Source organism: Oreochromis aureus, linkage group 12 (genome assembly GCF_013358895.1).
Source record: "Oreochromis aureus strain Israel breed Guangdong linkage group 12, ZZ_aureus, whole genome shotgun sequence".
NCBI lineage: Eukaryota > Metazoa > Chordata > Actinopteri > Cichliformes > Cichlidae > Oreochromis > Oreochromis aureus.
The window spans coordinates 6,460,676-6,562,360 of record NC_052953.1 but is presented as its reverse complement, the minus strand read 5'-3'; the positions used below and the strand labels follow the sequence as shown (position 1 = coordinate 6,562,360).

The 101,685-nt window shown below is 40.2% G+C and overlaps 2 protein-coding genes across 4 annotated transcripts; both read right to left on the bottom strand.

Annotated features, from left to right (window-relative positions):
• Nucleotides 1-264: 264 nt before the first annotated feature.
• LOC116313572 (centrosomal protein of 120 kDa) lies at nucleotides 265-32,427 on the bottom strand. 3 transcript variants are annotated; one of them, XM_031731320.2, is made up of 21 exons: nucleotides 32,194-32,427; nucleotides 30,935-31,091; nucleotides 29,748-29,862; nucleotides 29,507-29,651; nucleotides 26,762-26,910; nucleotides 24,538-24,735; nucleotides 24,235-24,459; nucleotides 23,716-23,938; nucleotides 23,444-23,633; nucleotides 21,525-21,674; nucleotides 20,075-20,257; nucleotides 19,899-19,995; nucleotides 19,082-19,258; nucleotides 18,861-18,950; nucleotides 18,663-18,755; nucleotides 17,509-17,670; nucleotides 17,294-17,416; nucleotides 16,713-16,811; nucleotides 2,984-3,129; nucleotides 2,165-2,431; nucleotides 265-1,054 (listed from the first exon to the last, which is right to left on the bottom strand). In XM_031731320.2, exons 1-20 carry the CDS (start codon nucleotides 32,240-32,242, stop codon nucleotides 2,215-2,217), a joined length of 2,988 nt encoding a protein of 995 aa, XP_031587180.1. In that variant the 5' UTR covers nucleotides 32,243-32,427; the 3' UTR covers nucleotides 265-1,054; nucleotides 2,165-2,214. The 3 variants fall into 3 exon arrangements, with proteins under 3 accessions (XP_031587180.1, XP_039477260.1, XP_031587181.1); XM_039621326.1 differs by having other exon boundaries at nucleotides 23,444-23,627; XM_031731321.2 differs by having other exon boundaries at nucleotides 23,716-23,935.
• Nucleotides 32,428-33,279: 852 nt separating this feature from the next.
• Nucleotides 33,280-101,298, bottom strand: znf608 (zinc finger protein 608). The gene is made up of 9 exons (XM_039621234.1): nucleotides 99,431-101,298; nucleotides 69,361-69,631; nucleotides 52,212-52,299; nucleotides 45,287-47,729; nucleotides 43,875-44,352; nucleotides 42,360-42,529; nucleotides 40,835-40,982; nucleotides 39,710-39,766; nucleotides 33,280-37,433 (listed from the first exon to the last, which is right to left on the bottom strand). The coding sequence occupies exons 1-9, from the start codon at nucleotides 100,340-100,342 to the stop codon at nucleotides 37,414-37,416; spliced, it is 4,587 nt and encodes a 1,528-aa protein (XP_039477168.1). The 5' UTR covers nucleotides 100,343-101,298; the 3' UTR covers nucleotides 33,280-37,413.
• Nucleotides 101,299-101,685: the final 387 nt, after the last annotated feature.

The following is a 101,685-nucleotide window of genomic DNA, read 5'->3' as shown; positions in this document are numbered from 1 at the left end:
GTACTCCAAACAGTCCAATGAGCAACAGCAGTTATAGATTCATTTTTAAATCATCTGCAATTCTTCCTCCTCATTTGGTTTAGAATAAAATCACATTCAGGACTCCAATGAAATATTCTCGTATTTACATTTACTGGCGAACAGAGAAATGAATTTATTTAAACAGAAACGGTTTCATGAGAATTTAACATTTGTAATGATGAGTAAACATACTGACCTGCTCTTTAAAAAAAACACTAATGAAAGACACACAGCAGCTTTTCTCTCAAAATAATTTATTCCAGACGTGCACACAGATCAGTCGTCTCTGATCATTAAAAAATAAATTAGATCTCAGTGTTTGCAGGAGAGTTTCTGAGGCTACAGCGCCACCTGCTGTCACACAGAAAAACTCCTCAACACTGCACACAGGCTCATCAGAGTCTCTAATAACTTAAAAAGAACATTTACTCAGTAATGCTTCAGGCTTTAAAGGATCACTCTGCTGGTTTCCTGTTTTTAGTACAGAAACTTCCGATCTTGTTGATTTTAACAAGATCCAAAAGTCAAAAGCTCAGTTTTTATTATATTATAATTTATTCTCTGCCTCCTAAGCAACCATTTATGTAAAAATGAGCATAATAACTTCAACAAAATAAATTAATCTGCATGGAGTGAAAAAAATTTCCTGATCCTCTGTAAAACTAAACCGAATATCTTTTTCAGATATTCACAAAACATGAAATAAAGGAAGAAATCTAACAATTAATTCGTCATTGTTTGAGCTTGTGGTGCGTTCACTGACACAACAAATGAAGGACGAATCTATTTACACAGTTAATACACTAACAAACACTCATTGAATGTTGAAGTGTCCTTGAATGTGATGCATTTGTCATTTTAAAGGTAAAACACTGAAAATCAGCAGGATGATGCTTTTAAAAGCACATTCAGAGTTTTTATACAATACTCACTCGTTCACAGATAAACAGACGGATTTTAAATAGAGGTTGATTTATGTAACAGACACTGTCGAAGCATCAGGAGAGTTCATCCACCATCATGCGCTTGAGTTCTGTTTGGAGACAGATTTTGGCACACATGAGAAAAAGATCTCATTCAGGTTTTAAGTAGCTATATTTTCTATCACAGCTATTCTATTGGTTCATAATGAGGTTGGTAAGAGTTTTAAATAACAAGGTCAGCGCATGTACCTAAAAGCTCTGACTTCAGAATGCTTTGAACACTTAATATCACAGTTTTTTTTTACTGTTTGCTCTGTATGATGTCACAGAGAGGGGGCATCCCTCATACAGTTATCTCAGACACAGAAGCCATAGAAGCTGCATGCTGTTGATCTTTGTGTTAAAGTGGCAGCCAATCGTAGGAAAGCTGCCTTTTTCCATATAGACGTTGCTGATATGGAACTTTACACACTGTACTACATTAAACTCCATGATTAAGGTACATGTGACATATCACTGCCAGCACAGGAGGCTCAAGTCCTTGTTTAAAATATAAAAATACTTGCAGAGAGCGCAATAATTCAATAATATGCTGCACTGACTTTAAACTGCTCGGTAATTGTCTTATAAGGACCATCGTGCACGTCTCACTGCTTTATGTGAGAAATACAGAGGCAAACTGTTTTACATTTAATCAAAATGTAACACAGCACAGATCTGCACAAATGCACAAAGGTCTAGGTTAACATTAATTATTTATGTGTTATACATGAATACCATAATAATGAAAAATTTAACGTCTGATTGTGAAATATGTAGCACAGAGGAAAGATGTTTATTCAGCAGTCGGGATCTGCTGAATAAACATCTTTCAGACTGACGTGGTCTGTGGTCGTTTGGAGCCCTCAGGCTCTGCTTCGCCCGTGTGTGTCTGAAAGTGAGGGTGGTCCTGAACGGGGAGGAGCTAAAACAGCGCGTTTCAGATGAGCCGAGGGGATGCAGGTTACAGGGATTACTTTGAACTGTAAATCATGAAAAGCTGTTGTAGTATTTTCCAAATATAAAAATATAAGCTGGATATTATCAGAAAGGGTCTATTTAAATGTTACCCAATTACAACAAATGTGTCGCCTGTTTGTGTTTTCTTTCTGAAGAATTAGAAAGATGTGATCAAATCGGACTCAGGTTTCGAACTGGATTCAAACAGGTAGCCGATTTACCTGCAGCCTCAGGTGTGACTCAGACTCTGATTGGACGGCTGCAGCAGCGGTCAGAGCTTCCCTCTGTCCGTCATGGCTTCCTGTATCTGCCTGTTGAGCTCGGCGATGATTCGGTCTTCGTGGGTGTAAACTCCAGTCCTTAGCAACGCGTCTCTCTCTTCCAACAGGCGACTCAGGTGCTCCTCAGCGCTCTCGCTCAGAGCCAGACCGGGGGCGGGGTCAAGCACAGAGGGGGTGGGGCCTAATCTGTCATCTTGCTGTTTTAACCTGTTGAAGAAAGCAAAATGCCTTACAGGAATCTGTACTTTGAAGCAGGATTTGGGGCGATATACTTTTAGGTTCAAGCCCTCAGATTTTATTATTACAAATGTGGTTCCAGAGCACGTTGTCGTGGTATCTTATGCTGCAGATTTGCAAAACTTTTATGTTCAAGATGAGAAAAAGCTATTGCCAAAGGATGTATCAGTCCTCTGAAAAGTTGCGCAAGTAAGAAACTGAATTTTATTCATTTATGTTTTAGGTGCAACTTTATTTTTTTTTCCCTGTTGGCTGTAATTTAAAAAAAATTAATTGCTAACAGCTGTTTGCTGGCTTATAGTGAACTTTGTCTACAGAGGCATTTACAGTCTTAAGTGTGCAGATAGCTTTACTCCTGTCATTCTCTATTATGTTTCAGCTGTTTCGTGTGAGCGTGCTCACGGCTAGATTGGGAAACTCTGGGTTGGCTGAGCTGATTTTTGCGGTTGCTGATGTTGGGATAAGTGCAGCCACGTAACAGAAAGACACCCCAAGTCTGTTGAACTTGATCATCACCATCACCTGTTGAGCTCGTTCTTGATGCTGTCCAGCTCCTGTCTGTCCTGTCGGACCGCCTCCTTCTCCTCTGTTGCTAGGTAACGCAGCCTCATGGCTTCGAGCTCGGCCTGTTGTTTCTTCAGACGCGTCATGGCATTTTCCTGCTCCCGCTGCAAAAAAAACCAAACAAAACAAGAGAAACTATGAAGCTGTGAATATTTGTTAAATGTGAGCAGAATCAGACTCAGGTTCTCGTTCACCTCACATAACCTCAAGATCTTCACTGTGACTTCCAACACGTTTGACTTGAACCTTGGCATTCAAACACCGGTCAACTGATCAGATCTGAACTGAGAATATTTGAAAATAACCCTCTGACCCGTGCGCTGAAATGTGTGAGTTCAGATGCCAAGAAAGTGTTTTTCCAAATTACACACAGAGCAGTGTGGTGATAAATTTGTCTGGTTTCACATTTTCATAAAGCTGGCCTGAGAAAAATGCCGCAGGGCTTCGAGAGAATTCACACGGAGACCAACAGCAATGCGGTGAGAACTCAAAGGAAACTTAATAAAAAATGTCCAAAAGCCGTATTTCTCTCAGCTGCTCGGGCCTCCAGCTCAGAGTTCCCAAAACCGTCCCGAACAGCAATCTGAGCCGAGTCAGCTGGACGCTCATAAATCAACAACAACGGTCTGAAGGGAGAAAACAAATGTGGCGTTCCTTCAGACCTTTAATTATAAATTTAAAGAGTTATTATTTAAAGGCTGCAGGTTATACATCCAACAACCTGCAGAACAAAAAAATCTGATATAAGAACATAAAAGATTGAAGATGATGACATGAGTCCAACATATGAACCTACTGTCTACGACAAGGGAAAAAAATAGCATGTGCTTTTAAAACCTTGCGCTTTCAAACAGTATTTAAGACATAATTAAATGTAAAGAAATCATCAAATAATCTAGATTTAAAAAGTAGAAAGTCTTTTTTTGGTCAATAAAATAATAAAATGGGAGAAAAATAATGAGAAATCTCAACATACAAAAGCATAAAGTGATGTTACTGGCTACACGTGAACCCTGGGAGGATGTGTGAATGTTTCCAGCACTAGCAGAGGGTCAGCAAGTCATCAAAATTACTCATAACCCCAGTGGAGGGCTGCCGCTAACACTTATTTTTTTTTATTAAGCAAATTTGAGAACGAATTATGTGGCAAGAAATGATGATCCAGAAAAGTGGTAAATTCTCATATTTGGTAATTAGTTACCGCTGAAGGTTTAAAGTTATAGTTAATCAGTTAAACCATTTTTAAAAATTAACTAATTATTAACTAATGACTAATTTCATGATCATGGGATTGTTGTTTGGTCTGTAAAACATCCAGCAGTGACGTCTGATTTGTGTAACAGTCCAAAAACAAATATAAAGATTTAAATTAAACAAATGAACTAAAGAGTAATTAGTCATTTAGAAACATCAAACTGGCCACTGGTTTTGGGTTATGGCAGCTTTATGTGCTTTTTAGCTTTATGTGGTAGCCTGTTTATTATCTTCATGCTGTGCTGAAGATCTGGAGGTTGTCCACTGTTCTATCTGACAAACAGACCAAAATATTTAATATCTGATCGTTGAAGGGCAAACAGTAGGAAGCTATGACAATCAACACTTTTGGGGGTTTTTTTTTGGTAATTGGCTTTTTTTTCTTATAATGAAAAAACTGAGAGGCTCTCTTTTACGGCTTAAACTAAAAATTATGTTGATTTATTAGGTGACTGATTTTTAAAATATTTTTAAATAAATGATTTTCACAGGGGAATTTCATGTTCTTGCTGCACCTCCTTGTGCTCTCTGGGTATGTCAGCTGCCTCCCACTATCCACAGATTGGCACATTTGATTAATCGGTGATTCAAAATTGACCGTAGGCATGAATGTGAACCAGAATGTTTGTCTGTTTCTCTGTGTTAGCCCTACGAAGGGCCGGCGATCTGTCCAGGGTTTACCCTGCATCTCTGACCAAGCTTGCCAAAATGAGCTGGGACAGGCTCCAGCTCAATGCAACCCTGAATCAGATCAGCTGTTCAGAAAACAGATGGATCAAAGGTCTATGAAAACAGTGAAAGCTGTTTTGTCTAACTAACTTCCAAAATATTGAATTAATCATAATTGAAAGGCAAATAAAAGCAGCAAATGGTGACAATTGTTAATGCTCCCTAAGCGAACGGCAGTCTGTGGTTATGTGACGGTTAAGCACTTTGTTTTTGATGTACTCAAACTATGACTCTTTTGTTTTTCTCCCAGCAGAAAGAGTTTCACTGGAGTCTGGTGTGAGGTTTTGGTTTAGGAGTGCATCTTTTTTCCCTTTTGGAATCAGACGACAGTTTACATTTTTAGAGAACAAAATCCAAAAGTCTTTAAATTTACAGAAATGAGGCCAAAAAGAGCAGAAAGTTCAGAGGAATTGTAAAATGGGAACAAAAGCTTGATGATTAATATGTAATCATGTATCAAAATAATGGACAATAACTTTCCATTGATGAGCTAATGGATTTACTGACTAACTGCAGCTTTATTTTCTTAGTATCCATTAGTTACGGTGCAGGTTGACCATGATCTCATGGAGAAGGTGCACCAAAGGTCGAAGGCGATCCTCTAAATTTAACCACTAAAAGCAGTTGTTAAAATATCTTTAATAGGCCGAGCAACATGACCATCCCATACTCAGCTGACAGCGCAATAATGAGGAAGAGTGCGAGCAGCAGAGCGCAGGCAGTGGGGAGGTGATCGGAGAGGCTGGAATCTGTCTGTGCGCTCGGCTGATAGAGAGCAGATCGAGCAGCCGGCTCATTCTGGATGGGAAAACCAACATTTTCACATTACACACACACAGAAAGCTTCCACTTTCACACGGCTGATCGCCTCCTCACAGAAAAAACACACCATCTCTCCCTCTCTCTCACACACACACACACACACACACACACACACACACACACACACACACACACACACACACACACACACACACACACACACACACACACACACACACACACACACACACACACACACACACACACACACACACACACACACACACACACACACACACCAGTGTGTTGACACAGGCTCAGCTCTCTGTGGACCATTAACAGTCTGTATTACAGGCCGTTTTAGGGCTAATTACTAGAAAAACAAACAGGCTAAACATTTTCTCTAGTGCCCGCTGCCAAGGACAACCTGAGGCCGAGTCCTGAAACAATCAGAGGACGAGGTGATACCGAGGCCTCAACAGGGGGGTAGGAGGAATGGGGGGCACAGAGAAAAGTAGCTAAAAGTCAGGACTCTGAAGCAGATATTACACAGTTAGGCTCTGAATCACAGCTGACAGCATCAAAATAACCACATGGACATTTCTAACAAAATGTATCCTGTCAGATACACACAGTGTATCTGACATAGTCCTGGATGAAGGGAGACCAATGGCCACGGATTGTAAACTAAATATAAGGCAACACAATTAATCTGATTTTGGCTTCCACCAATTATAAAAACAAAATAATCTGTATAAAATTATTACTTTGGTTCCTTTTTCTGTTCAGCTCCCTTTAGAGGTTGCCACAGCAGATCATCTCCCTTCATCTCGCCCTATCCTTAGCACCCAACCCTATCACACCAACTCTCTGCATGTCCTCCTTCACGACATCCATGAACTTCTCTGTGGTCTTCCTTTTTTCCTCCAACCTGGCAGAACCATCTTCAACACTCTTTCCCAATATATCCACCATCCCTCCTCTGCACATGTCCAAACCATCTCAAACATGCCCCTCAAACCTCAACCTGAGCTGTTGAGGTTCTAATCTTGTCCCTTCGGGTCACTCCCAATAAAAATCTAAGCATCTTCAACTTCTCCCACCTCCAGCTCGACTTCCTGTCGTTCATGCATCATAGCAGGTCTCGCTACCATCTTGTAAACCTTCCCGTTCACTCTTTCTGCTGTCCTGATGTCTTGTTGATTTGATCTGTCCATCTATCCTTCTGTTATACTCATTTCTGATCCTGTTCCTCCTGCTCACTCCCAATTAAAATCTTAGCATCAGCTGAGGTAACCAAAGGAGAAACTTCACTTCACAAAACCCATGTAGAAGAAAGCTCAAGGTATGCTTTGACTCTAGGGGCAAATGCCAATTTTTTGAGGTTTTTGGTATTGTTCATTAAATAAAAAAAAAGAAATAAAAAAGCTTCGGTCACCAAAAGAGATTAAATTAATGAAAGCAATCTCAGCCTCTACTCAGAAGTGTCATCTCTTTGCAGATAAGATTACTAAAAAATCCACAATCACGCAGCGATGTAAGATAATTTGTATTTCTCCATGATTATGCAAGGGTCCTTTTGAGTGACAGACAGTATTGTAAATTTCGTTAAAAGAGCGTGAACATGAGGTTCCAAGTGGACTTCACCTACTCTTCAAGTGTTTTTTGCGACTGGTCATTTATCTATGATGCATCAACTACGACCTTCAGGTGCATTTAATAAAATATAATAGCCACAACTACTTGTCCGTGGTGTATAAACATGACCTTACTGCTCAACCAAAACTTTTTTACATCCATCCAGCCTAAGCAGAGAAGTCCAGACCTCCCTCTCCCCGGCCACCTCCTGCAGCTTGTCCGGGGGAACACCAAGGCGTTCCCAGGCCAGCTGAGAGATGTAATCTCTGCAGCGTGTCCTGGGTCTGCCCTGAGGCCTCCTCCTGGGCCTTTTTACATCCTTTGATGTAATCGACAGACTACGAGCATCTTGTGTAGAGCATCTACCTTGTGAAGCCCACTGGTGTGGTTCAAATCACAAAACATTGAACAATCAAAAATCACGACAGAAAGAAAGTTGGACTTGGAATTTCCAGTTTTATAGATGTTGTATTGGCCTATTTTTCATTTTTCAACATTAGTGGTACTGCTGTATCGAAATCTCTGAATATATAGCTGTGTCTATTATATCAGACTGTTTGAATAAAAGAGCATCCATGTTAAGTTCCTGATTCCTGAAATACATTCAAATGAAATGTTTAAACAGGCCGAAAATATAAACTGAGATAAAATGATATCCACGACCACTGAACCATAACACAACATCCAGCCTTCACTTCTCCTTTATCAACAGCTAAAAAAACCGCTGTGAGCCTGGAGATGAAGACCAGGCTGGATGCTGGTTTCTGGGATGGATGCTCCGAGAATGACTTCTCCTCCCCCGCTGTCTGACCCTCCATTACTCGCCTGTACTGTCAGAAGTCTTGAGCAGCTGGGCGATGGTATTGGGGGTGGGGGGGATGCCTCGTACAAACACTTTCATCCCATCGCTTACATGTGGACACACTTTTCTATAATCACATGAAGTTTTCTGAGCAGCTCGCCACCTGTGGGAGTTCAGGGGGAGTTTTTCACCAGCGCTCTGCGAGCTTGTTTAGAGACATGACGGATAAAAAACTAAGGAAATGAGGATGATTAGAGATAAACGAGGGTTCCTAGCTGCATATACAAAATGTCTGGTTTCCATAAGAAGCTGGGTGAGCTTCACACACAAGAGGGTTCAAGGGCAGTTTTGTAAATCACTTAACCCACATTTTGGCTGTCTGGAGAAAAACAAAGTGGAGTTTAAGTAATAAGGACTCACAGATGTTCTCAGAAAATGTGCAACTTACATTGTTTGACCTCCTCACATGAAAAAAAATATATATCAGCAAGTTTTATTTATTGAAGAAGTGGACTGATGAGAAATTTGCCAATTTTAGGAAATAAAACTGGAATAAAATGTTTTTGAATATACAAACAGATCAACAAGTTTTCAGGATTGAAGTCATCAATTTCATCTTGAGAACTCTTACCATATATAATTATTAAGTCAATATCACAACCAGCAGCCTCAATAGTGTAATGTTTGCAGGCTTTTCAACCTCACTAATTAAATGCAGCACTGAGGAGACGAGATCATTGCAACAGAGGGTTAAACAACCCTGCAGCTCTGTTATATCTGCTGTGTTTGAAGGGTTAAGGTCCGTATGTTCAGGCTGCAGGGACATGCAGAGTGGAGGTTTAAGACCGATAAGCACGAGATAAAAGCTGCAGGAGCAGAGTTGAAGAATGTGGTCCGTTTATAATGGAGACCAAAACATTTAACATTAACCAATGGGTTTGTATTCAACCTTTGAAGTGAAGTTTCAATTTATTAGTAGCACTGAAATATCTGAGTTGTGATACCTAGTTAAAGCTGAAGTTCCTATTTGTTCAATCTTTACCACAAGCAGCAATACAAGAACTAAGTGCTTTGAAAATAAATTATGGGACCAAACACTCAACAATCTGAGTGAAATCAGCTTTCAAATTTACAATGTTTCACTTTAGCTGTTTGCATGTTATAACTTCTGTCACCACAGTGAGCTGAAGAAAGAACAGCACAAACAGTGACAACATGCAGACGAGTGTGTAAAGCAGTGATCGGGCTTTTTGTAAGACCAACTCTGAACCATGCCAATCACTTAAAACCACAGTTATGCCCAACACATTAGTCATTCACCTAAACTGTGATGTCAACACAGCCCTAAGCTTAAAACTCACTGCAGTAAAGACCAGAAATAAAAAATAAAGCCCATCCCTGTTGTTGTAGAACAAGAATTCAAAGCGGCAAACAAAGTGATCGTGAAGCGTTTTTCCAAATGATCTAAGAAAGTCATCTTTTCCAACTGTCACAAAATCTCCCTCTGTCATCGGAGAATCTCTGTATTACTGCATCAAACTAAAAGTGAAAAGCAGGTAGAGACTAAACTGCTCGTGCACCCATGTCTTTCCAACCCTGCCTCAAGCATGCCTGGTGTCAGAAGGCAAATACAGAGCCTTAGTCTATTCCTGGGGCAAAACCAGGCTCACTTAACTTTAAACAGCAACGTTTTCCTGGACTTAACCAAACTAAACCTGAGTGAAAAAACAAAAATGATAAAAATCAGCCTCAACTTTATAATAACCATAACCATCCAGAAAATGCTCTAAAAAACAATTTTCACTGTTAATATCCAACCAGCTTCCTAACAGCTTATTCCATTTCGGAGCTGTGGTGGGGGGGGCTGGACCGAAGCCTAGCTCAGCTGTCGCAAGGAGAGAGGCAACTGAAGTTTAATTAACGGTCAATTTACCATTTATTAACAATGGTTATAGTAGAGTCTTTCCCATTTTTCATTGTTTGACACATTCTTTTGGCTCCATTTGAGGTTTCCGTTCCTGAGAAAGAACTGATGTTCATTACCAGCTCTCTGACCGACAAGTGGTCAAAAACGTCATTTCTAATCCAACTGTCTGCAATTTGTGTTAAATTCAGGTTCCCAGTGGAGCTGCTTGGCTCTTTATATTAAACTTCTAGGAACTACCACTGTTTGTCTTTCCTGCTTTGCTTATGTGTTTTCAGCCTCGTGTTTACTTCCAGATGGACTGAAAACCATCCAGCAAAGCAACTGTGTGGAAAAAATTAGAAAATTCATCATGTGTAGTGTAATATTCCTTAAAAGCTCTCAGTACCGATCAAACCCTTTGACCCTCGCTGTCTGGGACAACACCCCTCACACTGGGACTCCATAATATTTCAGGAATGGCCAGTGGGAACCATCAGAGTGTCCACTGAGACCAGTAACACTGAAATACCCTCAGACAACATGTTACATCTGCTGTTTGACAGACAGTTTTATACAAACACACTCACGGCGTCATGAGAGAGGACACTTTTAGTCTGGATGGCCCCGAGGGGAGCTGAACTCAGCAGTAAGATCACATGACCAATGAAACCAAGACATGATGGAGGTTAACTGGTCCAAGCAGAGAATGATCAGTATGGACCTTCAACACCCTGTTATAAAACTTTAATCCAGGCAGACTCTTTGCCACAGAAGTCTTTGGTTTCCCATGGAAAAGGATTGCATTTTTCTACGTGGTAAGATAAAAAGCATTTGCAGGTATGCGTGCACATGGAAGATGCTGCACTTAAAATAATAAATACTCTGTGACAATCAGTGGAGTATTGAGCTCCTAATCGTGATGACCGACTCCAACTCTACAGCTACATCTTCAAAAGGTCCAGAAGAGCGAAGAGTGTTACCTTGTGTGGCAGAAGTTTGTGCATTGCCACATTGTAATTAATTCTATGCTACCCTGTGTTCTTCCTGTTGTCCACAATATTTTGAATGAAACACTAATCCATCAAGTTTTTTCCACTTATCCAACTCAGGGTGGTTGGGGGTCAGAACATGTCTCTGGTATCACAGGGCGAGAGGGTTGAGTGCACCCTGGACAGGTCACACAGAGAGGCAGGCTAACACAGAGAGACAGACAACCATTCACGCCAATTTAGAATCACCTAGCACACATCTTTTTTGATTGTAGGAGTATCTGGAGAGAATCTCCACATGTAATGTACTAAAAACTGCACTACTGAGTACATTATGTGTACTTTTATATAAGTAGATTTACGTTACTGCAAAACTGATACACAACAGACTGTATGATTGTAGATAAAACTGCTGAAATATTTCCGAACGCATGCTTCCGTTTAACCTTTAATTTTTCTTTTTACCTGGATCTTTCTCAACTTCAATTGATGTCTCTTCATCACAATACACTGATGTTTTGACATAAAGTCATAGTGGGCATTTCTTTATATTCTGTTTATAGTTTCAATTAATTTTCCAAGGTTTTACAGCATTTTAAGCTCACAAAAGTACAAAAAGTACCTTATTATTATTATTGTTGTTAATAAATAATTGCGATCTAAAAATATAAGATTAATGGTTTTTAAAAGGGCGATCTGCAAATTCCAGCAACGGCACCAGTAGCAGTTCAAATGTGAGCGGTACCCAACCCTAAAAATAGATTCTTTGAAGAAAAAAAAAAAAAAACTGCTAAAATGTGAAGCAAAATGTACTTGAGTGGCCTAGAAATGCTGATAAAAAGCATTAAAAAGAACCCACTTTTGCATAATTTGTCCATCAGACGCAGGCAGGTGGTTTTAATGTTGTGGCTTATGATTATATTTGACTTCTATGGTGGACTTCAGGTCACATTAGAACAGCAACAGCCCCTTTTTTTCCTCCATAAACTTGGATTTTGTATCAAAGCCTGTGTTACTGCTGGATCTGCTGAAATAAACTGGCCAAGAAGTGTTTGCTTCTTTCTTTTCAAGAAAATGACCAAGTGTAATTCTCTGTCCCACAACACCTAGCTTCTAAAAATTCCAAATTTAGCTTCTCGTCCCAAAACTTTAATCTCTTTGTGCCCTAGTATTTTTTCTTTGAAAGGACCAACTTAAGCTCCTTGTCCCAATATTTTGAATTCAAAAAGGCAGGGGCCGACCCTCTGATCTAAAACCACAGTCCTCTGTGGGCATTAATTCTCCAGCCGCTTGCACCTCCTGGGTAGAAAAGCACATTATTCCTTGGACAAGAATTTTTATGATCCGACTTGAGCTAAACAGCACGCCATGCGAGGCGCTGAGAGGAGAGAATAAATAGGCGAGGAGAGGCCGAGAAAAACCAAACAAGCGGCGGCTTTAAAAACCGCGGCGCACCAAGACAGATGGTCGTGTAAACACAGGCCTGATATTTTATAAAAAGCGAGAGTGTGACATCTGAATAGTTAGCGCCTGACTAGCTTATTGCTCAACGCAAACCCAGGGATGATTAATAGGTGGGGGGTGACACTCAGAGCTGAACCCCCTTAGAGGTGCATAAATCACTCTGTGTTTTCTTTACAATGATGTGGCACTTAAGAGAGGGGAGGAAGGAGGGATGGGGAGGAAAAACCAAAAGAAAAAAAAGTGAGAACAAAGATGGGAAAAGAAAAGGAAGGCGAACCAAAAGGAGGCAGACAGGAGGTACAAGGAATGATACGTGAGGCATGACGATGAAACTAAAAGAGAAAGAAGGCAAAATAAGCAAGAGTGAAGATTACAAAAAAGTTAAATGCCAAAATTAAGAAAAGAAGGGAGAAGTAAAATGATGAAGAAGTTTGAATGTGATAAATAGTGAAGGCGCAAGAGAAGGAGAAACTGTCAAACAAGAAGAAAAAAGGAGACAGGAGGAAACAAAAGAGGCGAGAGGCTGCTGTAAAAAGGAAAAATGAAAGAGAGACGGAGAGCGAGGGGGAGGAAAAATGTCCGTCCAGTTTTCCAGCTGGTTAATGTCGGTAACAGTTATTAGTTTGTCAGATAAGGTCTGTGCGTCTGCGTGTGTTTACATTAGGCTTAGTCTGACTAAAGCCCCACTTAGTGCTGTGTGTGTGCACATAAACGTCTACCCTTGTGAGGACAAGTTTCAGTTGTAGGCCTGTGGAGTGATGACGTGCTCACTCACTTTGTGACAGACCTTCAAAGGGTTTGGTTTCAGGGTTTGGGTTGGTATTAGGTTTAGGCATTTAGTAGTTATATGTGAATCAGAGTCCTCACAAAGATAGGAGAATGAGTGTGTATGGGCTGTTAAGAACTGATGGCCGTCTACTTCAACTCTGCTAAATATTTGACTCCAATGTAAAAACACACTTCGTTCTCCCCCCCGTTTTCTTTCTCCTTCAGACATACAAACACACACGTGTGTCTTTCCAAACTTGTGAGGACACAAAACCAACACAAATCCACTCTTAATCCTCAAACAGCATAGATATATACACTTTGATGCTTTTTGGGCTTGTGACCACAGAGTGTATACTGTAAAAGATGCATGTAGCAACGTGAAAGTGCCTTAAATCTTTTTAATGACCAGCAGAGAGCAACTCCTCTGTTTTCAAAAAGACTGCTTTCATGCCTTATTAAATACAACGTCATGGTCATTTTTTAAGTTATGGTCCCTATTAGAGTAGAGCAGCAGCAGACGTCACTAACTAAAAGTTGAATTCCGGTTTTCTATTTCCATCTTTTGCTGTCGATGCTCTCATGTATCAGAATTACAAGCTGCAGCGAAACAAAGACAAAATAGCGAAACAAAGACGACGTGCGCATGGATACAGTCAATGGTCTGGAATACGTTGATGAAAATTTCCCAAGATGCCCTCCAAAAGGTCATTTGTCCATTTTCTGAAATGCTCTCCTGTTTGGGTTCAGGAGACAGACAATGTTTCAAACGTTCTTTTTCGATAAAAAAAATGAGGTGATTCATTCAAGCCGATAGAGCTCAGGGTGCTGGGGGACTTCCCACGATGCACCAAACATTACTCCTCCACTTTTTGCACACCTTCCCCTTTTGTCCAGTTTCTCTTGTAGTTTGACTTCTGGCCTTTTTGTTTGTCATCTCTCTACGCTCCTTTATCCTCTCTTTTCACGCCCTAGCTGGTAATCGATGGTTGCTCCCGCTCAATGAGACTGTTTCTAATGGAAATCTCTTCTTGTGGTTCGCCGTCTAATATCTGGGTTTTTATTTAGGGTCCTAATGTTGCAATATAAAGTACTTTGAGATTATGTTTGTGCTATAATCTTTAAACTAAAGTGAATTACTCAACTTAGCGACCAACTGCAGGGTGATGAAATCTGGCGCAGCATTTGGACCAACACACTGAATGACAACCAAACATTCACTCTCACATTCACACCTACAGCCAATTTAGAATCACTTAATCTAAAAAGAACATTTTTAGATTGTGGAAATAAAGAGACAATACCAAAAAAGGTGACAGTAATTTAAAGTCTACAGTAAGTTTTAAATTGCCTTAAAACTCAATCACACATCTACATGCTGCTGCATCCTCGGTATGATGTGACGTGTGTGGGGCTATGGTTGGTTTCCTCTGCTCACTCTACGTCTTTAAACAGAGCACTTACATGTCCTAACACTGTCAGCTCATCTCCAGCAGCAGATTTAAAAACCTGCAGCATCCCCTCACTGAAAAACTACAATTATCTGCTGTGAAATATGACTGCTGTCAAGACAGGAAGGTCCGAGGTCAGCTCCTCTCACTCGCTTTGTTTTAATGGTACCGGACAGTGTGCGCACCGCGGATGACGTCAGTGCGCACACTGTGTCTGAGGAGGATGTGCGGAGGTACTTCAGGAGAGTGAACCCACGCAAAGCTACTGGTCCGGACGGGATTCCCGGCCGCGTCCTCAAGTCATGCGCGGCTCAGCTGGCTGGAGTGTTTACACATATCTTCAACCTTTCCCTCTCTCTGTCTGTAGTCCCAGCCTGCTTCAAAATGGCCACCATCGTCCCTGTACCCAAATCCTCCACCATCTCATCATTGAACGACTGGCGACCTGTAGCCCTGACCCCCATCGTGAGCAAATGCTTCGAGAAGCTGGTCAGGGACTTCATCTGCTCTGCACCATCAACGGCGCCGCTGTGGAGAGAGTGAGCAGCTTCCGCTTCCTTGGTGTACATCTGGCTGAGGATCTTACGTGGTCAGTACACATAAACAAGACAGTGAAGAAGGCGCAGCAGCGCCTCTTCTTTCTCAGGAGACTGAAAAGATTCGGCATGAGCCCCCGCATCCTCAGGACCTTCTATCGCTGTGCCATTGAGAGCATCCTCACTGGATGCATCACCACCTGGTATGGCAACACCACCGCTTACAACCGCAAAGCTCTCCAGAGAGTAGTGCGGTGTGCTGAACGGATAATTGGAGGTGAGCTTCCCTCCTCCAAGACATCTACAGGAAGCGGTGCCTGAGGAAAGCGGGAGGATCATCAAGGACTCCAGTCACCCCAGCCATAAACTCTTCAGACTACTTCCATCAGGAAGGAGGTTCTGCAGCATCCGGTCCCGTACCAGCAGACTGAGAGACAGCTTTTTCCACCAGGCCATCAGACTGCTGAACACGTCATAGACACCTCACCCTCACTACTGGAACTTCAACATTATGCACTCCATACTGTACATTAATGCCACTGTTTTGCACATACCTACCTCTGTATATTTTATATTTTATATATCTTATTTTATTGTTTACTCTATTTCATTTGTAAAACATGTATATACACACTCACACACACACACACACACACACACACACACGTAGAAAAACATATTTAGTACACACATTCAGTAATGTATATACCTTTATATATGGTACATATATTTATTACTTTTTAGATTAACCATTTTTATATTTTGCTTGTTGCACGTTATTGTATTTTGCACAACTCTGTTGCTTGTGAAGCTTGCACACAAGAATTTCACTCGCATGTACTGTACCAGTGTACCTGCACATGTGACGTGACAATAAAGGTGATTTGATTTGATTTGATTTGATTTGGTAAAGTTTGGGTTTTGTTTTTGTCAGTTTCAGGTCGTGCTGTCATCATTCTGTCCTGTCCTGTCCAGATTCTGGACTACTAGTCTTGTCATCCATGTGGTTAGTGATTTCATTACATACTGGAATTGCCTATGAATATCAACTTGCAGAGACATTGGAATGTAATTAACATTTAGCTTCAGGTGTCATCAGGCTTTTCTAAAAACAAAAATAAATAAATGTAATTTGCTGAAAAATTATTTTTTATCTTTGACTTGTGTGAGAGTTTTTAAACACATTTACATACTTAACAGGGATAACAACTGGCCCATATTTTTATACTTAGACAACCAGTATATACATCACTTTTACAGCCCATACTAACATGCAAACATGCATTAAGACAACCAATCCTTTAAATCTGTAATCCTGGTACAAAAGGTTAGCACTCTGCAGTAAACACCTCCTTTAAGAATCACATCCTTCTCTGGGTGAACCATACCTGTTTGAACCGAGCCAGCTCCTTTAAGGCACGCCCCCACTGCTGCTTGTAGTGTAGCTTGGATTTAGTGGCGGACTCCAGCTTCCTCTCCAGCTCCACCTGACAATGAAAAACACCGATTATTTATTTATTTTTGATTACAGATTACTTTTTTCCCCAGCATATTTATTGTGTTGCATTTTTTTTTCATTTTTAGTTTATTTCTTTCAGTATCGCTTTATTATATTTTTACTTATGTTAGAGTTATTATTGCAAAAATGTATTAATGTTATTTAACCCTTTTACCTTTAACCTTTACCTTGGTTTATTTCACTAACTAACCTGTAGATTGCAAATTGTGTAATTTTATTTTTGTTTTATTTGATTTCATCTTGTAATATGTTGATATAGTACATTTCCTCTGTCCTATCAGCTTATCTGTTATCTGTGAAGAAAACCTGGAAACCTGCACAGAAAGGTGATGTACAAATAAAGTTTGGAAATTTTTTACTTTTGTAATCTTTTGCTGTAACTTTGACTTTAATTTCATTATAATGACTACCGTCTTTCCTGGTAGTACTATTCCTAAAGCAGCTGCCTACCTTCTCTAGGGTGAGCAGGTTGATCTCTGACTGCAGTCTGAACTCGGGTCTGATGTTCTGTTGTTCTCTGAACAGCTGGAACTCTTTCTCCAGCTGTTTGTACCGAGACTCGCCATCTGCAATCTGCACATCAGGAGCACAAAGAAAAGAACAGAAGAAGTCACTTTACAATCAGAATCAGCGTCAGTCAAACAGATCTAATCCTCAATCTCTACCTGCTGCAGTAAGCGGGCTCGTTCCTCCTCCATCAGTCGGACTTTTTCTCTCTCTAGCGCCACCCGGTGGTCACACTCTTGTCTCAGTCGCCTGCTGCTCTCCTGCAGTTCCCTCTGGGTCAGCTCATGCTCGGCCCGCAGCTCCCTCTGCAGCCTCTGAGTCTGAAAACAGAGATGCACTCACTTTACTGTAGAGAAACGGTTTGGTCAGTTATAATCTTGACTAGAGTGAATGTCACTGCCTGGTCATTTCCCTCTACCTTTCTATGTGCGGAAGATACACGGACTACATGCATTTCACATTCTCAGGTCTGAAATCAATACATTTATCAATACATTACATTTACCAGAGAGCTCAAATTTACAGTCAACTGCTTACTGATGAACACTTTGAGTGTACAAGAGTCCAAGGGACTGCTTAAATGGGGGTCTTTAAGTGAGCTCAGAAAAAAATTACTATTTTGATAATAATCCTAAAAATTTTAAGAAAAAGATACTTTAACACTGGCTTCACTCTTCAGACCTAGCTATGACCATCTTTTACATACATGTGGTCAAAATAGCCCTGGAGAAGCTTTAATAAAACTGCTGTGTAGCATTTCACCTTTAATCAGCACAGCCAATGTTCTGACTAAAAGTGTTTTAAAAGAGCCAAAAATCTAAAACATACACTTGTATCTTTAGATTTTTTTTAAGTGTCTTTGTTATGCTTACACTTTCTATAATAACAAAACCTGCTATAAAGGGGGCAAGATTAAACTCTGGCCACATAATTTCTAGTCTATGTTAAACAAGAACTACAAAAAAAACAGTTTTACTGTTAGCTGCTTTTGAAGTGTGAGCTATTAGCATTTGGACTGAATGAAGAATTGGTTTTATATGTAGCGTTGTGTTACAATGTGTGGCATAAAAGACAAAGCGGTTCAGGTGATGGATGATGACAGATGCTGATAAATTACTGAATGATGCAATCAACCAACAGGACACTTTTTGTGATGTCTGATGATCAATTTTCTGTCTACAGTCCTCCTTCTGTCAAGCACTTCTTAAGTGTTGACACCACATACTAAAACACACATTTACAGAATTACGATTACAATATTTTGTATGAATATTATGAGCCTTTGATACTGTATGTTGTGTCAGCATCAGACCTCCAGCTCAGCCTCAGCCAACTGTTTCTCTCTCTTCTCCAGATCAGACAGAGTCTTCTGAAGCTGGTCCTCCAGCAGGTTATACTCCACCTCCTGCAAACACACACAGGTGTGGAGAAGTGAGCAGGAGGGACGTTTCAGTAAAACTTGAGCATATATTGATATGTGAATTTGTGTAGGCGGGTGTAGACTCTCCACCTTCTTCTTGACCAGAGCTTCTCTCTCTCGGTCTCTCCTCCTCCACTCTTCTGCTAATGCCTGCATGTGGCTCAGCTCCTTCTTCCTCAGCTAAAACAAGCACATTTTATAAACATTATATAATAGTCGACTGATACGGGGAAAAAATTGTTCAATTTTCAGCAAAAGTAAGAAAATATCAGAGCGCTCCGTCCAGTAAACTGCACAGAGCTCGTGGTTACCTGATCATCAAACAGATCCTCCTGCTCCTCCTTCCACATCTCCAGCTCCAGGGCTGTGCGGTACTCCAGAGTCTCTCTGGGGACCGTAGGACCCAGTGGTGCTGTGTGGAGGCTGGAAGCTGCAGGTCTGGGCACTGCAGGGTGGAAGGATGGCTGCGAGCGAGGTGGAACTTCATTCTGTAGATATGTAGGAAAATAAACATGTCCAAAGTGATCTAGATGAGCTAGAAAAAAACAAAGTATTCTGTGGTGATGAAAAGACCAGGCAACTTTTTTTAATCTCTAAAAGAAAACTAGCATTGACAGAAAAAGGTTTAAAAAAAAAAAAGTCACCTTATTTTTAGAGCAGAAGACATTCCCAGCTCTACAGTGTTTATATAGTTTTATTTTTGGGACATGACTCAGTTAAAAACATATTTTTCAAACCCTGGCACTCAGCTTATCCTCTGAAACACAGGTTTACATCCTGTTTCTTTAAAAGGCACTTATCGTAGATGACGTGCTTAAAAATAATTTAAACCTTATAAAATCAACTAAAGCTGTCAACAGGAGGCTGTGACTCCACATCCAACACTTTGTGTATCGTGTTGAAGAGTTATGAACTGAAAGCAGCTTTTATAGAATAGCACTCTGTACCACAGATGGTGCAGCAAGTAAAAGAAGTCAGTTTTCAGTATGACTGACGGTGAAAAATATTGCATGGAGGGATCGACTAAAACACACCTAGGTCATCTAAATCCAGAATATTTTGGTTCTTTATCTTGTTGAAAGGAAGATGCACCATAATGGCTGTTTGTTATTTGCACTGCTCTCTCACCTGTGATGAGTCAGACACTATGACCTCTGTGGCTTTAACCAATCCCAGGTCCTCTAGCGTTGCCATGTAGCCCAACTCTGCCACCTTCTCACCAGGCCTGAAAGACAGATAGAAATGCAGCTGTTAAACAGAGGTTAATCATCATTACGTGAGCCATCAGTCAGTCTGGTTTCTACCGGTGTTTCTGGACCACAGGGATCCTGTCCAGGTGAGTCTGTCTCCAGCACTGCTCTCCAGTTGATCCCAGGAATCTGCTCTTCTCAGTGCTCAACAGTTGAGACAGTTGGATGGAGGCTCGTCCAATCAGCTGGTCACGGCTGGTTGTGTCTCTGTGCCAAACCTCCACCACCAGAGGAACTCTACAACACACAGTTAAAACACATGAAATCCCCCTGCTGCTTTTTTTATCACTTCTTCTGAACTAACACCAAACTCATGAACATTCCTCCATTTTTTCTTTGTTAATTTCTGCTGTGAGAATTTAAAAAAAAAAAAAAAAAGCTGTTTTATCAAACCACTTTTTAGGATATGTGTTACCAACTGGTTTACTTTAAAAAGTGGGGCTCATCTCATCAAGCATAGCTGGCATTCATGTACAAAGCTGCAGGAGTATGAGCTGTAGCAGGAGAGCTCGTGCCTCTACACTGAGATCAATGAGGCGTCATAAGAGAACAAGGACAACTGTCGCCAGATGCAATTCAAAACTGTGGAGCTGAAATATGAGTGAGCCATCTTTCTCACGAAAACAGATCCGTATACATGTTCCCCAGCCTCACTACTGCCACAAATACATCTGATTCTATGGAAACACTGTATCAGGATAAAAAGGTTTCCTCAAAGAATAAGAAAGAAAGAAAAACAATTGATCAGGTCAGGCATCTCCAGATATCTCCTTCTGGGGGCATTCAGATCACAATTCTGATTGCAAAAGCTGCCAGACAAGACAGGGTTTAAAAATAAAAAGGCATCATGGTTATTTGCAGTGACCATTCCTTCAAAGCGGGCAGGTGTCACACGACACAACAGCAAAATGTTCTCCACAGCAGAACTAAGAAAAATGAAATCACTGAAGGGTTCAATCGTTCAGGTTTTTCCTTTAATTTTTCACCCATTTATGTCATTTATACTGTCATAAAAAACAAACGTTGAAGTAAAAGGAAAAGATAATTATAGCTTATGACTCAAAAGGAAACACTGTTCAAGCTGCCATTATAATAGGTGTGGAGTTATTTTTCCATCAGAAGAGTTTAGCTGACACAGTGTCAGAGAGCTGATCCCTGAAGCAGGAGGACAAAGAGCAAACCAACGATAAACCCGTTAGCTCAGCTTTCTTTAAATAATGTATGATGGTGAGATGGTTTCTTTGCACTTATTTATGTTTTACTGTGTTATCATTAAAAATATCACCACTGGACCTTTATAAATATACAAGGTTAGGTAGTTACACTGAATATTTTTTCCTGATAACATTTACTGATACTGAATGAAAGTGAATCATTTAACTGCGATCAACATTTGATCTCCTTCCATATGTTTAAAGCATGATATTAAAAACAGTGTCCATCAGCTGCTATAATAGTTGCACTTCTTTAAATTTTGATGGAAGAATGAAGTTTTTATCCCTACCTGCTGAAGGTTTCCTGTAGCTGCTGTGGCAGGGCAGCAAAGTCGAAGGCACAGTAGGACTGAGGCAGAGACACCTCCATGTTCCTCTGCAGCTCCACAGGAGGGTTAGTCATGATCGGAGCGGCACTGCCGAAGAACTGGTAGGAATACCTGAGGTGTGACAATTATACAACCATCAATGAACAGATAAAATTAAAACCACTTCTCTAAATATTTGGATGCATTCCTAAAAAGAAAATTATCTCAATCAAACACCAGACATTTAAAAAAAAAAATGGACAGAAGTCGATGAAATCTTAGGATATTTTTTTTTAAAGTTTAATTTTTGTTATAATAGGTTTTTAAAATAAACTGTTTAAGTGATAATTGTGAGTAAAATACAGGAAAACTACTTTCTCTATGTTGGACAGTAGATAAACTAACCATCCACACTTATACAGACCTTTAAAGCACTAAAAGGATAATCAGTACATTTATTTGTACATGTTGACAATTAAAAATCGTTGCTGGCCCCATTAACCCAGTTTTCAAGATACTTAGCAGGTAGTTATGATTTTTGAGAACATTTAAACAGGTTTAATAGCACTGATAGCATTGCATGATTGCAAGTCGCAACTGGGCTTATTTTTTTATATGGGAACGAAATCATGGCAGACAGGATTTGTAGGTTGTTAATGCAAATAATTTGTGTATTTCATTTATAACAACTTCAGGCCCAGAAATTTTAGTTATGCTGGATGGGAATAGTTCAGTTCCTTGTAACTGTTAGTCTGCTTGCTTATCAATTCCACTTATCGGTTCCACTTGCACTTGCGCTACAATCAGCCGATTTCAGTCTGTGTGCTGGAGAAGGGAAATAGTGGTATAGTCTATAACGTGGATATGGCCATTACTTTTGTTTTTTAAATTGGTCTAAAAGATTAGAGCGAGATGGAAAAAGTGCAAACTGCATCCAGGACAGAAACAAGTGCATTATGATGCTAACACAAATCTGGCTGTTTACAAGCACCTGCACAGACAGCATGCTGACACTAAGCTAGCCAAGAACCCACAGTGACATTAGCTGAGTGAATGCAGACCCCAGTCAAGCAGCCAGACCCTGAACTTCAACAGCTAACAAATGGATGATCACTCAGGCTATAGCCTCAGTTTCTAGCTGTTAATGTTTCTAAAGTAGAATCACTGTGGCGATCTCTTTGTGCTGGTGTTCATCTTTGTTTTGTGTTGTTGGTGTTGTGTTTACATACTAAGAGAAAGATCATGTGTGTGCTCATTAGTGCATTAGGTGCTGGTATGTGGGGGTGTGGCCTATTGCCCTATATTGTAAAATGGCAACTATGAAAAAACGGATTTCAGGTCGCTTTATGGAGAAACAAGAAACTAATGCATACGTTGTGTAATTAATTTATTTCTCCAGTAAATAATTAAGTAACACACTGCATTATTTGTAAGACCAATAATGACTTCACACTGATCACAAAAAAGAGGAAAAAATACCTCCAACATGTACGAACCTTCAACCCACAGCATGCAATTAATTTGCAAGAATGTTATGTCTTCGATATCTTGTTTAGTGATGGTGGTGACTCTCAAAGCAGAGTCAATGAGAACCCCGTGAGAATCGATAAGGAACTGAATTAACAAGTAATATCAATAATGGCATCAGAATCGCTAAATTCTTATCAATTCAATTGATATAATTTTTTTAAAAATTGTTGTTGTAAACAAGCTGCAATTTCTAATGGCACCATGTAAATAAAACTGAATGGAAATTAAGATGTTTCCTCATGACTCGGGCTCAATGCTGCCGAGTGTTTGACAGACATTAATGTAAACATCTAAAGTTCCCTAAAATCTCTGCACAGCACCGTATGTGGAAAAACTCATTCTGACAGCTGAGAGCAGATAAAGTGTTTCACCTGAGCGTAGCAGCAATGGGGTGGGGTAAGCTGAGGTTTCCCAGGCTGCGGAGGTCCAGAGAGAAGCAGTAGTGATGAGCGGAGGGGGGGATGGAGACTTTGGGAGCAGAAACGCTGACGGATGACATTCCACCATCCGCTGCAGCCTCAGGCTGTCTGGGCAGCAATGCTGGAGCCTCCAAATCTGTAGCTGGACACCAGTGAACAAACTTCAGCCCTGAATCTTTCAAACTTCTCGTGTGAAAATGACAGCTGTTTACTTTGAGTCCTACCTGCCAATCCTGTCGGCTCTCTGCCGTGCCGAAGCTCATCCAGCAGACTCTCTGCTTCGCTCTCTGTATGAGATGAAGGAGGAGGGAGAGGAGGACCGCGAGGACCAGGATGTGGAGGAGACCCTGCAGGCTTATGGACTGGAGAAGAGCTTCGAGGTCTCTGTTCAGCAGGAGGAACAGCAGGAGACAGCGCTCCACTAGCTTCTTTATTCCCCACAGACTGCTGAAAGGACACAAGACCATGTAGCATGACATGTAGTTTGATAATCAGACAACAACTCAGGTCCATCATAAAGCATAACAAAAAAAAACAACCAATGCATCAGGAAGTTATAAAGATCACAGTGGTAAAGAAACACATGAAATCTAATCTGAGGCTCTATGCAGAGTTCTGCTCTCCCTCCAAATTGCTGTGAGTGCAAAGATTCATCATTCATTCATCTCACATAATTTATAGCTGACAACATCACAATCATAAATGTTTTAGAAATTAAACTCTGAGTACTTGTTTTCATTTACCTGCAGTGCGACCTCCTCCCTCCTCAGGGTTACAGCCACTCCCAGAGTCGGCTGCAGGTCGGTGGGCAGAGCAGGCAGCGTCTGCTTGACCCGCTTCGGAGGCTGCAGGATAAAGGCTCCCTCTACTGTCGCTGCTTTGTTATCCAGATCCGTGGAAATACCAGCCAAAGCTGAGAGAGAAACGTCAGTGCTTCCCAAAGAGTGATTCCCACAGCACAGGTGGATCTGAGGAGGAGAAAGGACTGAGACATACAGGTACACAGCAGGTAACTGGGAGGAAGGAGCTCCCAGTCAGGCACTCACCTGTAAACTGGGCTGCTGAGACAGGAAGGCTTTGAGGATCTGTTTGCTGCTGCGGATGCGCACAGACGCGCGCTCTGGCTCAAAGTCAGGACTCAGCAGGTTGTGGAAAGGCTCGCTGGTTATGTCGTTCCCCAGTAAAGAATAGTAGAAGAAGAACTCTGAGCCCTCTGCTGACAGTTTCATGGTGCTGGGGACCAACTACAGCGAAACAAAAACATTTCTGGTGTTAAAGGATTTTCTTTTAAAGTCATGTACATGTGAAAATAATTTTTCAGTTTCAGTCAGCATGATGGTAAAATACGAGTGTGTGCATGTGTGTGATAACATTATAGAGTTATATACATTTTACCATTTTATTGAAGAACTGTGTTTTATAACAATTTTAATTCCCACAGAAGCTGCAGATTTTCATAAAATGTATTCATTTAAAGTTAAATATGAATAAATTCTTGAAGTGCACTTTTAATCAATCTATAGTTAATTCACTTCAAGAAAATGTTAGCAAAAGTCAAATGACTTTACTCGGTTGCGTGACCCTGAAGTACACCGACAAAGAAAATGGGCAGCTGGAAGTGTTAATGGTCCTTCCACATGTTCCCCTACAGAACATTTCTCAAGATTTACTTCTCTAGATATATTTCAATGACCAGAGGCTCTCTTTCACTCATGGTGGTTCTTGTTAAACAAGTCAAGGTTGCAGAGGGCTGAAGCCTAAATTAGCTGTCATCCAGCAAGAGGCAGAATTCACTCTGGACAGTTTCAGGCTCACAGACACACCTATGACCAATTTGGGATCACATCATGTGTTTTGACTGTGGGGGAGGAAGCCTGAGAAGCCAGAGAGAACCCACAGAGGTACAAAGAGAACATGCAAACGGTACACAGAAAGACAGCTGGTGGATTCGAACCCACGGTCCTCTTGCTGTGATGTAGCAAACCACTGCAACACAGTCGTCAATTCAAATTAAAAATCTGATTACATTTAGGGTATATGACATCCATTTATTTGTTTATAGAGAATCACTGCTAGTACTTCTTGAATTCTGTTTTTATATTTTATCTGTTTCACTGCACATCAGCCATCAGAGCCATGCAGCGCTCCCTTTCTTCTTTGCAGGGCTCATCGACTAATTGGATTTCCATTTAATTACATTTTTGGCTTCTGGGGATAAAACGATTACTTTTCTGCCTTTATTTTTGCTATAAAAATGAAAGCTTTTGGTCAAAAAATCTACAGCGCATAAAATAATTGAAAATGGCTCCCATTGGTGAACCAGTAGAACCAGTAGTAGGATAATTAATGGCTGCCTGCAGGTTCCTTTGTTTTCTCTCACCCGCTCTGCTTTCGGGTTTCTGGGACGTCATTTGGTTATCAGCTTCAGCTCTCCCTCGTTTCTTTGCAGGGCTCTTATTGCCACCTGCAGACATCTTGTGGGAGAGGCTGAAGGCCAGCAGGGATTGGCTTTACGTTTAAAAGCAACTGCTAATCTGGGCCCCGACACCACAGCCATGTTTTTTCAATTTATTTATTAGTTTAAGTATGTTTAATATATGCATGACATTAATGAATAGTAATACTAAACAATCAAGATTAGAATTACTGCCAAAGTGCTATTACATTAAGCTATAAAATAAAAACACCCCAACTACATATTAATTAAGATTTATAACTAATGCTGCGCAGCGTGTAATCTGAAAACAATTCTAATTGCAATGGTTGGAGAAGAGATTGGTTTAATTTGGCAGTGAGACAGTCAGTGTCTTTGCTCTCTTATTATGACACTCCAAAGGAGGCAGTCCCTGTAGGAGCAGTTAAGAGATGAAGCAATAATCTTTGAACAACAATAACCACCTGTGATGTTCTTCATCCATATTTTAGAAGTCATTCTGAGAAAACTGCTGTGCTTTTATTTCTTTAATACTTTTCTCAGCTTCTCCCAGAGTGCCTTTAGATGACCCCAAATAGCAGGCCTGGGGATGCTGTCAGCTGGGTTTATCATCATTATCTGACACGTGGAAACAGAAACAACCACTGCAGCAGTGACAACATATGAGCGAGCCAAGAAAAAGAGTGTTTCTCCATTTTCTGTTATCAAACTTAAGTCCAGATACTGGAAATTTGTGGGTGTGACATCACTTTGGCTACATTATCTTAAGCAATAACAATTCAACATTTAGGTCTGACGTGATCAGTCAGGCATCAGGGTCAGAGTGCGGTCTTTACCTGCTCTAGTTTGGTTGCGAAGGCCACGGTGACAGAAAGGACAAACATGTCGGTGCAAAGATCTGCTGGCCCTACTTGATGGTATCCCTGGTCTGGGATAAGTATGGCCTCCAGCTTCTCTGGGAGTAGATCGGTCACCGAGGAGGAACCTACACCAGCATAGCAAGGAGATCAAACAAACAGTAAATAAAAAAAGCATAAACAAAAATCTTACAGGTTGCAGACGTGAAGGTGTGATATCTGAATTTTAATTTTAAATCGAGTAATGTTCACCTCAGACACATTTTGTGAAGTGCACAAACTGAGATGTCAGTACAGGTTGTTACAGTAACTTGGCAGCAAAAAGGACTCAGAGTTAGGGCTGAAATTCAAATAATGCTTTGTTAAAAGCACGGCTCTGTAGCACGCCGTTGTGTTAAATTATGTGAACGCGAGTGTTTCATTCACATTTGTTACTAAAAGCAGACCTGCAACTGAACCTTATTTAGGAGCAACGTATGAAAAAAAATGTCTGACAACATTAAGCCCATGTAGCCCCCAGTTTTTCAACAAAAACACTGATAAGACAACAACAGCAGTGATGATGACGCTGTCATACATACACACACACACCACCATTAATAAGAAAGTGGGCTCAGATTGAGTGAAAGAAAACACGTTTCTAGCATCCAAAATATCCTGGAATCACTATTAAAACCTTCCCTGGGAAAAAGCTAACGTCCTTCATCAAACCACCTGATCAACAAACTCTGACATGAAGAACTTTGTAGCTGCTCCATCCACCGCCGTTTGGTTTACACAGCAAATAAATCTGCAGAAAGTCTCCAGAGGTTGTATTAAAATATGCTGAATAATGTTAACTTGGTCTGAAAGGATGTTTAAATTATACAGCTTCCTGAAGGCTGACAACAGACGTCTTATTTTACGTGGAGCAATGCCTGCAGCACACAGGGGTGAGTCTACAGGGGGGCATTTGGGTGTCCAAGAAATTCTTCAGATTGAAAATGAAATAATGCAAAATACTGTGTTAATTAAATTGCATTCATATTTTTTAAAAATGGATAAAAAATCTTTATAAAAATAAAAGCTTTTTTTCCCCCTACAAGCCAATAAAAACGTACATGGAGCAATAAGCTCTGAACCACTGACCTGAGGGTTGTTAGGTATCATTACGTCTACATCATTATCTTGTTGTCAAAAGCACAAAAAACCTGCCTCCTATTAATGTCAGAAAAAACCTTCCAAGAAGACAAGAGTACAAATTGCTTACATATCTTATGTTATTTAGCCTTGACTGCACTTGAGATTATTATTTATTTAAAATATCTAATATTTATATATTTTATTTTTAAAAATTACGTTTCAATATGGCACACACATACAATCAAAGGATTTATTTTTTCTGACCGATGTTATATGCAGTTAAACTTTAAAGCATTACAATTTCTAAAAAAGAAAACAATGAAAAGTTCATTCTGAAAGACTTGCCTTTTGTCTTTTGAATGTTTATTATTTGTTATTAATAAAACAAAAGTATTTCTTATCTGAATTCTCGATTAATCGGCGCAATAATCGATTACTCGACTAGTAAAATAATCAATAGCTGCAACCATTCTCAGTAAAAATATATTTATTCATTTTCTCAATTACCCACTGTATGCAATCTTGTGAAAAAGCGACACATAACATTTACACTAAGCATAAACTGTGATAATGTCAATTAAAATATTATATTTGTTTTAATGGTAATGAGTAATAGAATAGTAGTTCTTCACCCTCATAAGTAAATAGTAAACAGAAACATAGACTGAGTGCTCCCTTATGATTTTTTTCCCCCTACAGTAACAGCCGAGACACAAAGCCCTCACAGTCAGTGCACTTTAACAGGCAAATATGAACTAAGTGAACTTCAGCTCGAGGCTCAGCTTTATAGACTGGGAATATTTTCCCAGAGAAATGATGAGATTCAGTTCTCTGAATGTGTGACTTTGTGATCTTGCAAGTGCTCACTTCACAGAAAGGAAATCCCGCAGTCTGAGCCCCTTCTGCAGCTATGACCCTGTAATGGTCACAGCCATTGTGACACATGACTAATGTTATGTTATGAAAGAGACAGACCATCAGACCACTGTTCTTTACAATGTCAGTAAAAGTTACAACAGATCCACTATCAGTGCAATAATCTGTCAAAATGATGGATAACCTCTGGAGTTGTCTGTCATTGTCAGAGCAAAAGACAAGAATTTCTAAAAATGTGATTTTTTTTTCACATCTAGAACCCTGGAGGAGGTTAGGCATGCCTGGTTTAAATAGAGACAGATTTTACACATTAAAAACTCTGGATTTAGGCTCCATGTATGCTGCCAACCCACTATTCTCCCTTCATTCAAACATGAGTCAGTGTTTTCTCTACAACTGACCCAAGATCTGGACCTTTTTCTTCTTACTCAGACTTTATATTTAAGGGTGACCAAAACCTAAACAGTAAGCAGTAACTTTATAGAAGAAAAAAAAAACCCAAGCTTTGCCTTTTGCCCTGATTCTTTAAAGTTTCTTTAAGGCGGGAATATGGCACAGAAGTGACGACTCACCACAGAGTCTGACTGGGCTTCAGAAAGAAAAATAGTTTATTAAAATGTAGATTGTGCCAGCTCATCACCATCAAACATAAGTAATACAGTTAAATAGAGAAAAGATGAAACCAAGGAAGGTGAAAACAAAAGAAAGAGAGCTGGGAGAGCTCACCTTGTCGGGGCGGGGCCTTCTTGGCTTTGAACCTATCAGGTGAAGGTTCAGAGGGCTTGTTGTCATTCTCCAACAGCATGCTGAGCAGGAGGGAAGGTTTCTGTTTGGTGTATTTACTGCTGAGCAGTGGATACCAGCGCGGCTCCTGACACACACAACAGACATTAATCAGAACATCAGCCCTGCACATCGAAACTTCTACCAGCGCACCTTTGAACAGACACACAGAGAAGATGTTCACCTGTTTGACCTCCTGAACTGATCGAAGGTCAAGGACAATGTAGCCGACGCTTTCTTTTTTCTTGCTGACAGGGTCAACAGCAAAACACTGAAGCTTGATGGGAGTTCGCTGCAGTCTGAAGAGACAGAGCCATCAAGAGGCATTAGTGTGACTCGGCTAACATTTTCACAACCCTACTTTAGAAAGTTTTTTTGTGGTTTGAGAGAAAACTTGTTTTCTTTAATACTTTAAAAGGTAGCTGCCTAACAAATCAAAAGTATTAGAAAGAACACCCAAACAGTCAGACAAACTGCTGTGATCGAACACCTGGGGACAAAGGGAAGGAAGAACTTCCTTTCAACAGGAAGAGACCTCCGCCAGGGCCAGGCTCAGAGAGGAGTAGCTATTGTAACAATTTGGGAGGTGAGGAGAAAAAAGAAAAAAGAGACACTGAGCAACGAGGACAAAACATAATTAGCCAAACGATCAAATGAGAAAATAACCAGGAAAATCATAAACTAGCCAAATAAACATTTGTTACAGCCCAACAGAAACCTCTTTGACTTAAGTCTTAAGAAAGTCCAAACATGTGAATTATGAAAATTAATAACAATAATCAGCCTCTGTACAGTTGTGAAGCAGCAGAACATTAGGTACAGACATCAAAAACCTTTTTTGGTTTCTGGTTGTTGTTTTTTTTCTTCCATGGTTGCAGTTCCAAGTAACTCTACATGTACTTGGCTATGTCCATCTTTTATATACAGTCTATGGAGGCATGTGGTTGCAGCTCTACAGTCAATCTTTTCAGCCTACTCTAATTTAATATTAGTATTTTGTGGCTCTTAATTAAATAATTAGATACTAATAATTAGATTTTTACATGATGACCATAACTTTAACCTCAACATAATTTTCAAAAAACCAGTTGTGTCATCACATAGTAAATCCAGTAGAATGTGCTACGCTTCCACTGTTTACAAGCAGAAGCATCGCAGCTAAACACAGTGGGTGGAGTCAAAATGTGCATTGACAGAACAGACAATACAAAAGATAGACATGGACAGGGCTGGAAAAATTAATCCAACGACAAAGACCTTTTGTATAAATATATGATGAAAATAACAGCTGTATCATGAGATCAAAAATATTAAATTGCTTATAGAGCCCAGGATGTGATTAAAAAGTTTCAAAAACACATGATATCTAACCTGTGCTGGTGCAGCGTCCTGCGGTCAAGCTCCCAGGCCAGCTCGGTGCTGAACTGCGGCTGCTCTCGGTGCTCTACAGGATCCGTGGCCAGTTGCTCTCCGTCAAAACTCGCCTGAACCACCAGACTGAGCCGAAGACTCTTCGGGAAGTGACGACCTAGGGATTGACACAAAGTGTTATTTTCCTAATTGTGTTTCCGACACACTGGTTACACAGAAGCTGAGCAATTCTCCACTTGTCCCACTTTTTACTGTGTACCTCAAAACCTTTTGAGGTACACAGTAGAGAAGCACTAAATAAGGATCAGTCCATTTACTTTTTACCAAAATCTAAGTAACTGTATTAAATGATCATGACGTCAGTATAAACCAATATGTGACTATGACTTATTCGTTAATTGAGCTGGCCATGAATGTAATGGTAAATCTGGCCTTTTAATTCGAAATAATTTCATACTTTTGCATCCAATTCTTATTCTTGAATGTTACTAAAGATGTATGCTGTATAATTACTCCACCTTGGAAAAAGAACAGTTCAAAGAAATCATATTAAGGCCAAACTTAGCACGAATGTCATGTCATGACCACAGAACACAAATCTGCATAGCCTGTGACTTCGTGATGAGTTGCACGTTTCCCCATCGGCCAGAAACAGGATAACCTGCATTTGATCATCATTAAACTTGCCTGCCTTCTTAACATCCATTAGTTAAAAAAAATAGGCTTGGGCGCACAGGACAGGAGGACAGGTGGACAAGAGACAGACAGCAGTGAAATCCCACATGGGGTGTTGCACCTGGCCACCCTAGCTGCTGTGTGCTGAGTCACAAATCAGAATACTGGTGCATTATCTCTGGAAGCCTAAATTCATCAAAACACCAACACAATGTGATGACTTGCAAATTCAACGATGAGATAGAAAGTCATAGGTGTAAGAAGCTTTCTCAGCATAAGTGACATTTAACGTGGCTTCTATTCTGTCACCTGTCACAGGAATAGCTGCTTCACCAGCTTAGGGCGTGTCATTCCAACAGCAAACACTTAATGCCTCCTCAGCCTGGATTTAATTCACCGAGCTGAGATTACCACAAACACAAGCAGCAGCAACAGGTAGGCTTTTCCCCATGGGACTAACAACACCCGTCAAACGGCTGCAGTTGTGGTACCAACGAGCCAAACACGTCACGTATAAGCAAACACGGCTGATAGCTCCAATGTAGGAGATTATCGGAGGATATCCAGCTCTTTAAATCGCTCACCTTCCAGAATGGACACAACGATGAGAAGTTGGTCAGTCTTCGCAGCCATGTTGACATTTGTACAGCAGGAAAGTGAAAAAAAAGTTTTATTTATTCAAACTGGAAAAACTCTCCTTCCCGCCGCTGCTCAGCTGAGTTTTGACAAAGATGTCAAGGTAAAGAAACGTAGTTTACATAAAGAATAACTGTCCGACCGTTACAGGCAGCAAACAGCCGCTTTGTTGTCAAGCTTTGGCGCCACCCATTTTGTTTTCAAAGAGGAAGTGATGATGGAGGCGCCCGAGTTCTTAGCACCTCATGCTGGTTGGAGGTGGAACTGCAGTAAAAGTAAAGCACTACTACTACTATTACTACAACTACCACTAGTACTGCTGCGTCTGCTATTACTACCAGAGTTATTATAGTTTTGTGTTTTCTGAGTATTTTGTTATTTAGTATAATTTTTTAAATGTTAATATAACTGATTTTCATTTAGTTTCCAGCGTGGGTTTACTTATTTAAATTCACTTTCTATAGTTTGAAAATGTTAGTTTGAAAGCATTCATGTTAGCATATGGAGAGAATGTGAATCTGAAGGTGATGTTTTGGACAGTCCTTGATGACAAGAGCCATGAATACGGTGGCCCTGAGAGGCCAAATGGACTGCAACTTAAATTTATTTTAGTTTAATTTTAGTTAGTATTAATTACCTTGATTACTACTATCAAGTAAGCAAAGAGTAACACACTTAAACCGAACTTCTAAATTCAACCATGTCAGATAATCATGTATTATTTTGAATTACTGACAGATTGTTCATTAATATGAATTCACTGAAATATCTTTTTTGCTTGTATTATTACTATTACTATCATCTTCTAACAGTTTTCCAACAGGACCCTATAAATCATTTATACCTTACAGAGGACAGATGTTTGCCTGTCATATGCAAGGTGTTACACTTCGTCACATAAAAACTGTTTTTAATGCATTTTCACAATAGTTCTTTTTCAAACATTAAAAAAGCCATTGGTCAACATGCTGCTGAAACACAAATATCCTGAAGAAACAAACAAACAACAACAAAAAAACTTCACTGACCAAAAATGTATATAAACATCCTTTAATCATGATTGCCAAACATATGAATTAAGGCATATACAGTATAAAAAAGCAACAGCAGGTTTCATGTTTTTGTACGTTTTCAGTGTGTGAATAACTGGATACACCAGGTGGATGAATTGAACATACCAAGCAGCCTTTTAAAGACAACACTGTGTCTCCCAAAAGTTGACAGCATCTTGTAAACAGAGTTCATAGCACTATATTCAAGTAATAGAATGATCACTGATACTATGCAGGTAAGGTGTTGTGAGTGAGGCAGAGCTACTCATAGACAAGGTGGACCACTGGGATGTTTGTCGTCAGTCAAGGGGCCACAAAAGGGTTATTTATAATAAATACATTTTTGAAATTGAGCTTGAATCTACCATAAAATATTCAAATATTTTCATTAAGTACCTATTTAAAAGTTGTTTTTTTCATAAAATTACAACAAGCAGGCCTTTTGAGAGGATTTCAGCTGCAGCAAAAAACTACTTGTATCAGCAAAATCAAAGACTGCTCTTTCACTTGTCTGATCCATAAATAGCATAGAAGTGACAGGCGTAGCCCCTGGGTCTTAAAAGCCTAATGTGAAAGTTTCTCAGATGTGCTTTGTTCCTAATGGCCAGCAGGGGGCAACTTTTCTGGTTTGGAAAAAGTCCAACTGTAAAAAAGGAAGCCCCCTACTGTTCAGTAGGGTTATAACCCCAGTGCACACTTTCCTGGCGAGGTTATAGTCACAGTTGTTTGTTGAGTGTTTCATTTGTTAAAACATGATTTTTTTTAAAAATATGGAAGCCATTTAGTCTAAAATAGAAGATGCCGTATTATGCATTACGGGTGTGGCTACTTTGTGATCGACAATTTTCTGTGATATTTGATCTATCTGATTACAATACACACAAATACACATACTGCAGCACTGTGATATTGAGCTACTCATGTCTTTAGCCTAAACCAATAGTCATTAGTCAGTGCTTCCAAATTTTTGGAGATCATGATGGTCATACTTGGAACTGTTTTGAGTCTGTAGCTGATACCGAAACCATTAACTGGCCCTCACTCTCGGCCATAATCCTCTTGACATGGTGGTTATTGATAATAACTGACCATCCAGAGGCTTGTGGATCAGAGGGCTGGTGAAATAAGCCTTGGATTATTTGCTTGACTGACAACCTGAAACTATATTTGTGGAAACAGCCTAATAGAGGTTTACTGTTGGTCTTTTTTTAGCACATACACCCGATATAAACATTATGACTCTGACAGTAGTTCTCTAGTGAGTTTTGAAGAAATTTTGGATCATTCGTAAACATACATGCACCTACTGAGCCTTATTTAAGCTGGCAGTGGTACAACACCAATGGTAAAGTCAGACCTTTGTGTCTATCAGGGACTCTGCTGTGAGCTAGTTAACTTGTAGAAAGCATGGGAGCAAGAGCACGAGCAGGGCGAAGGATTGTGGCACTCCACATATACAGTATGTCCCCACAGTCATCACTGACGATACAAATGTGGGCATTTCAACAAAAGGATAATTCCAGTGTGCATCCACTTTTCATTATTTGAGTGCAGATTTGATCTCATTAGATATTTCTGGCAACTTTTCTATCACTGTAAATCTCATTGAAAATAAATATTGTAATCAAACCAACTATTTTTTCCCTAGAGCCCAAGAATCTTAAAATATTCCGTTGTATCTGTCTAAAAACTGTTTAGCTGGCAAAATGTTGTAATCGAGCAGAATCTCATACAAGTCAATGATTTAATGCACAATGTGAAAAAACAAAAGAATAACAATAAAACAGAAGTCAACCCCAAGTTCACAGCCTGCATCTAGTCGTTCCCTTTGATAAACAAATCGGTGCCAGTTATTGTTTTTGGTTTTTTGCCATCAACTCACTATTTTACCTGAGTGATAATACCATGTTTCAGACAGCCTCGAGGTTATTGTAAATAATTTCCATTAGAAAGGAAAACGTTCACTGGACTTATCCTTCACAGAGAGGTATTTTAACAACAGAATTTATAAGCCCCAGTCTGTACATCTGACTTCAAAATCACTTTGAAATTAAGCCTTGAAGTTTGGTCTTTCCAAGCTATTTAGCTTGAGCTCATCAGATTAGATGTAACATGTCACATATCATATGATCTTTCACAGTAGATCAAACTATAACTGTTCTAATTTGCATTTTTAGTCTATTAATAGACTTTTAGAGTAATCTGTATTTGACATGACTGCAAGCTCCAGAACTTCACTTAGATGGTCCCTGAGCATGCTTCAAAAAACAATTCAGCTTTTGAAAACACGATCCCCATATTACTCATAGCTGCTGCTAAACACTGTTGTTTTCGCTGGTTTTATCAGTCTGGCTTGCTCGTGTCTGCAAAAACATGCATGCGATGCTGCTGTTGAATTGCAGTCTTTCTAATAGCTGTTGGAGGCTAGCTCCAAAATGAATCAATGCTCCTGCAAAAAAATTAGCTTTAAAATTAGTTAATTCTGCTCTTTCATAAGAACAGTATGAGGGATGAATCTATTTTTCTGCTCAGCTTTGGATTTTGTTAAGGCTGGCAGGTGTGCCAACCCAGGTAGCTGTACCTGATCACTATCTGCTAGCCTTCACCTCTTCTAATTGGAGTCTCTAAACTGGATCTCTTAACTGTGTTTGTGCCGTTGGTGCCATTTGAAACATTTTTAACAAAACTCTATATACATTCTACATTGTATGACCTGCTGTGCAGGACATGCTCGTGCAAAACAAATTAAATTGTGCTTAAGTTATAGTTAGTAATTAGTGCTATGTAAATTTCTCTTATATAGCACTAATTAGCAGATATCTGTGTCTGTGCATTGCACTGTTACAGTCTATGGATGTAGCTAGCTAGCTGATAACTTAGCACCCCACTCCCTAGGCCAAATATGATCTCTGAAACTCCAAACAGACTCACATGGTGGTGACCAAAATGGTAACGGTGAGGCTTCAAAAGTCAAGGACGTCACAGTGGCCATGCCCGTCTCTGATGTCTCAGGTGCATGAGATATAGATTTGCAATGCGTTTAAAAGAAATCATCTGCTACTTGTACTTCACTCAACAGTGGCCTAAATATAGCACACCTGAAAAACTATCTGTACGCAAATAATGAAAGTGCATCCAGTAGGTGTGAAGATATTTCACAGACGCTAACATCCCTCAGGCACACTGCACATAAGAAGCACAAACTGGGGCGAACTGATTGTATTCATCACGTATGCAGTCTAACCAATGACATCACCACATGTGCTGCAGATAAACTGAAGTCAGCGAGATAAACAGTGGCTCTGTTCCTGCCGGTCATCCCCGCTCTGCCCTCTGCTCCCATACACGGCTGATGGAGATCAACATAGTGTACGATAAAGCATGTTAGTGCTCTGCCATGAATCTGTACAGAATATATACACCACTGGGTTCCTACATGGCACTGGGCAGGTCAATGTGAAGGTTTACTCTCACATAAAGACAATACAATCAACATGGTTACGCTCAAGTTACAGGTTAGTAATACAAATGTAGCGTCAGCACTATGGAGGGAGGAGGACTTCCACTTCAATAATCATAATGAGAATAATAAGGATAATAATAGACTTTTTAGCTTCCTAATGCTGTTTTTGTCCCATTTAAAAAAACAGATCCACACTAATGGGGTAAAGTGTAAGTCATCATCAGTACATTCAGTCATATCATCATCATAATACACTACAATAACTGTGCATTGCTAAAGTTAAGTACCACAGCCCTGGTTGGGCTGAGTGCACGGCGCTCTGGGATGTTTTGTTTCGTACATGCCGCCTGCTTCTGTCAAAACTCTGTAAAACCAAAAGCTCCAAAAGTCAGTGATTCTGGATTTATACAGGTAGCTCGTCCTCAAACAGGTCCTGGTCCTGCTCCCGTCCTGCTGTCAGCTCATCAGTTCCTCTGTGATGAGTTATAAAAGTGGTTCTTCTTTTATTAGTAAGAAATGAAGGAAGTTTTTTTTTTCTTGGTTTTTTTTTCTTTTTTGTTCTCTGCCTCTCAGCGAGGCGAAGCTTATTCAACACCATGGAATTGATGTCTGATAAATCTGCCATTCCTCATGTGAGACGTGGTCACATGGTCCTACTTCTTCCCTTCGCTGTCTGTGGAGACAGAAAAAAAAGGCAGACTTTACTACACTTAGGATTTATGCTGAACAGAAGTAGAGATGCATCTGTGCTGGGTGAAAACTGTCAGGCCTCCTGTTTAGATTTCGCTCAAGTGACAACACAATTTCAGTTACAAACACTGCCTATTAACTGCCATGACTGAAATTAATGCAGCGTTGTTGTGCTTTCTGTCATGTTTTTCAAGAACCAGGGTGGACAACCTGCTTCTTAATGTGTACTACATGTTGTCATCTCATATTATCCCTAACATTGCATGAATAGCTGTTATAGTCCATGAAAATTGTTCCTCCTCTCAGAGGACACTGCATCGTGTAAACTATAAATAGGACCAATTATGATCGTTTGAAACTTTGTATTTTTATTCCTTAAAGCTAATAGAGTCACTTTACAGGATTTGCAGTTCAAAAGAAAATCCTAATTTAATCATATTTAAATTATACCGGGCCTTGGTGCAGCCCCTCAGTTCATCCTCTGTGTGACATTAAGATGTTTTCACTCCTGTTCATTGAAGGTGACTCTCTCGTTAAAGGTACTTATTGTAAATTCTTGTGCTTAAGACTAACTTCAAAGTTTTCAGAATTAACTAAATCATTGAAAAGAACATTAAGACTCAAGTGCTACGGCTTTATGACCCACACACATATATGCTGAAGAGATATCAACTGAAGCTGAACTAGGGCTGTGCTCTACTTTGGTGTAGTACCAATTTGTACCACAAGATGGCGCAGCGAGTCAGTGTAACCTTGAAGCAACACCCATTTCTGTGGGAGTGTCTAAAAATAAATTAATGAGTAGCACACATCCTGAAAATATCTCAATACAACTTAACACAGCATTTGATAAAATGCTGATACTGGCGGGAATTTTCTTGCTAAATTCTGGAAAAGATGATTAGAAAAAGCACATTTAAGCCAGCCTTCTCCTGATTACTGTCCACTTACAAAAAGAAGTTTTAAATATCAGGTGGGTGGGACATACGTGCCTGAGATGACCATATTAAGGATCTCCTTGCAACAGTATATTTATATGACAGAAAGCAAGTAAAAGAGAAATAGGTTCTCTTTTAACATTTTAACATTTGTTCTTTCAAGATAATTTTTTGTAACACAATTCTTTAATACCTGAAGGAAAACAGAGATAATTGGTACATGATCTGCAGACATCACTCCAGGAAGATTACAAATTGCTCCTGTGTTTGGATTCCACAGAGAAACGTGGCTATTCTTCATTTCTCTGCAGCTGTGTGCCTCCACTGTTGCCATCACTGCTGTTAATCTCCTCCATTTCACAGCAATTTACATTTATAGACAACTGCAGTCTTTGCAGCAGTACTGTAATCATCACATTAAGCTTTTTAACTGCCTGTCAGGTTCCCTCTGGAATATTTCACAATTTTAAGCAAACATGGTGATATATGGTTTATGAAAGTATATGGAAAATGCTGGAGAGAGGGTAATGATCTACTGGAGGATAATTTCAGCAACGAGGTACGAGTGTCGCACAGCCGAATAAGCAGAGAGCTGTTATTCGCAGGAGAGAAGTTTCAGATATTAGATTTATTGACCTGGCAGACGGCATGAAAATGAGACAATTGTCCAGCTCGTTTTGCTCTCAGTTTGCATTTTATGAGAGAAAATTTTAGCCAATTCATTTCATGATATGAAAACCTGGTGGATAATCTATAAGCCTGTGAGCCACACTGAGAGCAGAACAGGATATTCTGCACATAAATGATGAGTAATTTCAGAAGTAAAACAACACCCTGGCCACTTCAGCACTCTGTGTGCCAGAGCTTTAATACAAAAATGGGCCTTGTTTTCACAGCATCCAAGCTAACTTAGAAAATGCTTCCATGATTTGAAGGCAATCTGCATTAATGATCTAAGCAGCAGTTGTGCTTAATTTGTCTCCTTATTAGGGTGACATAAACCTTTCTTTTAACAACTTGTATATGAAAATAAATAATAGAAAATGAACTAAAGCAATATATAAAGTCTAACAATAAAAACAGGCAGAAACAATAAATATATGTGCAGTATATCAGGATCAATCAAGACAGTGAAGTAGAGACTAAAGAGCAATATCTCAACAATGAGTCCGTGCTGCTCCATCCTTTTGAATCAAAGTTGTACAAGGAAGTCTCAACAAAGATGTCTAGTCTATGTATCAAAGATGTTCTGGTCCGGTTACCCTGGTTTCCCAGGTGGAACCAGTGAAGCTTTAACATAATTTCAGTGTTTCAAACGTACCAGTTGAGGAGTGCCCTGACACCTGCTGACTGGAGACCAGCGACCTGGAGCTCAACCCTTAAAAACATAGGAACAGGAACATGATGAGAAAGTCAGCTGTGACCAATGTTGGAGTTGTTACTCAAAAAAAAAAGTAATGTATTACACAGTACTTTACTTTTTTGAAAGAGGTAATGAACTACATTCCTCAGCTGGGACCTGAGGAAAGTCATTTATCTAATACAACTCCTTTGTAACATCACGTATGCTTTGCATGGCCTGAGATGCACTGTCAGATAATTACCAGTTAACAGTATGAGAGTAATGTGTGACTTAAGTCTTTTAGAGCCAACGTCGTAGTACACTCCAGTGGCCAATACTGTTGCGTGGTCTGCTTGCATTGCTCTGCAGTTTGACTGCCAATACACTGGAGATTTTCTCTTTGAGTTGATCTATTGTCTACAGGATGAGCCAATCACAGTTGATTACAATCTCTGTTAATGCGACATCTTGTTACATTTCTAGGGAGATGCACGTCAGGTTATGGCACAAGTTACGGCACAGGGATTCAGAAAGGTTTGTGGTTATGGTGCATCTATGGCATAGATTTATCGCAGAAGCTTAAATCTCACTTTAGGCTATAGCCCCACACAATGATACAAATCTGTATCCTAACCAGGACAAACACAGAAAATCTGTTTTCAGTGTTTAAGAACAAACATCAGGTTGACAGCAAAGCTGAAAAGCAGCACAAGGAGTCATGCTAGCAACAGCCTTTTCAGCTTTTTAGCCTGTTTCCGCTTTAACATTAGCTTCTCACCCGTTTTGTGCAATTAGAATAAAAGTATTATTGATGTGTCCACTCCTGAAAACTTGCAACCACTCAACTAATTTTTGCCTCCCTGCACATGGTGTGAAGTCATCTAATTGTAGCAAGTGCAGGAAAAAAAAGCACGTTTGATTTTTTTATTTTGAAATCCACCAATCCTGTAGGTAACTGAAGAACTTTCTTAATGCAAGTAAGACCATAACTGTAACCTGATTACTATGTTACAGAAAAAGGTCATATGATTCCAGTAACATGTTACTTTGTATAGCATATTTCATTATCTAAACACTGTCTGTGTTCGTTTTGCAGATTCATACCTTGGTAGATGTCGTACTGTCCTGACATCAGATTGTAGCTCATACCCAGGTGTGTGTGATGGTGTGTGTGGAGGTGTCGGGCGAATGACACGTGGTTCCTCTCTCTCTCCGTCTCTCTCTCTCCCTCAGGGGATCCCTTCTCACCAGGCTACAAACACACACGCACGCACACACACACACACACACACACACACGCACGCACGCACGCACACACACACACACACACACACACACATACATATACAGACATAGACACACACACTTACACTGTGCCTTTCACTTTTCTGTCTCCATAAGATTTTAGATGTGATCACTATTTTGATCTATTACATTCACATCATGTCAAGAGTTATTTTATATTGATATAATCAAATCAAGAATTTTCTTGGCTAATTTTGCCAAGCTTAAGAAAAGATTGCAAAACTGGATCTCTATGATTTTTTCAGCAAACAGCAAAAAGTTTGTTTCTGCCTTCTGAAGTGACCCATGTAAGACTTCCTGAAACACCAAGCAAACTTGTTAACAAGTGTGCATGGTGATAGTGTTACAAATGCACACATATTCAGGCCTATAATAAGAGGCTAATGAGTAAAATTCAGTTCAGGTTGGGAGATGTTATATATGAGATAAGCAGTCACCACTTACAGACTACCCAAAATAACCTTACCAATCCTGGAAGAGCCTGTGGACCACAAACCACGACGTAGGAGGAGCGTCTATAGGTTTTAATGTCAGTCTGAAGTCTAAAAGTAAAGTCTAAAGTTGTGCATGTTTTGTTGCGTACATTGTGTTAGAAGCAACTTGATTCCTGCTTTTTTCCTGTTACCTGCAGACTTTTTAATTTTTTTTTCGTTCTTTAAGCTTTAATATATGCGCCTTAAACTTGTGAAAAATGAGATTTGTAAGTGTGCTAATATTCAAATGATTTTATTTTTCTTTAACTGTTAAACTTCACAAAGGCTACAACTGTCTTGGGCACATCTAAACACTCATTTAATGGAATACAAATATAATCCATCAGACAGTTAACTTATACAGTCAACATTTTGCCGGCTTTACTTCGTGGCTTCCAGGCTGAACTTTATTATTATAATAAGTCCAGTCTTTATGAACCAACTCGTTTAAGGGACACCCACATGCTTTTAGTGCTTTTAGTATATTTTTCCTCTCACTCTCTGTTGCTTTGTCTGCAAATGAAAAGCAAAACAATAATCTGATGATAAAAATAATCCTAAAACTTTCTTTGCACATGTATGTGTTGAGGTCATCACAACAGTTTCCTATTTAGGGGTTTATAAAGCATGTTTATGCCACGCTGATGTTATGTGACGGTCTTCATGAGTGACTGCTTTAAATGCAAAGAGTGGAATCAAAGCAGTCTACCATTTTTACCCCCATCTTTATCTTTCCCTGAGGCGTTTTTCTGTCTGAGGAAGATATCAGATCTGTGTCGTGTGAAGGAAAACAAACATCAGAAGTGTGTCGCTGTGAGCTGCAGTGTGGATGTGGCAGTAAAGCCTCTCACAGCAGGTGATTTTCCGTGATACTGATGGCTCTGCTGCTGCAGCAGCTCCATGGCTGAGGATGAGGATGAGTCGCTGCTCTGCTTGCTGCTCACCGCTCCTCCTCTGCCGGGTGGTGTCACCTCCGACTCTTCCCTGCCTGCCGTCTTACCGTACAGAGGATAATGAAAACCTATGACCACAAGCACAGAAACAAAGAAACAGACACACAGTAACTTTACATATCTATAAAAAAATACAAATTTTATTACCAGCTCCAAACCAGTACATTCATTTGGAATAATTAACATGATATATATGATATTTATACTTGCACTTATTAAACTTTAGTATTATAAATCTAAATGAATTGCACTTTACATTTTTAAGAAATACATTTTTTAAAATACATGACATAGCTATGTGACACTATTAAAACTCATATATGCAAATTAATATATTTATCATTTGATCAGAAGGTCCACCAAATACTCAAAAACTTTGAATTTTCTGACAGTTATTTCATGATTCAGGCTTTAAAGATTTAACTAAGCCAAAAATAATCAAGAAAATGTCTTAATATAGTTTTGCATGTTAAGCAAACTCATCTTTTGCTGTACATGAACGAGGAGACTGAACAGACACAATATATATGAGAGATTATGTTGTGAATTGGAATTCAGTTTCGTAAATAAAGGCCTGCTATTGCAGTTGCCTTTCATACTCCAGGATAGGGGGCAGCATTGTGTGACAATATCCTTTCAGACAAAGGACCCCCAGCTGCTGAGGCTGAGCTGTCATCAGCTGTCAATGAAGAATGAGTGACTCACCGGAGAAGCAAATTTATATATTGCTCAGTTATGTTCAATGATATTCTCAGTATTCACAAAGTGTTGGGAGATTAGACTATATGCAGCGGAGCACTGCATAAAGTATGTGATGTGCGCAAGTGTACGCACTTCAGAGTACACAGGCAAGTGAACAACCCACTTCTTTTTGTGTGAGGAGAACAAAGAAGAAATGCTCGACTGTTTTACAGTCTTTCAGCTCATCTTCATGGTATCTTAGAATGTTAAAAAACACAAAACGGAAGTGACATGCCAGATAAACACCAGCCTCTGTCATCAGTAAAGGGTGTTTTATTTGCTGAATGGCCAATGACAGTCAACAAAACTCATATGATGGCTGATACTGTGTAACTATGCATCTTCACTCATTAAAAGCCTTTCAGTGATTCAATTTCAACTAGCACATCAATTCTTGCAACTGCTTCAACTTAAACTCCAAACTGAATGGTTCAGATGTAGCACTCTACTGTATTTTAAAGTGAAAACGCAAGTATAAGTGTAAACAAGAACTTTAGCTAAACTACTTAGCTGAGCCAAGACTAAATGGTGGAAACAGAGGTAAATAGCTAACAGTTCCTTAGATTAATTTTTGCATTGTTCAGCCTTTGTCTTCTGAGCTCTTATAACATATTTACCAAAATGTTGAACTACGCCCTTAACGTTAACTCTGACCTTCGCTCAGAGTCTTACCTGGGTAATTGTGGACCAGGGTTGGGGACACCCCTCTGTAGGAGCCCCCACTGCTCTCGCACATTGCCAGGTAGGGTGGATAGGAGGAGTGCTGGTACTGAATGTAGGGCTGCTGAGGGGTCATTGGAGGAGAAACTGCTGCCCGGGCACTTTGCGACTCCTCAGACAGCCCTCCCATTGGCTCCTGGCCCTGATCATCCAGCCCTTCCAGCCTGTCTGAATCCTCCGTGTCGATGGCAGCCGGGAGATCGTGCAATGCATGGACCCTGGCTTTTTTAGCATCTGCACCCACAACTCCTCCTCTTTCTCCTCCACCTCCTCCTCCTGAAGTCATCTTGGCTCCGGCAGGCTCCATGGTAGCTCCCCATTCTTTTCCACTGTCTGATTCGCCTTCTTCAGCCTCCTCGCCATGCTGACTCTGTAGCTCTGAGTATTTGCTGTGAGCGAGGCGGTGAGCCCAGGTGGGGCCGTCTGAGGGCTAGATCGATGGGGACAAGTGTTGGTGCTAGTTGCAGTGTTTCCCCTATAATTCTTTGTTAACAGTGGTGGGTGGGAGTCATTTTGGGGTTGGTTCAACTCCAGTCCACGTCTGTCCCAGTTTGTGTTTACACGGCCAGTTGAAGGGCTAAAACTAAATGCCTTTTTTTGGATTAAGTCTAAATGTTATCTCTTTGTTTCTTGGGATTTTTGGAGGAAAAGCAAAGCAAATTTATGACTTTCATTGGACATTCTCTTTTTAACAGGGGTGGAGAATTTCTTGTTGCGGCAGCCCACCGCTGCTGAATGACTATAGAGGAAACACTGAGTGAACAGAGCCATAGACAGACCATCTATCACTGGCTCTGGGTGTGATGTTGATGAAGGATGACGACGTTTCAACAGCAGGCGGCCATTCAGAAGTGGGATGTGAAGACTGTGGCGTCCCTCTCAATGACACGAATCAAGACACGTCTCACACATGATCAAGTGCAGAATTTAGGCCAAGAAAAAAAAGAACCTACCCTCCCCAACGCAGCTTTCGCTCAATTTGTACAGCCTTTGTTTTTTCTTTTTTACATCAGCATAGCTAGAGTCAGCGATTAATCGCATTGTAAGAAGACATGGGTTCAAAATCTGTACAAGCTTATGGGTTAGAAAGGTTTTTTTAGCTTCTTTACAGCTAAGGTGGTAATTCTCTCTCTAAACATCAAAATCGTTTGCCTCCATCAAATCAAACAATTTTGAATGAAGTAGCATGTCATAGTAGAGCTACACCACCACAGAAGCCACATGGTCTTTTTTATTAGCACCTATTGGTTTAGCTGTACACACTGTGTGATTAATCTCTTTGTGACACTCAACAGCAGTCATTAAAGCACACCAACAACACCATCAGCGGCGGCGGCAGGTTATAGACACAGGGAGAAACTTACACTGGAAAAGGAAACATTTGAGTCCAGATCTGTCTGACTGTTTGGGTTGTGGAGTGATGAAGAAGAGGAAGAGGAGGGTGACTTGATGTCATCACAGTCTTTCATTGAGACCTGGTGCTGGTCCACCATGCCACCGTGCACTGCCTTTATGCCCAGGCTCTGTCCCCTTTCTCCCCTCTCACTCATCTCCACATAGGACAGGACAGGTTTGGGACAGCAACCTTTAGCACCATCTGGACCTTTACCTAGCATGGGTCCACCAGCTGAACACCCAACCACATGTTTAACTTCCTCACTGTCTCTCACAGTCTGTGCCCTCTGCTTGGCACTGGATGTCTGGTCACAGCATTTGGAAGATAATAACAGTTTTTGGTCCATGTACAGTCCCCTTGAATACTGGCCATAATATAGGGACTGGGCCAAAGCTGTCTGGGTCTGACTCATAGCCAGCTGTAGCTGAGACTGAGGTGGTCCGTCACCTTTCTTGGAATCAGAGAACTCGTGGGAGGAGTTTTTATCGTCCTCTTTCATCTCTTCTTTTCTGTCTTTCCCCTTGCAGTCATGGGCTGAGCTTTTGTGGAAAGTCATACTGCTGCTGTTCTGCCTATCTGACTGCATGTATCCTGACAGGTAGTAGGGCTCATAACTGTGGTAGTACGGGGACTGAGGGTCTTTTGATGACGGGGTGCATGCTGTGGGTGGAGTTTTACCAGAGTTACTATGGTTGCTGTTGGAGCTCACCTCGGAAGAAGTCGAGGAGCCAGACTTGGATCTGATTCCATCTGACCGACATTCGGAAGATCCCCCATCATCTGCAGCATCTGAGATGTCAGAGTATGCGGGACTGTTATTCTTGCTGCTGCTGTCTGCTGTACCCAGGCAACTACCACTTGCATCAAGGCGCGATGAACTACCAATAGAGGGACTGGGGGCATTGTCAGTAAAGGTGTAGACCTTGTCGGCCTCGGCACGAATACTGGCCATCCTGCTCTCCTGGCTCTCACTGAGTCCATTCATTACATCCTGCTTGCTGAGGTGTTCCTTTAGAAGGCTTCCAGAATTCTCTTTCACCCCAATTTTAGACCCAACACCATCGTCCATTTTTATTCCACTGCTATCTCCATTAGGTGTTCGCACTGCATCTTTGTTATGTTTGTCTTTAAGTCTCCGCTTTTCTTTTTTCCTGGTCTCTTTGCAGGTGACCAGTGTAGCTTTGACCAGGCTTGGCTCTACAACAATGCTTAACTTTGGTTTGATGGGTTTCAAAGGAAGATTTTTACTAGTGAGGCCTACAGCTGCCATAGGAGATGGCTGCTGTGAGTTAACAGCATCTGCTGTGCTGGATGGATATGTTGTGTTGGGTATGGCGATAAGTTTAGGTGGAGCAGGGGCTGGAGCAATTGGCCGGTTGGTCCTTGACTTGGACAGCTTCTCTACCTTCCCGTTGGCCTTCTTGCCCTTATCACAGGCACTTCCCTTTTTCTCGATCAAACCTTCAGCTTCCAGTTTGGGCATCTCAACTGAGGAGTTCCTGTCTGGGACCATGCAGTTCTCCAGAACCACAGTCATGTTAGATATGATTGGCAGATTGCTAAGGTCATCAATTAGACCATCTTTTAGCAGTGAGGTTCTTCTGGTTTTGGAGTTGGCTGTGGGGCTGTGGTCAGTACTGAGAAGAAGTCGTCTGTTTTTAGGTGACCCCACTGTGGTCACCTTATACAGAGGAGCATTTTTCTTTGAGGAGCTGTTGGTATTAGTGCTGTTGTTTGTCTCTGAGAGGTCATATGTCATGTTGCTGATGCTGTCCTCACAGTCCGATAGCCGTTCTTCGCTCTCCCCATCCTTCATGGGTTCCAGTTCAGGCTTCCGCTGCTCCTCAACCTCCAGGTGTGCATGCGTCTGGTGGTAGCGCAGGCCATTGATGTGCTTATAGCGCTTAGTGCAGTTTGGGTGGGGGCAGTCAATGAGGATGGGTGGTGGTGGTGGTGATGAAGCACAGCCTCCTCCTGGATCCATAAAGGATGGGTCAGATTTACCCTGTGGAGTGGACGGGGCGCTTCGGGATTTTGCCCGAATCCTCTTCCCATTGCCATTTTTAACGTCATCCGAAGAGACCAGGCTGAGATCCAAGTCAGATGGCGGCTTGTTCTTTCGCTTTCCAGATGAGAGAGAGGCTGGTTTCACTTCCTCCACAGTGAAGAAAGAAGGAGGTGCTCGGCAGTTGCTGTTGATGAGGTTAAGACTGCCCCTTCTTCCTTTGCTGTGGATAGGTGCAGCTGTTCCGGCCACACCACCTCCACGGCTCCTGTGCTGAGACAGACCACGGACTTTGGCAGCAGGGGTCGGCTCTACACAGGGTCGATCAGCCATGGCAATTCGCATACGCTTTCCCCGGCCGCGGCCACCTGGTAACTCAGGGTCACTGGAGGGTGATTCACAAAACCTAGTCAGAGGAGGAGAAAAACAATGAACTAAGTAAATTCCCTTTTATCAAATAACAGTCATACTAATCAATTAATCAAAAGCACTTGATTAATTGATCATCTTCAAGTGTGACTAACTCTATAAAAGCAGAAGTTCTGACCATTTCGAGGTGGGGGTTCACACAATTCAATCGAGAAAAGACTTCTACAGCTGATCTTAGATCTTTGAGAACCAACTGTTATTGCCCCTAAATCTGGAAACGGTTAAAAGGCCATTCCCAAACGATTTGAGGTCCATCGTTCTACCATAAGAAAGATTGTTCACAAATGGAAAAACTGGGAAAGTCTCAATCTTCCCAAAGAAGGATGTTCCAGAAATTCACCCTAAGATCAAACAATGTAACACTCAGAGAAACTGCTAAACGACAAGAGCTACTTCTACAGGCCCCTGTTAGCATGTTAAAGTATCAAGGTGTTTTATTGGTCAACTCAAATCCAGACTGCGACAAGTCTGAAATGCTCTGAACCTTAAGACCTCAATTAACTGAAGCCACGATGTGAGACAACATTTTTAGACAGTCATGTGAAAGACTGATAAAATGACTTCTGGTTGACTTGCACAAAGTCCCAAAGTTCAATTCATTTGACTGGAGTAATCTTGGGCATGTTAAGTACAACAAAAAAATATAGTGTCAAGTAATAAATCAGATAAGACATGTGAGAGGACAGCGTGCACTTCCAAAAACAACCCACACTGATGCCACAAAATACATAAAAATAATTAATCTCATTCTGCTCTGCGAAAGCAGCTTTTGTCTGAGTGAGAGAGGGAAGGTTATCCAGAAGGTAACTCTTTAAGTTCTGAATAATATAAAAACAGAAATAGGAGAATAGAAAATGTCAAAAGCAAGAGAGACGAACTGGGCCGCTGAGCTGAGCGGGGAATTGGGCAACTTAAAAAGTAACTGTGGAAAGTGCAATTTAGGTTAGGTTTAATTTAGTAACTTTGTTGTGAAATTTTGCAGCTTTTTCATACTCCGTAGGTTCTTTTTCCCCCCTAAGAAACTCTTTCGACATTTTACTTCCAAATAGTTTGCTTTGACTTTACTCTTCCACACAAGGAAATATGCTTCGAAAGTGAGAAAAGAAATTGCTTTAAGATGACGGCCGTGCTGTGATTTTGGCTACATGTAAAATAATGAGACACAACAGAAGGTTTCTTACTCTTTTCTCTCTCATACTGTGCTTACTGACGAGGATGAGGAGTGCGGTGTCGTCTGATTGTTGGTGTTTTCCATCTAATACTGTAGGGTCTTTACCCTACAACACTGACTTGAGGTGACTGTTGATGTGAACTAGCGCTACATAAACAAAACTGAATGAACTGAATGCTATTCAGGACAGCCCTACTGTTGCTGTATTTGTAGAATATGTATTCCATTATTTATTGTTGAGGTCATGACATCTTCCTTAAATCCTGAGCTGAAAACAAGATTCTATTTTTCATGTCCATGCTTTTGTTCCTGAAAGGTTTTCATTTTTTATGCCAAGAACAGCTTGTTCATATCGTTACCCAAACTGAACTCCAGAATCAGACAGAGACCCCATGAGATAACATATTACCATTCAAGGCTCATCTGAACCAATTTACCCAGTCGTCAGGCATAAAAATCGACTTTTTTCTGTACAAAGCCTGCTCCTCTTTTGATAACATAAAAAAAATCCTGTACGATCCACAGTTATCTCTGTATTTGATATGGAGACATTTTGTATTCACTTGCCGTCCCTTCTACTTTGAAGTCTTTTGATGCTGTTCACCTCGGTGCCTAGCATCTTAACACTGGAGATGCTTTTCCACACTCGGACATTGTTATTCATATCAAAAACCTGTCTGCTGTGATGAGAAAAATGCCTCACTTTATGTTTATCCGCAGTGTAAAGCTTGGCTTTAGACGCCGGACTCTGAACCTTGCATTGGGGCTGGCCTTCTAATGCATTAATTATGACACGTTATCACAGGACTGGTTTGTGTTAAATACCCAATGAATAAATTCTGACCTTGGAAAAAGAGTTTTGGGTATTAATCACCTTATTAATGGAACGGACTGCAGAGCACGTTGAGACTAGACTTTCTCGTCCCCCTCTGTGATTTTAAAACGATGATATCTCACATTTCCTGTGATGTTTGTAATTGCTTTTTTCCCCATCAGTGTTTCCCTGAATGTCACAGAAGCAGCCGGAACATGCAACTGAAATTTTATGTATTTTTCTTTGACATTTCAAGGATATCTCTTCTATTTAAAACGTGTTTTTTTAATCAGCTGAGTGATGATGTTTTCTGACCACTCAACTTTTTAATAATCTCAAACTTATTTTTGATATTTCATCCAATTTTAGTTAAATCTTTCAGCTGCATTTTCATTCGAAAATGGATGAATCAATCATAGAAGAGGAAGGGTTTTATTCCACTGAATTATATAACAAAGCCGGCATTTGGTCACCACTGACAGACGTCCACATTGATGAAAACCCGAACGAAAAAAAGCAATTTGGTGCCCGTTTTCTGAGATTAAGCAGTAATTGCCATGACAACAATCATTTACATACAGGGCCAATAATTGAGAGGTTTCATCGGAGCGAGGAGGGACTGTCACATTTTCCACTCAGCAATTACAAAAACCACTCATCGTTTATGAAACAGTTGAGATGTAGAGTGGAGAGCGGAACAACAGCTGACAGCCCCAAAGCCAATTGAGCCTTTTTATCATTGTAGCAACATTAAAGCACTTTGAAGAAATAGGTGCTCTTTCCAGTTAATCAAATAAACAATCAGCAGCAAATAAAAGCCAATAAGAATAACAATAAAATGATAAAACGAAACACGGTGGATCAAACAGGGAAATAAACCAGGCAGCAGTATGCCCTTAAGTGTGTTTACAGTGGGAATATGAATTGCTTGGGGCCTGATTTCAACAGTAAATGTCTGAGAGCTTATGAGAGAAACACACTGCAAAGCTCACAACCCAGCTTAACAAACCAAAATGATGTTTTGAAAACCAAAATTTATACTAAACGACTGCTATAACCTTCAGCGCAGAGAAAAAAACAGCTGCTTACATTAGCAGGCAAGGCTCTCTACTTAATCTTTAATAATACCTTTCTTTTTTGTCTAACCTGAAAGACAGATCAAAATGAGCTTCCACCTAAAGACTTGACTTCTAATTTTGAAATGTTAATGAAAATTATTTCACCGCAGATGCCATCCTTCAGTAAGGAACCATGTTTTAGAAACTTAAAGTAAAGAAGGTCCAACACATTTTTCATTGATTAGGGGTTTTTTTGTCTGTCTGTCTTTTTTTTTGGCCTAGACTACTAAAATTTTTCTCTGGAAAAATCAATTCACTGCCATTGCAAACAACCCACACAATGCACTGTGGAGTGGGACCAGTACCAAACTGAAGTATAAAATTTAATGTGATATAAGTCCTGGAAAGGAGAATGGCCTGATATGATTTATAAGGGGTCAGCAGCTCCAACCAAACCTCCCAGTTGATTTGTCTGAGCTCCACTAGTCTTGTGTGTTTCAGTGTGAGTAAAGTTTGTCTTACATATTAGAGGAAGACTCGGCACCAGAGCATATGAACTTTAACAGGGGGACATCAACACACTTTGCTATTTCATTAAAACACCCCCACACACAGCAAATAGATACACATGACTACTATCATTACTGTTGTTATGGATAAAAAGCTACTTGAAAGCACATCACAAACAAACGCACACAGTATGCACAGAAATTTATCCACAGTTTTAAAAGTGCAAAACATCTCTCTTAGACTGCAAAGTGTAGAAAGCAAGAGATACATTTTCTCACAGACACAGTTAGTGTCTGTGAGTGCAGAATATTCTCAACATGTTTCCATTTGTTTTGCGATGGTTAAGTGATATCATGCTTCAGAGCTAGCCTCACAAGCTGATGAGTGATCTCTTCTTAGCTCCAAAGCAATAAGAGGGGTGCTTCTAAAAATCTCTTGCCTAGGACCATCTGCTCCAAAGTCAGCGTCCTCCTCAGTCATGCTGGTTAGCGCTGTCGCTGCAAAAACACTAAACTAATGTTAACTGAATAACTTGAGCTGCAGCAACTGCTTTTCTACTGCAATTGAGCACTCAATGCACTTTATGCAACAAGCTTCATTCACCCAAGCACTTTTTTTCCCCACACTTAAGGGCGTTCTATCTAACATTCACACACATTCACACTCCAGAGAGCAACTTGGTGTTCAGTATCTTGCCCAGAAGCACTTTGGCATGCACAGTGGCGCAGCCAGGGATTAAACCACCAACCTTCCGACCTGCTCTACCTCCTGAGCAACAGTCACCCCATAACATAGATCAGTAGAATTTTGCTGAAGGAGCACAGTGACCTTTTCGGCTGGGCCTGGACCCCAAAAGCCTGTCTACAGTGCTGGATAGAAGGAAAGATAGTAAATTGTAAATGTTACCTTGGAGGAGCCCAGTCGTGTTTGGTGCAGTCTAACAGAGTTCCCACGTAGGTTCTCTTCCTCCACGTCACATTCACCACCAGCACACCTGTCAGCCACAGAGGAAAGGAACACCAGTGAGCATTGGATTCACTGACAAGCTTTTATATCAGAGTTTGGCATAGAGTTCAGAACATAAACCCCCCCACCCAGCATCATAGATAATAATAATTGTTTGGCCCAAAAGTGTCTCACATCTGCAGTTTTCTTTGGACCACATTTGGCTTTGATTGACTGCACTGGCTCAGGGAGAGACTCGGTGCCTCGGCTCAGGCACAGTTACACTTTACACGTGCCAGATGTTCGGTCTGTTGTGACACACCACGATTGTCACAACCCATGTTACTACGTTATGCTCGCCTCATTACTTTTGGCCCACACAATATTTGCAAGTGCTGTAACTAAGTTGTACGTGCCAAAACGAGTCCAGATCAAGCCCAGATGTGACTGGAACGAAGGCTTTAATTTACAAGGGTGTTCAGCTGCAACGCTGTTCTGAAACATAGATACTCACATGCACACATTTAGAGGAAATAAGATCTTAAAAGTGATTTTTATACAGAAATCTGACAAATCAAACAGTGACACAGGTGTGTTAAAAGATTTGCTGAAGTTATTTTACAGCATATCAGCTGTGTCTGAAAGAAGCGTTCACCTTTTTTTCACCCTTTTCCAGGCCCTCTGTGGAGCCACGGAAATTCTCATTTTTCTGTTCTGGCTTTTATCTAAAGACGAACGTGTAATGAATGATGAAACAATAAAATGGAGCAGACCGCATTTTAGAGGAGAGAAAAATCGCTGTGATGAGCAGACATCTGAGAACAGCAGCAGTTAATAGTGTGGAAATAAAAAGCTGTGGCAACCTGAAGGACGGAGTTCATGCTTTTAAGAATTGTTTTCAAAGTGCTTCACGTTGTTTTGCTACAGCCTGTGAAATCACTCGGTCTGATATTACTCAGGAACATCCGCGGAGGAAAAATACAGTCTTACATTCTTGTCAGGTTTTTGTATGGAAGAAATATTTAGTCTTCAAGGTTTAAACTCTAATCTGAAGACCCTTTAGCCATCTGAAATAAATGCCTCTCTCTTCTCTCTCGCTCCCAGACTGACATTTGAAAACCATTAACCTCCGTTTTGTGATGCGCCAGCGGCAACGCCAGGCAAATCAAATTTTGGACGCATTACAGCTTTAAAACGAGGTTTGACTGCAACACACGACTCCCCGCTCTTCAATTATGTCTGATAGCCGCCACCTTCACAGAACACTCTCACAGATAAATGAGAGGCAGGAAACGCAGCCAAGAAGGTGGATGTGATCAGGCAGAGGCCCTAAAATCTCCAGTTAAAATCTCCACTTAATGAACTGGATGGATTTCATTAGTCAAGAACTTAACCCTCATAATTTCCACTTTAAATAGTCCAACAAGGCTTTGATCAAATGTATTTTCTACTTTGTTCAGCCAAGTCTTATCTTATTTTCATGCCAAACTGGAAAAGGAATGTTTAGGAATGCAGGAACGTTTAAAAACACGAGAAGGTCTGACGTGTAAAATGAAACAGATTAGTGTTATCGACCACATTAACTCGTTGGTAATAAAAGTCAGATTTCCTCAGGTTGTATCCTCCAATTTAAGCAGCTTTCAAATGACAAATTCAGTGGTTTTATCAGAGGTTGTTCGACTGAGGGCAGCCATACACCAAATGACTTTTCAAGCATTTTTAGTGTTGCACACAGACATCCAATGTTGCAATAAAAAGCTGACTGTTTTGCTAAAGCTGTAGTGTGCCTCCATCATCTCGATCATGCAGTATAAGGCAGTCATAAAAACCGGTCTTCTCATCTTGACATTCAGACGACTATGAACACGTTTATCTTCTTTCTATCTTCTTGTGTTCACGTTGTGCAGTTGGATTCAAAGCAATAAAAGTGAGCACACCAACGGAAGATCAATACATCAAGTTTTGATCGCTTAGCTGAGCACTCAGACTCCAATCAGCAGAAGTCCTGAGAGAGAAAGCTCTCTAGACATGGTCTCAGAGTATGAGTCTCTAAATGACTTCTTAGGAGAGCAAACGCTCAGATTTGGCTCAGATGCAGCTGATTTCACAGTGAGCAATGGAAAAAAGACATCAGAGCACGACCAATACAGGGGTTTTAAGACTGATTCTTTTTTTTGTTTGTTTCTTTAAGACCCATGAAACAGATTTCCCTAAAGCTTTAATGCACTGGTGTCCAAACCCAGACCTCAAGGGCCAGCGTCCTGCAGGTTTTAGATGTGTCCTTGATCCATCACAGCTGATTTGAATGGCTAAATTACCTCCTCAACATGTCTTGAAGTTCTCCAGAGGCCTGGTAATGAACTAATCATTTGATTCACGTGGGTAGACCCAGGGTAAGATCTAAAACCTGCAGGACACCGGCCCTCGAGGCCTGGAGTTGGCTAAGCCTGCTTTAGTGAGTAGTGATTTGCCAACAGGGACGTTACAGAGTGCCCTCTGGTGGACAAACTGTGAAATGTTAACACATCTAACATGGCTGAAGGGTGTTTCTCCTCTACTTTATTTTACTTTTTATTTTTATTTACACATAAAAGTGAGGAACCTTCTAATGGCCAGCAGAGCCTTGTGGAAACGATCAAACATCCCTGCTAGTCTCCAATGGTTCTGCTTTTTTTTGTTTGCAGAGCGATAGAGGGTCCTCCTTCATCTGCAACTGTATTAGGTGCGGGTGAAGCTCTACTGAAGGTAGGCCAGGTTGACAGACATAGCTGTGACATAAATCTGGACTCTCTGTGAAGTAATGGGACTGACCTGGGTCTGTGAGCACCAACTCCCGGGGGTGAGACGGACTGGAGAATGCTGTATGCGAGCGACTGAGTATAGACATCAGTCAGCAAAATACAAACATCCAGGTGCCTGCCCAAATTGGCTACATTGCTGTACAGGCAATGTGTAATGTACGCAGGAAATATGAGCAGACAAAAGGTCAACTACCAGAAAAACTGTGCAAAGCTCGCTCCCACTTCTCAGGTTCAACTCGGCATGTTCTACAAGCTGGGCAGCTGAGCTGAGCACTGGAGTGATGCGGAAGATGCATGCTACATGCAGATTTCACAGAGACTCAAAAAAGTCCTTTGGGGAGTCAACATAGCTCTCTGTGACAGCTGGGATAGACTCCAGGCCCCTCACAACCATGAGCTGGATGATGGATGGGTGGATTTTTCATTTATCAGCTGTTACAAATGACGATACCGACGTTCCTCCACAGTCACTTGGACTCAAGCCCACTGAAATAAGGTGTATATAAGAGATGGTTTAGCAATAAGAGGTAAAAGACGAAAAAACCGTGGTCAGCAGGGGCCAATTCCTCTGGTTAAAACACCAGAAAAACAAAATCTGAATTTATAGACAAAAATAATCCTACTGCTTCTACAATGTAAACACTATCCCGATGATTTTTTTTATGTCAGTGACGAGTTTCAAGTCTTATTGAACACTGAAAGGTTTGTATTCATGTAATGCAGTCTGTTATCCGTGCAGCATAATGACACTGAAACTAGTTTTCGACTGCCAGCTGAGATTCTTTCTCTGCAGTCTTGAGCCTGAAATGGAGGTAATGGAAGTACAGATGCTCCCCGAGGACTGGAAACAAACCACTGCAAGTATGTGAGAAACTGCTTGGTGAGTGCATTCCTCGGTATGCCTCTGTATCTTCTGAGACTATAAAGGTTTGGATATAGCTGTAAATAAAATCCTCTCTTGATTCTGTTCAGTCACTAAAAGTTCATTTAGAGGCCAGGTGTGGGTTTTTGGAAGCTGTGTAAGGCCCAGGGGTGCAGCTGCATAAAGCTCTCACCAGTAAAGCAGCTTTTTAAATCATCAGAGTTATAAAGCTACATATACACATGGCTCTGCTGCATAAAAGTCAATATTTGTAGAACTGCAGGACAACATGTATAAGCCTCATTTAAATTCTCATCACAAATGTACACAAACAGCCCCAAAACAACATGGTTTGAGGGCACATCACCGCTCATTAGTCGTGTTAGTGAGAAAAAGGGCCAAGAAGACATGCAATTTAACCAATTTGCAACACTGACGACTCTCTTCAACAGCAGAACACAGTTATTTTATCATAATTATCAAAATGTAACATCAGAATCATGCTCAGTAATACATTTATGAAGCGTATACTGAAATAGGCTTAACAGATGAGACTCAAATTAAAGAAAAAATGACTAAAATGTAAAAAAACTGGTCCAATGTTTGTTATGCTCTCACCTGACTAAACTGTCACTGGCTGGACAACTGGCAATTTTACATTCACAATAAAAAACGCACAGCAGGACCGATCCATTACCTGCAGCAGGAGGTATTTTCACGTAACTGACTTCTGGCTTAATTATATTTAAATTTACTGAACTTACTGAACAAACTAATTGACGCCATCTCAAAGACGCCAAAAAGATGTGTGTAAATCACAGCTGTCAACAAGGAACATTACCTAGAAACACTAGTCTTACACCTGCACTCTTTTGAGTGGCCAGCAGGGGGCGTTTCCTGTGGATGCAGATATTAGCCCGGTGGCATAAAGTCTATAGGAAAATGACCCTTTGGCTTTCCCTGATTAATGACCTCATTAAAAATATTCCCAATAAGTCCTCAGTCGCTAGTTCCAAGTTTTATTTAACACAGCATGATGTTTATTTATAAATTAGGGACCCCATCATAGTCAAAATGGAGAATAAAGCTGGGTATGCTGTACCACATGACTGACAGGTAGCTGCTGCATTAGCATGAAGTGTTCCTTGTTTTCGCAATCAGATCCACCTCTAGTTTGTCACATCTGGCTTCAAAACACCAAAATAGCAGTGCCAAAGGGACTTTGCAAATGTGCAATATCACAGAGGCTATTTTTATCTTCTTTAATACAGTCTGTGGTAAATAACAGCGCTACAAGCTGGATGTGACGCCCTCTCTAAATGGAAAAATGGCTCACAGACTTTTGCTATGATTTTACTGAAACAACTGAAAGGCACTTTGAGTTCACGTGTCATTTCTTTTTTAAATGCCACATAAATAAAATTGACTGAACTTGACTGAGATATTCATCATACAAAAATTAAGCTCATAAATGAACCTTTTGGGATGAAATTTTAAAGATATCTGTGTAAGCTGTAAACCAATACCAAGACATTATTTTTCTATCAGGTTTTGTCTTATTTTACCTGCAGGGTGCAATCCTCACTGCTCATCATTCTTTTATAAATACCGGTTTATGCGTTATATAAATGGCATCTGCATGATTTTTGTGTGTATGCATCATTTATACATCTGGCCCCGGTGTGCAGCTGAGGAGCACTGATTAAAGCGAGCCGTGCGCAAAGACAAGAGTGTGGCGTTCAAGCCAAATTTCAAAATAAAAAGTCAGAGGGTCTCTGACAGCTGGTCTGACTAATAAGACAGCTGAGATGATGAGGTCAATACAGGGAGGTTGACGCATACTGTGTACAAAGAAAGGGTTTTGTTTGACCTAAAAACATAAACAGACATTTTAAACTGGCTTTCCTGTAAATCGGTGTATGTCTGTAATGTGCAGGCAGCGGTCCTCGGAGTCAAGAAACAGCTGTGATGAGCTGGTTTGGTCATTTGTAACTTTAACCCTTGTATGGTGTTCGGGTCTGTGAGACCCGTTTTCAGTTTTTTTCAAAAGAAAAATTCAACAATTAATTATTTTTTCAACCTGAAATTCATTGGCTTTGGCTTATTTTCTGTGAAGAACATAAATCTGAACAAATTTTCAATGACCTCATACTGTACCTCCCCCCACGCATTTACATTACATACAAGGTGTTCGGGTCCACTGGACCCAGGTCTAATAAAAGTGTTGAAAGTGTAGGTCCTGTGTTCCCATACTCTGTCTTCCTCCTTTCTGGTGCTGCTGATAGTGTTTTCTTCCCCTCCTGCTCCCGCACAAAGTTGCAACATTGTTGAAAATTCAGCTATCAACACCGTCTTACACCTCTTACATTCCCGCACATTTTACCCTCTTTCTTGAGGGATCCAAATTTTATTTTCTCATACCCTGTCCCACCTGCAAATTAGGGGCATAATACTATAAATAAGACTTTGCCAGTGTGGTTCTTTATCACAACTGATCAAGATGGCAAAAGATTATCTGCTGCGAGGGCCTTCCAATTGATTTTGGAAGAGAGAGGAGCTTCGGATGATGATGTTGGCAAAGAGGTTTCAGAATATTTCACATTTCTAAAAATTCAGAGTCTGACAGTGACTTTGAAGAAAAGGATGAGGTTGAGCACCATTTAGTAACAAAACAAAGACGAGTACCCAATCAGCAGCCGGCTCCAGGACCAGAACAAGCCCACCAGACAGCAAGTGAAGAAATATGGATGTCAATAAATGGTGAAATTGAATGGTCTTCTTGCCCAAGAAATGAGTCACCCTGAGCTGTTACTGTGATAAGCCAGGGCCAACACGGCTGACAGTTACTCAAGTGAAGGACATCAAGTCTTCATTTGAGCTTTTCATCCCAGATTCCATCCAGAAAATTATTCTGGATTGCAGTAATCTAGAAGGAAGGTGTGTTTTTGGAGAGAGGTGGAAGAAGATGGACCAAATTGATCTAAGAACCCCAAAGGCCTACTTTGGGGTTCTTATCCTTGCAGGAGTTTTCAGGTCCAAAGGGGAATCCACAGAATCCCTGTGGGATGCAGAAACCGGCAAGAACCTTTCCGTGCATCAATGTCTCTGGAAAACTTCCACAAAACTTCCAGGATTATCCGTTTTGATAACCAAGGCGACAGACCAGCTCGACGGCAGAGAGACAAGCTAGCTGCCATCAGGACAGTGTGGGATAAGTGGGTGCACCACCTCCCCCTGTTTTACAACCCTGGGCCTAATGTCACCATTGATGAGCAGCTGATCCCATTTAGTTGTGAAACATATTGCTTCACATGTAAATGTGTTGTGTCTTTCCACTCACTCCACTTGATTATAACTGATTTTTTTTATAACATTTTATATATAAAAAAAAAAAAAACGAGAAGCACATTAATTCATAAATGTGATCTAACAAAGGTAAAGGGAAAAAATTAACCATGTTTGCTGTTCATATGGCTTGTAATCGGGATGAAGTAAGCATCTGTTGAGTAATTTAACATAAAATTGTTTGATAGTGTTAATTTGGAAAGCCAAAACTCTAGCAGGTCCATCAGACCCATGAACACTGGCTGAGTAACAAAAATATGAACACCACACAAGGGTTAAATAGCAGAAGCAAGAATCAGATACTCATCACGATACAGTGATGATGCGACTGTATCACGATATAGTGACTCAGTACATTATAAGACAGACGGTCAGCTACATACAGTGATACAATGAGTCAGATTGGAAGAGGAATCTGTTTGAAATGCCAAATTCCACAAATCTCCAGAGACTGATTGGATGGATTCAGCTCTCAAGTACTCAGCGCAAACGAAGGCATGAAGTCAGTGAACAGAAGCAACCACGATGCACGCGATGGGCCAACGTTAGCACTGATGACTTATAGATCCTTGGTGCGGATCTTGCAGTCCTCATCAGGATCACCTACAGTAGAAACACATTTCTCTCATCAAGTCTACACATACACTGCAAGAGACCTGATGATGATGATGATGATGAGCGCTTGAACAATGGAGGAGTAAGCAATACGATACTGCCGCATCAACATTTTGTGCCGCTCCTGATAACCAATAAAAGAAATATTGCAAATACTTTCATGATCTCAAAGGAAAACAAAAGATTATCGTCTTTTTAAAAACCATATCTAAAAAAGCTAATGTCACTTTTAGTTTTTCATCAGTTTCTTGATATCTTATTGCAGGCCCACATGGATGTGAAAAATCTACTTCTTCAGTGCTGCATTGCCTGCAATAAAGAAATGAGCAGCAATAAAGTCATAGAACAAGTCAAGCAGACAGTAAAACAAACTGACGGTTAAATAATAGTTGCACAAGGACGAGGATAAAAGGGTACAAGATGTAGGATAAAGTAGATGAAACATGTAGAAACAAAGTCCAAAGTGCAGCAGTGGAGGTTTTCCTCTTCACTCTCGTGCCCCCTGAAGCCTCGCTCGGCCTGAAACGTGACAGCGTTTCTATTTTTAGTCAGCACGTCTCTTCTTGGGAAGAAGCCAAAACACTCAATAGGTCGTCAGTTTGTGTCTTGCTGTCATGAACGTGGGCGTTTGTGCTGCTATTAGAGAACCTGTGTGGCATTCAGGATCCCTCAAAGTCTGTTTCTAACACTTATTGAAATAAACGCCCTGACTCAATTTTACTGCTTCACAGAGGCTTCGCACAAACAAGCAACCACTTTTTAAAAGAGAGCGAGCAACGGCTGAGTAGTGCTTGAACTAAACGCCCCTGAATTCAAGCATCTCTATCCGAGGGACTTCAGGGTTTGTTTGTTATGAGTCAGGGAAAAAGAAAACGTTCTCCGCATTGTGCGCCCTCTCTTTATCCTCTGCACTGCAGAAAATAACAAAATCTTAATGGAGAAATTAAAAATGAATGTCTTTCCCTCATTCACACCTACTCTGCATTGACTCTCTGTTCATTTTCTCCCTCGCAGTCTGAACCTGCATCTGCTTTTGCTGTGAAACGAAATGAAAAAAGATGCTCGAGCTGCACTGCTGCATCCAAATGTGACATCCACACTGCGCTGAGTGCAGTTTAAGTGTCTGTCGAGGCTGTCAGAATCACCCAGCTCTGCCTCGCCTGTGTTTGTGTCGCTGCTGCTTCATATTTTTCTGCTGATTTGCTCTAAGCTCTCGGCAAGCATCCCCTGACTTCTCCTCTGCAGCTGTGTGAGCACTGTCAACAGCAATCCTTAAACCTGAGCCAGTCGCAGTCACTGAAGTTGACTCCACAGAATCACACGTATTTAGCAATAAACTGGGCACTTTCTGATTTAAGTGCTGGTAAATTAACAAGATTTATTACTGCTTCATGAGATTTTAGGGGGGGGGGGATTTTGAGAGAATGAGGAATTATGTATCAAGTCCGATTTGTCAGGAGGTTATTAGGATGGATGGCAAACAAGAAGGTTCAGAGTCCTATATGTGTAATTGCTTAGTCAGATAAAGCAGTTTAGATAAGGTTAGAGAATAACAGTGCTAATAAACTTGTATTAAATCAGTGCCCCTGTGATGGACACTGGGTCTCCTCCAGTGCTCCCAAACAATGATCCATAACTTGATTTTTATTTTTGGTATCTGAAGAACATTGCAGGAGAGCAAACCTGTCAAGCAAAGATTGCGATGCCACAGTTCAGATCATTTCCTCTGAATGTCCCCCTATAGACACCTCAGGATGTTACAGTAAAACTTTGCTTTGACAGCCTCATCCTGAGGGGCGAATTAACTTTGTAGGATCCCTTGAATGCTGAAAAAATGATGAGTATTATCCTAGTCTCACTTATCACCTGACACACTGCCTCCAGGCTTGGAAACTGTGGATTCTCCCACTACCAACTGCTCGGCTGTAGCTGAAGACTAAGCTCATCACTTAACGATCTTCCACATGAAATTCGGATCAGTTTGAAACGGAAGTTGATGTTTCTCGTCTGTACAAGTTTGAGGTCTGTGGTGAAATCACAGAGTGCTGTTTGCAAGTGGTCGTTTTCAGTTCAGCTGCTATTTTTGGATAGCTTAACTGAAAACGATCTAGGGTGTATGAAAACATGACCTTAAACTAGAATTTAAATCAGTTATGGTTTTTGGTTTCATATTAGGGGCTTTCTTAGAGCCCTTTTCCACTAGTAACTACTTGGGTCGGCTCAGCATGGCTGGACTCGTTTTTAGGGTTTTCAATTAGGTGGTCGTACCAGGTATCAGATACTTTCTAATACCAACTCTGCCGGGGTTCCAAGCAATCTGATCCAAAATGTGATGTCAACAGGTTAGTCAGTGGTGCCACTTGATGAGTCATGAGAGTGCCTCCTTCACGAAAATCAAAACTGCCATTTTTCGAACCTGGCAACAAGGGAAATGACTACACAAAAACAACACTGTAGTCCTCGAGTCTGACAAAAAGCCATACACTGAGCAGCAGGTATATCGCCCCATTGTTGTGGTTTGCAGTTCACATCCGAATGATCACAGGACTTTCATGATCGTGTTGCTACAATGACTCCACGCACATTAGGGGGTACTCGACCATAATGGAAAACGACCGAAACCAAGTTGAGTCGAGCCAAGTAGGTACTAGTGGAAAAGGGCTATAACACTTGGGATGAGGACCTTGGCTATCTGAAGGGATAATGCATGGCCACCTCCCTTTGGAAGTTTTCCGGGCATAACTTATGGGATGAGTCCCTGGGGCAGAACCAGAACTTACTGGAGAGATTTCACATCTCATTTGGCATGGCAATGACTAGGGATCTGCCAGGAGGAACTGGAAAGTGTTTCTGGGGATAAAGATGTTTGGAACACCCTACTTAGCTTGTTGCAACTGTGACCAGACTTTGGATGAATGGATGGATGGATGAATGGATGGATGGATGGATAGGATATCCACCCTTAATGACATCCAACACAACAAAGAGTAGATTAAAAACTCGGGATTTTAGAGCAGTGTGATGCTTTTGGCTCACAGGAATTAGCTGAACATGCACTGGTATCAAATGATAAGGTTATCATTTGATACTTTAACCACGCTCAATATGAGCATCCCAGATCGGAACAGTGTTTGTGTTAAAAGAAATTTTAATAGTTAGATTTTATGGCCAATAAGATGAAGGAGCTACTTAGTTGTTATTACATGTGATTATTTTGTGTGTTCATTGAAATGCAAATCACTTGCTGAGCATAATTATTTACAGTACTTGTAATTGACTTAATGTCTAGAATCCAGACAGACAGACTGAGAGATCCGAAGTCATGGAGTTTGTGCAGCTTAGTTAAGAATCGAGCCAATCACTGTTTGATTAGCGCTCATCAGAGTCTGGTCCCCCACAGGGAAGAAGACGGGGAGGAGGGTTGAAGCTGAAATGGTGGTCTCTTCTTCTCCTCCTTTCTGTCTCTCCAATTAGTATTCAGCTTAATTAACATGCAACCTGCATCTCTCCCTCCCGTATCCCTCCGCCGTTACAAGTAGGGGGCTCCAGTTATCACTCCACCTCTCGAACAATAGTCCCTGAGCGGCAGGAAGAAAAACACTATCTCTCTTTGTCTTTCTGTGTCTCTCTCTTTGACTCTGACATTGTCCATCGCTTTCAGTCTGCATCACTGATGAAATGCTTCTTCTTCGTGCCTCTGTCTGTCTCCTCCTGCCTCCGTCTTTACATTCCTCTCCATCTCCTCTTATCCCTGCGGTAGTTTAAAAATACAGACTAAACCTCTGCTACAGCTCTTTCCATTTCCCCACTTCTCGCTCCATCCTCCATCCATCCATCTGTCAGCCTGTTGGGACAGACTGAGCACTGAATCTATTTTCTTGCTCTTTTTCTTTTCTCTTGCAGCCATCCTCCATCCTTTTCCCTGTCTGTGTATTATTTATTATCTGGTGATATACTGCAGTTTATGTCTCTATATCATTATTTATTTGCTCATTACAGTGTGTGACTCACTTTATCCTAATATAATAACGTAACGCATCATCTCCCTGATGCTGTTTCTATTTGTTTACTTGCACAAACCTGGAAACACAATGCTTTGATGTTTTCATTTAGTGCCTCCACTGAGGGGTGGGGGTGGGGGAAGGAGGCGGGCTGGAGGATGTTGTCACTCCTGTTTGTTTCTTTGTTTTCTACTCAGCAGGATATCTCAGAGAAGAATCGGTGCGAGATTGGTGGGAAGTCAGAAGCTTTTGGTGGTGAACTCGGTAACAGTATTTTTGCCTTATTAAACCATGAATTTTACGAGCACAAAGCAAATTTAAAATTCAGACTCTTTTAAAAAATTTAATTGGACAAGGCTTGCTAATCCCTGAGACACTGACATCAATGAGAGAACCCACATAAACTCCACAAAGAATGACACCAGCCAGATGGTGAATTTGAACCCACGACCTTCTTGTTGTGAGGCAACAGTGCTAACCACTGCACCACTGTGCTGAAGCTAGAGAGCTAATTACAAATGAGAAAAATTAGAATTGGAGACACTTGAGGCTGACTCCCAACTTGTTCTGGAGAGACTGCACTGGGCTGGTGAGTTGTTGAGAGGGTTAAAATTTATCAGATTTCCTTTAAACAGTCAAGACAAACAAATAATTAAATACAGCAAATATTCACTTTTGGAGAGACGAAATATTTGGAATTTAGAATTTAACGGTTTACAGAAAAATACTTTGAGATAATACCAGCTGACCGGAGAAAAAAAACTACTCAGGATAAGTCTGCAGAGTTATTCTCTAAATTCATGTAACATCACAGCATTTAATACCAAGTTAGTACCTTTATAGTGAAAAGAAGATCAGACAGGCTGGGGTGAAAGTGGGTTGCAAAGCAGCTTGCAAATGCACAGTTTACATAGCAGTCCCTGCTTGAACTATAGAAGTGTATCAGCTGAACCATGATGGGTGTGGACTCATACTGAGATCAGCTGATCTGATCGTAACTGAACTTCGTGGCCAGAATCAGTACTACACTAAATATTGTTGAGTCTGTATCACAGTGTTTTCATCTGTAGTGTTGCGTGTTTGAATTAGCTTCTTGATTTTTGTACATCCTTTCATACTGAAAACTCATTTCCTGCTCACAAAGAAGCTGACTGTTGCTTTCTCCTTCAGTAAGGTAACATATATGTAAATAAGGTAAAGCTTACAATATTTACTGATTAAGGCCTACATTTTTTGGGAAAAAAATGTAATTAAAAAAAGAAAACCTTAGATATTTCTTTCAATACTCTAACACACCCCATAGCTACATGTTGTCACTCATTAGTTAGCGTTGAACCTGAAGTTGAGGGTTTTAGTTTGGACACAATTATGTCCTGATTCTCCTTTTTTTATTCTAATGAGGACAATAATTTACAAAATGAACATGATGTTGGTTTCAATAAGACTTAACAACAGAGACATGAACTCGTCAGAAAAGCGTTTATTCAGGTCAAACTAGATTTGGTTTTCTACAGACATCTGCAACATAATTGCTCCCTATTGGCAATTAGAAACAATCAGGTTTACAGTACTTCCACATTGGCTTAAATTTTAACATTCAGTTTTTATATACAGTCTATGTCACATCCCCACCCCCATCTCAGCCTTGGAGGAGGATTGCACTCTGGTTTCTCATTTTTCTAAAGCATTCAAGCTTCATTTTAATTTTTTACCTGCAGTTTGTTCCTTCTTTTTAATTATTTGAGGTCGCCAAGGTCCACGAGGATGCATGTAAGTGTATTCAAAAGTTCTATCCACAGTTTGTTTTCACTGACTTTGCCTCTTTGGGCCCTGTTATACAAACAGTCTGAAGTGGGAGATGTATTATTCACTTTCTTTCTTGTCTCCATCTCTATCCTGTTTAGCAGCAGTCTTGGCCAGGGTATACTGCCCTGCACTGTGTTTGTATGTTCTTCTTTATTTTTTCCTGGACAGAGCGAAAAGCACCAGTTAATTAATACTGGGGCACTTCTATGCCAAACTCAACACTCAGCTTCAGAGGACCAGCGGCTGGCAGAGCGAGATGGGCAGTGAGAGATTGGATTTATTCATTAAAAGCCTGCAGTAAGGTATTACACCTCCGCTGAGAGGCTGCAGTGCTGAATGCTGTCCTCGTTAACGGCCTATCAAAGTGCGGCGGCGTAGAAATCGGCGGGTGAATCATCGGGCCGTCTGATCTACAGCCCAGCACTCCCATGGTATCATTTTGTAGTGTTGGATGTGTTTCTAGTTCTGCGTGATTTGGACTCATGAGCGCGCGGTGCAACGCCAAAACTGCTCTCATGAGGACGTCCAGCCTTGTTTGAAAAGAATCGTGGTTATTTTTGTTTGTGGGACTGAAAGGTCTGGAATAATAAAAATTAGTACTATCATCTACTTTTTCTTGTAACATATGTTTTTCAAACCCACACAGATTGTAGCAATGCCCGCTTTAATTTGGCCAAGTGTATTTTTTCAGGGCACAAACAGCTGAAATATTCAACTTTTTTTATATGCATATTTTCCCTCCAAAGAGGAAAAAATTGGCAGATGATGTTCTGGCTGTGGGTTGCGAAGATGGTTGAAAGTAAAAAGGAGAAGCTAAAATAAAATCTGTTCTCCAGCGACAGGACCAAATTGAGGAAGTGCACATCGTTAAGGTTAGAGAAAGATGGCTGCAGTTGATCGATACTGATATTGGGTGATTTACAGCCCCGGTTCTGAAAATGTTGAAACACTGAATAAAATGTAAATAATAATAATGCAATGACAGTCCTCATTACACTATATTTACCTTTAGAACAGAACATTTACACAACATCCCAGCTTTTTGGAATTTGGGTTGTAACAGCAACTCATATTGGTAGCACTGAAGTTCTCCTGGTGCAAATTTACAGACGTTTTTCTGTCTGTTTCTTATGTCTTTTGTCAGAAAACATATTTAAATTAATATCTTTATTGCTGGAAAATGAAGGAATGTTCCTTCTGGGTTGGCCATGAAAGGCTTGAGCCTTTTGAATAAGATCTTAGTCACTAAAATAGAATCTAAAATGAATGCAGCGTATTGCGGTGATGCCCTGAGCCTATAAACCAGGTAATCTAAAATATATTATCCAGTAAAATGTGAAAGTACAAGACAGAGTAAAATAAAAGGACAAAAAATGTAAATTTACTACCGCTGGTCTCAGGGCGCAGACTGTACAGCTCACTGAGGAATATTTGTGATAGGTGTACAAATATATGGTTGGTAGGCTTGGCAGTGGTTTTGATTTTGTTTTAAGCTTCACCCCAAAAACAGAAAGGTGCTTAACAAAGTAAATTGAATTTTAAATTTTTCATGTGACAAAAGGGAAACAACCTTCAAATCTTTAAAAGATATTAGAGAAATCAGGGACTGTAAAAGTATTTTAATACAGATCAATCATCCAAAATTCTGCTGCGACTTGGGGCTGTCAGTTCTGTCTGTGCTTCAGTGGAAGGCAATCCTGCTACTACTCCTATCTGCTCGGCTCATCACCCATAGTACAGAAGCCAAGCTGTGCCGATGTGCATACGACATCAAGAAGCTGTCGGTGGATGGCTGGTTCAAAAACCAAACAAACAAACAAAAAAAAAAACCTCACCGAACTTTGCTTTCCTCTTTTTTACTGAAAAACATTTTTTTAGGGCCAGAACCTCTTTGCTGGGTGTCAAAATTATTTTACTTGAAGGACATTTCATGATATACCATGTGCTCTGGACCCGATCCCTTTCTTTGGCACAGTGTCATCACTCTGCTGCATTATCACCAAGGCTTTACCAGATGCATCCACACAGACCAACAAATTGCCTCGCCGTTTAATGCTTAAACCTTGGTGGTTTCCTATCTTTGCTCATATAAGAACACGGTGCATTATTTTATGCAACAGCCAAGATGCAAAGACCCTGAAAGCACAGGAGAATCATTGTTTGCTTTCTCAGAAGAGGATGTTGAACAAACCAAAAAAGGACTCATCGAGCTGGAGTCATAGAGCGATGAAGTTGTACGTCGCTTCAGAGACTAAAAAGTGAAGCTGTTCTATCAAAGTCTGTAGAAAAATTGTACCTCAGTAAACATTTCCTGCTGAGTTTATAGTCTTACTGACTCATTTTGGATCCTGGTGACTAAAACGTTAAGTCAGTTTTCTAAATTTTGATCATCCTAATTTTCAGAAAGGATTAGCCAGAGACATGCTTATTGGATGATGACCTAGGACCAATAAGCCAATACATCTCCTCAGATAGTTAAACACACAAACCACTGACCTGATCCCTGCAGCGCAGATCCTTCAGTCAAGTTAAATCAGTGCATGGTGCCAAAGGCATTAGCTGTTTCACAGTCACATCTGCTTCTCTTCACATCAGATTTCACCACGTTGGCAAAAATCCATTCACCCACCCAATAAGGTCATCATTTACCTCACACTTTTATATTAAGGTCACTTGATAATAACTGGACCAGCTCCATAAAATAATTAATGCTCCTGCAAGTTGCATTATGTTATGCTGTGTTTTCCTGATAAGAACTCATTATGGAAATACCAAATATCCCAGCGAGCCAAAACAATAAATAAAAGTAGGAATCTTTCCTCAGCCCTAAGCAAAGACAGTCTGTTTTCTTAGAGCTGTCAGAAATGTATAAACGGTCCTTATCCAGCTTCTAAATGAAGAGTCTCCAGTTACAGTGTGATTGACTATATCTCACTGAAAACGCTGTCTTTAGTTTTAATGAGATGGACTAAAACAACAATTTGCTGGAAGCATAAACCCCTTTTTTGTAAAGAGGCCACCCTGCCTCAGAAGAATGCTTTAAACTGGATACTAAATAAGCAGGATAGCCGCAACAAATGGAAACGCTAATAAAAGAAAAGCATCCCTGAAAGAGAGTTTAGACTTTTCCACTTGTCAAAGTAAACTCATGTCTCGCTAAGGATCAGAAAAGCTGCCAGGGTGTTTCAGGCATCTCAAATTCTACTGAAGCATGGCAAAGGTATTTCATTTGCCCGTGCTTGACACTTTAGCCTTTTCACATTCTCACCGTCATTCAGTGCATTCCTGGAAACGCTCTGACTCACTGTAAACGAGTTTCAGGTTTTCTTCATATTTCTACTTATTTAAACCCATTCACAACAAATGACTTTATTCTACCTCAGACTGTTTCTTGTGTCAAACCAAAACACTGCGAGGAAGGTATAAAGGTTGGAACAATACTACTGCTCCGATACACACTGAATGCCAAACACTGTATCTATTATGTTTTCTTTTTTATGGCTGTTTTTCTCCCTTCAAGGCAGCCACTGCTACAAAAGACCTTGCAAGAAAAAAAACAGGAGAAAGGAGTAGTTAATAGCCCCATAAGTCTGCAGATTCTTGGATGTAACCTGGGTTTTAATGCTTGATGTGCTAAAATTGTGTGTTCACCAGTGTGAGGTTTGAGGAAGAATGCTCACCTTCCTCTGTCTCATGCCAAACGATACCCTCCAGGTTGACACTAGTCCCTGGCTGGCAGGGCCCCAAGCAGGCCGAATCACCCTCCAGCGCCCCTGACGCAGCGCCATCCTGGGTGTTGGTGCCGATGGACCTTGTCCTCACCGCCAGCTGCTTAGGGTTTGAGGTGGGCAGGGCCGGGGGGGAAAACGAGGGGGCCGAGGGCAGCGAGCATCCAGGGGCCCCGGGGTGGCCTGGAGCTGGGGGAGCTGGGACTGTGAACATGGGGTCCACCTGCAGAGAAGAGGATTCATTAAAGATCAGATTATGCCGCTCAGCTTACTTTCAATATATTTAATGAAATATATGTCCATGATTGAGCTTCCGCTTCTGCTGAAATTAATGTAAGAGAGCTTGGGAGAGAGATGGGCAGAAATATAAGGAAAAGGATTATTAAAGTCATTTTATTATTACTGGAGTGAATCCAACTGACAGATGATTATTTCAGTGTTGGATAATGCTGCATAATGGAGGCAAGAATCGGAAGGACATTTTAGAAGAGGAGACATTTTCTCCAAATGTCACACTATTCATTATTCCACCCTCAGTCTGCAGTTACCAGCTTCCTAATATTGAGTGTCAGCTAATCATCTCTCAACTGTATCCAGACTTTAAAAAAATCATTTTTTCTCACTCGGTCTGGTTCGATTCATCTTCATCTCTCTTTCCTGGCTGGTGGAGTCCTCACCCTTGTGAAATGCAAACATTTCACACTCGTTGAGCAGTTTTTGAGAGAAGAGGCTGGGATGAATGTTTCCAGCTAACGCACACATACGTACAGAAGCTGCAAATTATAATTAGATTCCACTTTTGTACAGAGTGACTCAGAAAAATAATACAGTAGTGCAAGAAGGTAACAATGGATCCATTCAGTGTGATTATAACAACAACAAAAAAAAGTGTTTCTGCCAGGAAAGTGCTTGGACCCTGTGGCTTCTGGGGCCAGCAGGGCAGGGGACAATTTAATGTTGCACTCAATCCGTGTAGCCTATCCACCCACTAATTGCTAATTGTGCTGCAGTGAGAACATTTCTGCAAACACAAGGAGATGGAATGAGACGGAGAGACACGCAGGAGAGTTTATTTCACACTCTCAGCAACAGGACAAAAGTAACTGCTCAGAAATATAAGGAAACACTTAAATCACACATGTTCACACATGACATATTCAGAATCTTTATTGACATTCATTGTGTAACAATAATGTGTGCGACAACTGTCAGTGTAACCAACATCATCAACCTTTTGATGGCTGGATTCAAATTCACAGCACAACAGATTTGTTCTATTTTCATATTAATCAGTGTTAAAAGTGGACATAACTATACGGATATCACCTAAACATTCCCTTTTTTAGACTTTCAAGCTCTTTGTGTGTGAAAAGGTTAAAAGGAACACATGAGATATTTTAACGTTTATAGATTGTCTGTAGATTTTAATGTATTTGAGTCCTCCTGCTCTCTGGGTCACTGGGAGCGCTGGTTGACATTATGGAGCTGTCGAACAAAAATGTGAAAATTTCATGACATTTTTCTTCTTGAAATTCTCCTCATCTGTTTGAGATGAGGGTTTGATATATCAGGGGGATTTCTTTTAAGATGTTTTTCAGTGTTTTGATTGTAGTAAAATAATTTCCTGTAAGTATTAAAGACATCATAGTGCCATTTTACAGGATCAGCTATTTAGATTTCAGGAATTAAGGGAAGGGCAGCAGAGAACTTGTAGCAGCTTCTGTTGGGCTTTAACTTCACTTCTGATGTTAAATTATCATTTAGAAACCTGTGCCAGCATGAGGGGCGCCCTCATGACCACTCAGCATGCGTTAGAATATTCTTAGGTCATCTTCTTAGTCTACTTTGGGTTTAAAGGATCTAAGGAAAGATTATATTTCACATCACTGTGCACATTCAAACATCAAACCAATTTGAGCCTAAATGGAGGAACAATAACACAGAAAAAACAATCCTATTGGTGTGTCCATCACCGAGGCTTATTGTATACAAACAGATGAAAGAAACAGTAACATGTAATCTATGCATCATTTAAAGCTCTGTACTCCAGTCTTAAATTGGGCTGAAAAATCAGAAACTGTTTTTTTAGGTCTGGTTGTGGTAATTACAGAAAAAGAGGGAACATAAAGGGAGTAACATTTTTTTTAAATGGCAGGCAATTATAAATACAACGTTTCTATCAGCTCAGCAAATACCAGCAAACACAAAACCTCTTTCTGTGCAGTGTGTCACACAGTGTGCTGCTAGCTAAAAGTATAGCTGCTGTATTTAAGACTGAGAGAACTCCAGTCAGAGATGGAAAAGATGTAAAAAAGGCAAGACAGATGACTGCACTGATCAGTGGCATTTGAAAAACTTGAAATTTTAGATGTAATGCCATCATTTTTAAATCAGATGTTGGATCTGTCTATGATTTATAGTTACGTATTGTTCATATCATGAAACGTCCTTCGAGACAAACTTAGGTATTAACTTTATGTTATTTAAGCAATCCATAAAAAAACTCGGGATAAACGGGTTAGTTTGCAGCACTGTTGCAAATTTACAATAAAGTACCATGTTGGACTGGTGCACAGTGGCTGTGGTGTTCATGGTCAGATTAGGTTACATCAAGTACAGCACAGAGGAATTTTTAATTGAAGCTGATATAAAGACAGTATACCATCTGTGTGCAGGCTGATCACAGCCTGTACACAAAGAAACCTGCTGGACCTCACAACAGGAATTATTGAGATTTGTGGTGCTTTTCCATACACTCAGCCAGTTCCACCAATATTAGCATTCCCCCACGCGCCAAATCCCACTTTAACCCTTGACTGTACTCTTTTTTTCTGTTTAGGTGTAGAGGCAAAGAAAAAAAAAAGAAAAAACGTTTGTATTCCCATGTATATTTTATTATTATATAATTAAAAGAACAAGAGCTTCAGTTAGCTTGGCACGAAAAAAGCTGGTAGAAATGTCCTTCAAAAAGCTGCTTTTTACTATTTTGAGTATATTTCAGAGCTTGTACATTTTCACTTTTACTTGAATAAAGACATTTAATGAGTACTTCAGCTTTTATAGAAGTATTTTTTAACACATGTATCATAATTCTACTTTCACTTTTGCCAGTTCTGCAGGGACCTGAAAAAGATTATTTTCAGGTCTGGTTAAATGCCAGGTATCACCATTGTTTCCCGCTACATTAATCAATACTAAATTAGTTCAAACTCAAAAAAAACAACTCATTTGATCTTTGTGAAACGTTACGAGTCATTTCATATTTCTTCTTCGGTTCCAGGCTTCAGTGGTGTTTCATAAACCCAAGAACACATTTTAAGTTTTCAAGGCTTGTGAGTGATCTTAACTACTATCATCACCATAGTTACATGTAATGAAACCCATGTCAACGGTGCCTTTAAGAGCTCCTCTCTTATCTTCACCACTTATTATAGTCCCAATTACAGCAGCTCTGGGAAATAATTCTGCTGAGAGAGCAGCAGCAATCAGCAGTGAAGGATTTTTCTCGCCATTATGACTCAATAAAGATTACGGGCTTGACAGATATCTCACTGCGCGATATTCTTGAGTGATTTAACGCTCAAAAGAAGTTCTTCACCACGCTGCGTCTGGAAGTGCCCGAGAAAACAGCAGCACTTTGTCAGGTCCGACACGGAGCTTTTCTGTTTGGTTTCCCAGATAAAGGAGGTCCGCTGCTGTTGTGTTATTATGAAGATCAATCAGTTCCTCGCAGGTTTCTCTAAAATCTGACAAGAGAAGATTTTTCTTACTTCTTTACAGAGAAAAACAAAAGACTCGAGGGTGCCCTGCACCTTTTTTTAGAAATGCCTCTACTTTTTCTTCTACAGCAGATTTAGATACTGCCAAGTTTATTGTTGCAGCTCCAACACTGTGGACTGAATGTCAGCAGATATTCAATTTTAAAAGACTCACTTTGGAATCAGGGCCAAAAACTATTGGGTTCAAAATCCATAATCAAATATGATCGTTAGTGTTTGAGGGAAATAGTGTCCATGATTATCAATCAAAGGTTATAATTCACAAAATGTTATTTAATTGTAAAAAATGTGAAATAAAAATAAAAAGAATTTCATACTTTGGGATAAAGTCTGAAAAAGTATTAGTGGCCTTATTAACCTCCAAGGACCTGGCGTCCACATATGTGTACATCACATTTTGGGTCGTCTAGACCAAAACACTAAATTTTGCTCTACGAGGCCCTGATATCCACTTACGAGGACATTATACTGCCACTGTTCTATCGAAATCGAAAACAAATGTCCTCTTATCAGCCCAAATAGCAAAGAGAAATTAAAAATGCATGCCATGAAAGAGTTCAGGTCTTAGGAGGTTAAAGGTTCCCTTTTTAATTAGGCCTCAGTCACTAAAGGCTACAGACCCGAGGGTTACTGCCAGTCGCTAGAGTGAAACTGGTTCCATAGATTACGGTACTGCACTAGAAACTAAAATCATTGCTTTGGTTGCTAGCAGGTTACCTTTGTCCCACATAGCTTGTGTGGAAGAAGCCGGCTTGTTTGCAAACTACTCAACAAGCATTAGTGGGACTGTGAAAAGTGCGACGTAAACTCGACAAGGACATCATTCTCCTTCAAAGTTAAGCTTCTGAAATGTGTTGGTTGGAGTGGTAAAGCAAAATGAAGCTGAACTCTCTCTGTTGTGGAAAAAACTACTGATGACCGTGACAATCTGCCAGTGGCTAAAGATACCATCGGGAGGTTTGTGGTACTACTACAGCTGGAGATAACCAGCAACGACTGACCAACGAGTCCCATGATGAAACTCCATGTTGGACAACTTTTGTCTTTTTAACCGTCACCATTTGCTCAAGAGCCTTCACATTCTCTCAGACTAACATTAGAAACAAGAATATAGAAACTATTTAAGTGGCTAAAATGACTGATTTGGTCCATTTATGCCTGTTTTAATAGCTGCTTTTGTGTTTTTCATTCCTATAGTTTCTTTTATCTATTGCAGACGTTGAAAAATGTAATCAGTGTGTCTTCGTCAACAGAGCTGTTTTCATCATCACTTTACGCATGCTTCTGCAGCAGGAAACATTGGTACTCTAGGATTGTTAGCCATGCTTTACTATGAAATATTACAAGGCAATGATTATAAGAAGAAACCAGACTATAATGTTAACAAATATAGACATATTTTTATTATCTGCTCAATAATACATAGACGCAGCACTCGCACCTCTATCTTCAGAGTGTGCTGATTGCTTTTGGAAGATTTTACAATATTTTAAGACACAAAACATATTTTCTTTGTGTGAAAACAAACTTGAAATGTGGTAGGCTGGCTCCTTTGAGAAATGCCCTGTTAGCTCTCCCTCAACCTTTGGGTTGATCATCAAGAGTTTGCTGTTCCCAGTGATATACATCTATTATTCCATGAAGCGGGACACTGTTAAGGACAAAGGCTGATGCATGAAGCCAAACTGTACATTAAAGTGGCACAAACACTTATTACTCGTTCTTCCTTTACCACCCGAGTGATTAATAAGTGGAAGAAACTCACCAACACTTGAGTTGCCTGTTTAGTTTCTTGGTGTCCCTTGCAGTATCTGTAATCCAGCTAGTATGAGAAGCTTTGTTTCGGCTGCGTACTGCACAGCATTTATGTTAAAACCTTGATAAACAATGCAAATTTATCATGCAAAATAGCAATAAAACAAAAGGCAGATAATCCTCTGTGCTTCCTGAAACCGTCTGTTAACTCCCACACAGCTGCTGACAAAGACCACCCAGGACTTCTTCAACCAAATCACAAAGCAAATTAACTATAAAAGAAGAATCACGATCCCCGGTGATTTCTGTTCTGCCGTTAACGCCTTTTTTTCCTCCCTCAGATACCCAGAATAACAACGCTTGGTTGCAAATCACACAGCAGCTACAGTCGACCAGGCTGCAGACTCACACAGCAAAATAACAATAAAAACACAGGCCTGCTCCCTTGTGAGTCAAACGCTTCGAACAAATTATCCTTTCTCACACTGTTTCTTAATTAAAAAAATCCTTCAACACACACACACAAATATAAGACACCAGAACAGGAGAATTTATTAAATACAAATATAGGCTTCAGTTTAAATCACAGAAACGTCGGCTTCATAGTTTCATATGGTCTGTAATGATATTACTTAATGCACTGGTATTATTCAAAAATACTATACACTAAGATTAAGTGAATAAATAAATACATACATAAGGTCATTAATTAAATATGAAATAATAATGAAAATTCACTCAGGGCTCTTTCTTAGTTTGTGGCTCGGCTCAGGTCATAACGTGAGCTGATTTTGCTGTGAATTCCCAGATTAAATACCAGTTTATCTTTTCCTTTATTTTTCTAGTCAGACAACAGTTCTGCTCTGTTCATAGAACCTGATATTTTAAATGCACTGAACAGGGCTCCTTTTAAATATCTTGGTAATATTATTAACACAGTTGCGTCCAGTACAGTACAGAAAAGCATAAAATACGACATTGGTTTTCAGCTTTCACAGGATCTGTGAAATGCAACAGCTTATAGAACCACCTATTGCAGCAACACAGTCATTTTTTGTATGACTTTAACAGTCTCTCCCATCTTTGGTCTCACAGATGGCCTCAAATTTAAGTCTAAATTTCTTTAGTCTACAGAGGAGTTTATGGACGAGTAAAAGTTCATCACCCTTCCACCGCCATGCTTGACAGTTGGTATGACATGTTTTTGCTGATATCCTGTACTTGGCTTTTGCCAAATCTGGCAGTTTGTTAAAAAATCTTCGCTTTAATTTTGCCTGTCCTAAAGACATTATTCTACAAGTCTAGTAGTTTGTTCAGATGCAACTTTGCAGGCTTAAGTCGTGCTGCTACATCTGTTTTGAAGGCTCCTGACAACCCTTGAAAACAGGCCATAGTAGTTCAGTCTTTTTCTAATTGCAGTGTCACGACCTTTAACAGCTAACATGCTAACGGATCCCTGTATTGTTTGAGATGTAACTCTTCTGTTTTTTTTAGTTTCTTGGTGCATTGCTAGGTCTGATCTTGGGTTGAATTTGCTGGGATGTGCATTTGTGAGAAGATTGAAGCATTGTGTTAATGCATCAGTCTTTCTAGAGCTGCACTTCTTTAAAGGTATTTGACAGCAAACTGTTAAAACCTCTGCTTTTACAGAAATGGGCAGGTTTGCTGATGATCAGGTAATCTAGTCCATTTGATTAGCAGCACCTAACTCTCAGAACTTTTTCACATGACTGTAAACAAATGTATTGGCTATGTAATGTAAATATTTACATTTTAAGTGTTTCATGTATCATAAAATTAGCAAAACTGTGTGAATGTAAAAATATATATTTTTATATACAAAACATATATGTTTTGTTGTCAGGCAGGATTATTTCAGCAACTCTTGGTTTTTGCCAACATACAGTAACCCTGGGAACTAGAAATGCAGACATATCTTGACTAGAGGTTCCTGCAGTAGCCTTTTCTGTAAGTTGAGTTATTAAACACTTATCAACAAATCAAAAAGTAAGAAACTCGTCCAGTAATCTCAGGGTTTCTTGAGAGAGTAGTGCTGCATTCTGAGGAGCTTTGGAAATGGCCTGTTACAAGGTCAAAGTCAAATTAATTTTATTGACTCTTCAGATATTCTTTGTGTTAAATAGCCACCAGTTCAAGTTTTGTAAATAGGACTTAATGACAGATTAGGGGCAAGCACAACAATAGTTAGGCATTTTCTACATCACCAGCTTGTCTGCCAACGTTTTATGGATTTTAAGACATTTCAGCACTTTGCTCAGTCTGTGGCTGTTCACTTACTGTATCTAAATCAGCCCAACCCTGCTTTAGACAGACTTTGGTTTTGGTTTGCTCCATAACGGCGTATAAAAATTGACTGTATAGTGGTAAAAGCCTGCGTCCAAAGTACTAAAAGAGTACAAACACAATAGAACAACATACAGTACAGTACCTCCGGGAAATAGAAAACGCAGACATATCTGTTAATTCATCAAAAGATCAATGAGCTTATGTCATAGTGAAGTGTCACTTCATTCGTCCTTCACTTCACTACTCTGCCTTCACAATTGGTCAGAATTTAATCAAACTTACACAGAACAATCACCTAATGAGCGTAATGGGTCACACAAATTGTGTCAAGGTCAAAGTTGTAAAATTTTAGATTTAAAATAAGTGAATTTCATGTAAATAAAGCGTTCATCTTCCTGCAGTCATATTGCAGCTATGCATGGGTTTCCGCTGAGTAATTCAGGTGTGCATTTTTAAAAACTGGACATGAACGCAAGGTCGATAACGCACTTAAGTGCAAAGGATAAAGTGCTGTATGAATATGTGTGTGAAAAAGGTTGAATGTGGCTAGTAGTGTAGAGTGCTTTAAGTGGTGCTTTGAGATTAGAATCGCCACATCAATGCCAAAACTGGCATTCGTGTGGCATTCGGTTTTCTGACCCTGGAGTTCTGTTAACATAATGCAGGTAAATTAAAAATAAGGTACAGAAACATATGCTGCTCCTTTTGTTGACAGCTGATGTGCATCGGTGCTTGAAAATGAGCACAGCAGTGCATCGTTGCGTCCAAAAACAATTCTAAAAAGTGTGATGTTTCTATATTGAAGAGCATGATAGAGTATTGTTGATGACAGCAGTCATGTTGATCTTAAATGGAGATGAAATCGCTCACGGTTAGCTCATGATGCTGGTTGGTTGTGAAGACTTTATGTTGTGAATCCACTGGTCATAACAACAACTCCAGTGCCTTTCTTCTATTCTTAAGTCTTTGTTCTCCTCCACTGATTGAAACTCTGCATCATCGCCGCCGCTGCCTCGTGCTCCTGCATGTGCTGATTTCGCTTGTGTTTTTTCGTAAGTACCCAGTATCTTCTTCTGTGATGCCTTCTGTATCTTTAGAGAAGAAAGACCAAAATAAATAAATAAATAAAATATGAAAAAAAAGAAAGTGAAGCCCGAGTGTTGCTGCTTGAACTAATCCACACAGGAACACGAAGTATATCCAAATAACACTAAAATATGCATGGACCCTGGAGCTGTGCACAACACAAAGTCTCTCTAGTTCTCACTTTCCTTCAGATGATGCCCATGCTCGTTTTTCCTCTAAGAGTCAGATTCAAATCACCAGACAGTATCAAACCACTAAAAGGGATGTTTAAGCATTTTATTATTTTCTTCTTAGTATTTGCTATCTTGAGATTACCGGAGGGTTGTAATAAGAAGCATCTTCCACATAGTTGAGGTTGAGCTTTGAGTTAGCTGGTTCCACAAACCGTAGAGGAACCCAGTCAGAGACAACGAGTACCTTAAACTTTAAAATTAAATATTAAAAGCTACTCTGTACTTTCCAACGGTTCCATGAACGACTCATGGCCAGATCAAAGTGAAGTAATTGTACTGACAGTATATTCTCTGTAATTAATTCCCTATATTAAAGCATGACCATGCTATAATATTCCTATCCTGTTTGTATTGTTGGTAAAAAAAAATGTGGGTGGTAGATGTTATTTAGGTGCTAAAAAGTGACCATTTTAGCACATTGTTGATCAGTTTGCTTGTAATTCAATTCTTTTACATATAAATTAGAAATTATTCTTGATAAGATACTTATAGGTGCATAAATGTGACACAGCATGCAAAAACCAGGCTAAAGTCCAACATTTTATTTGTTTTTACATTTTCCTAAAATGTCTGAACTTCTTTTTTTCTCTATAAATGTTTAACTCGAAGGTGACAAACTGTGTCCACTCTGAGAGTGAAGCAAAAACCTACATATTCACCTAAAAACTCCATTGCAACCACTGATTGATCATAATCCACACAGTGTTATCACCACCTAAAAACGCAGACGTTTCCAGCACCAATAAGGTGGCAGTTATTTCAAGCGAACTTGGTACGTTGCACCACAGCGGCTGCACTGAGCAGGGCTTTTCTCCTCATAGCCAAGACACTTATTGGACAGCTATATGGGGCAAAACAGTGCTCTGTGTATTTGCAGTTTATCGTCAGAAATTACTTACTAGTAGACTTTTCAGGCATAAATTTGAGAGCTATTGGCACACAGTAAAATTAAGATAAAAAACACTTGGAAAGTTCATTTGCTCTTGATGCATCATAGTTTGGCTGTTTTTGTGCACAAATGGATTTTTTTGTCCTACATCTTTTACTGGCTTTTGCCCTGTTGTGTCACAAATGTTAGAAATGGTTCATTTTAGCTGTTGCTAGCTGGTTGCTAGGCAACATGGTGACTTTATAATATCTGATATCTATATCTGATACTGTAATACAGATACAAGAGCCTTCAAGACGTAGTTTGGTTCCTCAACTCCCGACTGTTTAGGAGGAGTTTGCAGGCAAAGAAATAAACTAACAGACAGAGATTCTGTTGTCTGAGAGATTTTGTGTAATATAGTAAAATATAGACTAAACAATTTTTCAGTCTAGAATCGATTCAGTGTCGTTCCAGCTCTGTAAAACAAACTTGGCAGCAAATTAGGACCAAACACAAACATTTTTCCTTATTTATTTTTTATCTACATGCAAATTTTCTCGACACGGTCATGCATACACTTGCGGTAACCGAGGTATGCTCAACAGGCTGAGCAGATGGTTGATAAAAGAATTTGTTTTAAAAAGTGGCATTTCTAGCTGCTTTTTAAACCAAAACTCTGGTTATTTGTAACATGACCAAAATAAATTAGCATAATAATTTAGCAAGTTAAGAAGAGAGCCACTTTTATCACACTGAAAACTCAGGATTCAACTCTACATACCTAACCCCAATGCTTTCATTTGCCTTCCAGTACAACCCTGTGAAAGGAAGCAGGTGACAGTGAGACGTGAAATGGTAAAAAGCTGATGCAAAAACAATGAGGTTTCATATTTTGGGCTCTTTCATGAAGAAGATGGTGAAAAAAGAAAAGGATTCAGGTGACATGCTGTTGCCTTTAAACCCCGAGCTGGTTTAGAAAATGCTTTGTGATGACTGTTAGCAAGAGGCCAACATTTTAGAGAGTACTGATTACACTTAGAGATATCTGCTAATGTCCACGATCAGTTAATGTGCAAGGTTATTATAGGTAACTAAAACTAAGCTAAATACTAAGACTATGTATGCACAAACATTTTAGTAAACTGAAATAAAAATTAAACTTTTGAAAAAGAATGAACACTAAATGAAATGACTTTGTGAAGTAAGTAAGTGAAACAAAATTAAAATATCCTTTTAATATTTTTTGCCTAATAAGGATCTGATGGGCATGTTTTTTGAGACTTTGGATACAAAACTGAAAGAACTGCTTTCAAAAATGTCTTATTTTAATACAATAAATACATTAATACTTAAAAAGACTAAAACTAACACTGAAGATAATAAAAATTAAACTAAACTGAATGTTTCAAACGCTAAAAACTAACCCGCATACATAAATCTGAAAAAGAGCAATTCCCCTTTAATTTTGTGACATTTGACACTCAAGATTGAGTGTTATTAAAACTCTTTACCAGAAAATGAACCATATTCCACCTGTTTAATACTCATCTGCTTTCTGTCACTTAACACATTTTAATCGCATGTTAAAACTCATTTTAAGACTATTCCAACACTGCACCCCTCCTCTCTCAGACTGCAGGCTAACTTGCACGCTTACATGTCTTCTTGAGTTTCCAAAAGTAGAATGCTATCTCCCAGTTTGGACTCAAGAAACAAACTGAATCTCTGCTTTTAAGTCCTCCTATTTGATCAAGCCTAGTGTGGATCAGGTGACCCTGAGCCATCCCTTAGTTATGCTTCTATAGACTCAGGCAGCTGGGGGACTTCCCATGGTGCACTGAGCACTTCTTCTCTAACCCTTCACTCTTCTCCTTTCACTCCCTTATGTTTATTTGCCACTCCTGCATGTAATTAATTTTTGTGTTTTGCCTTGCCAGAGTTTTCTTCCAGTTTAAAAGGAATTTCTTCCTTAACACCATCTCCAAGCGCTGGATCACATGGTATCATTTGATTAGTGGGTACTGTGGGATTTGTGTGTTTGTGGTGGGGTGGGGTAGGAAGGTTCTCCTTATCCTACCTCCTACCCGTTTCCCCTGCTCTCCTATTTCTGGTATCCCTGATATCCTTGTGTGAGCCTTATTGTATTGTTTGTCTCATGAGGGATGAAATCAAGAAAGTCAATTATCCAGTAATCTATAAGTAAAACTTAAAACAAATGATAAATAATTGCATTTTAATGATGCTTTTCTAGGCAAATGAGGCGCACAAAGTGCTTAACACTGCAAACCATGTTCACAAATCCACATATATTTTATTGTATACATGCACCACTTTTGATACATATCAGACACAGTTCACTATCTCGCCCAAGGACACGTCATGTGGGCCGAAGAAGCCAGGGATTCAACAACCTGCCTTCCAATTAGTGGACGGCCTGCGCTACCTTTTAAACCTCAGCCGCCTCTTGAAATACGCCAATCACAGCATCACAGAATCAAATCAAATGACTTGATTCATTTGATCAAAATCCCAAATCAAATTTAATACATTTCTATGAGATTATGCCTAAATTTATATTGTTCTTGCCTCTTGTAAAAGAGGCTTCAGGGACTTCAGGGATCTCAATAAAAGCCATGTGTCAATTTCACCCTTTAAATCCACTTTGGTGAAAGGGAGAGGATGAGGAGGAGAAGAGGAGAAAGCAAGCAGAAAAATCTGCTGCAGTTCAAATAAAGCAGACTCAACTTTAATGTTTCCTCCGACACACTGGAGCTTTGTGTCGAGGTTGAATCACAAATAGCTGTCCTAACTGGCATGCAGAGCTGGATTTACCCAAATTAATCAGGAGAGGGAGGCTGGGTGGTGAGAGTCAAGGGAGCCAACTGAGTTTTCCATTAATTCTCCCTCTAAAATCTATAATTAAACAAAGAGACATTTTTTCATCTTTGGTTTTCATGTTTCTTTTTTCCTCTAAATCTTGAATCGCATTTTTAAGCGCCCACAGAGCAATGCGGTTTTTCAAAAATGCCAAAAAGAATTTGAATCAATCCAATTATCCCTCCATCTTTTCCTTTTTCCACCCATCCATCAATCCTCCTTTTTCCTTTACCTCATTTTCGTTCTCATCCCTTTTTCTTTTCTTCCTTTTCCTCTGCTTTCTTTGTGTCCTTCCTCTCCTCTCCCTCCTCCCCTCATATTAAATCCCTCGGTGAGCAGCCTCACTGATGTTTTTTTTTCTCGCAGACAAAAATCATCTCTGTCTTTATTGTCAGGCTGCTGAAAGAGGAGGCGTGTGTGTGTGCGTAGACAATCTGTGGTTTATCGACTGTGTGTTTGCGTTTGTGCTTCACGCGTGACTGTGTGTGTGTTTTCACGAATAGTAGCCATTTTTCCCATTTTCTCTCTCCAGCCTTGCTCATCTCAGCTCTTCCTTTTTCAGTCCCTCATCAGCACACACACAGACACGCACACAAAAACCACTTACCTTCCTATTGAATGACAAGCTCTAATGGCATTTAAACCAACCGAGTGAAAAACAATGGACATTACTCACCGCTATAATAACTCCTGCTCCAAAATATCTCAACCTCTTTCTTTCCTTCAACACTGCCGCTGCACAATCAACCATTAACAATAATTACATTAGCACAATTCTGCATAAATTAATCTCCCCGAGTTGCAGTGTTTGCAAGCAGCGTTTTCATAATGATGTAATTATAAAGCATCTGAAGTGAAGCAGACATCACACGCTCTCAGTGTGACGGCTGATGAGAGACTCCATCGGGGGAAATGTGAAACCTTAAAGATGGCAAAGATGATTGGCCAGCGAACCATTACTTCCAACTCAGTAAACAGCCTGTGCATGGGAGCTATTATCCTTTCAAAGAAGAGATTGTAATAACATGGCAACCCCACATGTGACACCCAGATGTGGCTTGCCAACCTTGAACTGCAAAAGCAAATATGAACTGAAGGAAATCCAACGGCCACCACACTGCACAAGTAGGAAGATTAATTACCGCATTTGCAGATGCGTGCAATGTATCATTTTATTCATATATCATTTTATTGTTGGACTGAAACTTACAGACTAACACTGCTTTTGTTGCATTAATGTAACTATCAATAGGCCTCTGTGGGTTACATCTAGTGCTTTATACACCAATAAAACACATCCTGTTAGCTCTGTAACAGGATATAAATATGGTGGCTCACTGGATTAAAAAAGAGCACAATGGTAGAGCATAAAAAAGTCTACAAAAATATAACTGTTGAATAATCCTTGTGGTTTTTATGATATCCTTTGGCATCTAAAGCATTTTGTGTTTTTAAGAGTTAGTTACAGCAAGAGGAACATTGTGGTTTTGTTTAACTAAAATTATTTGTATAACATTTTTTAAATCATACAGTTACAAAGTTCTTCGCAGTTTGAATAAAAGCACAGATTAAAGACATGTGCACGTGTCTAAACATACAAACACGCGGTCAGACATATACATACAGTAGTGCGTACACACTCCAATACACACGTTAGGAGAACAAGCGCCAAAAATAATGGGCAACCACTGGTTGGCTGAATCAGTGGTCAGTTTAATACAGACCACTGATTGAGCCGACCTGACAGGCTGTTCAGAAGTTCAGGAGCCTCAAAACCATGATTGCCTCTGGTTTTAAAATTAGAGCAAGGAATAGTTAAAAAACCCTGATCAAATGACCAGAGAGGCTAACTGATGGAAAAAGGTCTGAGCAGGTCTGCTGTGTAGGCTGGAGCCATGTTATTAATAACATTTTTAAATGAATTAGAAAAAAGAAATGAAGGGAAATGATAAATGGGGTGATGTGCTGTGTGCGGGCTTGTTTTTTATGCAGCCCAGCTGCTGCATTCTGGACCAGTTAAAACAGGCACTTAAAAAGTTACTTACAGTTATCAAGATGAGAGAAAATGAAAGTGTGTACTAAAAATTCCACATTACTGAGTGTCAAAGGTTTGATTCTTGCAGAGTTTCTTAAATGAAAAAAGCAAGACTGGATGCGCTTTGAGATATGAGATTCAAAATTCAAATGTTGGTCACAAATAATGTCAAGGCTCTTAGCAGAAGGGTTTGATGGAGCCGATGCAATAATTGGCATCCTTTGAGAAGCTGTTTGGGCTCAAAACGAGCGCCCCAGTTTTTGCCATTATTCAGATGGAGGAAATTTAAAGACGTCCAGTTGAAGCATTCACTGATGTTGTTTGACTGAAAAGAAAAGTACAGCTGTGCATATTACGTGAGATCAACACATTAAAAAGCAATTTAGCTGCAGCCAATGGGAGAGTAAGTGTAGTTAGTCTACTTGCATATTCTAGCTGCCCTGTTTTGGTGGTGATATACACCAATAACCTTGACATTACCTCGCTTAACCTTAAATCCTGCTTCACAGCACAGAGCTGTGATTCGCTGCCCCTCGTAAACACACGATTTGAACAGCAGATGGGTGGGGCTTCTGTGCTCACAGGCAAAGCTGTTTGCCTGAGATATTCACTCTTTATAGAGAGCCAAGAGTAGAAAAAAAGTGCCTGAAACAGTCTGAAGCCTGACCTTTTGATGGAGATTACTAGTGCTGACCTCATTTAAGACTTTTTCTCTATATAGTATGTATGACTAAAAAAGGGAAGAGCACACAAACCACATCTCCAAAAACCACATCCCCTGATTTGCCATCATATTGTCTGAGTCAGATGAAAGCAGCTTTAATCTGATTTGGATTTGAGCACATATGAGACACTCATTGCCTGAGTCAAAGAGCGACTGAAGCATCCCCCTGAGTGCAGCCGCTACAAGATGTTTCAGGAAAGCTGCAGTTAAATAAAATATGAAAGGAAGCGAAGAAGAAGAGGATGTGAGGTGATTCTTCGACGGGTTTTCAGGTAATGACAGACGGTGGGAGGTGAGATTATGATGCTGTTTTATTTCTGTGTTTCCTGTGGCTTTGGAGGCTTCGATGAATGGATGCAAAGGAAAACCTGCCAGCCTGCAGAGCAGAGCATGTGGGCGTACTGTCATACCATGAAGCCTTTTTCACTCTGTTGGCACTGATACTTTGATAGCTAATGGACTCTCAGTCCAGCCTCCACATGAGCTGTTCTAAAAACACCCTTCACACTGCCGTTTGCTCGTCCACTTGTTCTCCTTCTCTTCTATTCAAGCTTCTGTCCAATCAAGTAAAACAGAAAATCATTTTCCTTCGGTCTGCATCAGGCTGATTAATCAAAATGCCAATAAACTGAGCCAATATTGGCATGTAGTCAGACTTACCTAGCTTTGATTGATTACATATTTATTCAAGCTGATCAATGATCTTTGTCAACCCTCTCTCTCGTCGGGAAAGGAGAGCAAATAAACATGTGCTGTGATATCACTCCACAAATTTCTGTCTGCAGTAATGCCAACAGTAACGACAGCGATGGAGCTGCACCCCGGCTGTGCAAAATGATTGACAGTTTGAGCTCACAGATTGCACAGTAGCAACAATTTTGTTGTTCTTAAAGCAAAGGTAAGGCTTCAATAAAAAAAAAATACAGCAAACAAAATCATGTGAAATCGTGATTCTTTGCTTTGGTTTGTTTTTTCAAGCGACTCTCCTGGAATTGCGTTTTTTCGTAGACCTTGTGTAAAAAGTCAGAGTTGTATGAAAGAAGAACCAAAGGCACCCAAATCTCATAAATCATGCAGTTTTTCCATTTGCAGTCATGAATTCAAGTCTTGTGGGTTGATCTTTGTTTAACAGACCGATGTACTACCTTTGCTAGAGGCAAGGACATAAGATGCAGCAGTAGAAGTCATAGACTGTGATAAACAAGACAAAATACAAACTGCTGGAGCTTCTCCACACTGGCTCTGCCTTGAACAAGTGAACAATGAGGGAACAGCGTGCTGGCTTTGTGGATCTATGGACGCCTCTGTCATCATATTGCAACCACAATGATATCACGTTGTCCCAAGCTCAGTTTCTGGCCGGTCATGGGGGATATAAAAGTCATAACACATATATGACCACAATGTCATATTTTAAATGCCTAATAAATGCTTAATAAATAAATAACCACTATAAATAGGATAAAATGTACATTTAAAGGGTAAATAAATCCCAGGAACCCATTGTATTGGACTTGGTTCTGGGAGTTTTCTTTTAAAATGATCTTTTTTAATCATACAGGACTTTCTCCACAAAACGTTTTTAACATTTATTTTAAAGATGCCATAAAATATTTACAGAATTTGAAAAGAAACTGAACCAATAAAGCTAAGCCACAGGGCTTATTATTATTATTCCTCATTTTCTGACCTATTTCTGATCCTGAACTTATCTTGTTAGTTGGAAAGAAGTTAATATAGAAATTAAAGGAGTTGACGAGGAAGTTCAACGAGTTATGCCTCAATCACAGGATGCTAGTGAAAGTCCTGTATTGGTTGGTGAGTGGTTGCTGAAGGTTGCCAGCTCTCCCTAGGTGAACCTGGTCACTAAGAGGACGCTGTACCAATAACTCCCTTGCGATTTCTTTGGTTGATAGCAGATTGTTGGAGCTTCCTGTCGTTCTCATGCATGCCAACTTGTTAACTAACTTGCTAACTAACCTCTAAACTTGAAAAAGCAAACTGGAAATGGAGACCATTCATCTTCAAAGTAAATGTTTTCCCTTACCCTGAAATTAACACATTTAGAAAGGCACAGTTTCCTACGGTGGCCCTGAGATGCCAAACAAACGGCAACTTAAGAAAACACCAGCAATAAGAAAAACACACAAAACACAACAGAAATAGGAAAAAAATCCGTCATCAGTATTATATGAATCATGATAAAACACACCTACCATGTTTTGGGTTCCTGCAAGTGGTCCGTTGGGTTATTGTCTGCCTAGAAACACTTCCCTTGTGCTTTTGGAAATCTCTTTATTCCTATTTCTTTTTTGTATTTTCCCATTTCTGTTGTGTTTTGTGTGCTTTTGCAGCATTTTTCTTATTGCTGGTGTTTTCTTAAGTTGCTAAGTGGCAGTGAAATTGTCCCACAATTTCACTGCCACTTAGCAAGTAGTTGGCAAGTGTTTGCTGTTGGGTAGTATACATTTTTCCAAGCAAATTGTAGTTACCAGCAAATCACTGACCGGTGATGAACAGAATGAAAGCACAGAGGAGATTATTAATGTACTGCTTATGTGTCGATCTGAGTTGTGCGTTAATGTCTGACTGGGGTGCGTAACAAAAACCATTTAGTTCTGCTGACATGCTCATTTTGCCTGGTGTTGAATAATAATAATGACATCTAATGAAAATGCAGCTTTGCTGTTGCTAATTTATCTTAATTGATGACACTGATGACTTTGCCTATATGTTTGTTACATTTCAAACACGCTTCCAGGTTTTGTCACTCTTGTTCTCGCTGATTTATTCCAGCCTAACAGACTCCAACCTCAAACCTCTGCATTTAATTTCAAATAGCTTTTTAATATTTGGCACAAAACATTTTCATTTAGACTCTGAGGGTTTTGTTTCTTGGGCTTTTACAGTCACTATATTTTAGGGGTAAAACCTGATATTTTTAAGGATTAGACAGTTAAACTCCTTTGTCTTATACACCAAACTTAAAGCTGGAGAGTGGAACTGAAGCATACTAATGTAGCTATGTGTTTAAATAAAGAAAGCAAAATTTTAAAAAAAGGAATTCCAAGGTCACTCGCTTATTTTCAAAAGCTTCTAAAGCTTCAGATTTTCCTCATATTCACAAGGGGTCTACTTCTGCCTTCTGCCTGTCTGATTTCCATGTTTTCAGTCAATAGTCTCCTGTCAATCACAGCCCCGTGAAGCCAACACACAAAACCAAAGTAAAACTCTCCTGCCAGCACTGCTCTCTGCTGAAGCACTGAAATTAAAGCTGGATTTTACGCAACAAAAGAAGGAAAAATAAATATTTCTCAACAGGGTGAACATATCAAAGTCTTTTCTACAAATGGGCGATGGTGAAATTCTGCACAGTCTCAGTCTGCAGCAGTAAGCCCAACTCGTCTGCAACAACACGTCTCTTTGCAACAGGGGACTCAACTCAGCAGGTTGTCAAGTGGATGCATTCTGGTTATACTCTTACATAAAAGCAACATTACTGAGCATTTGTGTCACTTTGTGGTTAAATTGCCATCCAACAGCAACTACATCATTATTTGTAAAGAGATTTCTGAGTTTCTGTTTTAAATCTGTGGTGTCCTGGTTGAACTCTGAATCTAAATTAATGTGAATTTCTGTTTAATGTGATTTTTTTTTTATATGTAGACAACAACAGTTTTACAGATTTGCAACAGATGGCATCTGATTTGGGATTTTCACCAGTTTATCACAGTTAATTGCAGCATTATCACAAATAGATTGCATGCAATTACCAAACTGACCCCAATAATTTTGGTTGTACTGCAGTTTCCAACCACTGTTTTCCCCAAAGCGATGCGCTATCAATCAGACCATTTGATGTGTACTAATGCAGTAAATTTAATTCTGGTTCATTACTTTTTGTGCAGAAGCCGCTATCATGTCTTTTTTTCCTTTAGGCATGTAGTTCTACTTATTGTCAGTCTGCTTTGTCTCCGCTCTTTATTGTGTCTCTTCTCACACACAGCAGTCATTCACCAACAAACACACACACCCAGTTAAACAAAAAGATGAGGCGAAAAATTAGTACACTATCTCTGCAAATGCACATTTGCATTAAGCTTGAATTCAAAATTAACCCAACACACCAAAACACCCACCATTCTCTCTTTTTCTGATTATGATGGTGTAGCTGTTCTGCACACATTCATGAAATTGTGTATATGCTGTATGTACCCACACACATTGTTGGTTATATGCAGGGATGCCTACATAAAACTAGAGTCAGGCAGATTAAATTAAATACAAATCCCATCCTGCAAGTCAAAAATTGCCTGGATTGGTGTCCTGATCACTCTGACCACTGCTCATATTAAACAAACTAACCAAAGCTAATTTTCATAGCCAGGGCAATGTCAACGAATATTTTAAAAAATTTAAATGTTGTCTTTTGCGTTTTCCCACCAAGAATTCAGCATTAATGCCATCCTTTCCACACAAAGACTTTACTGGGTCGCCCATTTATATCTTGTGAGTCTGTAGTCCAAGATGGTATCGCTGTAGTCCATCAGCTCACTGAGGCAGCTGATAATTTTTCTATTTATTGTCAAGCGTTACTTAATAAGTCATTGAAAAAGGTGTGGTTTCACGTCTTTTAATGCCCACCTACATGTGTACCCCAACCCTGTGGGAAATGTTTAATTTCTGTTTGTAATGCTCTAAACACTGACATTGTTTTGCAGAGAGATCTTTTTGTATCAATGTTTCCTCCTTGTAACATTCCCAGAATAAAGCTCAGAGTTTAACAGCTGTAAATTTTAGTCTTTGCACATTTTAGCAGACATGTGTCAGATCCCCGGTGGTTTGTTCTCCCACCCTTTAGAAATCCACATCAAGACTTCAGAATCAGACATTTTGTGCCTTTAGAAAACATGTTCAGTCTTTTGGAAAGACATCTGGCTGGCTGTTAGATAACTATGTGTCCATGCTGGCTCCAGCCAATATTCTTTGAAAAAGGAAGGATAAACAACATCAAAGCTCTGCTGATTATCAACCTCGGGTGAAAACTGGACACATACTGTATGACGCAAGTTTGAATCCTGCTGAGAGCTGGTGACCTTTATGTGATGATAAATAAAAAGCAGGGCCCATCATAAAGTCCTGTCAGTGATCAGCAGAGGATAAAGAAATGCTAATAAATATTTGAGACGATTAATTTAATTATCCAATAAAAGTGAATATTTTTATTCAGTGCTCTATAACTGCCAATAGTGGAAAAAAGACAGATTACCTCTTACCTTCTCTCTTTGTATCACACTGTAACACTTCCAGTCATCATTAACACCTTTTTTCCCTTTTTAGCATCATTAGCGCCTTGTAGGTGTAAGGTGGTGAACCTGCACAGCTGCTGCTCAGTTTTATCTTTTCCATGCTGACAGTTAAAAGAAGATGTTCCAAGCTGTGTAAGCGATCTATTTGATTTAAAATCTACTTTGGTTATTCTCTTGGTTTAACCACTCAAACGGAATATTCAGAAGAGAAAATGTTGAAACAATGTTACACTAAAGCGAAAGTCACTAAGACAGCATAGGGAGGAGGTCGGGGTAGACCCGTACAAGGGCCAATAAAACACTGGCCTTAAATGCTACATAAACCTTTTAGAGAGAAGACAGAAAATAACCCCCGATACTAAAAACAATCAGTAGTTAGAGCTTTTATTTACACAATAACTACCAAAATTTAAGTGCCAGGTTAGTGTTATTTTATGATAGTCTTAAGGCTTTGTTGTGTTTTAGAGTTTCACTGTCATTCTGGTTCTATTATTGTAGGTCTTTACCTTATAATATAAAGTGTATTGAGGCAACTGCTGTTGTGATTCACTCTGTATGCCTTCTGTCTCATCTATGATGTTGTGTCTTTGTCTTCCCATAATTCATGCTCTATAATGCTGCATTTCCTTGTGTTGGTTGCCAGTTTGTGTTTTGTGTTCACCAACTCATCTTTGTTTTCCTCTTGTGAATTTTTGTATTCAGTTTTTGGTTTGAGTTTGATTTTTCACAATTTATTTGCTCATCCAGTCTTTGTGTCCAAGTGGTTTTTAGCAACTTAATCTAACCCGATTAGAAGAAAAATACCACAAAAAGAAAAAGCACATAAAAATGATAAATAAAAAAATAAATAAAAATATATAGAAAACTTCAGTCCCACCTAACAGACACTGCATTCAGCTGTCTGGCCACCTTGTAACTTATTCCATCACCAGCCCTCCAAATGACAACTCTGTTAGTCTCAAAACTAAATCATTAGCTCTCAGCGTCCAGTATTTCAGTGTTTTTGTGTATCTGTGTGACACAACCTGGCACAATTCCAGTGTTTTGCATTAAAGGAAAAAACAAACCATTAACCTGCTGTCAAACTAATTCACAAAGGTTTGTGAAACAGGCAGAACAAAAGGATAAAAAAATCTTTTTTTTTTAAATTAACTAGTATTATTTTTTTTTTAAAGCTAACATGGAAGATAATAATAAGGATAAGAATAACAGTGGTCTGGGGTAACACAAGAGTTCTCTCTATGCACAATGCAAAAAAGAGCAAGAAGGACAACGCATAATGTTTGGTATCGGGAAAAGCAAGAAATAATATGCTTCCAAATAATAATTTATTTAAGAATAGACCATTTTCCTCTCACGTACGACCTGAGAGGATAATGCAATATAAAGCAGTCATGTGTTCACAGCACTCTTAAAAGCACATACATATCAGTTTGTGGAATGGCTAAACGAAGAAAAAAAATTTTAAAAAGTAAAAATATTGCACAATATAAGAATACTTATAAGCAATACATATATGATGGGCATATAGCTATATAGCTGTTCTATTGTACAGAATGAGAATATCGTTATGTTGGTGATATGAGAGAGCATTTGTCTACACAGGTACACAGATGTGTGTGTGCATATATGTACATATACATAGTTACCAATTGGATTAAGAAATTGTCGGCAAACTTTGGGGCAGGTCTGGATAAGCCGCTGCTTCTTCCTGCTCCTTTTCAAATACCTTTTGTTTTTGTTTTACAGATAATTTTGCTGGAATTTTTAATGTTTATTTTCCATTTACTATGTTTGTTTTATATAAATAAATATAAAAAAAAAAGAAGAAAGAAAGGGTTGTGGATGATGATGTTGAGGATCGATGATGGTCAAACTTGCTGTATGTGGACGTGATGAATGTGTTAGTAGAAGTACATGTTTAGAGCCAGCAAATATTAAGACATGGTACGATTTACCAGTTAAGGTCGGTTAATCATTCATCGCTGTACGTCACTGCATCACATCTCTTCATGCTAGAAGTGAGAATAAAAACTAAACTATGTGTTACTGAGCACACTGTGTGTTTTGTAAAGTGGATAGCAGAACGTAACGTCCTCCCCGCCCTGGCACTAACAAAAGAATGACTGGCCTATGGGCAGACTGCCCAGCCCTACTAACAAAACCTTTTCCTTTAGAGTCGTTTGCTTTCACCTCTCCCAAAAAGCTCAGGATCGCTTACAGTTTAATACAGTTTAAGCTGAAATTATAAAAAAAGGTTTCATGTTTAATAAATGCATGATGTTTAGTGAATAAAATCAAGATTACGATTACTGACCAGAATAATCACGGTTATGGTTTTACAGCCTTAATGCAACCTATTTAATAAAATGTATCCCATAGCTGAAAATATAATACATTCATTGTCATCATGAAAGCTTTTAGGCAGTGAAACATAGCACAATAGTTTTATTTGTCTGAAAAACACTTATCAAGAGTCTCAGCCTATTATCCTTCATAATCACTCTCTCTTAAAGGTGCAGTTTTGGAGGATTTCAGCTTAAAACGCTGAAAACTTAAAAAGCCAAGTAAGTGCGTAATGGACCCGTAAAAAGCTGGCTGGACAAAGTGATCCGGTTATTTGTACATGGATGAGAAAGAAGAAATGGTGCATTAAAGGGGAACATTGCCCTACATTGGCCTCTCCTCATCACTCTCCATCCCGATGCTTGCTTCGCTTGCTTTGGATCAGCTGTTTATATGCGACATTACAACTCCCCCTGAATAAACTAAACACTGTCAACGTCACCATGGAAACCAAGCCTGCACAAACCTGTTAAAACCCACCAGGTAAACGGGAAAAGCTGCGACTACAGCACAACGGGAAATGATGCTTCTGAAAAAAAAAAACGACAACAGAATAACCGGATATTGGCGGATGCGTTGATGCTGCTGCTGCAAGGTGATCAGAATTCAATATTAGGCGATAGAATCCGTCAGGAGCCGAGTGTTTTTGTTTCATCCTCATTCAGCCTGCAGGGATCCAGACTGACAGACAGAAAGTGATAGCAGAGCAGCCGCTGTCATTCACAGACAAACTCAAGTGCATCTTATTGTCATGCAGATGACAGCCTGAGCCTCAGCAGCAGCAGCAGCAGAACTGCTTTTATTTCTGCCAGTGTGGCTAGATCAGATTTATATTTTAGCGAGAGGGTAGCTTCTTGAAGGTAAATTGGAGCATTTTTCTGCAAGAATTTTTGCTATGATACGGTCTCAGTTAGTCAGTTCATCGCTCACAAAATTCAGTACAACATATCTGCTCCACCAAGGAAGAATCACACCAGTTGTGATGATCCCTTGAGTTGGTTCGCATTTCTGCAGTTTCCTTGTGCTCTCATCATGGTGTTAAGTCTATCATTAGCCATTTCTGGGTCCAAATGCTCTTTCAGTTCCCGAAAGCAAACAATTGTGAAACAGTTTAACTCCAAAACGTTAATGCATTATGAGGTTTAGCAGAGTTGGAATAAGTAGTAAGCTAGCTAGCTGGATGACATCTAAAGATGTGAGGTTGTAGCATGCCAATAGTTTCAGAAAAAACAAAAAGCAAAGCAGCTGAGCTATAACTGTGAGAGTAAAGAAGCAGCATTTGAAGGGTTGGTGAAGTGTTAAATTGTTTGTGATCAAACTTCATGCTGAGCATCTCGATTGGGCAGAGACAAATGTTATAGTATGGCAGCAAATAGACATAAAAAGCAGACCAAATTTCTGCCTGGAGAATATCTGCGATGAGACCATCGACAAAACAAGATTAGTCATCAATATGATGCTGTATGCTTTAGATTTCTTCCTAAGTCTCAGACAACCTGAGAGGGATTCTTTTCTGAAGCATTTCAATATTTGGGCTATCATGGTTTTAAAAACTTTGTTTAACAACATGTTACATAAAATGAGTGCTAATAAAAAGCTGGAGAGGTTTGGACTGTCAGCTTAGTAGTTTCTGGAGGCTTTGTGCTGATTTAAAAACAAAATAACAGGAAGAATAGCCATAAATTTTAGCATTCACGTTCCCTTCAGGATGAGGTGTAAAAGTGATCCTTTGATGGTTAATCTTTCTCTAACATCACGACAAAATTGGCAATTGATTATCAAAGTGTTACTTTAGTTTATGGTCACTTAGCTCTGAAAGGAATCTTGTTTCTACCAGCTTTGATTGCAATGTTTAAGGGTGGTGGGTGCTAATAAACATTATAGATATTATAAACCAATCATTTTCTGAACTCTGTACTTTGGAACCTCAACATTGTCGTGTAGACCACAGCCATGTTAGGATTTTTGGAGACAAAAGTGACTACTGGACAGAGAGTGAAGTGCTAAGCCAACTAGCAAGCAAGCTAGGTTAACAATGTGAATTCTTATATACCTGTTAATTAGTAAGCTGTGAGAAAGACTAGAATTCCACACCCTAAAACTGAATTAAAAACATCATGTACAATTTGTTTGTACAATTAACCAGACAACAAGCTGTATTATTGATCAGACAGTTTCATAAAGAAGCATAAACATGAGCAGGAGGTCCAGTAGAGTCACTGGTGGATGGGACATCTACCAGATAGCTATTAGCTACAGCTCCCTGTGTCTGCAGCAACATACTAATCATCCCTACCTTAAACCTTTATAAATAACTTTGCTCCAGTGTAGTTGTTATGAACAGTGTCAGGTTTGTATGATAGATTATTGCATAACTACACATGACAAAGGTTTAGGAAATCTGATCATATTTCATGTGTCTGAAAGAAAAACGAAAATATCAGTTGATATGTTAGAATTTTGATAAATCGCTCCTAAAAAACCTACAGAATATTCAGCCGGCTCTAAATTGGAGAAGAGCAAATAAAATACAAAATTGATTAAATCTTCAGCAATGCTCATATCTCAAAAACAAGTTTAAAAGAAGGCTCTTCAGTATTGTCACCAGTTCCTTCTGTAAATTGAATTTAATGTATGGTTCTGTATAATCTTCTTCCATTTGACTGCAGTTCATTAGCTCTATGCAATATCGAAGCTATGCACAAGTACAAGCTCTTCCATGTACTCACTGTTTCCACAGTTGTTCTCGTCAGCAGGGCGTAACTATTTAATCCAATTTTGATTCCATTAAATTAGACGCATCATACATCATTCATTCTCATTGTGCCTCTATTCATTTTAACCAGATTAACTTCCAAAAGGTGCAGCAGCCCAAAAATCTGTGTTTGGTTCCAGAGTAATAATTAAACACCAAGTCTCGAGATACTGGAGACATTTGATTTGAAGGCTAAACTTAAAAGCCGCAGATGACAAACGGTCAGTTTGTGGGGCTCAAGTGAGGGAAACATGTCAGAGCAGGAGGACTGCAGTGAATGAAACTGGATATTTCTGCAGTGGCTGTGGTGTTATGTTTTTTTGTTCGGCTTTAAATTCATATGCAAAGACCATGATGACACTGAAGCTAGTGGTGCATTCATCCACTGAGGTGTAGGAAGGGTTCATGTAGACGACATGAAGGGGAAAACCATCAGTCATCTGTCATACTGCTGCGAGAATACATGTTATTTATATTTTAATGAATAATTGCATTTGGGCTCTTGAAACTCTTGTGCAATCAGTCTGGAATCCCTTAAGCACCTTTAGGTTAATTTGTGAAATTTTCACCTGGGTGAAAAAGAGCTTTAGCAAAAATTTATTTATTTATTTATTTTTACTTCTTCTTAATCAAAACTGTGAAATAGTACATAAATAACAGCTTGTTAATAATATTAGAAGGCCGCTGAATTTACACAAGATTCACAAAAGAATCCATCATGTCAGACTTGAAGTTTAGTTCAGTATCTATAGGCTGTATGTATGGCCCACTGCTGTGTTGGTGTCGGGTAAGAGGGTGGAACTTTATAGCTAAGGGCAGCAAACTGCATCCACAAACTGCATGAATGCAAAGCAAAGACACAAATACCTGCTGAGAAGTATTGCTTGAAGTATCAGACTAATAAAATTGCATTCCCAAAACAAAACATAAAGCAAAGACTTATTGGAAACCTCACAGCAGGCTTCAAAAATGATTCAAAAGGCACCAACCACACAAATGCAGTCAAGACGTCCAGTTCAGTGACTCAAATAATCAGAGATGAGGCCTGACAGACAGCTAGTAGCCACAGCCACCTGTGTCAGCACACCTACCAGTCATATAATCCATGCCCCCAACTTTTAACCTTAACAAAATCCAAATCTATGACCCATAGGCTGTTTTCTGAAGGGGGAAGTTATCCATAGAAGCTGACACCGGTTTTTGTATCAGGCTGTAAATGTGTTTTATTTGGGTTCATTTTCAAATGAAAGTCAATGAGGGCATGGATTTTTTTGGAATAAGCCTCAAGTGGCCATTAGTGGAACTGCAGTTTTTAGCACTTGTGTTGACTTTATTTTCCAGTCCTAGAAAAATTAAGTCTGTTCAAATGAGGAACTCCTGGGTGAGATCACTACATCCATGTTATTCTATATGTTATTGCTACCATTAGCATCTAGTAGGACCAGAAGCTATGTTCTTATCTTATGATTGACAAGTCACACCATCAAAAATGTACAATCATAATTAAATTTATGATTAAATTTTGGTCCAATTCATTTCAACTCAAGGTGCTTTATATTATAAGGCAAAGACAGAGAAAATAATACAAGGAAAACTCCAATAAACACTTGGCGACAATGAGAAGGAAAAACTCCCTTTTAACAGGATTAAACCTCTGGCTGAAGCAGTCAGAACACTGAAAATGCTCAGCTCAAGGCTTCAGTAACAGGACTTTGCAAACTAATGTGTGACCTCACAGTGGCTATGTCCATCTTTACATACAGTTTGACTGCACACTCTTCACATCCCATTCCCAGCGAGTGTGATCTGCAGTGGCCCCACCTTACAACCTGCAGGACCCAAAGGATCCGCTGGCAGCAGAGGTCCAATGGCCCTGCCCCGACAGGTCAGATGTGCTTAATGATATGACTAATTTGTGCATAGTGTGACTTTCTCATTTCCCTGATTCTCTAAAGCAGATGTGGAGAGTGCAAACTCCGAATGACCCACAGAGACCCATTCATGGAAATAAACTTGATTTATTTAAACTTGATTTATTTCCATTATAATATCAAATTAGCCCAGTTTTCAGGGTTTTAGCCTCTCTATAATCAAAGGACACCCAACAGTTGCTGAGTGGAGCCCAGATTCTTGTTGACAGGAAATGACTTACAGCCTCCACAGACTGAGCTCAGGGTGACTGTGTGTGTGTGTGTGTGTGTGTGTGTGTGTGTGTGTGTGTGTGTGTGTGTGTGTGTGTGTGTGTGTGTGTGTGTGTGTGTGTGTGTGTGTGTGTGTGTGTGTGTGTTTCACCGCTGAATGGGAATCCTTCAGATCAACAAATAAACAAAGCAGCCGGTGCAGACCAGCGTTCCTCCTGTCAACAGCATCTGCCAGCAGCGGGAGGAAGCTTCAGTTTTTCCTGCCTCATAAAGCTAATCCTGCATGTATGTTTCTAAAAAACTAACCAAAAAAACACCTTCTGGACATACTCCATCTGCTTCTTTTTTATGTCTTTGTCTTTAAGTGCATCTCCTCTGCTGTTACACCCCATTCCTCCCTATCTATCAGACATCTCTGTCCCCATCTTACCTTTCCACCCATCCCTCCATCTCCTCTCTGCTGGATGACTTATTCAAAACCCTCCAAAAAATGATTTCCCAACCATCCCCGCTAGGCCGCTGTACCAGCTCAGGAGTGGCTCATTAAACCTCAGCAATCCGACCTGTCAACCCACAGTATTTACGTCTTATTTTAAAAGGATGTGACCCTCGCTCTAAAGCCTGATTATATTTGATATCCTGAGTGTCTTCCTGAATCAATTAAGCAAACAAAGAAGAGGATGTCAAGGCGAGGCTAATTTTTATTCTCTGTTTTCCTAAGTTGGTGGTGCACCTGGGAAGGATTATTTAAAACCAATACTTTCAGGTAAAATGAATGAACTTCTTCAAGCTCTATCCATCCCATTTGACAGCTGGTGCTACATGCAGTCTTTATCTTGAGGTGACCACTGCAATTCAAGTTGATTTAGATAAAGCTTTACAAAAACTGCCTAGAAGCTGCCAGACTTAAAGACATGCTTCTGGGAGGTTAAATTAAGGCTTCTTTATCTTATACTATGCCTTTTCTTAAACCAGTTGTTTTAGCCCCTCCCGCTTTAAGCCAACTTTCAACTGATTGGCTGCATTTCAGAAATAGAAGGTGAGTTGTGCTTGTGTGCCTAAATCAGTGGTATTAAGAACCCTTCTTTATGACATCATGCAGAAACAGTAAAACAAAGTGTCTTAAATGCAGCATTTATAGCTCTTGGCTCACAGGAGCTACTTGTAAACACACTGATGTCATTATCTGAAACTTTTGCATATGAGCAGCCAACACCTGACAGATGTAATGAAAAGCATAATAAGTCCGCTTGAATGAAATAATGTGACTTTGTTGTTGCTCTCACCATGATGGACAATGACATTTGCCATTTTGTTATATTTCAGCGTCACATTTTAATTCCCTTTACTGCTGAGTTCTTGATGCACATGCCTTCTCCTCTAATCTCCAGGAAAAACAAGGAGCACTGGATTAAATGGCTCTAGAAAGAGGAGGAGGAGGATGGAGATGGAGGACACACTGCTGCTGCTGCTGCTTCCTCCCTCCTCCTCCTCCTTTTTTCTTCATCTTCCCTCCAAAAAGAAAGAGGAAATCTCAGCCTGGTAAACATCAACACAGACACAGAGCGGGAACAATGACACCAGCTGGGAAACAACAATGGCAAATAAATATCATGTGGCAGCATTTAACCATTCTGAGTGTCTGCTGCTCCTTTGTGGCCTCTACACCTGCATCTGACTGACCGCCTCCCTCCTTTTATTTCCGCGTGAGGCTAAATTAAAGGCAGCTTCCTGCAGGTGTGCTTCTTCTTTTGTTGCCGTGTTGCATTGTTGTTTCCCCCCCAGACAATAAAAGCAGGCTCACCTTCTCGGCTCCTCTGTGCTTCTTGGCGGCCGGCGTGTCGTCCTGCTGCCGTCTCACAACAATAGCGCCGCTTTTAACTCCACACTCCAGCGCGGTTTTCCCGGTGCTGACGACGGCGGCACCGTTACTATTGTTGTTATTGTTTACGTTGCTGATATCTCCCGGGAGCCTGGAGTCCGGAGCGGCGCACAGGCAGTGTCCGGAGCCGTCGCGGCACAGATGATGCTCGGGAGCGGGCAGGGCGGACGACGGGAGGAAGACGGAGGGAGGAGGAGGAGGAGGAGACGAGCCATCACCACCGGGCTTCTCCTTCCTCGTTCGGGCAGGAGGAGCAGCGGCGTCCCTCTCCCTGTCTCGCTCCCTCTTCCAGCCCCGGATCATGTTCTTCCCCTTTCTCTCCTCCTTGCCTTTGGCGCATGACGCAGAAGGAGCGGTCACTTCGGAGACTCCGTTCCCGCCGCCGCCGTCCGCCTCTCTGCTGACCGCTGAAATCATCTCCGGACCTTCTCCAGCGACTCTGCGTCCTTGAGCCTCCCGACGCTGTTGCTGCTGCTGCTGCTTGCCGATCCCAAAGCACGCTTCTCCGCCGCCTCGCACCGCGACAGCAGCCGCTGATGAGTGAACCGCCGAAGCCGCCTCCGGTTCCTCCCGTCCCTCCCGGCCGACTCCTTTACGCTTAAGCGCGGATCTCCTCGGCTCCGACCCGCCGCCGCCAGGTGCCCGGGTCTGGAGCGAGGGCAGGGCCGCGTGTCTGTCGGCTGAGCCAGCGGCACTGAAGGAAGAGGAGGAGGAGGAGGTGATGGAGACAGAGGAGGAGGAAGAGGAGGAGAAGGCGGCGGTGTGGTTGGGTGACAGCTCCTTGCAGTCTGTCAGCAGCCCTCCATTCTCCCCAGCTCTCAGGAAACGGTTCATCTCCTCGTTTCCTTGTCTCCTTTGTCGATCTCCACAATAATCAGCATGCAAGTCATTGTCAAAGCGCCAGCCAGCCGCAGTGTGGCGGAGAGCACCGGAGCATCAGGCCCGCTCCTTCACAAACTACCACACAGGCTGAATGACAGCTCACAGTATCTGACAGGGCTGCTCGCTGTCATCACCCGCAGCACAGTAAAACACGATAATCACAAATCCACACATATACTTGTGTTTTCATAAAATAATAAAAACAATACGAATAAAGTCCATAAAGTCACGTTTGGAAGGTTTATTTCAATCCCACCATAAAATGCCCCAGTAATATATGAATATGTAGCACATTACTGTTTATTTTCAGTAGCACTACTCCAAAGAGAGAATAGATGGTTTTGTTTTCCTTCGACTGTGAATGCATCTTCCCAACGTCTCAGATGCCACTTAATTACTGTCAGAAAATGCAATTAGTTGGCCGCAGGAGGGCGCTGCCGTGTTTGTTTTATAGTTTATGCATCAGCTTAAGTGTCAGTGATTGGATGCCCACTGAATTCCAGCTTGATGTCTTTGTTCTTGGACCGCTATCGCTGCTTTGCATGATTCCGTTATTTAAACTTCAAAGAAAATTTGAATTGCTGTTGAATTCAGCGACTACAAAGCTGATGACAGAGTATAACTTACTGGGGTTATGACAGTTTAAAAAGAAAACACTTTTTAAGGCAAATATCAGTAATTTCTGAAGCTGTTTTTATCAAAACTGGCCAGTGTTTCTGTATGTTCAGCTTTTATGTATGAAATTAAAGTTTATTTAGAGATTGCTTTAGCAGAGCTGCGCAAAAGATTGCTTGGTGGCGTTTTGAGACTGTTGCTAAGTTATTCTTGTTAACTTTTTAAAATTCCACTTTTTATCTTTATCTTCATCCTCTGTCTGAAATAACCCCCCTTTTTCAGCTCCTGCCTCTTTACAGCCACTCTCTCTTTAAGGTAACATTACTTTAATTGGCTGCCCTTCACAAACAGGCCCAAACAATGGGTACTGAGATGACCATGTTAAAGAAAACCCTCTCTGCTTGACATCACACAGATCTACGATTAGAATAAAATTACTGAAATTGAGTGTTTAGAGCAGTGAAGCCTAAGCGTTTGACTTTCTTTTGCATAAACATACCTTGTTATTTGAAACTTCTGCCCAAATGCTGTTTACTGTCACCAGAGTTGAAAACAAATGTACCCAAGTTTAATAGTAAATCTGTTACAGTGCACCAGATAACCTTCAGTTAAGGTGGTATGATTACAGGCTACGTTGCAAGAGCACAATGGAAACTTGCAAAGATAAGAGCTCTGCAGTG

Coding starts and splice junctions, on each gene's coding strand:
- LOC116313572 (XM_031731320.2), bottom strand. CDS start 32,242: ATGGCTGCGAAGACTGACCAACTTCTCATCGTTGTGTCCATTCTGGAA. Junction 29,863..30,934: donor AGGACGCTGCACCAGCACAG/GTTAGATATCAT, acceptor CTGTCTCTTCAG/ACTGCAGCGAACTCCCATCA. Junction 17,417..17,508: donor GAGCCCGCTTACTGCAGCAG/GTAGAGATTGAG, acceptor CCTGATGTGCAG/ATTGCAGATGGCGAGTCTCG.
- znf608 (XM_039621234.1), bottom strand. CDS start 100,342: ATGAACCGTTTCCTGAGAGCTGGGGAGAATGGAGGGCTGCTGACAGAC. Junction 52,300..69,360: donor TTGGCATGAGACAGAGGAAG/GTGAGCATTCTT, acceptor TGTGGCTGACAG/GTGTGCTGGTGGTGAATGTG. Junction 37,434..39,709: donor GTCAGGGCACTCCTCAACTG/GTACGTTTGAAA, acceptor CTGTCTCCACAG/ACAGCGAAGGGAAGAAGTAG.